General features: G+C 36.8%; 2 protein-coding genes across 2 annotated transcripts; one reads left to right on the top strand and one right to left on the bottom strand.

Moving 5' to 3' along the window:
• The first annotated feature begins 24,927 nt into the window (after positions 1 to 24,927).
• On the top strand, positions 24,928 to 53,453 carry LOC129070802 (cytochrome P450 2J2). Its single transcript, XM_054573946.1, has 9 exons — positions 24,928 to 25,213; positions 32,347 to 32,509; positions 35,056 to 35,205; positions 35,598 to 35,758; positions 38,681 to 38,857; positions 40,702 to 40,843; positions 43,209 to 43,396; positions 46,260 to 46,398; positions 53,021 to 53,453. Exons 1-9 carry the CDS (start codon positions 25,013 to 25,015, stop codon positions 53,197 to 53,199), a joined length of 1,500 nt encoding a protein of 499 aa, XP_054429921.1. The 5' UTR covers positions 24,928 to 25,012; the 3' UTR covers positions 53,200 to 53,453.
• Positions 53,454 to 57,413: 3,960 nt separating this feature from the next.
• Positions 57,414 to 116,161, bottom strand: HOOK1 (hook microtubule tethering protein 1). Its single transcript, XM_054573933.1, has 22 exons — positions 115,995 to 116,161; positions 109,261 to 109,346; positions 100,215 to 100,287; positions 97,566 to 97,616; positions 96,257 to 96,389; positions 92,779 to 92,846; positions 91,230 to 91,292; positions 90,093 to 90,176; positions 87,925 to 88,091; positions 82,959 to 83,099; positions 81,339 to 81,540; positions 80,677 to 80,787; positions 77,025 to 77,112; positions 76,884 to 76,944; positions 74,813 to 74,953; positions 71,706 to 71,799; positions 70,067 to 70,101; positions 69,432 to 69,514; positions 68,704 to 68,804; positions 66,682 to 66,783; positions 64,269 to 64,337; positions 57,414 to 60,882 (listed from the first exon to the last, which is right to left on the bottom strand). Exons 1-22 carry the CDS (start codon positions 116,055 to 116,057, stop codon positions 60,712 to 60,714), a joined length of 2,187 nt encoding a protein of 728 aa, XP_054429908.1. The 5' UTR covers positions 116,058 to 116,161; the 3' UTR covers positions 57,414 to 60,711.
• Between the last annotated feature and the right edge of the window lie 22,726 nt (positions 116,162 to 138,887).

Genomic DNA, 138,887 nt, shown 5'->3' with positions numbered 1-138,887 from the left:
AATGTGTTCCATGCACTGGGTTACATTTTTTTCCTTCTGTGTCTCATTTCATCCACACAGCTACCCAGTAGAGTACATGTGATTACACCCACTCCACTAATGGGTGAAATGAAGCTGAGAGGTCATTGACATGTCCAAAATTACACATAACAAGTAAATGGCAGACCCAGGATATGAACTTGGGCCTAACACCAAAGCCTTGGCTCTCTTAGCTGTGTCTTGGAAAGTTTAGGTTCTCAAAAGAGATGCAAACAGTATATTGTGAGGTTAAGTGTACAGTGGAAGTGGGGGCATTAGGGAAGGAGTTATGATTGCGAAGTGATCAAATTTGCTGGGGGGAGGGGATATCAGAGAAGACTATCCGACAGCTAAGAGCTGCCTTGACTAATGAGCAGAATTTGAAATGGTAGAGATGAATGAGAGAAGGACACCAGGTTTCTCAATGGAGGCGATGCTGCGAACAGAGGCTCAGAGGTAGGAACGTGTACCTTGTATACAGATAATCATAATTTTGTGTAGAGGGAGGTCATGGGCACTTGCTGTCCTGGCCAATTGTGAGGTGTTTTACAAGAAATGTGACACTAATGATAAGGATGGCTATTTTATTTCATGTATTTTTTACATACGTTATAGTCAAAATTATAACCTGTAAATATCATGGTTCCTGCATTCAAGAAATCCACCTTCTATTAGGAAGGTAAACAATTAAACAAGTAATTACAGTAGAAGAATAAATTCTACGAAAGAGTAGGCATAGTGTGGTTCTGTCAGCTCGGACTTCATGGAGGCATGCTAGACAGCGAGGTCCAGCTGAGAACGAGGGACATGGGCCCATCACCCACAGGATGAAGGAGGGACGAGGTTCTGGATAGAGGCCACAGCTGGTGTGAAGACCCAGCCAGGAGGCAGCCCATAGCTGGTTTGGAAGGCTGCAGGTGTGGAGCATGGCAGAAGAGGAGAGAGCAGGTGGGAATTGATAACATGCGAGGCCAGAGGGGCCTACAAGGGGTCAACTCATGATGAGACCGTGTGCTGTGTTAGAGAGAGAATGTGATAAGGTGCCCTGGCACAGCACGGGCATGGGCTGGCTTCCCACTACAGTCAGCAAATCAATTACGCCCTCCACCAACTTTCGCCTTGTGTATTTAGAATGCAAGGAGTTAGCCTGCCAAACATCTGCTCTCGCTATTAAGCATGCCATGGTAACCATTGCACTCCCGTGCGTCAGCGCCACCAGGATTGGTAATAATCACAAGTGTCAAAAATGGGAAAGAATAGAGAAGGAGAGCTGTGCAAAACCCAGCGGCAAGATGATTGGGCTGGCGGCTCCACTCCTGGGCCCGCCAGCTGCACCTTCTGCTGCCCCTGTTGGGGGCAGGGGAATTGATGAGGCTCTGGCCTCCTCTTGCCCCTTCTGTTGATCCCTCTCCCTGGATTATTCATCCACCGCTTCGACCCACATTGGAAAATGCATCTTGCCTTTGCCAGAACACCATATGTGCCCCTGCGTCATTGTGTGTGATAGATAAACCCACCAACAGCTCTCCAGCCCCTGGGGCCCTCTGGGTGAAGACCCCACGTTGACACAGGCAGGAAGCACGGTGTCCTGGCAGGAGTGCAGCTTGGAGGACAGACAGACCCAGCCTAGGATTTCCAAGTCTGGACTTCACAGGCGGAGACGCTGGGCCAATCTCTTACTTTCTGTGAGCCCTGCTTGGCCCTGTTGTAAAATCAGATAGGAACGCTCATCTCATAGGGTTGTTGCCGGACTTAGAGATAATGGGCGGGAGATGGCAGGAGGCCTTTCACAGAATAAGCTTTCAGGGTTAGCTCTTACAATCTTTTTTTTTTTTTCAGTTGAGCGCTCAAAAAATTTGCTAGCCACAATGTTGAGCCCTTTATTCAAATTTTTAACTCCACACAGCAACCCATAAGGTGGATATCATTATTCACATTCTACAGATAAGAGCACAGAGGCTAAGAAAGGTTATGTGGCTTGTCCAAGGCATAGAACCAGGGCAGGTCAGAGAGTGAACTCAGGGTTTCCTCCACAGCCCAAGCTCCTACCGCTTACACCACCTCCTTCCACACACACAAAGTTCTTCGTATGTCAAGATAAAATCTGCCTTGATTAATATTATTTATAGGTCCCACCTAGCTCTTGCTGCTAGAGTTACATAAGATAAGCCTAGTCTCTCTTCCAAACAAAGCCCTCCGTAAATGCAGACAATTCCCGTCACCTCTTAACCTTCTTTACTCCAGACTAAGAGGTCCCAAGTCCCTCAGCACCCTCTCCCTGCCCCGGGTTCCCATACAGCCACACTCTGCAGGATACCCTCTAAGCTGGCCAAGGCTTCTCTCAAAGCTGGGCCCGGTCCCCTGAGCTGTTGGGCGCCTTGATGGAGTTTCTATCCTCACTGCAAGTCACTGCATCTAAGGGTACATATACACAAAGTGCCTGCACCTTAAGCGGGCAGGAGTATTGCATACCATCTGGAACACACCCAGGTCCTTTGCTTTTCTGCCTCTCTCTGTATCCTGGTCGCCAAGCCAAGCCCGGTAACACGGGCTCCGGCGCCCTCTTGTGTGAAGGGAGAGAATGACGGAAATGAACACAGCAGTGAAAGAGAAAGAGGAAGAGGCTTTTTTTTTTTTTTTAAATGCCCGCCCAGTCCACCCTTCAGCTGCTATTTATCTGTGTCTCTGGCTTGAATGTCCTACCAGGTTGTTGTGAGATGGGGAATTTCCCAGCAGGAGTCCTTACAGAAGCCTAACTCTTCTGATGTCACCAGTCTATCAAGAAAGAGGCAAGTGTGTCCCCCACTTTTGCCATGTTTAGTACAATCTCATTCAAACTCCTACCCGCAGAGTTCTTTCAGCTATGCTAGGCCAGAAGAAAGGACACATGGCCATACCTGGGCCCGGGCATCTGAAGTGGAGAGACTAAGGAAGTGGCAGCGGTAAAGGACAAGGGAGTGAGGAAGGGTATGACTGAGGCAGTAATGGGGAACCATTAAGAACAACTTGAGATCAGAGAGCTCCTAGGACTGGCTCTCAGGGTTGCTTAAATACCCACCCTGAGTGGCTCTGCTCTCCTGCTTTCTGCAAATGTCATCTGGGAGGGTTTGCCTAGTAAGTCAAGCAACCATTTCCTTCTCTACCAAAACTTTACTGGGGTTTGTTGGATAAGTCACTTCTCACCCACCGAGCAAGTGGGTGTCAGAGGTCCCTTCACTTCTAAACTTCCATGGGCTCTAACATAGAATCATCACCAGAGGAGTGGCAGCCACCTAGCAGGCTCCCGAGAGAAGGATCCCAGGATTCTTAGGCTTTTATAGTGAACTAAACACTATAAGACACAATTTCATTAAACACAATAACCATCGAATATTTGTTAAACATTTATAGTACTCAACAGATGTAGAGTTGATATCTATGGTTTTCTTCCTTCATAGTAATTTCTCAGTCTTCAATAAACTAAGAATAAATGAAGGGGGGAGGGTTATTGCCTTCATTTAGCATCCTTACAACCAAGGGAACATGGATAGAGGAATCAAACTCAGAAATTACAGTTATCTTATCCCTCCTACAGAGGGTTAAAGAACATCAGTTTTTGCTGATTAAAGTTTTCAATGGTTACAAAACTTTAAGAATATAGCATAAAGCATGGAGTTATATCCTTGGATGAAACAGCTGGGAGAGGCCCACAACAGACAAGGCACAGGTCTTAGTAACCTGCATGCTCTGGGCCCCTAGCTGTGCCCCTCATCCCCGCCCCCTAGCCCTGCAGGTCCACTCTGCCACTGTCCGTCGATACCCGCTCCTTGGCCTTGTCCATGCAGCTGGTGCCAATGAGCAGAACTGAGTGCCCCATGTGTCTCCTGGGACTCTCCACGGAGAAGACCTCAGGAGTGGGAACCAGAAGCAGCTGCCTGGGTCAGACTGTGCCCCTCTCCCATCTCTCCTCCCCAAGACTCAGCCTCTCCAAGCACCCCTCCAGCTGGCCTCTCCTAGGGGGCCCAGTTACTTATTTGTGGGAGGCAGCTGGTAGCAAGAGGAGAGAGGAGTGCAGTGAGGATGGGAAGACATGAAAGAGACGCAGAGAGGAGAGCCACATGGGAGGAGAAAGGACATAATGAAAGGCTACGGTATAACACAACTCCAAATATTTTCATCCAACTCTACTTAAATAATTCCACCTCTTATTTGATAACTTTGAAGGTCTTTTTTTAAACAAAGCTTTCTGAGGAAGAAAGGAGCAGGCACTGCAAGATTTATATTGAGAGCTATAGTATTGGTTTCAAATAAGCCAACTCTGATTCATCTCAGTTTACTTTAATGTTATCATCTGTAGGTGGAATTCCCAGTGAGGGCATACTTAACTGCATCACTGGGAGAGCAGAGAAGAATTCTTCCTTTTCTTCTTTTTCTTCTGGGGGTGGGGGGAAGGAAGGGGGAGAGAGAGAGAGAGATTGATTTGTTGTTCCACATATTTATGCATTCATTGGTTGATTCTTGTATGTGCCCTAACCCAGGATCAAACCCACAACTGTATAACCTTGGCATATTGAGACGGCATTGTAACCAACTGAGCTACCTGACCAGGGCTGAGAAGAATAGTTCTTGCAATAGAAGCTTTTTGATACCACGACCTAGGGGTTTACTGGGAATGTGAGAAACACAGACCCTGCCAGGCCGGTAGGCTGTCCAACAGTTTGTCTTTTCAATTGTGCTGAAAAAGTTGAGTCTTTGATCTTGAACTCAAGACATGAATGATTCAGGTTTTAGATTTATAAAAATATTAATAAAACGGTATTCTACTACAGCATATGACCAGTATTTCAGTACATAAAAGCAGCATGGTATGGCATGATCCCAGGCTGTCTATACTCAATGCAGCCTGTTTCTTCTCATGAGATAGGAGCATGAAATGAACTTTGCCCCACAACTTAGACACAGGAGGCAAAGGCTGTGTTGAGTGTGTTTTCCATCTCATTCAAAATTAAAGCTCAGAAAACCAAGCCTTGCTCACAGATACATGCTCAGAGATGGCACCCACAAAGGCCGGTCTCATCTGCAGGAGGCAGATAACAAGGCAGGTGCAGGCAAGCAGAGGCTGCTGCAGGCTGGAAAGGAAACACCAGCCTTGAGAACGCATTGATAACAGAATCCCTGTCTCTGCTGCTCGTGGTAGGCCATGTTAATGCAGTTTAAGGATTATTTTCTCCTTTAAAGAATAGGTTGAGTTTTAAAACCTCATCTTCTTCCAGCCGACAGGCTCATGCTTTGCCAAGCTCTGTTAAACACTGACTCATTGGAAAGGAACAGCCCTTTCCAAGGAGGAAATTGGATGTATATTTGTGTAAACCTCCTTTAAGAGGTTTGCATAAACCTCTGTGATTACATGGCCTGGAGATTTGTTCCTGGCTTTGTGGCTCCTCCAGCAAGCGCTTTCTTTAGCGGTTATCTCAGCTCATTCTTAAAACTTGTGTAAGCTTTTGTATCTGGAGTTCTCAACCTGAACCGTAAAACTACAGCTGCTCAAAGGCTGACTGGTTCAGACGTGGAGGCCAAGGTCATATTTCAATGGGAAAAAAATGGGGAAACTCGGATATACATTTTAAATGCAAAATGATTGGTCTGGAGACCAGTTTTGCCTGAAGAGATTAGATTTCCTTGATCTAAATAAATACTTTGTCCCTTTCATCTGCCCACCAACAACACTATCTGAGACATGAGCACCGTGACTTCATGATGCATAAACAATTAACCCATACAGTAAAAAATTCAATCACAGCTGTTTGGGTTGGTGATATGGATGAAAATTTATACTACCTACCTTTTTCCTCCAAAGTGAATTCAGCCAAATTAGTTGGTGTGAAAGACAATCACAGCTGGAGCTTTCATCCGTTTTCATTGTCACTCACCTTTGTGCAAAGATGTTTCTACTAAAGCAGTTCAGCTGTTCTTTTTGGTTTTGGTTGTTCTGTTTGTTTGTTTTTTGATTTAGTTTTTTTATCAGCTCTACCTGCATTTTTTCTAGTAAAACCTACTTAGCCCTTACCAGTAATCATCATCTGTCTTATTATGTGCTTTTACTTAATATCTAAAAGATATTATTAGCAAAATGCAATATGATAAAACAGGAAGAATATGGGCTTTAGAGTGAGTTTTGCTATTTACCAGCTGCACGATTTACCTGAGCCTCAGTTTCCTCATCTATAAACTGGAAACAGTAGGGATAGAAAAAATATCTACACCATAGAGTTGCTCTGATGATCTAATTAAATGAAAAAAAAGTAAATATTTTTAAGGTAACTAGGATGTAGCAAGCCTTTCATAAATGTCTCCATGAAGACAGTTGAGGAAGGCTTCTGGACAGAGGTGAAGATGAGGAAGAAGAGTGATATAACAAAAGGTTGAGGCACCATCCTATGAAGACTGGGCTGAGCTTACATTACACCAGCTGAGGGTTGAGCTTAATCAGTATTACATCTCTCTGCTACCCTCTTGCTTGTGGCCCAACTAATGGCAAGACACGTAAGGACCCAAGATATAGATCAGAAACTAACATCAGATCATGAACATCCCAACTCTTCTAAAATAAGTAACCCTTCCACACACCAAAGACATGTGAGCTTACCGATGACTTTATAAGTTACCCAACTAACACAAAATCATAATACCTTGTAATCATCAGAATTCAAATATACCCAAAGGACACTATAATATCAAGGTCACCACAGCTCATTGACATCCTTACACTGAGATGCTGATCCCAGAACAACCACATAGCAGATGCAGGAATGGGATATTTGGGGAATCCATCCTGCCAAGCAGAGAGAAGCTGGGCTGTTCTGCCAGTGGATGACCACTCAGGGTATCTCTTACACTGTGTCTTTTCCCACAGGCATTATAAATCTCTTCTATTAATGACACAGAGAGTAGCCCAGAGCTCAGCCCTCTGAGCTCTGCTCTTGGCCATTGACGTGTACTCTCTAGTTGATTTAATTTCCTCCATGGCTTTATGTACCAGCTACAAGCAAGCTTCTCAGTTTATATTTCCAGCCCAGCCTACAGACATCTAACACCTCAACGTCTTTAATGTCTGAGTTACCTTGAATTTAACAGTTCCAAAAATGAATTCTAATTTCCCCACACATCACCACTCTAAACTTGCTCTACCCTCTCTCAGGAAAATGGCAACTGAGTTGATCAAGCCAAAACCTAAGAATCATTCTTGGCTCCTCTATTTTTCATATACTCAATGTTCATACTATTGGTAAATCTTACAAACTCTTATCTCAAAATATATCTTCAATCTGACCTATTCTTGTGACTTTCTAACTATCATATGAGCCTAAATTACCATCATCTTTCACCTAAACGATGAGAATAAATTTTAACTGATCCTATGCTTTAATCATGTACCCTCCTGATAGAAATCTTCTTTCCATATCACATGAAAAGTTATTTGTTAAAATGTAAGCCAAATCTTATTTCTCTACTCAAAACCCTTCTTTGGCTTCCCATGGCATTCAGAATGAAAGGCAATCCATCACTTTACCATCTTTACAATCACTCAAATTTTGCTGAACTAATCAAATGATAATTTTTTTTAATAAATTCAAAATGTGGAATTATTTATCCCCATTTTCCAGAAGAAAGAATTCAGGAAAGAGTCCACGAACTTTGGATCTATTGCGTATGTTTGGGGAACTCCCCATATTGCACATGCCACCTCCCCAGGGTAGAAGCTAGAATTTTATTTTCTAGTCTCCTTTGCAACTAGGATAGAGGCACATGACCTAAGTTCTGAGCATAACTGCAGCCTTGGCATGACTTTCATTCACAAGATAAAATTGAGGAAGCAGGCACTAGTTAGACCCATTCTTAAAATGCATAGAGGGCAAACAGGGGTAATGGTGAACTTCTATGGACATCAATGTCAGAGGTCCTAGTAGCAGTATTTACATTCTCCATCACCACACTGCCAGAGCCTGGTAAAGGTGAGGTTGTGATTAAAGGCATCCAGAAAGGTGATCGGGTATTATTCTGGCTGTGTAACCTCTAGGCCCTCTTCTCTATATAACTTGAAAGTTCTTTCACCTACCTATATCTTTTCATACATTGCGCTTAAACTATCTCAAATGGGTTTTGTTCCTTGCCATGTCTAGTGAGAAACCAAATCTCTCAGCACCTGGAAAAAATTAGGAGTCCAGTCTTTTGCTTTCAGAAAAGACACATTAATGTGGCAAATAGATATAAACTGTCATCAGTCGGCTCTAATTTTATGTCTTGCATGTTAAAATAGCAGAAATTAGGGTCATTGTTTTACATTATGAATTTGAATTTGTAAAATATGTTTGTAGTAACAGAATAGAACTTTTATCTATTTTTATGTGAAACTTACATAAAATATTGACATAGGAAAGTATTCTAATAATACTGTCTCATTTACTGAGGAGAAAACTGAGCCTGAGAGAAAGTTATTTGTTCTGGACCTCATAGCTGTTCATGGACAGATCCAGGGCTAGAGTTGAGGGCTCTTGACCCCCCAATATCATGTATTTTGTGTTTCATGAAAGTGTCTCAATGGAAAGCAGTGACTCAAACAGATACTTATACACCAGTATTCATACCAGTATAAAACACAATAACCAAAAGGTAGAAACAACCCGAATGTCTATAAACAGATGAATAGGTAAATAAAATACAGAGAAATACAATAAAATATAATTCTTAAAAAGTACTCAAGTCCCAATACATGCTACTACATGGATGAGCCTTGAGAACATTATGGTAAGTGAAAAAAAGACAAACACAAAATGACAAATATTTTATGATTCTCCTTATATAAAACATCTAGAACAGGCAAAATTTTAAAGATAGTAGTTAGATCAGAGGTTACTAGGGACTAGGTACCAGGGAATGGGTGATCATTACTTAATGAGTATAGAATTCCTGTTTGGGGTAATGACTAAATATTGGTACTAGTGGTGATGGTTGCAAAATATTGTGAATATAATTAATGTTACTGAACTGTACATTTAAAATGGTTAAAATGGAAAGTTTTGTGTTATATATATTTTATAACAACTGAAAAAACTTTAATACTGTAATACCAAAACAATGGAGTTGCATGCTTTAAATGGATAAATTGTAAGTCTCAGTGTGAGATTATACATATATAGGCATGTGAATTATATCTCAACAAAGCTGTTTAAAAACAAAATGTCCTAGATAAAAATAGAACAACAAAAATGTTGGAACTTTTTTTTAGAAAAAGATAGTATCTCATCAGTTCTTACTCATTGGAGCCGCTTTTCAATGTCATTGGGAAATAAACACAAAATATTCAAAAGCTGAATAGTTGCTAAGAGATGGAATGAAATTTTCTCAGAGATTGGTGGGATAACTCACATAGTTAAATACTCTAGAGCAGAGCCAAATTTGCTTTAAACTTGTGAAATATAGTGTCAATACGGTGTTCTAGCAGACACCAAACTCAGAGATACCCAAGCTTGAATTCCAACTCTACTGTTGCTGGGTGTATATTGCATTGTCTATTGTCAACTGGGCAACATCAATTGTATCAATAGTCAATTTTAACATTAACACTATGTAAATGTTTGGGTTTTTTTTTTTTTACTATTGAGTCTAGTAGTTTATTCAGATTACATTTCTTATTCACTTTTTGTCTTTCCACAATTAATGATTACCTCTTCTTCTTCAAACAGATTTCTTCTGTTTGTTTAATTTTCTATATTCTTCCTTAACTCTTCAAAGGTCAGCTCTAAATAATATTTTCACAAAGTCAAATCCAAAATATGAACCATAATATCTTTTTTCCCCTGGAGATATGCCTATTAAAGCTCCTTTCCTCCAGCTGCTGTTCATAAGGCTGCTGTCAGGTCTGTTCGATGGCTGCCATCCTGGGGTTTTTCCTTTGCTGCTGCCTTGTGCTAAAGTTCCAGTATGATGTGACATGGAGGTTATATAGGTTTGCATTATTCTAGGTTTACCCCATTAACTCAAAGCAACATATCCTTCAGTAACTTTTTAGGCCATAATTTTTATGAACAAATTTTTTTATAATATATCCTCCTAAAAAGTCTTCATTCTCTCTTTACTCTTTTTTATAACACAGCATTACTGAAACATAATTCATATGCCACAGAATTTACCCATTTAAAGTATACAATTCAGTAGGGTTGGATATATTTACAAACTTGTGCATCTTTTGCCATAATCTATGCTTAGAACATTTCATCACTGCAAAATAGTAACACTCTTTTCATTATTTTTCACCTCACTCCACCCCAATCTCTATGGACTAAACTATTCTGGACAATGTGTGGCCTTTTGCATCTGGTCTACTCCAAGGAGCAGAAAATTTGGGAGATATAACCATTTTGTAGCATGTATCCATATGCTATTTCCATTTTTTGGTTATTATGAATAATGCCTATATAAACATTCATGTACAAGTTTGCATATGAACATATGTTTTTATTTTTCATAGATAAATATCTAGCAGTGAACTGGCTGGATTACATGATATCTCTATGTTTAAGGTTTTGAGGAACTGCCAGACCATTTCCCAGAATTGTTGCATCATTTTTAATCACCACAGCAATATATAGCATTTCATTTTGTCCATATTCTCACCAATACTTCAATTGTATGTCTTTTTTATTATAGCCATTCTAGTAGGTGTGAAGTAATATCTCATTGTGGTTTTGATTTACATTTCCCTAATAACTAATAGTGTTAAGCATCCTTTCATGTGCTTATTCATATTATTGTCCATTCATATATCTTCTTAAAAGAAATGACTAAGTCCTTTGCTCATTTTTAATTGAGTTATTTGCTTTTTTATTATTAAGTTCTAAAAGTTATTTAAAGATAGGAAACCCATGACAATACGGTCAGTTAATATTTGACAAAGGGGGCAGGAATATAAAATGGAGCAAAAATAACCTCTTCAATAAATGGTGCTGGGAGATCTGGACAAGTACATGCAAAAAAATGAAACTAGATCACCAAGTTACATCATACACCAACATAAACTCAAGATGGATAAAAGACTTAAATATAAGTTGTAACACCATAAAAGTCCTAGAAGAAAACAAAGGCAGGAAAATTTCAGATATCCCACACAGCAATATTTTCACTGATACATCCTCTAGGGCAAGGGATATGAAGGAAAGAATAAACAAATGGGAATATATCAAATTAAAAAGCTTCTGCATGGTTAAAGAAAACATCAACACGACAGAAAGGGAACCGACCATATGGGAAAACATATTTGCCAGTGATACCTCAGACAAGGGTTTGATCTCCAAAATACATGAAGAACTCACATGACTCCATACCAGGAAGACAGACAATCCAATTAAAAAATGGGCAAAGGACCTGAACAGACACTTTTTCAAGGAGGACATACAGGGGGCCCATATGTCAGTGTCAGTATGCTCAGTGCAGTAGCCATCAGAGAGACACAAATTAAAACCACAGTGAGATACCACTTCACACTGGTCAGAATGGCCATCATTAATAAATCAACAAACAACAAGTGCTGGGGAGGTAGTGGAGAAAAGGGAACCCTAGTGCACTGTTGGTGGGAATCCAGACTGGTACAGATACTGTGGAAAACAGTATGGAATTTCCTCAGAAAACTAAAGATGGAACTGCCTTTCAATCCAGCGATCCCACTGCTGGGACTATGTGCTGAGAATCCTGAATCAGTAATTTAAAAGAACCTATGCACCCCAATGTTCATAGTAGCACAATTTACAGTAGCGAAGTGCTGCAAACAGCCTAAGGGCCCTTCAGTAAATGAGTGGATCAAAAAACTGTGGTACATTTACACAATGGAACACTATGCAGCAGAAAGAAAGAAGGAGCTCCTACCCTTCATGACAGCACGGATGGGACTGGAGAACATTATGCTCAGTGACATAAGTCAGGGGGCGAAAGACAAACACCATATGATCTCACCTGTAAATGGAACCTTAATCAGCAAAACAAACAAATGAACAAAAGAGAACCAGAGACTTGAAAATAAAGAACAAACTGACAGTAACCAGAGGGGAGAGAGGAGGGTGATAATGAGGGAAAGAAGGGGAAGGAGCAGGCAAAGGCACACAAATAGAGGGTCCATGGGCACAGAAATGGGGAGAGGGTTGACTGTGAAAGATGAGGGAGATGGGGTAGGGTAGGGATGAGCAATGGAGGAAAAGGAGGGACAGCTGTAACTGAACAACAACAATAAAAAGAGGCTAGGAATCCCTTATCAGGTGTACGATTCACAAATATTTTTTTCTATTCTGTAGGTTTTGTCATTTTCTTGATGGTTAATTTACACGGCAAAGTTTTTGAATGAAGTCAAATTGATCAAATTACTTCATTTATTGCTTGTGCTTTAGGTGTTGTCTCTAAGAAATCATTGCCTAACACAAGACCATGAAGATTTACTCCTATATTTTCCTCTAAGAGTTTTATATCTTTAACGCTGAATATGACACTCTCTAATTTTTCTGAACGATGTGCGCTAAAGTTCCAAAATTCATCCTTCTCCATACAGATATCCAATTGTTCCTGCATCATTTGTCGAGAAGACTATTTCCCCCATTGAATTACCTTGGCACCTTTGTCAAACCCACTTTAATTTTTAATTGGTAGCTTGGCTAGGTATTCATTCTAAAAATGTTTATTGAGCCCTCATTAATTTCCAGGCAGGCTCTAATCTCCGTGTGTGCTGTGGTCAAAAGGCTGAAGAAGTTCCTGCATATCAGACACAGTCAGTGCTTTGGGCCCTTTGGAGTGCCCCAGAGTGCTTCTCACTGCCACTGTCTGCATCTGGAAAGTGCCAGGAACCCACACCTTCTGGTGCCCTCCCTCAACCGATGCCTGAGGGAAGTGGGCTTGTGTAATTACACCAGCGCTCTGGGCCCTGCTGCGTAAGCAGGGCCTCAACACGTATTTGTTGATTGGATGGATACATGAATAAACAATGGGTCCCAGCTTACATTTCCTGTACTTTGACTGTGTGCCTGTGTGCATAGTACACCCTCCTAGATAATGAGTACTCAGAAAAAAAACAAGTCTCTATTGTGGAATTGTTCCTGCTTTCCATTGCCACTGTCTTCTCTGGTTCTGCTTGACTCCCTAAGCAGCAGTCTCCCCCTTCCGGGAAGGTTCGTCCTAATACCCCTCTCAGCTCTCCTCACTGCCTCCAACACAGATTAGAAAATGCCCATAACTTCACCCGGCATTCTGCACGTTGGCATCTGGATTCCCCACCCCTAACAAGTCCCATGCCTCCACTTGAATTTGCCATTGCTAAGCACCAGCTGATGATTGCCCAGACAGAAGCCATCTGCTGATTATTAAGGAAAGTTAAATTAGCAAAGGAGCTCCAGGGAAGTTTAGCAAAAAAGAGCACCATATGCATAGAGAATTGGCAACCAATGGGCCCCTCTGAGGTGAGGTTCATTATGGCTTCACTGGAGATTACTCAGTTTACTGGCTCATAGGCAGCCCTTCTGATAAAACCTCCTGCCCCTCCCTACAGCAAAGGCAGCCCTGGAGCCCCGCATTATCTACCACTGTCATTCACTCTGTCTGAACCAGTCACATTTGGGATAGGGGTGGGCCTGCCCTAGGGCACCAGTTCAGTTCAATCCATACAATACTTTTTGAACTTTGTGTTGGGCAGCCAATGGTGAGTGGAACGCACGCCATCCTTGTTCTTTGGAGACTGGAGATTGTAATGGTGGTAAAAGCCAGGGTCTGGATGACAGAGAGAGATGAGAAGCAAGGTAGGAGATTGGATTCACAGTAGTTCTCAGAGGGCAATAAGGATCAAAACCAAGAGTGTGAAAACTAATGCTGAAAAGCTGAGCCAAAGCTATCATACTAAGCCAAGGGCCAGAAGTTATCTGGACATGGAATGGGAAAGCCAAAATCAGGAGAGAAGCCAAGAGGGTCCTAAGTGACTAATAATGGTAGGGCTTAGGCTCTCAGAGCTCACTTTTAGTGGCCATACATTTCCTGGTGCCCCAAAGAGGTCAGAATAATTTTTGAGAAACAAGGCAGGCTCATTCACATGTTCATTCATTCATATTTGTTAATTAACTACTATGCACTAGATCTTCTGCTATGTGAGCCAAGAGATGGAGAGATAAGTAAGACCTAAACCAGTAACAGGGTTCTTACAGACTTCTGTGAAAGGTAAAGACCCCATACACGAACTAAAATATTAAGTCGCTCAGAAAAGATTCTGATTTAGGTATCTGAAATAGAAACACGTTCCTGGCTTTTATTTTTTAATGTGAATGACCTTAAGAGAAATGTTATGAAAGGTTAAACTTGAAGACAATTTATTTCAAGCTTAGAATTATAGGGAAGGTAACATTATTTTTCCCCTGGGCCCCTAAAGCCACGTGGAAATTGGACATACAGACATGTAGTCAGGAAAAGCTTTAGAGATAATTAAAATGGAAGTTGTAAGGCTGTGGAGTATAGTGACAAAGAGCATGACCATGGAAGTCAAATTGATCAGAGTCCAATCTTGGCCCTGCCACTTAACTGTTGAGTGGCCTGGGGCAAATTATGTAACACCTCCGTGCTTCACTTTCCACAGCTGGTGTCGACCTTGTTTTCAAAAGCGGCTGCAACATCCCCTCCCACACTCCTTATAAAGTGATTTTGCCATTTTCCCCTTCATAAGGAGGACTCTGGCTCCCCTCCTTTCTCTTTGGGCTGGTTACTTGTATTGACCAACAGAATGTGATAAAAGTGATGCTGTGCGAATGAAAGCTTAAGAAGCCTTGTAGCTTCTGCTCTCGCCCTCCTGAAAGCCAGGCCCCATGGAAAGGCACTCAAACTAGTCTACTGAGGGTGGGAGACCATGTGGAATGAGAGGCCATGGGAGGGAAACCTAAAGTTTCCCAAAAGACAGCCAGCATCGAGGTCTCAGACGTTAAGTGAAACCATCCGGGTTCCACCAGACTCAGTCAAGTCGCTGCCGGGAGCCCCCATAGAACTGAGATAAACGTCCTTGCTGAGTTCTGAAAGTCCCAAGTCCTGACCCACTGAATTGCGAACAATGAAATGGTGACTGTTCTAAACCCCTGTTTTGAAGTGATTTAGGTACCAACTACAGCACAATGGACTCATTTATTCTGTATACCTCACTACCCCAAGAGGAGGCAGAGTTTGGTTAGCAAAATAGAAATGGTTCATGTATTCCAGGTGTAAGGAGTGCAACATAGGGGTTAAGGGCTTACCATTGGAATCTCTGGGGAAGCCAACACTGAAGACTCAGCCTGAGGAGCTGAACTGGGTGGATCTAAAGAGCTTGCCAGACAGGTAATGAAGACCTCTGGGAAGCTCCCACCAATTGTGTGGGCCTGTCAGAGCAAAGAAATGGTCCCGAGAGCTTGCAGTCTCTGCTCTTGCTGTGGCTGCAGCCAGCTCGGGAGGACTACAGCTTCTCCTTCCCTTCCGCCTTCCAAATCTGCTGCTGCTGCTCATTGGCAGCTCTAACCTGAAACTGCATGGGGAGGGGATCCTGGTAAGTGGAGTCCATGGCTTCTTAGAGTCCTAGGATGGAGTGCTACCAATGTGGAACTGATGACAAAACATCCAGCCAAAGCTACAATTTATTAATTGTTAGAGTCTTGATTCTCCTGTTCAGTTTCTTCAGTTATACCATACCACTCCCTTATGTGCCCCCCCGCCAAAAAAACGCTGGATATCCAAGAATGTCTGTGGGATATTCCACTCTTTCTTCCTTGAGTGCTAGCAGAGACAATAACAGCAGTCCTAGGATGGAACGAAGGGCATGGAGCAGAATAATCCTGGGTAACAGAGGCCATTAGGACAAGTCCCTGGCACAGAGTCTCCTGCAAAGGAAGAATAAAAAAGGCTTCCAGTCACAGAAGATCAAAGTCTCCCACCACAGACACTAGCAATGTTCTTCTCGTGACTGGGTGTGGCTGGGGTTCATTGATAATGAGTTGTTTGAAGACATACACAGTCTGTAGACTGAATGGTAGATATTAACATTTATTTATTCACTTCACAAACATTATTTTTTTTTCACTCCTTCCATGAACTGGGAAGGCTATCCAAGATAAACAGTTTTTTTCCCTCAAGTCTTGCAGAAAATATGACAAATGAATAAAAAACGTACAGTACACTAAAAAAATTGTACTTGGAGGAAATGTAGAGATGTTCTCCAAGCACCAAATGAGGGAGCAATTGATTCTAGGAGACTAGGGTGGGATTTACAAAAGCTTGAAGACAAATGGTTTCTATATGGATACTTTTTAAAAATGACTAGAAATCCATAGCTGACAAAGAAGATCAAAGACATTCCATTCACATGCAAAGACACAAACACATAAAAGCATATGGTGCAGCCATCAACCCATAAGCTGTCCAGTAGGTCTGACGTCAAGTATGTCAGGTGTGAAGGAGGCAATTCTGAGAGACCACATGGAAGGGTAAGTTGGGTCAGTCTTTAAGGATATTGAATGCCATTTTGTAGAATTTGGATCCTGTTCTAGTAGTTTCCAAAGTGGATTTCATTTGCACCAAGGGTTGCACAAGGCTTTGTTAGGATGCTGAAAAATTGTTTGAACTTCTATCATTATTGCTACAACAACCATTAAAATTAAATATCCAAATAAACTACAGCAGTGTCAAACAGATTTTCAAAAATAACCAAGTATATCCAATCCCATTACTCTCACCATAAAATATGATTTAGTGTAGTAAGATTTTTTACACTGGAAATAAAACATTTTTATTTTTAAGTCTTTAATTTTTATTTTGTGTTTTATAACATACACAGTTTGTGACTATAGTAAAACATGTATATGAATTATAAATACCTAAATAAATCTATGCTGTAGGTGAATGTTGAAAAGTGGTTATTAACAGATGAGTGTAATCCGAATATTTGAAGGCCACTCCACAAGTAAGAGAAAGCCATCAAAGAGTTTCACATAAAATAGTGGCTTATTAATGTCTGACTTTGAACATATCACTCTGGCAACTGTTTGGAAAATGAGCAAAACACAAAAAGAATTGAGGCAGGGAAACCAGTTAAAAAAAGGATGTTTCAGAAGTCACAGTGGGAAATAAGGGTGCCTAAACTAGTTGTTTTCTGTTGTTTGAAACTCCTGGGATAAAATGCATTTAAGAATATGTATTTGATCCCTGCCCAGTGTGGCTCTGTTGGTTGGTCATTGTCCCACAAAGTGAAGGGCCACAAGTTGAATCCCAGGTAAGGACACAAGCTTAGGTTCTGGGTTCAGTCTCTGGTTGGGGGCAAGTACAGAAGTCTACTAATCGATGTTTCTCTCTCACATCGATGTTTCTCTCCCTTTCTCCCACCTTCTCCGCTCTCTTAAAAAACTGAAAGCAAAGCAGACCAGCTTGTTAGTGGGTTGCACAGTCCAAGAGTCTAAGGATCCAAAGTCAAAAGAAACACTCCTTTACTCCCCAAATAACTCGTGCTTCTAGTGGCAGGAACAGAAGCCATAAGGAGATTTTTAATTGAGAAAAAAAAAAAATTTTAGCTAGGTGTTCAAAGATTATGGGGATTTCTTCTGGCAGAAAGGGAGGTGGGGGCATTCGATGCCATGGGATCATACCTGCAGAAGCCCAAAGCCAGGAGCATATCCGGCATGGAAAAGGAAGAGAGATGTGAAGGTTCGCTGGCCCCCTATTACAAGGAGCTAAGAATACCATACTCTACAGGGAATTTTTATCCTGTGATCAGTTTAAACAATGGATGCTTTCTAGAAAAATACTGGCATAGTCAGCCTTATCAATGGCCTTCGGTCAAGGGACACAGTGGTTGGAAAGAAACAAGGACACAGCACAGTTCCGGCACGGAAGAGCTGGCTTCCTACCGTCATTTTACCTTGTGACCACTTGGGGGCGGCCTCAACCCATCACAACCCAAAGGAACTTCAATCAGGTTTCAACTGAACGTTCCAAAAAATTGCGTTCTTAGGTGCAGTCCTGTCTTGCTCATCTTTGGGAGAACGCACTTTTTAGAAATTAACAGTTTTTATGGGTTGTCTCTAAATAGTATTTGGGATTCTACAGGTCAAATTCTAATCTGTTCTTTTAGTTTTGAAACTGCAACAATGATATTCCATAGGACCTGGCAATTCAGTCTCAGAAAGATACTGTAAACACCATTTGCTTTACAAAATTCAGTACATCATGTAGCCTAATACTTATTCCTCCCTTTTATAGATTATAAAAATAAGTCTCAAGGAGATGCGTCGCCAGGGAAAACAAAGTACAATTGAAAAATTAAAATAGCAAGGGCACAATAGGATGAGTTGGGAGTGCAGCTCACGTGGGTCCAAATCCTGTCCTCACCACTTAAGCAGACGAATAACTTCAGGAGAGGTCTTTCTCCTCTGTGCCTCAGTTTCCCATATCATCTTCCTCAGGTTAAATTAGAGTCTAAAAATGCTTTGTAAATGCTTCAAATGTTGCCAATACTTAACAAGTGCCGCATGCCTTAGGTGTTATGATTATGATATCCAAGATGCTATTTTTCATTTTTAGTTCCATTGTACTAATGTAAATATTAAGTTATTTTCTTCTGTGTAAAATATCCTATTTTACTTTACAAAATCTAATTTTTTCATTATCTTTTTGAATATTTGACCTACTTATTTTAACCTCTTCTAAATTGCTTTATTTTCTGTACATCCCAGAAAGGGAATTCTCCACCTCTCCCTCTTCCCCCTCTTTGCCCTCCTCCTCCTCCTCCTTCTCCATCTTCTTCTCATGTGCTGACACAGTGAACAAATATTTACTGAGCATCTACTATGTAATAGTCATTGTCAACATCACAGTGAACAAAACAGATTTTTAAAAAAATCTCTGCCCTTGTGGAGCCTGCACTCTAGAGAGAAAGAGAGGGAGAGAGAGAGAATAAACAAAAATCAGAACATGTATTGTGCTAAATGAGAATTTGTACTAAAAAGACATGAAGCAGGAAAGTGAGGCATTACAGTGAGACATAGGGTGGTCAGAGAAATCCTTCTTATGATGATAGTTGCTGAGCAAACGCCGAGGGAGGTTAGGGAGAGAACTGCACATGCGTCCTGGGGCAAGAGTCAGGGGGCGCCTGTAGCATGACTACAGAAGACTGACAGGGGGACAGTCACAGATAAAGTCACAAAGGTCACCAGAGCCAAAGCATAAAGGAATTCAAAGAAAATGTGGGCAAACTATATTATTGTATTCGGGATGGTATTTCTAAGCATGACACAAAGCTATGTAGGTCTGAAAAAAGATTAATAATTCTGACTACATTAAAAACAAACATTTCCATATGGCAAAAATACTACAAAGTCAGAAGGCCAGGAAAAAAATGTGAGGAGAATATTAGGGACACAAATAATAGATAAAAGTCTAGATCCATTAATATTTTATGATACAACCAAATCCATAAGGAAAGGACAAACTAACCAATAGAAAAAAAAAAACTGGGTGGTGGCAATGAATTCTGAAAAACAAATAAATACATAATGGCTTTTAGGAAAATATGCACAACATCACTTTGAGCTTTAAAATGATATAATTAAAAATAACAAATAATCATACTGAAATCAAATGCAATCATTTTCCATTAATTCAATTGGCAAATAATCATCAGCTCAAAGTTAACAAGCATGTGGGAAAATCGGTAGACTTGTAAATAGGTAGCAAAGACTCTGTACAAAATTTGGTCATATTTAACAGGATTTAAGTAAACATACCCTTTAACCCAATTGTTCTACTTTTATGAATTTATCCTATAGACGTGCTCATACAAGAATTTAAAATGCAAGTACAAACTCCCCTCCTAAAGCATTGTTTATAATATTAATATGTGAAACCACTTTTTGAAACTGCACAGATCCACATATACTTAAAATGATTGCTGAGACATTTTATTAAGTGAAAATTGCAGTTTAGGATCATATTTATGGTAAGCAAGAGTTTGTACATTAAAAGGATGTACCTATGCAGCTACTTTCTGAATGCTGTCTCCACTCATCAGCTCCCATCCTTGCGGCAGACCATGAGCTTTCTTTCCTGGCACTCGATTGGGATACTCTGAGATCAGAGATTTCCACATTGACAACACAAAGGAGTATCATATCACTGCTCTCATGTTACTCTATCTTCACAAATCCAACATTGACCATTTCCCTTCCTAAAAATCTTTTCTCTATCTTATGTCCTCTGAGATGCCAGATGCTCCTTCATCTCCTCCTACTCCGGTGCAGGCTTACAGTCTTGCAAAATTTTTTCAAGATCCTCCAGGCCTCTCTTGCTAAACCAGAAATTGTGGCATGTACTTGTGCAGACTTGCTGAAATTCTGTTTTCTTGCCAGACTTCAAGTTCTGAATGTACTTTCCCAGATTTGTTACCCATAGGCCATCTACAGAGAACTACTAGCTAATCTCTGCATTGTTCCAACTTTCTATTTCTCTTCCTCCATGTTGTTTTCTTTTGACCGATCTGTATGGTTGCATAACATCTGCTAACCACTGTTGCACTTTCAGACTCTCAACTCAGCTAGCAGTTACAAAGGCTTTCTCTCTGGTTCTCCACTTGTCTGGTCTTTATTTAAGGACTCTTGATGGCTTCTGTTCTCTTCCACTCTGTGTTGCAACCTTCAGGGCTGGACAGGTTCATGGGATTTGTGCATATGAAAGAATATTCACGGAGCCATTGGGATGTTTGACATGCCTTTCTTCATGGGTGCATGATCCATGCATGCTGCATGCTGCATGTCACACTGCATGTCACTTCTCCCCTCTGTGTGGCACCCAGTGTGGGCCCTTGCATTCCTTCTCTGTGTCTGTGTCTGCACCCCCATGAGAAGCCCATACTTTCTTAAGTACTAGAAGGAACAAATGGCTACAGGACAAATGGTTAGGTAACGTAGCATGAGCTGCTCATGTGAGCCAACTTCATGTTATGGGAATCATTCATCGGACCCAGTCTCAAGCTATGAGACCCAGACTCAAGGCTATGAGAACACTACATTATCAGATCCCTTTAAGGTTGTGAGAAACTTCTTCCCTTAGTTACCCAGACACCTGGGTGAGGAAGACAGACTGCCTCCACTTACCCTACACACTCCTACATACTGGCACCCTTTATTCTCTTCCGGGACCTGTTTACTTTTCCATACATACATTTGGGAAGAGTGTCTTAAAAATACTTCTTTCCAGATTGCCCATGACTTAAAAATACTTCTTTCCAGATTGCCACACCTGAACATTCATCTGTCCACTTGATATATCCACTTGGATATCTAATAAATGTATCAAATTTAACATGGCCAAAAGAGCCATATTTTCCTAATCAAACATTTTCTTCCTTCTGTTTTCCCTATCTCAACAGGTAGCATTACTACCCACAATCAGAATATTGATATAGTTTTATTTAATTGTTAAAAAGTAGATATTTTACCTTTCATTTGTAAAATGGGGTTCATAACAGTAAGTATCTAATATAGAGTGTGGTAACGAGGATTGAGCAAAATCTTTCAAAATATTATCATCGTCATTACTTTTATGACTCTTTCCATTAAAAGGCTCATGTTAACAATGCTACTTCCAAAAACACACCCCGAATTCCATATGATTCTCTTCTTCTTCTCTACCATCACCATTAGCCATTATCATCAGCCTGTTCACTACAATGCCCACAATGACTCCTTAACCTTTCTCCCTTCTTCTACCGTTATAACTACAATACATTTTCTGTCTTGCAGATATCCCTGTCTTTTTCCCAGTCTTAAGGAGAAGGCTTGTAGCTTTTCCCATTTGAGTATGATGCTGACAATGGTTTGTTGTATATGGCCTTTATTATGTTTAGGTATGTTCCCTCTATTCCCACTTAGCTGAGGGTTTTTTTTTTCATGAATTCATACTGGATTTTATCAAGTGATTTTCTGCATCTATATCAAACTAAAAATTTTTTGCATAGCAAAGGAAATCATCAGCAAATGAAAAGACAACCACTGAATGGGAGAACATGTTCACTGATACATCTCATGAGGGGTTAATACCCAAAATTTTTAAAGAACTTAGAAAACTCAACACCAAAACAACACACAGACCAATTAAAAAATGGGCAAAGAACCTGAATAGACATTTCTTCAAAGAGGACATCCAAATGGCCAATAAACATATGAAAAGGTGCTCAACATCACTAATTATCAGGGAAATGCAAATTAAAACCACAATGAAACACCATCTCACACCTGTCTGAATGGCTACCATCAATAAATCAACAAACAACAAGTGCTGGTGAGGATGTGGAGAAAGGGGAACGCTTTGGCACTGTTGGTGGGAATGCAGACTTGCGCAGCTACAGTGGAAAGCAGTGTGGAGATAGCTCAAAAAATTAAAAATGGATCTGCCTTTTGACCCAGCCATCCCACTTCTGGGAATATATCTGAAGGAACCCAAAACACTAATTTGGAAGAACATAAGCCCCCCTGTGTTCATTGCAGCGTTATTTCCCATCCCCAAGATATGGAAGCAGCCCAAGTGCCCATCAGTAGATGAGTTGATAAAGTAACGATGGGATATTTACACAGTGGAATACTACCGGGTCGTAAAAATGGAGAAAAGTTTATCTTTTGCAACAGTATGGATGGGCCTAGAGAACATTATGCTACGTGAAATAAGCCAGTCAGAGAAAGACAAATACCATATGATTTCACTCGTATGTGGAATCTAATGAACAAACTGAACTGAACTGGACAAGGAAAATAGGGACAGACTCACAGATGGAGAGCACGGTAACAGCTTGGGGGCAGGGGTTCAGAGGTGGAGAGGTTGAGCAAGAAGTAAAAAAGTGGACAGCAGTGCGGTGACTGCTAGAGGGAGGAGGTATAAGAGGACTGAAGAAAATACAATAAATATTAGATAAAAATGAAAAAAAAAGAACTAATGAGAAAGCACATTGGAAAGTGTGGCATAATTTTTGTTTTCAAATAAGTGGTCTTAATTTTTCTTCTTACAGAAGTTTAAATCAGTTAGTTTGCTACAAACCCATCTAAACTATTCATTCTTGCAGCTTTCGTGTAAATTCCAGCACTTCCTTCATATAAAGTCTATGAGAAGTCAATAAAGATAATCTAATCTTATATGTGACATCATCCATTGAAGTCCTAGGCATAACCTCTTACCTGCAGTACTATTTTAATGCTGTACTATTTTTTAAAAAATCCAAAGGAAGGAGGAAGAAAAGCAACAAATTTTCATCGATATGGAATGGGTAAAGAAATTATGGTATAAAAATAGAACTACCATATGTTCCAGCAATTCCACTTCTGGGTATTTATCTGAAGAAAGCAAGACACTAACTTGAAAAGAGATACGCACTCCCATGTTCTTTGCAACATTGTTTATAATAACCAATATGTAGAACCAACCTAAATGTCCATTGATGGATGAATGAATAAAGAAATTTTTATATATTTGATGGAATATTATTCAACAATTAAAAAAAGAATGAAATCTTGCCATTTGTGACAACATGGATGTACCTCAAGGGCATTATGCTTAGTGAAATAAGGCAGACAGAGGAAGATCTCCCTATATGTGGAATCTTTAAAAATAAAACAATAAAAACCCAAGCATATGGATACCGTGAAAAGATCAGTGATTCCCAGAGGCAGGGGGTGGAAGGCTGGCAAAATGAGTAAAGGGAGTCAAAAGGCACAAACTTGCAGTTTATAAAATAAATGAAGTCCTGGGGATGTAAAGCACAGCACAGGGACTATGTTAATAATGCTGTATTGCATTTTTGAAAGTTGCTAAGAGATTAGATCTTAAAAGTTCACATCACAAGAACAATTTTTGTAATTATGTATGGTGGCAGATATTAACTAGATGTATTGTGATGGTCATTTTCCAAATGTATACAAATACCAAATCATCAAGGTGTGCACCTGAAACTCAATTTAAAAAACTGACTTAATGACAGAATACTACAGAGCTGTTAAAGTGAATGAACTAAAACGACACATAGCAACCTGGAATGATCTCAAACACATGGTACTGAGGTTCTTTTAAAAAATAGTTCTATAATAATTCTTTTAAAATAATAGTTACATTAATCATCGCAACATTGTATGGATGGATAAAAACTGTAGTAAAAGGAAGATGTAGGGTAGAAGGATAAAAGCAAAGGTCTGACTAGTATCTCCCTCTGGACATTGGAAAGATACCTCTCTTGAGTGTTAATCACAAATAAAGACCTAGGGCCTGTGCTAGGAGCTTTCATATAAAGTTCTTTATCTTCAGAATAGTTACAGATAGAGAACCTCGTTTAGATGTTTTGCAATCCAGAGGGTTCACCACCTATTTGGTACTTAACCTGTCTGTGTGCTCAATGCAAGATGGGACTAAGAAGAGCATCACCTAATTTTGTGAGAATGAAGTAATTGACATAAAGAGGCAAGTGCGCCATCTGGCGTGTAAGTGGCCAAGAACTGTCAGCCGCTTCTGTTGGCTTGACTGTTTACCAGGCACAGTTCAGACCCTTGAGCCTTGTGTGTCACTATGATTGAAAAACACGGAGCTCAAGTGTTGGTGACGGCCTCTGAGATGCCTTGAAACCATAAATAAAAGAGCCACAACAGTCCCAGGATAAGATTTTCCAAGACCAGCGTGGGTTCTCCCTGGAATTCAGCGCCTGGCATCTGGCCGCAGCACTGCTGGCTGGGGAGAGGAGGAGGGGTGAAGAGGGTGGCTCACCCAGCACGGCAGGGGGCGGGGCCAGGCGAAGTTCAGGGACAAAGTTCGGTGGGGCGGGGCGTGGCTGGGAAGGGAAGCTGCGGAGTGCAGGGTAGGGAGGGGCGGTGCTGATGAGTTTGCACGTACGGAGACAGGCCTCAGTATTACTTGCTCAGACCGCGGAGAAGCGAGAAGCCCAGCCTTGCTCAGGGCGATGGGCTCCCTAGTGGCGGCCGTCTGGAGAGCGCTCCATCCTAGCACTCTCCTGCTCGGTGCCGTCGTCTTCCTGGTCCTTGCAAATTTCTTCAGAAGACGACGGCTCCCAAAGAACTACCCGCCAGGGCCCAGGAGTGTGCCTTTCTTTGGGAACTTCTTCCAACTGGATTTTAAGCAGCCGCATCTGTCCCTTCAGAAGGTAGGAGGCAGGCCAAGCTTCTGGATCCCGAGTCCTGACTGTGACCTGCATGCAGGTCGAGGGCTATCCCGAGGACTGAGGGCGGGAGGATGGGTGGCTCCGCTGCTAAGGCCAGTCCGCTGATAAACCCCACTTTGAGCCTCATTTTCCTCAACTGGCATGATTCCACCTGCCCTTTCTAGGGATGAAATATTGTTAACTGTTTACCATTTGTGTGCTAGGCATATTACCTTTTTCAACTCATTTAATGGTATCTTGTTAAATATCATCAGAACATCTTACTGTAGTATGATCACCTTGTCCTCTTTAATATTGTTATCCTTGAGGGGAAAAAAGTTGTATTTTCCTTCTTAAATGTTCCATTTCCCATGTGTAAAATAATAATACTACCTAAATCCTCACCACTTTTCAACTGAATTGTTCCCACCAACCACAATGACAGAGTCCCTCAAGTTCTGCAGTCACCTGTCTCAAAGTAATTATGCTCTATGCTAAAATGTCATTCCTCAGCTCAGATTTTCTTAGCGCTTCAGGATGTTGTCTCCTTGGCAAGTTCAGACTCCGTTGGAAGCCACTTGGAACCCTTACAACCTCTTTCCACTCTTTTATAATAATCTCCCATCAGGGCTTCCTAACTAGGGCCACTCTGAAATCCCGAAAATTTTCTCCAACATCCAGCACACTCTCAACGATCCTCAACTGGTTTTCTGCTTCTCAGCCCAGGTACCTTGTTGAGAGGCAATACTGTAATAGGTGGTTTTTGAAAACTAAATAAAACAGTGAATGGGCAATGGTAACATGACTCATAATAGACATGCAAAAAGATTAGTTCCCCTAGAAATGCCTGGGGCACTTTAAACATATGCCTATATACTCAGGTTCAGATGGAGAAGATTTTATCAGTTTCTTGGAGTGACACCCAGTTGGTAACACTAACAGGATTAGTCATAGAATTTTAAAGCTAGGCTTCTAAATCTGTACCTAGTTTAAAAAATCCATTGTTTAATTTCTAAGAATTGGGAAGTTTTTCAGTTTTCTTTTAGTTAATGATTTCCATTTTTATTCCATTATGGTCAGAGGACATATTCATATAATTTCAAGTTTTAAAAATATGTTAAGGTTGCCTTTATGACCCAAGATACAGTCTCATGCATACTTGAAAAAAAAAAGGATGCTTGTTATATGTGGATTTTCAACTGTGCAGTATGTCCAAACCCCTAATCCTGCCATTGTTCAAGGGTCATCTCTATTCTGCTGCTGTTGGGCAGAGTGTTTTAATATATCAGTTAGATTTTTATTGCTTGACTGTGTTGTTTAATTCCTCTATACCCTTTCTGACATTTTATCTACTGGTTCTACACAGTATTAGAAGAGTCAAGTTGAAATCTCCAACTATAATTACAGGTTTGTGTAGTTCTCTATTCAGTACTGTTTATTTTTCCTTTATGTATTTGGCAGCCTGTTTATTTAGTGAATACAGTTTATAATTATCTTGTTATTTTGGTGATTGACTCCTAAATTATTATGTAACATCCTGATTTTATTTGCCTGGACTTTATCTGATATAATATAGTTATGACAGCTCTTTTTTTTATTAGTATTTCCATGGTGTATATGTCTCCATTTTTTCACTTTTACCTTACTTATATCTTTGCATTTGAAATGAGCTTCTTATAGATAGCATATACATGGGTCATCATTTTAGTTTGCCAATCTCTTTTAATTGCTGAATTTAGATAATTTATATTTAATGTAATTATTAATATGTTAAAACATAAGTCTGCCATTTTATTATTTTTTCAATTTTTCCTGTTTTTCATTTTTGTTTCTTCTTTCCTATCTTCCTGTGAGTCACTTGAACATTTTTTTAAGGATTCCATTTTAATTTAGCGTTTTGAGTATATCTCTTTGTATTTTGCTTTAAGTGGTTGCTCTAAAGTATTGCAATTTGCATACTTAGCTTATTGCAGCATCCTAGTTTCAACGTTTTACCACTTCAAGTAGAATATAGATACCTTATGATAGTGTAGGTCTCCTTAGCCTCCATGTCTTACAATATAAATTTCTTAAATATTACCTCTATATGTATTGAGAACCACATCAGACAATATTATAATTTTGTTTTTAGCTGTGAAACACAATTCTTTTAATTCAAGAGGAAAGAAATAGTTTATTATGTTTCACCATTTATTTACCCTTTCTGTTGCTCTTTCTACATTCCCAGTGTTCCAAGTTTTCTACCGTTACTATTCCTTGTATCTAAAGAACTTTCTTTAATCATTTTTTTAGAGCTGGTTTGCTAGCAAAACATTTTCTTTCCTTTCATTCATAAATGTCTTTATTTCACCTTCATTTCTGCAGTTCATTTTCTATGGAAATAGAATTTTAGGTCGACAGTTTCTTTCATTCAACATTGTTAAATGTTGTACTACTTCTTCCAGGCTCCCATGTTTTCTGATGAGAAACCTGCTGTCTTTTAAATTGTTTTATCCCAGAAGCAATGAGTTGTTTTTATCTGAGTGCTTTTTTGTTTTGTTTTTAGTTTTTGGAGATTTGATTATGATATTTCTTAGTGTTCAGTTCTTTGTGTTTATTGGGTTCACTGAGATTCTTGAATCTATAGGTTTGATTATTACCAAATTTGATAATTTTTCAGCCATTATTTCTTCAAATATTTTTTCAACTCCACATGAATTTTTCTCTATTTCTGGAACTCTTGAACAGTAATAGCACAAATGTTAGAGCCTTTGTTTTCTAACAGAATTCCCTGAGTCTCAGTTTCTTTTTCTATTTTTCCCAAACTTTCTGTGATTTGTCTTCAATTTTACTGATTCATCTGTCATTACCCCTCAGCAGTTGAGTTACTTCATTGAGGTTTTTTTCTTAGATTACTGTATGTTCCACTTCTAAAATTTTCCTTTGGTTCTTATATATATTTCCTATTTCTTTGTTAAGAATTTTTATTTTTAAATTTTTTGAGAGTGTTTATATTTTTTTACCAAAACATTTATACTAGCTGTCTTAATATCTTTATCTCATAATTCCAGCATCTGTATTAGCTCAGTATTGGTGTCCACTCATTAAAGTTGAGATTTTCTTTATTCTTGGTAAGGTGAATAATTTGGGACTATATCCTGGACATTTTGTGTATTATGTTATATGACTCTGGATATTATGTAAATCTTTTGTTTTGGCAGGTAGTCAAAGGGTTTATGTTCAGAATCCTCACTTTTGTGGATTGTGGTTCAAATGTCAATTTAGGTGCAAAAGCCCCTGCAGTGCTATTCTGGTCTCCTCCCTGCCCCTCATCGGCCAACAGTGTGTTACTAATAAGAACCCCACAGGACTCCATCTTCCCTTCCCATCAGTGCGGAGTAGAGAGAAGGGGACGGGGAACAATGAGGATGGCTAGGGTAGCCTCTTCCTTCCTGTGGGGGAAGCTGAGGTCAGAGAACTACCCATATCTGCTCCATGGGGAAGAGGTGCCTTCTTATTTTCTGCAGAAGACTAAACATCGGGAGTTCATGGGCCCCAGGGGACTGGACCTGAATCTGCACGCATAACTACTCATGCATACAGGACTTTACTGGAGAGCAGACCCGTAACATACACTAAATTTCCAAAGGATTCTATGACCGAAAAGTTAAGAAGTACTCTTACCAAGTTTCGTTTCTTATTTCCTTAAGTTTCTTTTTTTTTTCTTTTGTCTTATTGGATAAAAATATTTTTAACTATAAAAGCAATAGACTCACTTTGAGACATTTTAAAATTCAGTTTAGTGAATGAGAAAGACTCTTCCCTGTCCTTGCACCCACACCCCAACACACACACACACACACACACACACACACACACACACACCATCACACACACGCTCTCAGCAATATCTCTGTAGGACTTTGGTCTGTATCTTTTCATATGCCTGTGTAATAAAAATAAAATGATACTCATTTGTAGCATTTTATTTGAGCTTATACATATCAATAAATAAAAAAGTTGAACTTGTTGACACAAAAATGTTTAGAAAACATAAACAGAAAATTCTTTTAAATACAACACCTATATTGGTAAAAAAAAAAAAGTGTTAAACCTTAGTAAAATATATAAAACACATGCTTTTTATTTTATTTATTTTTTTATTTTTTAGCCTATTGAAATGATAGGCACATGCATTGTGTGCACGCACACACTGCTCAGTGCTGGTGAGAATTCAGAGGAACAGACCCTCCCACCTACTACTGGTGGGATTAAGAATCAGTACACTCTCTTCCTTTTTTTCTTTTGTTTCTTTGTGTCTTTGTTTTGATGGTTTTTGAGTTTAAGTGGAGCAAGTGGAATCTCACTCAACTCATTTATCACTAACCCTCCACTTGTATTTGTTCTTTATTCTAAACAATTTTTTTCTCCACCTAATTATTTAATTCTACATTTGAAATTTTTACCCCTCATTTAAATTTCCTATCTCTTACTGCTTTTGTTTGCCCTTTATATAGCTCCTATGTTAATACTTTTCTCTTTATTTTTCTATGTTCTTTTTTCAGTGTAAGCCTGTGTTAGCCTTCCAAACCATTTTATTTTTAACCACATTCATTCCTTTACTGTATGTTTTTTAAATGACTTGTTTAATGTTATACATTAAAAAGTATGGCCTACCTTACTAAATCTTCTGAAATTCCCTTTGAGTCATACATTTATCTCCATGTACAGCAATTAACGCAATGACTGGCACAGTGTATTTAATGATTGTTGGATATCACCAAGGTTTCAGGAGGTCCTTTGGCCTATCCATGTTTACACAGTTCATCATACCGTTAAAGTTTGCGATCCAGTAATCTTGGACTATTGATATACAAGGGCATAGAGCTGGTAGAGATGGGACTCCGAAGAAATTCACTTCAGTAAATACTAACGGAGTGCTGAGTCCCTTCCAAGTACAGGCTGAGAAGCGAGGCTGTCATTTAGCAATCATTTAACTTACTCTGAGATTGTCAGCTGTTCTATCCTTATTGAACATTATAAAGTAATCAAGAAATCCTTATTATTAAGCCTAAGAAGTTTATCCCAGCATTCAACAAGATATCCTGTAGTTGCTTAGAAGCAAAGACATTTATTTTAGAAGCAGACCAGCTTGAGATGGAATGTTGGCTCTGCTCAGTCTAGCAAGACATGGTGTACTGTGCTAGAGATGAACAAAGTCTGATGGAAGACTCTAGGCCAAAAAAACAATAGAAGGATTGAGTTCAGACTATTTTTATTTATTTATTTTTATTGCATTTTTTCCATTACTAGTTATCCGCCTTATGCACTCTTCCCCCTCCACCTATCCCCTCCTGCCCACCACACCGTTGTCCACGTCCACGTCCGTGAGTCCTTTAACTTTTTTTGCTAAATCCCTCCACCCCGCTCAAAGCCATCATCTTGTTCTCTATTTATAACTCTGTCTCTATTTTGCTTGTTAGTTCAGTTTGTTCATTAGATTCCACAGATGAGTGAAATCATATGGTACCTGTCTTTCTCTGACTGGCTTATTTCACGTAGCATAATGTTCTCTTCGTCCATCTATACTGTTGCAAAGGGTAAAGTTTTCTTCTTTTTTACAGCCAAGTAGTATTCCATTTTGTAAATGGATTGTGGGAGAAAGATGGTGGAATGTGACTGAATCCATTGTGTTTGTTCTGATGGGAGTGATGGGGTCCAGGGAAATAAGGGGCACATGGGGGGAGCATGGAAATCATAGAGGAGGGGCCCCAGACACCTGGAGGAAATGGAGCCCTTCTATCAAATCTACTGCCTGCAGCTAGACATGCTCAGCAGACCAGAGGCAGGGGCAGGCTATACCAAGAGTTCTCTCTTGAATAAGCAGGTTAGGAAAGACTTTGGTGACCATTCCTTGTCATTTAACCAGTCTTGTACATGCTTGCACCTTTTTGCGTACTCGTGACATACCCACACACTCTTTCATTCTCTCACCTCTGCCTCTCTCACATTCTTCTCACTTCCACTCTCTCACTAAACTCTAAGGTCCCCACTAAACACTAAGGTCCTGGTGCCACCTCAGATTCATGTTCTTGTCTTCATATCTTACACATTGCCTGGAAAATTCCTTCCACCGCTCAATAGCTTTGTCACCTTGGCTACATGTTACTTTAACTATGACTCGTTTTCCTTTTCTGAGAGACAAGGGAGATCATTACTACCATGGGGTGCTTGCAAGATTAAATCAGATAAAACGTGAAAGATGCTTAAAAGATGGTAAGATGGTATCCAGTGGGTGAGATGCTTAAAAGATGGAAAGATGGTATCCAGTGGGTGAGTCCGTCTGTGACCAGGAGTGCCTTCCTCCCACGCATCCCTGAGCTCTGGTCCTCGCTGCAGCCACAGAGCTCATTTATCCCTGAGACTTGAGTGGCGGTGCACCAGGTACAAGAAAACAAAGTGCCTTTCATGGTGCTGCTCTCATTCTTCTTCACAGAACCATTTCAGGGAGGAATCATATTCTGCCTTTTATAGCTGGGGAACTGAGGCTCAAAAAAAATGAGACAATTTTCTCAAGAGCCCACAGCCAGTGAACCGTAGAGCTAAGATTCACAAACAGCTCCAGAGCTGGAGTGCTTTTCTTCAGACCTGGCCTCAGTCCTATAATGAATTTTCTGTCTCCTAGCACATGTTGAAAAAGGGGACTTCTCTTTTGTTTAAACACATACGATTTAGTAAGAACTCCATGTTTGCTATTCCAGAGTTATTCTACGCAGATGTCAGCCTTCTTTGGTGAGTCACATGTGCTGAATTCTCTCTCTGTTCATTAGACTCTAAGATGGTTAAGGTTAGAGACCTTGTTTATTTTATTATAGTTATATCTTCCTAACTCATTTTCAGGACAGTGGAAGGTGCTCACTCAATTCGTATAGGTTGACAATGTGAATAAATGTTTTATAAGGTATGTGTATGTCCTATCGTGAATTAAATCCAAGTGTAGTTGAGAAGAGGAGAATAAAACAGGGAAAACATTCCCATCAGATCAAAGTGAACACACACCTATGCTCTCAAAAAAAGCCCTCCAGCTGCTCATACTTCTTAATTTCTTGGATGCACAGAAAGATGTGCATATTCAGTTGTGACTATTTATTTTTCAGTATGTGAAGAAATATGGGAATATTTTCAGCATGGAATTCGGTGCCTGGCCTACAGTTATTGTAACTGGATTGCCCTTAATCAAAGAAGCCCTTATCCACCAGGGCCACAAATTTGTGGACCGCCCCATATCCCCTATTCGAGAACGTATCTTTAAGAAAAATGGTAAGTTTCTTGACCAATGTCAGACATGTATGTTTAATAATTCTAAGGTCTGTTAAAGGTGCCTCTGTGATTAGACTTCTTCAGCACACCCCGGAGACCACATCCATTATAAAATTCCTGCCTCTAGTAGAAGCTTGATGCTCACATTTCCCTACGAAGGCTCCTTCTTAGAGGATTGGGCTGGGCTTAGAGGATTGGGCTGGGCTTAGAGGATTGGGCTGCAAAGAAAGAGCCAATATATCCTCTCTTTCTGGTTGCCCACTGCAGGTCTCTTCCCCTAGGATAAGGCATGTGGATCTGCTTCCTCCGCTTGTTTTGTCATTTCTTCTTGCCTCTAGGTCCTTATGCTTTGTCATTAAGGCTGTGTCCACAGGGTATATCAAGGCTTCCCATCTACGTTAGAACAGTTTGGCATGAATAGTTTAAATTATCATTAAATAAACATTTAAAAATCTAAATGAAAAACTCAAATTTATTTCTCTACCAAAGTGCCATTTTTTCAGTTGCTACCCAATTCCTCTTTGAAATACTTTATCTGTTAATTCTACATCCATTAACTCTATTTATTATCTACAATGTGAAGCACAGTGCTAAGCACCAGTGATAAAACAATGAGTAGAACAGACAAAAATCCATATTCTTATGTAAGTCAAATTCTTTTCAGAGAAAAAGACTCTTAACTAACTGTAATAATCTAAAGCCTTTTTGTAGATATGTGCAGAACACACTTACTAGGGTTATCTAATTTAGTCCTGGGATTCAGGAAAAACTAACATAAGTAAATGACAATTAACATAATAAAGTGAAGAAGCAATCAGGCTGAGGGGATAGACTATAAAAAGTCCCTGAGGTGAGAAGAAAGACAGTGAACTTGAGGAAATGAAAAAGTGGCCAGCACGGCAAGCACAGGATAAAATGGAATAATTAAATGGAGACAAAGCTGCAGAGCTTGGCCAGGAACAGTTCATGCAAGTTCTTGATAAGGATGTTGAGTTTTATCCTAATAACAATGAAGCTCTTAATGGCTTTCAGTAGAGAAAGGAATCATCATGTTTACATTGTACATTTTAAAATCTTATTTTGGTTGCAATGTAGAGACTCAAATAAAGGAAGCAAGAGGCTGTTGCAGCATTTTCCGTTAGGGAAGGTGGTAGCTTGGACTAGGAAGGTAGCAAGAAAAGACAGTACAGTGGGTTAAACTGGGACAGTGGCAGTGAAGATGCATGGACTTAAGAATCTCAGGAGGTAAATCCAGTAGGACATGATGACCTAGAAGAAGGGAGAATAGAGGGAAAATGAAGTGCTTAGGCAGACATCCAAATGGGAATATTGATGGAAAGAAGGGGCATTTGGAGGACAAGGTAAGTTTGGCTTGGGTGGGGAGTTACATGGAGAAACATATAAATTCCATCATGGACACGCTGAGTTTGAAATGCCTTTAACGTTGGCAAAGTCAAGCAGACAGTTGTATATCTGTGTCTGGAGCTCAGAGATAGAAATAGAAGGTCATTATCAATAGATGTTATTTAAATTTTCTGGTGTTGTGAGATTTCCCAGAAATGGAGTGTAAGGTAAGAAAAGATCTTATCTCAAAGAACTCCATCATTTCAGAATTGGGTAGAAGATGAACTAGCCAGAGATATTGGAAGTTCTCCGCTTCCAGAGAATTAGGGGAAAAATCTGGAATGTGTAATGTCCTGAGAACCATTGGAAAAGAGTGTTTCAAGAAAAAAAAAAAAGTGTCCCATGTTGCTGAAAGACCAAGCAAAATGAGGTTAAAAAGTAACCCTGGATTTGACAGGAAGGAGGGCCATTTCATAGAGAGGGTAGAGCCAAAGCCAGATATTAGAAGGAGCTGAAGAGTGAAGAGTGCTCTGGAAGTGAAGAAATGACAGGAGTGTGGCCTTACCTGTGTTCTAAAAGAAATGATGGTCTGTTGAACACACCAAGATGTTGTCATTTCATTTGCTTGCATGGGATATTCACTCTTGCTTTCTTCATTTATCTCTTCATTTATGAAGGTCCAGCTTAGATGGGGCCTCCCCTATAAGACTCACTGAACCATTGCTTTTTTACAAGTATGGATTTTCTTACCTATGGGTGCATTCTTAGTATGCAGCACAACATAAATACTTAAATATAGCTATGTGACTAGGAAAGCATGGGCTTTGCAGTCAGGTACACGTGAACTTGAATGCCTGTTCAGCTGCTTACTAACTGTGTGTGTGACCTTGTAAACTTTATTTTATCCATTGTGCCTCAGCTTTTTCATAAGCAAAATTGGAAGGGGGGTGATTATTGCATTTACCTCACAGAGTGTCTGTGAGTACTAAATTACATAATGCATAAAAAGTCCTAATGTGTCTGTTATTGCCAACAATCAGTACTTGCGAGCAATTACATTCATTGCTCTGGGATGGTCTCTGTGAATAGTTTCTGTGAATACTTTTCAAGTGCCTAATGCCCTTTGCCTTTCTACCGTCTCACACAAATCCCCATACCATTTGTTGGTTTTCTTTTCATGATGTTGGCTTTCTTTTTTTCAGGACTGGTCCTGTCCAATGGCCAGATATGGAAGGAGCAAAGAAGGTTCACCCTGACAACACTAAGGAACTTTGGTTTAGGGAAGAGGAGCTTAGAGGAACGCATACAGGAGGAGGTCTGTCACCTCGCCCAGGCAATAAAGGAAGAGAACGGTGAGTGTTCCCTCGGACAAGTGCAGGAGACTGTGGCTCTTTAATTCACTGAACAGATACTTATTTAGTACCTACGCGCCTGTCCTGTGCCTGGCACTGTGTTGGGCACTGTGGATATAACTGAACAATGAACCATGACCCTGCCCTCATGGAGCTCTAGGATTAAGCCCAAGAAGATGGGCATTAAAAACATTACTGATTTTAAAGCCTGGTCATCAGTTTGACTTTCTAGGCATTGAGTGAGTGCTTGCTGTATGTCTGACCCACTCTAGGGTGCCACAGGCCAGAGCCTCAGAGGTATTTCTGTACTTGGTATGTGATATGTCATGTAGACTCTCAGTAGGTAACAGAAACAAACCTATCTGAAGGATCTATCTTTTCTCCACCTCCAGGACAGCCTTTTAACCCTCACTTCAAGATCAACAATGCAATTTCCAATATTATTTGCTCCATCACCTTTGGGAAACGCTTTGAGTACCAGGATGAGCAGTTTCAAGAAATGCTGATGTTGCTGGATGAGGTCATACGTCTAGAGACATCAGTGTGGGCCCATGTAAGGGTTTTTCTTTTCATACCTTGGTTAGGGATATTGGGGCTGATGTCTGATGCAGATATTTTTTTTTAAGTTACAATATAAGTCTTTAAAACTGACTTCAACACAAACTTACCTGAAATCAATCTGTGCCTCTACATCTGTGCTTTAGATGACATAATTAAATATTTATTGTATGCAACGAACATTTCTAACATTCATGTAAAGCAGTGAACTTTACATGCCGTACACCTGCGCACTTATGTTGTTTTATTTAAAAAGGACAATAGTGCCATTGCCTTTGAGCACCTCCACACCCTCGGCCCATGACCCTCCTTAACCCAGCTGTCTCAGACTGCCTGTCTCAGAGGTTTCCTTTTGTGATTGGCTTCCCCTTTGCAACCCTGTTTGGAGATTCATTTGTATTAGTGGCTCTTTTTAAAAATTCTGAAGAGTACTCCATTTTATGGCTTTGCACTGTTTGCTACTGTCTTCTCTCTTGAAAGATGCTTGGGTTATTTCCAGGTTTTGAATGTTATAAATAAAGCTGCCATAAACATTCTAGTATAATCGTTCTTGTGGATACATCCATTCATTTCTCTTGCATATATAAACCTGAACATAAAGGTGCCGGGTTTCCAAAGCTGCTACCCTTTTTACATGCCCATCAACAGGGTATTATCAATCTCCTAATTTCATAGGGTAAAGGCATTTGGGGTTCAAACCTCACCCCATCCTTGGTGGGCCCTGCATCTGGTTTTTGTCCTGGGAGCCTGTGAGTCTGTTAAAAACTCTGTGCAGCTTCTTGGCCTCTCAGCCACTTTTCTGGATTTGGAAGGCATTTCTATGTAAAAATCAGCCCCAAGTGTTGAGGTCACCTCTCTGGTAACTAGAAGTAGATTTATGTTTATTTATTCCTGACAAGCATCTTTGCCTGGAGTTCTATGGATCCATCACACAAAAATGGATAAAGATATTAGTGTGAGTCGTGGCATGTGAAAAGGCCATAATGAATGTGAGCTATTATTTTTATTATTTTTATTGTCAAAGTTATTTTTTAATTCCTGTTCTCACTTCCAGTCATGGTCGTCCCCAATTCAGTGATTCCATTTTTGTTCTTCCTATTAAGACAGAACCCAGGAAGTCATGAGAGTTCAGGGTACCCAGCTGAATTTCCCCAAGAAAACGAAATTTCTGAAGGGTAAGAAGGGAGAGCAGAGTAAGGGCAATAACCATTTCTTAGAGTCCCAAAATAGACCAGGCACTTTGATGGACAACTACACATCCTTTATCTGAGTTCATTTGCACAGCAATCCTTTAACGGCGAAAGGAAGCGTCACGGTGTGCACAGGCAGATGTGAGAAAGTGTGAGCAAATCCAGACAGTTGGCGCCCTGGCTCTGTGTTGGGTGCTTCATGGATCTCATGTCATTTGGCCACCAGAGTACCTTGGGGACTCTTTGGCAACTGGTTAAACTAAGGAACAACAAGTTACATCCTCCTCCTGCTCCTCATTATTATGATTACCAAAGTGTTATAGCTAGAAAGCAGCAGAGCTAATAGCCAAACCTATGTCATGTCTTAAGTCTAGGTGATTTTCCATTGTGTTATGCTAGCTGTTTTCTACCAGATATTATTAGAGAAAATATATTCAAAACCCACTTTATTTCCTTAAAAATGTCTTACCCATATGGAGATTATACCTTAGTGGGAGCAAACAAATACATATATGTTTAAAAAATTATATATATATGTATTTTATATATATTTAAATTTATATATATCTATATATAAATTTATATATCTAATTTGTACATATATATAAAATTTTGTGATATGTGTATATATGTATGTATATATGTATATACATATATATGTATGTATATATGATATATATGTATATATATCACAAAATAATAGTGTTAAATGCCATGAAGAAAAATAAGGCAGGATAATGGAGTGGAAAAAGGGCGACAGGGGTGTGGCTACTCATTGGATCATTAGGGGAAGCTGCTCCGAGTAGATGACATGTGAGCAGCACCTTGATGAAGTGAGGGGCTGGGGTTCCAGAGATTTCCAAGGAAGAGCCTTCTAGCTGGAAGGACTAGCAAATGCAAAGGCCTAAGCAAGAATATCCTGGATGTCCATGCAGAGACCAGTGGGGCTGGACTGGTGAGGGTAAGGTGGCAGGGAGCGACAGGTGCGTGCAGGGACCCACTCATGCAGAGCTTTGATGCCCAGGTAACGATGCAGCAGTTTACCTGCATGCCTTGGGACGTCATTGAAGAATTGGTAAACAAAAAGTGAAATGATCCAGTTAAACCAGCGATTTTCAACACTTCTCTCATGGCACACATCTCATGGCACACTTAAACTAATTACTAAAATTCTGCAGTGCACCAAAAATACATATTTTTGCTGATCTGGTAAAATATAGGTATAATTTTGATTCATTCACACCGGATGGCTATTGTGTTGGTTGTTGTAAGTTTCTTTAACGTTTACAATCTAAGGAAAAAGAGTTCTACGCCTCTGACTACATAATCAGGCATTGCATATTTTAAAAATTCTTGCACACACTGAAAATCACTGGATTACACTGTTAAATGATCATTCTGGCAGTTCTGTGGAAGGTAGACTGGGAATGGGGTTAAGAATGGAATCAGAGAAACTGTTAGCGGCTGTTACAGCATCCAGATAAGAAATGGTAGTTTGTAGGAGGAGATAGAGAAGTTGGGGCAGTGAGAAATATTCTGAAAAAATATATTTTGTATGGAACTTTGAAGTGGTTTCCTGGAGGGATAAGAAGAGGGATGAGAGAGATAAGAACAGTCAAGGTCTAAGTGTAGGAAAACAAGAGCTAGAAAGAGAACATCTTTGTTGTCTTAAAAGTGGGAAACTGGGACCATGATGTCTCTGTCATTGTTCTGTTTTTCTCAATTAGCTCTATACTACCTTTCCACGGATAATGCACTTCATTCCTGGAAGCCACCAAGCGCTCTTCAGCAAATGGGAGAAGCTAAAATTGTTTATTTCTCGCGAGATTGAAAAGCACAAGAGAGATTGGAATCCTGAGGAAACAAGAGATTTTATCGATGCATACCTCGAGGAAATAGAAAAGGTGAGAAAGCCACAGTTGTTTCCTGTGCTTTGTTTTTGAAGAACAAATGGAGATGTATGGGTTTCCTATGGATGGTGTAACAAATTAACTTAGTGGCTTACAACAGCACAAATTTACTCTCTTGCAGTTCTGGAGGTCATAAGTCTGAAGCCAGTTGGAATGGGCTCAAGTCAAGGTGTTGGCAAGGCTGGCTCCTTTGAAGGCTCTAGGAGAGGCTGTTTCCTTGACCCTTCCAGCTTCTAGAGGTTGCCTGGATTGTTTGGCTCATGGTTCTCTCCTTTCTCTTCAAAGCCATCAGTTAACATCTTCTCTGCTGCCATTCTTACATCTTCTCCTTACAGCACTCTTGCCTCTTGTCACTATATTGGGCCCACTGGTATTCTCCAGATTTTCTTCCCATATCAAGATCCTTAACTTAATCATATCTATAAAATCCCTATTTTCATATAACCTCCACTGGTTCCAGAGATTAGACATGGACATCTTTGTGAGTCACGATTGAACTTAACCACAGGGGGGTAAAAATAGAGGCAGGATTTCATAGCGTGTAAGGGTGGCATTAACTCAGGATGGATGAGGCAATTAGAAATAAAGATAGGGGTTTGGTGATATTTGGCTTGAGGCCTTGGGAATGCCCAAACACTGCTTTTTCATCTTCTGTCTCTCTCCTCTACCCATATCTGAAGGAGCTATTTAAAAAAGGAAAAAGAAGACTTGAGCCTCAGTGTTTTGTTTTATTATTACTTGGACCTGTGCCCAATTACTTGGACCTGTGCCCAATTACCTAACCTCTCCGCTCCTTCCCCAGGACAGAACACAAGGAAAGCTGAGTTGGATGCCAGATTTTATCCTCAAGGCTTGAATGGGACCCCATAGTGCCCACTTTCCAACATTATAGGAAAGAACAGGGAGGGAAAGCCAACTTGGATGTGTGGCATTTAGTATGGTACTCCTTCTGATTAACATACTTCACTGCATCAACTTCATAAATTTTGTCTATCCCGCTATTTGTTCCTCCTGCGAAAGTTGGCAGAATGGTGGATTTTCTCCCCATACCATTTCTTATTTCACCTTATTGGCATGATATTAATAGAAACATTGGTTTATGCTCAGAGGAAGAGACTTCTCTTGCTCTATGGTGTGCAGGTATGGGACTCACAGTAAGAGGAATGTTGACAAATCACAGCTTTCAGAGGAGGGTGGCAACAATGATGAGGTGCCCTAAGGAATGATTGATAGATAGATTCAGAGAGTTTTCACCCACAAGAAAAAGATTAACTGAGAGATATAAAATTTGTTGTACATAGAGGAAGTAAATTATTCTTTTAGTATCAGTATAAAATTATTCTTTTTAGTATCAGTATAAAAATTTGTTGGGTATTTGCTGTGTACCTTTGCTTCTCATATGATTCATGATGTCATCTTCAGAGGTTATTTTGCTATTTCTATTTTATAAAACAGGAAACTGAAGCACAGGCAGGTGAAGTAACTTGCCCTATGCCATAGAAACAGTGAATGCTGTGGCTAATTTTGGAACCCAAGTCCATCTCTCCACTGTACTGATAGCTTCTCTTCCCATTGTACTAATTGCTTCTCCCAAATTATGGGCATTAAAAAATAGTTTGATTCACTCAAACTAACAAAAGCTTCCAGCACTTGGGGAGGACTGTGCTAACAATATTGCTGTAATAAGACTGCCTTCTGAAGAGACCAAAGGGGAAAGCCCTTCTTCCAAGGGCCCCCTCCTCCCCACTCCTCCCACACACTCTCCCTAGGATGAAGGCCCTCTGTACTGTGGTAACCAAGAATCCTCTAAATCCACTAATAAACATGTTGCTTTCTAGCATACGGGTGATGCTACTTCCACTTTCCATGAGGAAAACCTCATCTTCACCACCCTGGATCTCTTCTTGGCTGGAACAGAGACAACTTCGACCACGCTGCGCTGGGCTCTGCTTTACATGGCCTTCTACCCAGAGATCCAAGGTGAGCATGTCAGTGAGTGTGCCTGGGCCAGGACACAGTGGTGCCTCCTGGAACGTCCTGCCCCAAAGGTGGGCGCAGAAGATAACACTGTAGGCTGGAAAGACAGATAGGATGGTCACAAGGCCATGTGGGCTTGAGAATGGGCACATTCTGCATTTTTTCTGATGTGATTGTGATGGATCCACATGATAGAAATATAACAGAGAGTCTCTGCCCTCAGGAAATGCAGTCTAGGGGGGAAAACAGTGAAGTTAACTGACATTGTGGTGAGTTCCAAGAGAGAGTTACATTCTCACCTGAAATCTGATTCTAGGGGAGGTTAATGTTAGACAATGAAAAAGAAAAAAATGAAAGGAAGGAAGGAAGGAAGGAAGGGCAGGAGGAAGAAAAGAAGGAAGGAGGAAGAGAGGAAGGAAAAGAAACCCTGGTCCTAGCCTTCCCTCCTTTTAACTTATGCCTTCCAGTGCCCTGTAGATAATGTTCAGACTTCTTAGTTTGAGAAATCATACCCTCTGACATGCCCTTTCCAGTCCAGCCTCAACTCCATCCACCCAGCATGGTGGCCTCATTAAATCACATGTCATTTTCTTTGCACTGTTGCGATTTATGCCTCTGTGTCTCCGCTTTGCTCCTCCTCTACAAGAATGTGTTTCCTTAATTGGTGAACCACCAGCTCTGCTTGAAGAATCTGCTAAATGCTATCTCTCATAAGATGTTTTTCCAATCCCATACAGAATGACTAGCATTCTTTTTCTCTAGAGATGACCCTAATGCACCTCCATTATAGTGCTTATTGCACATTATTTATACATCTCCTCTACAAACTGTAGTTCATTCAATGACAGTGGCTCTTATAATTACTTTTCTTTCTCAAGGTCCCAGAAGAGAGATCAGATTTGTTACTATACAGTTTTTTAAACTGTGGGTAACAGTTTATTAAAGAGATATAACATGAATTTAGTGAATCAAAACCAATTTTTTTTTCCTAAAATAAAAATTGAATAGAAAATATCACAGAGCTTTCCATGTATTAAGGATAAGTGTGTGTGTGTGTGTGTGTGTGTGTGTGTGTGTCCTGAGTCATGATGCAAAATGTCTTTGCACCTGTGAATTACATTATTTTTTAAAAGCTTAAAAGCTGCTTAGTTCAGATACAGACTTAGTCTTTATAATAGAGCCTCCAAAATAATAGTGGCTTAAGACAATAGAGGTTTACACCCATGTTCATAGCAGCATTAGTCACAGTCTCCAGGAGGTGGCAATTGTGTCATCAATGGATGAACAGATAAACAGAATGTGGAGGATAATGAAGTATCATTCAGCCTTAAAAACAAAGGGAATTCTGACACATGCTAAAATATTATGCTAAATTAAATAATCCAGTCACAAAAAGACAAGTACTGTGTGATTCCACTTATATGAGGCATCAAGAGTAGTTAAATTCATAGAAACTGGAAGTAAAATGGCACTCTCCAGAGGCTGGGAGATTGGGGGAAAGGGCAAGTTGTTGTTTAATGAACACAGAGTTTCAGTTCCGCATGTTAAAAAAGTTCCGAAGATTGGTTGCATAATGATGTGACTATACTTAACACTATTAGACTGTACACTTAAAAAAAAAGGTTAAAGTGATAAATTTTATGTTATATGTATTTTACCACTATTCAAATGTTGTTAAGTGGACAGTTAGAGTATTTTTAAAAATAGAATTTTATTGCCCTCAGGTATAACATTTGAACCACACTCTGCAGAGCCCTTTGGGTTCCATGCTCTCCAGTGGGTTATTGTTGTGTTGTACCTAAAATCAGTCCCCATGAAGGCTGTTTTTCCACCATGAAGCAGGGAAGAAGGGGAGGGGAGGAGTATTAAACATTCCTCCTACACACACTCTATTAATCAGAACTTAGTCACATGATCACTCCTAGTCAAAAAGGGAATCTGGAAGATGGTATCTTTGGCCTGACAACCAGGTATCCAGAAAAAAAATCTCTATTACCGAAGGAAAATAACACATTGGGGGACAATTGGCAGTTTCTATTATTTTTGGGGTGCTCACTTAAATCACGTAATATAAGTCTCAAGCTATCCCTAAGATGGAGGTAAATTTAGTCTCACTTAATAAAAAGAGGAAACTGAAGCTCAAAGATGTTTTAAGGAACCTGCAGCAGTAATTTGGTAAAGCAAAAATTTACAACCAGAATTGTTTTATACCACGGCCTGCTTTCCACTCTGTATCTACCACCTTGAGAGACAAGAGTCCATGGAACAAACTGTAGTGTTAGGCATCTTGATCCTAGTTATTCCATTCCTTAGCTTAATCAGGATCAAGGAAAGTTATTGAATAATAGACAGTTCTTTTCTTTTCAAGAAAAAGTACAAGCTGAGATTGATGGAGTCCTTGGCCAGTCACAGGTGCCCAGCATGACTTCCCGGGAGTTCATGCCCTACACCAATGCTGTCGTTCATGAGGTGCAGAGAATGGGAAATATCCTCCCCCTGAATGTGCCCAGAGAAGCGACAGTTGATGCCACCCTGGCTGGATACGACCTACCCAAGGTAATTAGGGACTCCAGCCTCAGATCTTGAAGCTCATCTTTTTAAATGGCAGGAAAGGTGACGTGGATTCTTGTCCTAGGGAATCACTTAAATGGGGAGAGAGACACATTATTCATGTTTTAATACTAAATTTTTATTCTTGTGTGAGCTTCAGAACATTAGTTCAACTAGATATTAACAGTTATTATGAAGGGGAAGGGAGATTCCTAGGTCAAATATGTTTAAGCGAAGATTGTGTTTTCTTTGCTTTGGGATTTCTGTGTTTTCATTATAAAATGGGTATTGTGAGTCTTTTGGAGATATAGCAGGCAGCCATTCTTAGTAGACTTTGCCATGGAATTTTCTTCTTTGCCTTGGTAGAGCATCTTTCGGGACTAGGGACTTGCCATACTTACTAAAATTCTGCTTCACAATCCTGGGGTTATAGAATTTAAAATATGAAGGGACAACTGAGACCACCTGGGCCAACATCTAACATAACATTCCCACAGAGGTTGTTTTGGCTTTTACTTGCAGCCCCTTGGTGGGGGCGGGTGCGGTGGGATCTGTCCCATAAGAGAAACCAAGTTTGTGCCATATTAAGTAGAGGAAAATGAAAGAAAGGAACCAACACTTATTGAGCAAGTAATTATGGGCCATGGACTACATAGGTTCTTTCAGAATGCCTTAATCAGTTCTCAGATGAAGTCTGTTATTTCTATTATATAAATTGGGAAGTCGGGGCTCATAGCGATTCAGCTTGGTTAGATCTCTCAACTACAAAGTGACCACAGTTGGGTTCAAGAACCAGATCTCTTCTGATTCCCAGGCTCATTTATGTTCTCTATACAGGAGTTGTTTTACTTTGACCTTAAAAGAGTCTTCTTGGGATTGCTCTCAGTTCCTCCCTGCTCAATTCCTTGTCCTCACAGAGGAAATTCTGATCTCACTCTGCCCACCAGGTTTATGATCTCAGCAAACAGCTCTCCTGTGCCCCCTGGCGCCCTCTCTCCACACTGCACATTTACAGCTCCCTTGCTTTCTCACCACCTTGGTCAGCCTCTGTGGGTCCATTCTGGGTGTCTCTGTTCCTCTGCATGTGTCCTACTTGGAGACAAATTTAAGAGGCAAAACCGGGGGTGGGGGCGCTTACCCATTGCACATGTTTTGGTCATTATCCCTGCAGACTCAGGAAAAGCAGCTATACCTGTAGCGATTGCATTCACTGTGTCTAGCTGATTGACCATGTTAGAGGTGAAGGCTGAGGTCTAAAGTATTTCACAGGTGCTGCTTTCATTGTTGCCGCAATTCGTTTAAGCTCCAGGGAACCATCCCAGACCTGCCACTGATTTTTAATGCCAACTTTAATAGCCACCTGAGAACTGATAGATCTAAGTTACTATGTTAGAGAGGCTAGGAGCCGTGGCTTTGACGTCAGATAGGCCTGGTTCAAATCATGGTTCAACCTCCTTTCATTATGTGACTTCGGGCATGTTATTTAACCTCTCAGAGCTGCATTTTCTTTATTTGTAAAATGCACGGAAGCCTACCTCACAGGTGGAAGTAAAATGAGGCTATGTATATAGAACATTAAATCTAGTGCTTAATATGGTAAATACTTAAAATAGCAGTTATTCTTAATTCAATCAACAAACATTCATTAAGCACCGAAATGCTCAGGCCTGGGAAAATACCCTGAGGAAAATAACCACGCAAGCACATACTTAGAAACTATGATAACTGCCCCCCCGAAAACACTCACAGGTTCTGTAAAGATGAAGGCTAGCTGGAATGGGGGTGGAAGCAGGAGTGGTTAGAGGAGGCTTCCAAAGGAAGCGATGTTTGAGCCAAGGACAGCAAAATGCTTAAGGATTAGCTCAGGGACAAAGTAGGAAAGATGTTCAGACACTGTAAACAACATTTAAAAAGTTACAGAAATGAGTGGAAACAGAGCTCTTTGAGAAGCTGAAAGAGGCCAATGTAATGGGAATGAAGGCGGAGAGAGAGTGGCCCAGGCAGGGGCCAGACAATGGATCTGTCACCCAAGAGTGATGGGAAGCTAATGAAGGGTTCTCTCAAGTTCAGAGTGTGGGTGGGTGGGCAGACAGGTATGAAATGATTGAATCCTGTTCAAAGCTCACTCTGCGTTCAGGGTGTGGAGCAGCTAGAAAGGGGAGAGGACATGGGGCACAGTTAGCCAGCTATTACAGGAGTACAGACAGCAAAGTGCTAGCCTGGACTAAGACAGTGGAAATAGAAAGGAGAGGACAGAATCAAGAGAAATTTACAGTAAAATCAACCGGTCTCGCTGAAGACACAATGAGGGAAAGGAAAGCTTTAAGGAGGACTCTTGGGTTCCTTGCCATGTACTTGCATGGATAGTAGTTCCTTTTACTGGGTGACCTGATGCTATTATCAAACCTCCTGTGTAGTGCAGTAGACATTGAGGGGAAGAAAATGGGAGACACAGGGATGAATGAGACATCTTTTCCTTTGCTAGCACTGCCATTGTTTTCACCTTCGTGAGCATCTGGGTTGATTTTGGTATAGTACTGACTGGCAAAGCTCTTAGATTGCATGTCCTCTCTCAAGGCCTACACTGCCTTGTCCCTGTAGCAAAGATCCACACTCAGTCAAGAGTAGCCACATTTCCCTAGTAAATTCCCAGAAGGCATTTGCTGTCCATCATTGAAAGCTGTACCATGGCAAAGACTAGGGCCCTGGGTGGGATTGGGTGGGGGGTGTTGTTTTGGCTCAGAAGATGGTGGGCTCAGAAGTGTGAGGATGTGATCAGGCTCTGGCTTGGGAGCAGGGGACTTCCACCGCGCTGCATAGGTGTGTTGCATAAGTCAAGCCTGTCCTGAGTCTTTGCTGCCTTCTCTAGGGCACCATGCTTGTGACCAATCTGACTGCACTGCACAGGGACCCCGCAGAGTGGACCACCCCTGACACATTCAATCCAGAGCATTTTCTGGAGAATGGACAGTTCAAGAAAAGGGAAGCCTTTCTGCCCTTTTCAATAGGTGAGTTTGAAAAAAATAAGAGTGCATGAATCCAGAGTTCCCCTCTCAGCCCTCCCCTGCTTTTCTCCCCATCATCCTTTGCTCTAGTTGGAATGTCTCCAAATAGCTCTGCCCAGCGTGACCGCCTGTTACTGTTGTTACACATCAGGGTTCCCAGGGCTGGCGTTGCTTCAGGCAGCCCTCACTCCCTGAACCCTTGCTTGCCTCTGATGGAGACTTCAGCCTCACTTTGTCCTGTCACCCAGAACACAGGGGATAAAGACTCAGACCTCACTTCTTGCTCCCAGAAAAGTTGGACACTTGCCACCTTTATAGAGCCTTTAAATGTCTCACGTTCTTTTTAAGGGCTATTCACTCACATTGAACTAGAGCCAATTTATAGTATCATAAGGGGGTGGGAAAGGACAAGGAAAGCAGCTACTTGCTTTCATCGCTATGGGCATCAGGAGAGTCTCTGAATGCCATGGCTGGACTACATGGGATTCTACTCTATACGCGCTCCCCTTTTGCCTCTTTAAATTTTAAGGGTTCTGTATAAATCTAGTTAATACATTTACATGGTAAACAACTTGAATGGTGCAAAAGAGGGTGCTGCATCAACTCTCCCATGTTTCCAAGCCAGCCAATTCCAAAAAGGTGTTATGACATTGTAAAAGAAAAACAAAAATTCTTAGTGCATTTCTTAGTGTTGAATTAGGTATTTTTCATGGATTATTTCAAGTAATTTCCCGATTCCTTAGTTCTAAAAACATTTCCTGAGCGATTAGTTGCCAGCAAGTCAGCCCTGAGGATATGACAATGAATGAAGTAGGAAAAAACAACTGTTCTCATGGAGCATATGTTCTAGTGTAACCTTACAAGGTTCATGTCACTATCACCACTTTAGAGATAATGAAACTGAGGCTTAGAGGGGTTAACTATGGCATCATTTTATACTTTTCTTTTTCATAGTTTTTTTCCTTTTTGCATTGACTATGTATTACTTAGGGAGAAAATAAATTATTACACACACAAAAGAGATAGTCATGGTGCCTACTGTGGGGTATTGTAGCCCAAGAAGGGTGAGAAGGGCATTTACAAAAGCGGGGAACAGTGAAATCCTAGATTGGGTGTCAGAGCACAAGCAAGATGAGGCAGGGTCTGCACAGAGTGGCTATGGCAACGATGGAAGATAAGTTATATACACAGGATACTGATCCAATAAGTACACATATTGAGGATAGTGGAAAGAAGTTACAAATAGGGAAAGGGAGATAATAGAATTAATTCTGTGGTGTTGGACTGAAATCAGACATTATCGATGTGAACTCATATTTTTGATAACTATGTAGATAGATAGATATAAAAGTAAATGTAGACATAAATATAGATGTGTGTATAGATATTTAAATATATATTCATGCCATATACATACACAGATTTCTCAGCTCTTCCCACTGAGATGCCCTGGGAGCAACACCACCTTGATACCAATGAGTTCATCTAATGCATAGATCTTGGTTTCTACATAACATTATCCACTGAACAGAACCAGGACTTTCTGGTGAAACTTGCTGATTCCAGGCTGGAGAAGGGAAAGCATAAGCTGAACCTGGAAAATATTTTTGTGCCCCAAATTAAGAAAATAGCAGCTCGAATGCTCATTTACTAGCCAAATCCCAAGCATCTTGAGATAAAAGCACTAATAACAAATTTAACTCTTTGAATAAAAATAGGAATTTGTGAATTCATAACACATAAATAAATGAGTGAATAAATAAAAAAGGGAGGAGAAAAGGCATTTCCTTTAGTAGAATGCTAACTAATAATGTACAAGGAGTGATGGAATTTTAAAATTCCTGATAGGGCAACCATTAGAGTAATTAATAATTTGGCCAAGAAATAGCAATGAAAACTAGTTCATTGAGGAATGGTTTATTTAGATAGTCTCAAAGTAGTATTAGTTGCAAAGAGAAAAAGAGTAATCTTACAAGGGAGAACTGGTAGACACCATCGTAATGGTCACCAATAATAGGACAAATCAAAATTGTGTCGCACCTGATAGAGTGAAATGAGAACACAGCTTCACTTGGGTGATCTGGCCACCAGAAATGCATGACCTCACAACCTGAACGTAATCATGAGGCAATATGAGAGATATTTACTAAATAATGGGTCTGCCATTTGTGCCAAAGGCATGGAAGCTGAGAAGTCACTTCCTGATGCTAAACTGGATACTTTACTAAATAAAGGACATTACTGGGAGATTGGCAAAACCTGTTTGGGACCTAAGAAAAAGATAGATGATGGTGATTTCCTGATTTGGTGGTTATGTTGGATAATGTCCTTGTTTGAGGGAATTCATACTGAAATATTCATGGGTAATGTAGGCAATTTACTCTCAAGTGACTCAGGAAAAACAAGTGTGTTGTATTATTCTTGCAAGTTTCCTATACATTTCAAATTACTTCAGAATAAAGGGCACAATGCGGAAAGTATCACAATAAAGAGTGGTAATACACGTCAAGCTATTTTAATAATGTGGGGAGAATCAAGATGGCAGAGAAGTGAGTATAAGTCACACTGACCTCCTCCCAGGACCAATCTGGAATTACGACTAAATTGTGGAGAAATCACCTGGAACGAACAACTGAACAATAGCAAGAGAGGAGCCTTATAACATTGGAAAGACAGAAGAATCAGCTTTAGCACAACCTAACAGGTAAGGAGTGTGGTAGAGACTCGAGAAGGTGAACAGGGTGCCCAAGGGTGGCAGCCCCAGAAGGATATTGAAATGGCCAGTTGGATCCCCCTGAGAAGAATGGAGTCTAAACCATACGAAGGGATCTGCAGCTTACAGCACCAGAGCTCAAGAAGTACACAGATAACAACCAGCTGTGAAAAGTGGCAGGGTTAATCTCTGCCAGAGACAGGCAGCTGGAGACCTTTTAAAGGGCCAATGCACAAATTTTTATTTGCAGCCACTTACCCTAATCTCTGGCAAAGGCGGGGGCAGAGTGGGCTAGAGATGCCTGAGGAGAGACTGGGGTAGGAGGCTTTGGGGAGAGAACTGAAAGAGTAGCTGGAGGGATCCTGGTGCTGACTCCTCCCCCATACGGTAGCAGCATCTGGTTCAGGCAGACCACTCCCCTGAGTGACAGTAGTGTGAGAGGACCCAATAATCCCGCCCCCAGGAGGAACTCTGCCTGCCCTGTGCTTTCTCAGCCGGTCTGCTGAGAGTGTCTAGATTAACAGCTTAAGGAGACAGCCACAGACAGTAGATTCTTGGAACTCTTGAACAGATTGCCTAAGGTCAGGCAGGGTCAACATCTGATATCATCAGAGGCATATCCAGAAAGAAAAAACCGCGGTCTCCTCCCATAGAAGTTCACACCACAAAGTCAGAAATCAAGACAGATCAATTTAAGAAGCAGAAGCAAAAAAGAAGGGTCTCACAAATAATGGGAAGACAAAGAAACACCTCCCAGTCGAAGGGAAAGGAGGAATCCCCAGAAAGAGAACTCAATGAAATAAAGGCAAGTAAACTATCAGATATTGAGTTCAAAACATCAGTTCTAAGGAAGGTCAGTGAGCTCAGAGAGAATTACAAACTACAGGGAAACTATGAGGAATTTACTGCAAACTATATCAGCATGAAAAAGGACATAGAAACTATCAATAAGAGACAAGAGGAAATGAAGAATACAATTTCTGAATTGAAGAACACAGTAGAAGGAATCAAGAGCAGGCTAGATGAAACAGAAGATCGAATCAGCAAGCTGGAGGATAAGGTAGAAAAAAGCTCCCAGAAAGAGCAAGAAAATGAAAAGAGACTCAAAAAGAATGAAGAGGCATTGAGGGAAATGCAGGACAACCTGAAACGTAATAATATCCACATAATAGGGATACTAGAAGAGGAAGAGGAGGAAAGGATAGAGGACGCTGTTTGAAAAAGTAATAATGGAAAACTTCCTAATTTGAGGAGAGTAAAAGTCCCACAAGTCCAGGAAGCACAAAGGATCTGATTCAAGAGGAACCCAATGAGGGCCACTCCAAGACACATCATCATTAAAATGGCAAATATCAAAGACAAACAGAGAACCCTAAAGGCAGCAAGGGAGAAAGAGGTAATAACATATAAGGAAGCCCCGGTACGGCTAGCAGCTGCCTTCTCAACAGAAACACTACAAGCCAGAAAAGATTGGCAAGAAATATTCTAAGTCATGAAAAGCAAAGGCCTGCAACCAAGACTGTTCTGCCTGGCAAGGCTCTCAATCCAAATGGAAGGTAAAATAAAGAGCTTCCCAGACAAAAGAAGGCTAAAAGAATACACCTCCACCAAACCAGCATTGCAAAATATGGTAAAGGGACTGCTTTAAAAAGATGAAGAAAAGGAGTCCATGAATACCCAGTCCCTTTCACAATCACCAATACTTGGTATTACCAATATTTTGAATACTTACTAATCTAATTGTGACAATGATGTGTTATTTTAATTGTTACTTTATTATTTGTTGAAACTAAACCTTGCCTATTTCTATTATTTTTAAAAAACTTTAAATGAGTTTTTGGTATTCTTTATCCATTTTTTATTAGATGTTTGTATAACTTTTTCCCTAAAAGCAAACAAATAAACTATTAACCCATTTTTAGATGTGTTGCAAGTACTTTCCTATTCTATTACTTGTCCTTTAACTTTTTTTAATATGTACATTACTGTGCAGTCTTAAATGTTTAATATAGTCATATTGTCAATATTTTATTTTATAGCTTCTGGGTTTGAAGATTTTATTTCAGATTAAGAAAAATATTATTTTGTATTTTTCCCTAAAACTCCTTAGGTTCTACATATTGATTTTTAACTCACCTGAATATTTCTTGTATAATGTGTGAAATAGGGCTCTATATTTGTATTATTTCAAGTAATAGTGGTTCATGCACCTTATTTGTTGAACAAGCCTTATTTTCCCCGTTAATTTGAAATATCAACTTAATCATATATTACATTGTTAGATATATACATTTGTTTCTAGAATGCTCATTTTATTTCATGGATCTACTTGATTATTTCTGTGCTGGTATCACGTTGTTTTAATTGCTGAGACTTTATAATAGATTTATATTTTTTATATTTTATAATGGATTTTGACATTATAAATAAATAAATAAATAAATAAATAAAATCTGCATTTACAAAAAAAAGAAAAAGAAGGAACTCCTACCTTTTGTGACAACATGGATAGAACTGGAGGATATTATGCTAAGTGAAATATTTGCCAGTCAGTGAAAGGCAAATACCATATGATCTCATGTATAAGTGGCATCTATTCAACAAAATAAACCAATGAACAAAATAAACCACAGGCATGGAAACATGGAGCAGACTGAAAGTGACCGGAAGGGATGAGGAAGGAGGACAATGATGGAAAGAAAGAAAAGGGACTAAACAAAGAACATGTCTGAATGACCCATGGACATGGACGACAGAGTGGGAATTGGCTGTGGGAGAGGAGGGCGGGGCTGGATGAGTGGAGGAGGGCAAGGGGGGAAAAATTGAGACAGCTGTAATAGAATAAACATGATTTAAAAATTAACAAAAAAAATTAAATAAAAGTCTTCAGCACACCAAAAAAAAAAAAAAAAAAGAAAGAAAAAAATACAAATAAAAATAATGCTACCACCCAAATGACTTACTTAAAAGTAGTCTTTCAAATTGTATTCTTCTGGATTTGTTTTATAACTAACACGGCGAGGTTACAGATAAGCTATTTTACAGCTAGAATGTTTAATATTATCCAGCAGATGTATTAAAATATTTTGTTTTGCTCTCTATATTATTATGTGGATTCAGTGTGTAGCTCAGGCAACATATAAAATACAGTTCCCATGTTAAACATATATTTCCACTAATGCCTAGAGAAATTAATTTGCCTTGAACCACATGTCTAGAAAGTGAGAAGAGTTTAATTGGATCTCTGTCCTCTGCCTCCAGTTCTGGACTCACACAACTGGGCCTCAGATAGGCCCATACAAGGCCAAGTGTGAGCATGGAGTGAAGGTGCCAGCCTAGGGCCCGCGTTAGAGGCAAAGGCACTATTGAGGGAATGACTGTCAGGCATAAGGACTATTGAAGGATAGAGGCTGAAGCAGTTCCAATGTAGAGGGCCTTCCATGTCAGTAAAGGCCCCGATCACTAAGGAGGAAAACACGACCTAGGGGAAAGAGGCCTTACACTTTAGAAACCCTGTTCTGACATTATTGGCTTATCCTTTTGGGCAGTACTCTTTTAGGGACTTAAATAAATTAACTTTTTGTTTTCTGCATTTGTCATTGTTATTTGTTCATTGATTTTTTACAGGCTGTAGGCTAGACCTCCACTTTCTAGGCTTCCCACCGGTGTCATTGCCTACGCCCTGCACCTTCACCTGCCTGACCCCAGAAGGCATTGCAATGAGTCCAGACATATGTTTTCTGTGTTTTACTTAACCCAGTGGTGGTCAGGTTACATAAGCCTCTGTATAAAGCCCCAGGGCCTAGCAGGCCATTCTTCTATTCAAGTTTTGCCACATGTGGTAGATTTCAGTCTTTGGGGGTCTCTGACGTCAGCTGGAAAGATAACTTGTCTTATGTTCTTGTTTTTCAGGAAAGCGGGTGTGTCTTGGAGAACAGCTGGCCAAGGCTGAGCTGTTTATTTTCTTCACCACTCTTTTGCAAAAATTTACCTTTAAGGCCCCAGACAATGAGAAGCTGAGCCTGGATTTCAGAATGGGCATCACCATCTCCCCAGTCAACTACCGCATCTGTGCTATTCCTCGGGCATGAAGGTGGTAGGGAAGGAGAAGGGAATGGGCATGTTCCTCTGAAGTCTCGGCCCCCTGCTGTGGACCAGGGGAGCAGAGTGGAAGTGGCTCTGAGCAGAGTGTAGGAAATGGAATCAGAGGAAACTGGATTCAAATCCAGTTTTATTGCCCCCAGTGTAGCCTTGAGCAAATCATGTATCTCTGGAACACACCCCCAATTATATTTCTAAAGTAAAACCAATCACATCAGGCCTTGAACTTGCTAAGTGTCTTCGATCTTGTCTTACATTTCCTTTTTTTTTTTTTTTTACAATCAGATCACCTGAGTAGGAGACTGAGAAATCAGCCAAAATACTTAACATAATATGATCAGCCTCATCTTCCATAAAATGAAGAACTGTGTTGAAAGCATCTGAGTTCTGTTCCGACTCAACTGTGCATTTGTACTGATTGTAGATGGACAGGCTTTCGCACACTCCTTGTGGAATAAATGTAAAGCCACCAGGTCTCATCCCAACCTAACAGATGGAATGGGACCCACAGCCAAGACAGTACAGCCATAATTAATGTGAAACTTTGGGGAGTAGATGACTGGGAGTGACTGAAGTTTCTGGCAATGTAAAATGACTCCTTTTTCCCCCAAAAAACTCATTAGAGAGATTCTAATGTGAAGCTTCATCCTGCCCAAGCATTACAGAAAGATTTTATCTGACTTCTGTGACTTTTTTTCTTGCCTAGTTTGAAGGCTCCAAGGCTGCTTACCCTCTTTCCTTTGCATCAGTGTCTGAAAAGTAATGTGCAAGGATATGACATTTTCTGTGGCATCCTAGCCAAGGCACAGATTTCACCCCCAGGCAATCCAGGCTATGAATTTTTTCTCGGCCACTGTTCTGCAGATGCACAGACACACATGCTGCTCTGTAAATATCAGACTTGGTCTGGAGTCGGAGGGCTTACAAGCAGGAAAAGGAGCAGGACACACAGGATAATCTAAGTTTATGTGGAAATGTGCCCAGGCCAGGCAGAGCTAACCTGCATGCCACAGGGAGAGGTTCCAGCAAAGGGACTCTGGGAATGCCCTACATATTTACAGACAGGAGGCAGCCAGAGCTGGCAAGTTAAGTAAGTAATCAGGACAGCTTCCTGGGTGAGGAAGCTGCTTTGTGAGAACAGGGAATTCAGAGAGCTAACTCTTATTAACAACTGCTCCTTGGTGCCAATTCAACACCAAGAGGAATTCACAATGTGAGGTGTGGTGAAGGAAAGTGCACTCAGTGCAGAACAGCTCAGTGGTGATAGAGCAAGGCTGTGAAAACAGCAGGGCTGTGAGGCAGCCCTGGGGCCAGGTAACCCTGGAGCCATGTTTCTCTTGAGCTGGACAGCTCTGTTCTTCCCTCCTCACACTGGTCTACTCAGCTCTGGTCCAGTCCACTCTGCACCAGTCTGCTTCCCTCTGCTCCTGTACAGGTCTCTTACCCACCACTCCAGCAATGGCACAGTCTTCTGTCTGGTGGAAACGGAAAGTGTGCTCCCCAAGCCAGAGGAGGGATGGCTTATGAAGACAGATGTCCCCATCTCTGGTCCCTGATTGACCCATCTTCATGCAGATGAGGACTCCAAATGCTTGCATTTTTGACTGGTGCAGAAAGCACGGCCTTGTTGGTCAGAAGGGAGCTGCTCTGATGGCTGGTGACGATGTTGATGGGGATAAAGCTGCACTGCTTTAATGGGACACGGAAGCCTCAGTCCTACTGGTTGACACAAGATTCCCAAAACTCCTCAAGGACGAGCTCAAATGGCAGAAACACTGTGTAAAAACGTAGTTCAGTGAAGGAGGCGGGTGGCTTAGTGCTGGCTTCTCCCTGAAGTATCATTTCCTGTATGAGAGGCCCCTGTATAGAAATGGCTGCTAAGGCCCTGTTTTGGTTTGTTTTTATAATTTAAGCCCACTTACAACACAAAGAACCCTTCTTAGTAGGCATCTTCATTCTCGGGTCCAGTCTGGTGTCAGGCTGTTCTCCCCTTAAGCTAACTCCGGCCTACTGAGTCAGCCTGTTGCTAAACGACCAAAGAGGGAATGGGGAGGGTATGGGGAAGGGAGGACATTCCAGGGACCTTGAGTTTCTTCTCTTCTCACCCTAAACTGTAACTTTGAGCAAGGCATTTAACCTGGCAAGCCTCTATTTTCTTCCTCTGAAACATGGGTATGAAGGTAAAAACTTCACTCAGTGGTGATGAGAATAAAATTTACAAACATAGCATGGGACTCAGTAGGGTGCAACAAAAATGTAGACCTATCCCCATTTCCCCACCCCCAAACTCTGAGAACTGCTCCTTTCTGCCACTGAATGAAGTTTCCATAGGGTCCCTCACTTTTGTGATTGCTGAGATAACATTCTGCTTGTCCTATTCATTTGTAAGAAGCCTCATTTTGGTCATTGCAATTTGCAGCCTAATAAGTATACAATTTACATAACTCTGTAAGTTAGCCAATTTAGCTTCCTGTTCAATGCAGTTTTAAAACCGAAAGGTTTCACATGGGGGGGCGGGGTGCAGGCAAGTCTTCTCCAAGCACCACATGCTCCCTCCTTCAAGCATTTACCAGTTACTGAGAGCAAGGTGCTGCATCCTAGTTGAGCAAAGGCATGGGGAGTGCTTCACCATCATAATCGCAGGCAGCTGAAGAATTCACCTGCAGCTCGATCCCTGAGCATGTCCTTAGGTGCAGCGTGATGTCTGAAAGCGTCCCTTCACTACATCTGTATGATGCCATATCATGTGGAACTTCAGAGAAATACAAAATGTATACATTCGCCCTCAACATCTAGAATAGAACTGTCCCATAGGATTTTCTGTGATGATGGTAAAGTTCTATATCTGCACTGTACAATATCATAGGCACATGCCATGTGTGGCTGTAATGGGAAAATAAAATTTAATTAAAATTCCTGATTAAATATTTAATATGGCTAGCAGCCAGCATATTGGTCAGTGCAGGTCTAGAACCTCGAGTCCCTCTTAATGAACTACTCCCCAAATGATGTTGGGCCAGCATATACTGTACAGTTCAGGAACTCAAATTTAGAGTCATGGTCTTTTGGGATCATGAGAATCTACCTAAAGTGAGACCAAACTTCACTCTCATCTCCACCTTTGCAATCTGTCACATTAACTTTACTCATGGAATTAAACAAATATCTACTGAGCCTCCATTAGAGCAATGGGATTAAACCTTTCCAAAACATAATCCAAGAACACAGAGAGCCTGCACTTTTCTTAATATTTCACAACTCATTTTGACAAGCCTATATAGAAAGGGAAATAAAATAGATGCCAGAAGAAAGAAACCCCAAAATAAAGTAGGAATAAAAAAAATTGCTTAAACAAGAGAAATCTGGACTGCTGGCCCACCGTCGATATGGCTAAGTGATGAAACTTCTTCCTTCCATGTTGGTCCACTCCACTGTCCTTGGCAGTTACCTTCAGGCCTGTGGCTTTATAGAAGGGCAAAGGGCTTGGAAAGCATACCCTTTCTTTTAAGAGGCACAGATCCCTACTATTCACATTTCTTTGGCCAGAACTTAGTGAAATAACCCCACCTAGTTTTAAGGGAGTCTGGGAAGTACTTATTTCCCCCCACTGGATGTAAGGTAAATATAACAAGCTAAAATGTGGGGTTTACTAAAGGACAAAGGAGAGAATGGAAATTGAAAAGTGAGTAGCAGCCTCTGCCAAAGAAAGCACAGAAGTGTTTTGAATTCCACAATAATGCAAAATGTCTACATTCCAGTGGTGAAATTGGAGAGATAACTGGGAAAAGCAAAAACTTTTACACATCTTCTCATTCACCAAAAAATTCAAACGTAAAACAAAATTAGAAAAATTAATGCAGTTTCTTTACTGCATTAAAGAAAAATTGTTTCTTTACTGATCTAAATATTCTAAGTCCTGTATTTAAAGCAGCAAATAAACATGCACTTGTACCTACTAAAAATCCATCATAATCATCACACAGAATCAGAAAGCTTATTTACTTAAAGCACTTTACAACTATTATACTGTTATCGGACAATCATTTATTTAAAATATCCTAAATACAAAAATAAATCAAGCATTGCTTCTATTTTTCAAACATCAGTCTTTTCCATAGAAAATAGAAAAAAACTTTTAAAAACTAAATATTACAATTAAGCTACATCAAGTTTATTTTTAAATATTTTTATCCTTACCCAATGACATTTTCATTTGCTTTCTGAGAGAGAGAGAGAGCGAGAGCGAGAGAGAAAGGAGAAACATCGATGCGAGAAAAGAATCAATTGGTTGCCTTCATAGCACCCAGACTGGGGATCCACGCTGGGACTAGGGAATCATACGTCCAGACTGGGGATGAACCCACAATCTAGGTGTGTACCCTGACTGGGAATTGAACCCACAACCTTTTGGTTACAGTATGATGCTCCAACCACTGAGCCACACTGGCCAGGGCAAGCTACCTCAAGTTTAATAACTGCACACCATTTTCTTTTGTGGTTGTGCTTTAGTGCTTTACAAATTTCCAGACTACTTCTTTGCAATGCAGAGGTTCACAAAAAGAATGAATGCATACAACTGTATACACACATTTTACATAGGAATGGTTCTTGTTAAATATACATACAGAGAACCTAACATGGTAGTATTGTGCATTAAAAGCTACCCCATAGAGTCAGATGTGCCACTATATAGAAACAGGCGTAGATGTACAAGCATTATCTAACATTCTGATCAGCACGCTGGTTATCCAAGGTGGCATGATAATGAGGGATGCCCCGTTTGTTTCTAGACAACACATTCATTCTTAACCTATTAGTTTTATTAATTCTAAATCATTAGTGTAACAGCCTTATTCATTGAAAAAATACAGTGAACTTAAAGTATTTTTCAATACATTAAGTTAATCTCAGGATAAACATCATTGTCATTTGTATATACACTTTTTATTTTAAAGAGAAATATTAATTTTACAGCAAATGCTCAAAATTAAAGATCATTTCCAAATTAGTCTGTGGTTTTACTTTATTATCATCGGGATATATAACAACTTACCACACAGATAAATGCTAAGTTTCTCTTCCCTGGTATATGCACTTAAACATCACTTACAACACAGACACGTATAATTCATGGTTTATAAGAAATGTTCATAATGCTTTACCACCCACAGGGTGTCAATCTCACTATATTACCCAGATGTGGAAAAGAATCTCACTTCTGGCCAGTTCCTGAATTTCCATATGATTAATCACAATAATACAGAATGTTAAATCACATTAGTTTTGTATAAATACTTATATATCAAGCAATTTAAATTCTACTTATCAACTAGAAAAGTAGTAAATCACAAAATTGCTTTTTCTCTATTAAGAAAACAGAGTCTAGCTTTAGTTCCTTATTTAGAAATTGCATCAATTATTTAGAAATTCCAAGTATAATAATCTAAAATTTATGAGCAATTGAACTGTGAAAATACTAATTTATTGAAACTGATGTTTTACAATAAATTCCTTTAAAAGGGAGTTTGAAGAGCTTGTAAAATCTCAATTATAAGCAAGTAGTAAATACCAAAGGAGCTCATGTCTTACATTGACCAAAATATACTAAAATGCCATATTTAGAAAATTTTAATAAGCATGCTAAAATATTTCCAAAGGCATTTCATTTTCACAGGCAGAGACTACAAGAATGTATGAAAATGCAAACCAACAATATATTTGTACTGAAAAAAGACATCAAAATCTAAGAGGTAGTCAACAGAAGTAACCCTGATAAAACAAAATATCCTGACAGATGTGTCCTAATCTCAGAAACTTAAATACAGTATGAAATTCTTGTACTTTCAGTAATTAAAAAAAAATTTTACTGGTAGAGAATCTAAAAACCAAGAATCTAAATGAGTAACACTGTAAATGGAAACAATATTCATATTTTCAAGGAAAGGTAAGGATAAACTCTAGACCCAAGGAGGCCTACAACCTGCAGGGCAAATCTGACCTACCACCAGTTTTTGTAAAATAAAGTTCTATTGAAATACAACCGTACCTATTTGGTTTACATCTTGTGTATGGCTGCTGCTTTCACACACACTTAACAGCAGAGCTGAGAATTTGCTACTGATCATGTAGCCAACAATGCCTAAAGCAATTACTATGATATTCAACTTCAAGAAATGCAAGATGCTAGTTATATCACAATTCAATTCCTTTTCATACCAAAACAGTTCTGACATTTACCTGCTAAACTTTTGTGGTCTAACATTAAGGAGTATCTCAATGTTATAAAAAGATTTAGTATGGCACTGTATAACAGAACTTTCTGCAATGATGGAATTATTTTATATCCTTACTGTCAAATATTGTGGCCACTTGCCAATGTGACTCCTGAGCATTTGAACTGTGGCTAGTGCAACCAAGAAACTTAATTTTAATTGATTTAGTTAAAATTGCCACATGTGGCTTGTGGCTACAATATTGAACAGCATACATTTTACTCAACTGAATTAAAATTCCAAAGTGTAACTATTAAATTAGAAAGTAACACCTTTGAAACTAAATAGCTTTAAGCAGCAACGAACTGAATACCATACATAGCCTAAGACAGATTGCTTAATAAGTAAACAATATCAAATTGATTCCAAATTCTTTCATCACTGCATCATCTCTTCCCAGTGAGGGGGCAAATTTACTATAGTATTTTTTAACAGAAACTCTGATAATTTTATGCTTAAAAGCAAAATAATTGTAATCTTCATTAATTATATTAATGAGCATGTGGATGTTTCACACCAAGTATATTTTTAGCTTGTTTCACATCAGAAAGTCACCTCTTATAAAAATCAGTTGATTTCCTCACCCTTCACATTTCAACCATGCTGTGCATAAGCCCTCATTTATAGTAGGTACACAGAAGTATAACCTCTTCTGAATCTGCAAAATTTCCAATTAGTTACTTTACTATGGCAAAGTCACTTCAACAGTCAAAACTTCCAAATGTTGTATCTTCCACTACATGACAAAATACAGAGATTCAATGCCAGAATTTGATGCCAGAGAGAAAACTGTATATATCAAATAAAAAATGTAACTCTTTCTAGTCCTTCATGTGCCTACCGTAAGACTATTTTATATGGACCAAAACAATACCATGAGTAGAGATGTATTTTTAAATTACTCATTAGTGATTACACATTGCAAATTAACTAAGTTACTGACACAAATGAAAACATTAAACTAAAATATACAAAGTCAATCTGAAATTATAATACTCTCAAAACACAAATGTTTGAGATGTGTGCCTAATTACATCTTCTAATTATTCAAATGCACTCCCTCAGACAGAGAGAGCTAATTCTATATTTTGTTTTCAAAGTCAGCCAGCAAAATTAATTTCATGCCTTTTGAACAGCTGGTATCCTGTATCATAAACTTCTTTTTCAATCTGGTAGTTAGTTGAAAGACAGAAAATATTTAAGGGCACTTCTGTTTGTTTTCTTTTGAGTTTAATCAGATGTTGTAGCAGGAACTTTAACTGAGAGATTTCTTCTGGTGCTGGTGATGTGCCGTTGCTGTGCTAAGAAGGAGCGTGCAGGAGGACATGCACCAGGGTCTTTGCAGGCACCACTGCTGCTCAGGAGTCTAGATTCCATCCCCAGTTTCTGAAATGCTAGACTCTAAACAAAAATAAACACATAAGATGACTATTTAGAGTTAGAGTTTAAAGTGCTTTTTACATATATAAAGTCATTTAATCCTTAAAACAATCCTCCAAAGCTGGTGTTTTCCTTTTTTTTTTGAAAAGAATAAGGGATCAGGAGCTAATTAATCTGCACATGGTAATGCTAGTAAGAAGGAGAAAACAGGGACACAAAACCCAGTTTCTCTATTTTAAGCCATTAAATATAAAATCATTAAAAACAGTAGCTTAAACTAATGTCCTAGAATTAACTTTAATTGAAACAACAACAAAAAAGGTTCCAAAGCAAATTTATGTGTTTGGTCCATCAACTACACCCACTATGAGCAGACATAACATATTAAGAAAGCTTGGGTCAATGGTTATCAATGTGTAATTGCTGGTTAATACTAGCACTACTGGGGAATTTTTTTTAAATGCAAATTCTACCCAGACCTACTGAACAAGAAGCTCTGCAGGTGAGTTCAATAGTTTTTATTTTAACAAGTCTTCTGATGTATGCTGAAGTTTGAGAACCACAGTATAGTTCAAATTAACTATTATTTATTTACATATTGATACCTGATAAAATTCCTGTAGCTGTGGCTGATGGGTTTCTTAGAAAGGGAAATCATGCCTTCTCTCTCACTAGACAGCATAACACAATTTTACTGAACTTAGCATCATGAGTGATTAGTATTATACATGGAATCAAACAGATGCTCAAAATATATAGGTTGAAAAATAAATAAATAATGCATTATTTGACTTTAATATCTTTAATAATTTATGTATCAAAAGGCCACAGGAGAACAAGAAAACACTACACAGTACTCAATATTAACTAGAACAATTAACCCATGATGGAAGATTCTGGGAACACTTCATTTGTAATTTCCTTCAAGACCTTGCTAAATTAAGCCCAATTTTACCAAATAGGGAAGGAAAGGAAAGAACACAGAAGAAAAGCATGATGGCATGGAAGGAACAAAGCATATCTGAGTTAGGACAGCCAATTCTATGCAGTGAAGCACAGGGTTCAAGGAGTCTATAAACTGATATTCTCTCATACCAAATAAGCAGTGCCTAAAGTAGATAGTTGATTGAGATAACCCAAAAGAACCGTATATATCATGAAATGCTACTTTTCTTAAAAACATCCTAAAGATAGTAAGGGTAAAAAAGTAAAATACATTTCAAATTATTTTATACTATTTTTTCTCCTTGTTAGGACAATTATTGAAGAGTGTTCCTTGGATTTAAAAAAAAATAAGAAATACATTAAAAGATACACTGAGAGGCTTTAGGGGACGTTAAAATAAATGTTGATTGCTACAAGCACTTGATTTTGCATTACATAGATGTTAATATTTCTAAAGAAACCTTCTATGGACCACAAATAAAATGTTTTAGCTCAAATAAGGCAATTTTAAAAGTGTTAATGCAGTGTTGTGTGTGTGCTTCATGTGCATTAATGAAAGGTCGATGAGTCAGGAATCAATTTATTGATTTTGAAAAGGTCAAAATTAATAGTTTTCATCATCTTCTTTTCCTTAAATAAGTCTCTTTAATATTTCATATAATAATGGCTTGGGGATGATGAACTCCTTTAGCTTTACATTGCCTGGGAAGCATTTTATCTGCCCTTCCATTCTAAATGATAGCTTTGCTGGATAGATTAATCTAATCATAGGCCCTTGCTCTTTATAATTTGCATACTTTTGCCAGTTCCTTTGAGCCTGCAAAGTTTCTTTTAAGAAATCAGTAGGTAACTATCTGCTTTTCTCTTACTGCTTTTAAAATTCTCTCTTTATCTTTAACCTTTGGCATTTTAATTATGATGCATCCTGGTGTGGTCCTCTTTGTGTCCATCTTGTTTGGGACTCTCCATGCTTCCTGGATTTGCATGTCTATTTTCTTAGCCAAATTAGGGAAGTTTTCTTTGATTAATTGTTTAAATAAGTTTCCAATTTCTTGCTCTTTCTCTTCTCTTTCCAGCACCCCTATGATTCAAATGTTGGTACATTTCAAGTTGTGCCAGAGGCTCCTTACCCTACCCTCGTATTTTTGGATTCTTTTTCCTTCAGCACTGTTCTGATTGAATTTTTTTTCTTCCTTGTGTTCCAAATCATTGATTTAATTCTTAGCTTCATTCACTCCAATGTTGGTTCCCTGTAAATTTTTCTTCATTTCACTTAGTATACTTTCATTTCTGCATGGGTCTTTTTTATGCTATTGAAGTACCCAAAGAATTCCTTGAGCATTCTAATAACCAGTGTTTTGACTTCTGCATCTGATAGATTTCTCATCTCCAGTTTGTTTAGTTCTTTTTCTGGAGTTTTGTTCTGTTCTTTCATTTGGTCCATACTCCTCTGTCACCTCATTTTGGCAGCCTCCTTGTGTTTGTTTCTATGTATTATGTAGAGCTGCTTTCACTCCCTGTCTTAGTAGTGAGGCCTATTGTAGAAAAGCGCACCAGTCAGTTGGATGGGGTGGAGCCTTAGGTAATCACCAGGGCAGGGCAACCATGTGAACCGAGTTGATGGAGTCCCAGATACAGTGTTGCTGCTCTGCAGCTCTGTATGGGGGAGGGCTCAGAAAGGGGACAATGCCACTTCCTGGCCTCTGGAGTTTTGTCTGGGAGTAAGCAATCCCCTGACACTTGCTCTGATGCCAGACACTTCAATTTCTCCCTGTATGCCACTGGTATCCTTCCAGCTGCTGTCCCAGTGCTAAAGCCCAGAGGGAATAAGTCTGTGCAAGTCCTGAGCCTGTGTAAGTCCTACGTCTGTTGCAGGCTGTTTAAGAGGAGACTCTTGAGGATCCTGCAGTTTCTTCCACTGCCCCAATCCCCGCTGGTCTGTACAGACAGAAGTTATGGGGACTTATCTTCCTGGTACTGGAACCCTGGGCTGGGTGGTCCACTCTTGTGTTGGGACCCCTCACTCCTGAAGTGTCCCTTCTGATTTTTATCCACCACACGTGGGTGTGGGACCACCCACCCATTCCATGTCTCCGCATCTCCACCCCTCCTACCCTTCTGAATGAATGTGGATTCTTTAATTCCTTGGCTGTCAGATTTCCATACAGCTTGATTTTCTGACAATTCTGGATGATATTTGTTTTGTAGTCGTAATTTTTGCTGTGATTGTGCGAGGAGGCAAGCTGTGTTTACCTACGCCTCCATCTTGAGCCTTGATATTACCAACATTTTAAACAAACAGAATATGATAGAAAATAACCTGAGTACAATGAATACCATGTACCTTTTGTTTACATACAGAATGTATATATACTGACTTGTAGTATAAAACCTATACCCTGGTCAAAATGTCTGATAAACACTGTTCTAAACATCCAATTGTTGACTGAATTTCAACTCACCTTATTATACCAAGCAGAAACAATGAGTTTTTCTTCATAATCACGGAATTTTGCTACTTTACATTCACTCTGGAAAAAGATATGAACACTATTAAAATCTCCAAAATAACCCCAAATGACTAAAAATAGAATAATTTCTTCATATGTTCATTACTGAATTTGATGTAATTGAATTTTGAGGTACATAAAATCATCAAAATGTAAACTGGATCAGGAGAAATGCATGCACAACAGCTTGAAAGAGTAAGACTGTGATCAGTAAATCTTTATTTCGAAATTTTACTGGCAGAAGAGGTATTAAAAAACAAGAACAACAAAAGAAAAAGCAAGAAACTAGAGATTCTAATGCCACTGTCCTCTATATCTAGAAAAGAGTAAAAACTGGTTTAGATAACAAAACAGAGCTGCATCTATTGAGGGGTTAAAACTAAGGAGAAAGAGGATAATTTAAAAAAACAAAACTGGAAAATCCTTTACATCTCCGATAAGGCTTAGCATGAATTTTTATCTCTCAGTTCTTGGTGACCTATATACTAGATCGCCTGTGGCCATAGTTACATGCCACCTAGAGACTGACATCCATTTCTTAATTACTCTAATATAGCTAATTTTATAATTTTGTTGATACCAGATATAGTTGGATCATAAAAAATTATAATCTTAAAACATCTGAATGTTCCCATGGCAAGACGCTGATGATAGAAAAAGCATGCAGGAAATGAGGGAGCTGAGAGGCCTTTCCTCTGGCTCACAACCTCTCCAGGCAAATATTCCCCAGGGAAGATGGCAGATAGAACCACCTCTGCTATTTACATCATTTTTCTCCTTTTTCCTTTTTCAGTGTATAGATAAATATACACAAATTAAAAGCCCATATGCTGTGACTTAACTGAAGTTTTTCCTGAGAGCCCTAGAGTTAAAGGCACCATTCCTCCATGTGTTAGGGAGCTGCGTATCAAGCAGCAACAGTGCTGTCCACTGTCACTGGCTTCTACTGGAAAGTGAATAATAAGAACAACTTAGATTTCAGAGATTCAGTCCAAGTTTCATTTGACAGATGAGGAAACTGAGAACCAGAGAGGGAAAGTGGCCACTTTAAGATAAGTTACCAATAGAAGTTGTAACCCTGGCTTCTTATTTATGTAATACTTAGTGGTGGAAGAACAGAGATATAAGACACAGCCTCTGGCCTCAATTCACTCTGACACAGTTTCAAAAGGAAACCGATGCTATTGTGGGATGAAGACATGAGTTTAAAGTGGAGAGATAATTTTGCCTAAGGCATATACGGAAAAGCTTTATAGAGGAAGAGACATTTGACTTGGATCCTCAAGAATGAATAGCATTTCTTTAGAGAAATACCCCTAACCAGTGCTTTTTATAACAACTGACATGGCCTGAACAAAAACTTTTACAAAGTGCACATAAAGCTGTTGTGTATTCTGGATGTTAAAGTCTTTAAGTCTTTAAAAAAAGGTGTTTTCACCACAGCCCATATATATTGACACTGGCTCAGACATAACATGAAGAAAATGGTAAGTGAACATGTGTTTCTTTGAAGTAAAGCATTTCTAGTTGATTCAAATAGAAACCAACTATCAATTATGAGAATTTCAAGGTGAGTATATAGAATTCAACAGGGCAGTGTAATGATGACCCACATGTTATTATGAGGAAGTATGTACTGACTTCAAGAATGGGATCAAATCTCACTATAGTGTTAACAACAGTAGTTTTGTAAAACACCTTGCAAAGGAAATTAGAACATGCCCAGTTATAAAAATCTAAGAATATACAATTCTATATTGACATACTTATACTTCACCCAGCTCATAAAAATAAGTACAGAAAAAAAAAACTTTAAAATGTAAAGACTCAGCTAACTAATGAGACGATGCTACTACCAACATAACTTTGCAGGATTCATAACAGAATGCCACTTTATTCAAAGGCTTACTGGGACTTTGAAGTACTTCCATCTCTCAGAAATTCCACCTAATAAGTTTGTTTGGGTTTGGAGGAGAGATAAGATAACTTTGGTTAACTTAGTACAGCTCCCTATTTAAAAGGTGAGCTTGGTTTCTTTCTTTCATTACTTTTTAATTATTCTAAATGAACTCTTCTCCACATACTTTTAAAAGGAGCATGATAGTGGTGTCTATGAAGAACTAAGTGGCATCTTTATGACAGGTTGTTGCAGAGCGAGAGAGATACATGCAGCAGGGTGCATAAACTGTAGAGAGACCAATCTCGTGGGCTAGTGAGATGCTCTGCAATAAACATACACAGTGCTGAAACAGAACATTTGTAACTTCTTGTGAAACTTAATCATTGAGGCAAATATATGTCGGTAGTTAATTACCGGGATTATCCAGAATAATTAAGAGAAGATGTGTAAATATGGAAGTATTACCTCCAGAATCTCAATTCTTCTCTCTTTTTCTGCCAACTGCTTTCTAAGTAGCATTATTTCAGCTGATGCTGGATTTAATTTGGGATCTAAAGTTTTTATTACCTGTTGAAAGAAAAAATTATGCTTACTTTATCTTATCAAATATTGAAATACAAGAACATAGTCTATAAAATCAGTGTAAGTGGAAAATTATCCAGGAGGTGATCCAGCACCTAACAATAGTGTGTCTCACAATTGAATTTGAATTGCAAAATAATTTATTCTATAGATAAGAAATAATAAAAAATTCAGTACAAAAATGAAAAGAGTCCCATCCCAAAATCAAATTTCCCTTCTCCAAGGCTTGGTAATCAGGGATAGCTATTTGGCCTATTCAAACTTTCAGCACTGAGGTCTTGAAGTACTCCTTCCACATTCATCTGCTTTGAGCATTTTCTTTTAAAATTAAAATGAGTTCAGTAATTATAGTGGAACTTGCTGATTATACAAACTAGGAGTGATACATACAAAAAATTCTTAGCAACAATCTTTCTTTACTATCATTATCTAGTTAAACATAGTAATTTAATATATAAGATCAATGTAATAGATATGATTTTGTCTGCAAATGCTAGGGTGTCAATCACATTTACGTAAATTATTAAAAATTGAGTAAAACTCAGATGTTTGAGTATAATGTTGTTCTGACACTTAGCTAAACTATGTAGTCAGCAGTATAATAGAAAATCAACTTAGAAACATCAGGAATAAATTACAGGGAAAAACAAGTTTCCAATAATAAGGTCATCTATATGATGTAATTACAGATCCATTAAAAATATTAAAAATTACTTAATGAGTTAGCAAAATGCCACATACAGTTACCGAGGTATAGAAAAAAAGAGTAGAAAGATGATATGCCTAAGAAATTTCTGAAATAATATGCACTGAAAAATATGGACTGTTAAGAAAAATATACCAAAAGATTAACAGCAGTTGGCTCTCAGAAACTTTCTATACTTCATATTTTTTACTACAGGCATTTACACTTTGGTAAATGAGAGAAACTGAATGGTGGCATAGACTGCCTGGATATACCAAGCCCTGCCGCCCTGGAAGTTGAGTGTGGCTCTATGCTTGAGTTCCGCCCATGAAGTGAGAGTGAACACAGTTTACACTGTTTCCAGGCTTGACCCATTACATACCTCCCATGCAATCTATGTTCTCTCCCTTATCTACTAATTGGACAATGTCAATGAACTTTGGAACTGTGTGTGGAAGGCAGAACCTCTGTCACCTTCGGACTGTGAATGACTGCATGGAGCAGAGTGCCTCCCCCACTGATGACTGGATTTCATATGACCAAGAACTAAACATCTGTCTTGCTAAGCCTTAAGATCTTAGGGTTTATCTGTGGCTACAGGAACTACTTATGTATTAATGAATATTATATAAAACTTAAAACATAAGAAGGGTAGATATTATCAGTATTTTAAAGCTTCATTGTAAAATTCTTTTTTTATTCAGTACATTGACATGTTGAGAAAACACAGTTTATTCAGAAAATATATGCTAGTCATGAAAATAAAAGAGTTCATGAGACCACTGCTAACAGATATTTAAAGTATAAAATTTAAAAAAAAGAATAAGTAGTGTAGTGAACATCAGAATAGCGTTTAACTATCTAAGCTAGACTAAATGCTGAAATAATTTCAAAGTTTGAAAAGCTAAATTTTCACAAAAGGTAAATGTGCCTTCATTTTAACAGCCATACATTATAGTAGTCATTTTCTCTTATGAGGTCATTACAGTTCATATATAAACTCTTTCTATAAAGCCATGTGTTCGTTTTTCCTGGAGCTGAAGAGTGAGGGGGAGAAAACAAAGGGCTGACCTGGAAACACATCAGAAGCCTGACCAGCAAGACAGGGGAGTGGGAGGGAAGTGACACGATACAGAAACAAGAGCAGTACAAGCAGGTGGAACAGGCCTGATGAGCACCTGAGTCACAGAGACTTGAGCTCTGTAAGATAAGTCACTCACATTTCTTGCTTTCTCTAAGTACATTTTATATCGTTCCTCCATTGCTTTCATGTCTTCATCTTTCTTCTGAAGAGCAGCTTCAAGTTCACTGATTTTTTGTGCTATAATTGAAAATGAAATGAAAAATGACCAGTTACTCCCCATTTAAAATACTCTATCCTCACCTACAAAAATATATTTATCACATTTATTTTCTAAGGACTGAGAAGACAGCTGAAACTTTGTACTCATTCTTTGTATTGAATTCTTATCTAAAACTTTTGAACTACAACCAATAGATTCTCGATCATTTCATATTATTTTTTCTGAAAAATATCAATAATCTGCTTTATCTAGCTATTTCTTTCCTATCTATCAAGTATTTCAATGAGCAAGTATACCTTACAATGTAAGCACAACCATCATAAGAGAAAATAAAGCATTCTTTCTATATAATGTTCGAAGTTCATTTTAACCTGATTTTAAATCATTATTTATATTTTCATAGTATTAATTCTGTTACATTTCAAAATGTTTGATACTCCTATATATCAATCAGCTAATTTTATTAGACTTACTTTTTCTACATAAAGATTAGATCTATATTAATTACTTAAATCACTAAAAATTATCAGAGTACTTATTTGCAATGTATGTATCTATGCTTTGTCCAAAGATTTATACACAATTCTTGTATTTGTCAACTAAAAAGGACAAGTCCTTAGATCCAGGTTTTTACAAATACCTACCATTCTGGTTTATATCTGGCTGAAGATCTTCAATGAGCTCTTGTTTCTTCTGTAATTCTTCATGGACCTCTGTTAGTTTTTCCCTAAGCAGTGGAAAGAAGAACAAGGAGCTTTGGAGCCAAACAGACCTAAGAATGAAATCCGGCTTCTGCCACATAACATTTGTGAACTGTGGGCTAGTCACTTCCTAAACCTTACTTTCCTCACCTATGAAATGGGAAGAATACCTGCCAAATATTATAGGGGTTATTGTGAGGATGTAAACTGGTTGGCACATGATGGGTGCCAAAGATGTGAGATTTCTTCCTCTACAACCTTGCTTCCTTAGAAAGTTAAAAGAAATGATTTACAGGATAAACAGCCTACATTTCTGCATAATCTAGTAATGCTAGTTGCCAGCTTTGTAAAAATCTTCAAATGGCATTAATAATTGAAATATATAGAAGTTTGGGATCAGTGGCAGGTAGGCTAAACCTTTTAGCATGTTTTTCTTTTTGCTCTTTGGTTGAAGTGGTGAGCATTCAATGGCACCAGAGTATTTGCTTTTATAAACAAAATCAGAAAAAATATTAACTTTAGATCCTTTTAAGGCCCTTCCCCTCTCATATTTGAAATGAAGTATCAGTTTTACTTACATATGAGCTTCCAACTTCTGTTTTAGTTTGCTGGACTATAAAAATTAAAAACAGTTGCTGTAAGGTAACTATCATGACAAAAATAAATTTTCCAGACGTTAAAATCTTTTTACCTCCTTTTGAAGGTGTAATATTATAAACGGGTTGAAAATTTGTAATTCTAATAATTAACTTTTAAAAACATGAATTTAAGTATTTTTTAACTTCAAAAGGAAAGGAAATAACAGTACAATAGCAGAAAGAAAAATGCTTCATATTTATGAATACAATGCAAATAAAATTTGAACTTGAAAAATAGAAAATGCAAGCTGAATGTGATATATGGAGGAGTATCAAACATGCAAATGACCAAAAAATTGTTTATTTAAAATTAAATTTTTAAGGTTGTAAGTCTTTAATGAAGAATGGACTCGAAGAACTAAATTATCTTTATAATAAACCTTTATCATTTTAAATGTAAACACTTTAATATTAATATCAAAATGAAATTAGATTTTGTTAAAAAATAAAATTCAAAATATAAAATTTCCTCTTTAAAAAACCAGGGGTTTAAATGGCAACAGTAGTTCTGTATCTACTGAATAGCTGCAGAGTTTAAAAATATATAATTTGAAATATAATTTGGACACCAACCCTATTTTTAAAATATAAAGAAACTTAACATCTTTAAAACACTGCAATCTAAAATGTACCCCTACAAATAGGTCCCATTTTAAAATTATTCCCTAATGTGCCTTAAAACTATATTTGTATTAGAGAAGTTACAATACCGTATATATGCACATATGAGATGACGCCATGCATGAGACGATTTCTATTTTCCAAGCCCCCAGGGAAAAAAGGAAAAACCATATAAAGCGTAAAAAAGACAGAAAGGAAACATAACCCTTTCAATCTCCTTACCACCTCTTTACTTACTCTCCTTAGTTTTCTCCCCCATCAATACATGTAGAATCACCTAACATTCCATCTGATCAGTATCTACCTAATACACAATTAGCCCTATCTTTCTGCTGTTGTTTTAAATACATCCCTCCCTCAGTTAATACTTCTTTTCTCCTTTTATATAGAGATCAAACTATAGGAACATTGCTAAATATATTTAAGCTGTTTGATCTCTTTTAAGTCCTCTTATTTCTGCCATCAAAATATATGCCATCAAAATCCATGAAAAGTGGCAAGGTCCTGAGTCAGTATGGAGGGAGGCAAGAATTAAAGGGCAATGTTCTTCTTGACTGTTCTTTTGGTTGAAATTATTTTCTTACTCTTTCTTTTCTTATCAGAAGTTTTCCTCAATTCTAATTGATGCTTACTCTCACTAGAGTTTTTCTCAGCCTAGCCCTGTTGGATTCCCAGCAAAATTGTGAAGGCCTCAACTGAAGCATGCTCTCAATCAGGAGTTACCATGAACTTAGTATAGCTGTTGAAGCAGGACAGGTAGAAATAGCCTTCAGACATATATAATCAATTTACAGGCTCCAAATTGGCAAAATCACTGCATCTGTTATGCAGATATATACGGTATTTAAGGGTATCATTAATGATAAGGATAGCACTTTCAAATACAAGATTAACTTGAGCATTAGAACCCATTACAGAGTCCACGCAGCAGAATTATTGTAATTTTTAAGTGACTTACACTTTCTCCTTCTGACTTGGAGCCTTGCTCCTGTAAAGATTTCTGGAGATCCTCAATCTGTTGCTGCAATTCTTGGATACGCTCTTTGCTCAGCCTATTTTAAGATGAATCACATGTGTTTATTTGTACTGAAAGTCAAAGTAGTTAACGACCTATAAAAGTGCATTTATACAATTTAACTCATAAAGTACACATTTAATAGCAAGAACAGATGCTAAACAATCATCTGTGGCTAGGTATAATACATAGTATATAGGAGGCTACTTTTGAGGAAATATTTAATAGAAGACACTTTTATCCTGAAAGCACATATACTCACATTTAAAAATTTAAGGTACTTTATGTGCCAGTGGTGAAAATACATTTCTACACTAAATGGAATAAAAATAAGAAAACCAGCTCAATTTTCCTACAGTTATTTTTAATGAATGGAAACTAGGTTTACTTTTCCTGTTTCAAATTTCACAGTGTATTAGGAGAAAAGGAAGGTCACCATTTACCAACAATTTCTCCATGACTTATTTTTTAAATTAAAGAGATTGGTACCAGCAACTAATGTAGATTTTTTAACTTGCCATAATCTCATTCTTTAAAACTCTGCCTAAGAGTCATCTTAGTTGGAAGTTACCAGCAAGAGAGTATCTGCCTGACTTTCTCTCTTCATATATATATATCTGTCTGAAAAATGTCCAGCCACTGTTAATATAAGGAGAGCAGTTTGCATGAGATTGATGTAAACTGGGAGCCAAGGAGAGTGGACTGGAGCATGTACGTGTGAACAATGAGGAGTTCACTGTACTAGTCAGTGGGGGCAGTAGACACCATTGAATGAGCATGTGAACTGTGTGGCCATCACACTCAAAATGACTGAGTGAGTAGAGCAACAAATCTGCATCAAATTTTGCATTATGCTTGAATATCTCTCAGTAGAAACTATTTGGATGTTTCGGAAGGCTTTCAGGGACGATGTAATGGGTGCAACACAAAAAAAAAGTGTGGCACAAACACTTCGAAGATGGTTGAGAAACTGTTGAAAGTGATCCACATTCTGGAAAGCCTGCAATAAGCAGAACACCAAAGAATGTTGGATGTGTATGGACTGCAATCAACAAAGATTTGCAAATGACAGTGCAAGAACTAGAAGCTGATCTGGGGATTCCAAAAACTGTGTCCAAGATTTTGATACAGCACCTTGGCATATGAAACCTGTCATGGCAAAATTCATTTGGTGGCTCCTGCTACCAGAGCAAAAGGAACATCATGTTACAGTTGCTAAAGACTTGATTCAAACCATTACCAATGAACCAGATTTCCTAAAGAAAGTCATAACCAGAGGTGAATTGTGGCTCTATAGCTATGATTTAGAAATGAAGGACCAGTTGTCCCAACGGAAGTCACCTGGTTCTCCGTGACTAAAGAAGGTGCGACAAAGTCACAGCAAGATCAAGACCGTGTTAACATTTTTTTGATTGGGAAGGTGTTGTCCATCACAAGTATGCCTCTCCAGGCCAAACAATTCATAAGGAGTACTACTTTAATGTTCTTTGTCAGTTGAGAGATTCATTATGACAAGAATGGCCATAGCTATGGGCAACTGGTGACTGGCAGCTTCATCATGACAATGCGCCCACTCATGCACTATGTCTTATGCAGTGTTTTGGCAAAACATCAAATCACCCAGGTTATCAGCGCCCCCTACAGCCCTGATTTGGTACCTTGTGACTTAAGTTCCCAAAACTAAAATCATCCTTAAAAGGGAACAGACTATCAATGAGATTCAGGAAAACACTGCAGGGCAGCTGACAGTGATTCCAACAAAGGATTTTGCAGTGTGTTTGGAATAGTAGAAGAGACACTTAGAGAACTGTGTGAGGTCCCAAGGTGCCTGCTTTGATGGGGACTGAGGCATCATTGTCCTATGTACAATGTTTCTTGTATCTTCTTCAATAAATGTCTCTGTTTTTCATATTACATGGTTGGATATTTTCTGAACACACCTTGTGTGTGTGCACACGCATGTGTGTGTGCGTGCATATATTATATATGTGTGTATGTATATGTAGCTATCACAATTATATTTTCATATGTCTATCTTCTTTTATTAACTCTCTAAAAGCAGAAACTTAGCATCTCCAGTGTCAATTGATATTGAACTTTATCAGGTAGTAATATTTCATGATCTCTTCAGAAAACGAAAATGTTATTCTTTAACCACAGCTGATGTAACATATGCTTAAAAGTGTGAGAGACAAGGTTTATGTGTCTATTAGATTCCTGGTGGTCTCTAAAAGCTAATAAAGTTTGGTCAAATAAATTGAAATATCTTTACTTCAAGTATGCTATTTACAAGGCGTAGATTAGCATAGTGGCCTTTAGGAGCACAGACTCAAGAATCAGACTGACAGAGGGACAAATGTAGGGATCCAGAATTTACTAGCTGTGTAACTCTGGGCAAGTTACTTAACCTCCTTGTACCTCAGCTTCCTTCTCTATAAAAAAGCAATGATCATACTTATTACTTCATAGAGTTATTATGAGGACTTACTGAGTTAAAACTAAAATGTGCTTAGAAAAGTGCTTGGCATATAGTAACCATTATATATATGTTATATTTTTTAAATTATAATGTTCAAACACCTCACATTGGTATATATACACCATTTGCTTTAAACACATTATCTGTAACCTTCATAACTTGCAAACAGGTATTACCTCAAATTTAGAGCTGAGGACACTAAGTGTGGATTTAAGTAACTTGCTCAGAAGCAAACAGTTTAAGTTTAAGAAATAGGATTCAAATTTGACACTACAACCTATGGCCCATCTATGCACCAGGCTGCAGCAGAAAGCCAGATTGTCATTTATTCATTTGTTAAATTTTCTGTCAACTGTGAAGACATACAAATAAAATTCAAGGATAAGCAACCTGGTTAACAAAGTCTGCTCAAAGTAATGGGTAGTGAGAGACTAAAAACAACCACCAAAAATTAATCTTCTAAAAATCCTAATTATTTTAACCACAATGATATTTTCCACTTCTGTGAATCAACATTTTGTGGTTACGTAATTAAAAACTATGACTTATTTATTATGAAGGAGCATGTGACCTTTGCTCAGTTTCCAATTCATTCATCTTGCGATGTTTCTGGTCTAGCTGCTCCTGAAGTTCTTCAATACGTTGGTTCTCAGTACCTTCCTGCTGTAAGCGAAGCATCTTATTTTCGTGTTGCAGTCGAATAAACACCTCCCTGATATTGAAAAATAAAATGTTTAAAAATTTTTTAAATGTAAGAGTTCAGGCTCATATGGACATTTTTACATTCTTAACTTTCTAAAAAAGGTAAATTCCTGTCCACTCAATAGCTGTCATTTAAAAATGTTACCAAAGCTTTGAAAGTTTTACATACATTGTAAGACTATGTCTGAAGAAACTAGTAGTCGGTCTTTTAAGGTACAGTGTAAGATTATGCTGCACTATCATTAAATATTTATTATGTAAATTCCTAAGAGGTGATATAAATTATTTTAATTTGATAATTTAGAAACTATTCACTAAAGCTAATACAAATCATGTCTTTAAAAAACATACAAAGGAAAAGCAATAGACTTAAGAAACTACAGCTTGCCTATAATTTGTAAGTTTACTTTTATGATAATGGCAGTTACATGACTACCTCCAGATTTTTTTTGTTTTAGAAAAACATTTTATTAAAGATTTACATACACAGTTTTCTTAAATGCAAATGACAGAAGTGTTATTAAGTAAAGACGTGGTGCTTGCCTACGTACTGCCCTCTTAAATCCCATTGCCTGAAAGCAACTACTATCAATCTCAATTTTTATTCCTCTGAATGCTAGCACTATAACTTTAAAAAACAGGCTCATATGGACATTTTAAAATATTAGTATAACTAGATATTAATAACTAAAAAACACAATTGATTTCCAGCGCAGCATGTAAGGAGCCCTATCTTAACCAAAAACTGAATTAAGTGAAAAATAAACAACTTTGTAACTTATGCGGGTCCCATGTTTATAAAATGCATAACAGGCAAATCTTCAAAGAGAAAAAAAGTGGCTGGCGGCGGAGGAAGAGGAGGGGAGAGGGGAAAAAAAAAAGATATTTATATTACGGGTTTTTTGGGGAAAAAAAAATTTTTAAAAAGAAAAAGATGTTGCACAGCGCGCACAAAACTATATAAATCTAATTTTTTTTCCTCTGAATGCTACCCCTAACTTAAAAACAGGCCCTTTTGATTAAGTATAACTATATTAAAAACCAATTGATTTCCAGCGCAGCATGTAAGGAGCCCTATCTTAACCAAAAACTGAATTAAGTGAAAAATAAACAACTTTGTAAACATTATGCTTAGTGAAAGAAGTCAGTCCCATGTTTATAAAATGCTCATAACAGGCAAATCTATGCAGAAAGAGTAGAAAACTGGTTGCCTCGGGATGAACTTAGAGGAGAGGCAGGAATGAAGAATGACTGCTAATATGTACCAGGTGTCTTTGGGGGAATGAAAATGTTCTGAAATTAGATAGCAATGATGGTTGCACAGCTGGTGACTATACTAAAGACCATCAATTCCACATTTTTAAGTAGGTGAATTGTATCTCAATAAAGTAATTTAAATAAAATGTAGAGTCTAAAGTATTGAATAAAGCTGTTACCACAGAGAGGAAAAACATAGAAATATCAGATTAGTCAAACATCTCTCAGTAAACATAGCAGTAAAATACAAGGATAAAAGATGGGTCAAAAGGAACATCTAAAATTTGTATTTTATTTAACTTCTGCTTAATCCTTCTGCTATTATTGACAGCTCCTCTCTTTTTTTCTTTTTACCATGTGGATTTGAATGCCAAGTATTAAAAGGATTTTCCATTGAATATAAGGATAGAAAAAAAAGTTCAACACAAGAAAGGTTGTATATAAAAATTAGAATATGTCATTTCAGCTAGTTTGTGAAATTTTACTTTTGATAAATTTTAAAACTGCTAATGTTGCAATAACAATCTCGCTTAATGTTGCAATAATAATCTCACTTAGAAACTTAAAGGAGATGAGATAAAGTAATTTTAAGCACAGTGTCTCATAAAATGGAAAGTTTTAAAGAAATTTATTAAAAAAATAAGTCACATTAAAGTATAGATTATCATTAAAACCAAATGTACCTATATTCCACTGGCATAATCTCAGCAGCAAGATTTTCGTAACTTTTTGCAGCAGATGCATCTAAACAACAACAACAAATTAGATTAACATCTCAGTATCTCTACCCCTAAAAAATTTTTTCTGAATCTAACAAAATTTACCTGTTTGGTTTAGGTGATCCTGTTGTACTTGTGAACATCGAAGCTCTTCATTTGTTTCTTTCAGAGTATCACGCTGTTCTATTAGTCTCTAAAAAAATTTATATAAGCAAAATTTTAAATTCTGCCCACAGATGGTATACTTTACTCTTATAATAATTTATCTTAGTAAGTTAATTTGATAATTGGCAATGTTTTAATTTTAGTGCTAAGGGGTAATCTTCTCTTGTTTAAATCACATAAATAATATAGTCTTTGTATAACACATGCTTGTGATTTCCCCATTAGATAGTCTGTCTTTGAACCAGATGAATATAATCATGCAATAGAGTATGAATATACAACTGCAGAGTAATTTTTCACATGAACTTTGAAGGTAAATAGATCATGGCCTTAATTCCAGTTTCACTCCTTCCTAGCTATATTATCTAGGGCAAGTTATGTGACTCTTTGGCTTTAGTATCCATATCATCAAAAATAGGAATACTGACATATATAAACCCTTGCAAAAGTGTTTTGAGTAACAAGTTAGGGTTTTTCAAGCACGCAGTATATAATCTTGTGTGTAAGAGGTGCTGGAGATTTGTTATTTCTTTTTATTACTGGTGTGAAGTTCTATCGAAAAAAGTGGTAAGTAGCATCCTGAAAGTATAAATGTGTGGTTTAATATCCAAAAGTCAATGTAGTTATTAACCACAACAATAAATAACCCACATTAATACAATAAAAGACAAAAGCCACATATAGTCTCAATGACCCAGAAAAAGCATATGACAAACTCTAACACCCTTTTATGATAGGAAAATACAACGAACTAGGAATAAAAGAAACCTCCTCAACTTCATAAAGGATATTTAAAAAAAAAAAACACCATGGCTAAAAATGTGCATAATGGTGAAAGAATGAATACATTCTCCCTAATATCAGAGCCAAAAGAACAATATCCACCCTTGCCACTTCTATTCAGTATACCACTGGCGGTTCTAGCCAGGACAGCTTGACAAGAAAAAAGACAAAGAAGGCATTTAAATTGCAAAGAAAGAAACGAAATTATTTCTCTTTGCATATGTCCTGATCTTAAATATAGGAAATCCCAGAGAACCCACTAAAAACTGCTAGAAATACTAAGTGAATTCAACAAAGTTGCAAGACACAAGATCAATGTATAATATTGTATTTCTATACATTAGCATTAAAAAATCAAAAAATTGAGAAAATTTCATTTATAACAGCAACAAAAAGAATAAAACACTCAGAAATAAAATTTTAGAAAGTGCAAATCTTATACAACTGAAACTACAAGACATTGTTGAAAGAAGCTAAAAACCCAAATAAATGGAATGTTATCTCACATTCAAGGATCAGAAACTTAATACTAGTAAAGTGGCAATGTTTCTAAATTGACCTACAGTTTCAGGCAACCCCATTTTTAAAAGAAAACAAAGTTGGAAAACTCATGCTTTCCAATTTCAAAACTTAGTATAAAGCTAGAGTTATCATGACAGTGTGGTACTAGCATAAAGATAACACATACAGTCAATGACAAAAAAATTGCAAGTCCATAAATAAACTCTTACATTCACGGTACAATTTTTTTTTGTTTTTATAAACAATTAATATAACTTTTGTTGCAGTTTCAGGTTTGCATTAAAATTAAGCAAATGGTACAGAGTTCCCAAGTATTCCCTCATCTTCCCCCCACACCTAGTTTTCCTTCTTTTTAGCATCCTGTATTATTATAATACTTAGAAGATTTGATGAAACAATATTGATACACTATTACTAACTAATGGTCACAGTTTACATTAGGGCTCACTCTGCTTTACTTTTATGAGTTTTGACAAATGTATAATGTATTCATCGTTACAGTCTCGTGGCCAATTGATTTTTAACATGAGTACCGGGACAATTCAATAGAGGAAAGAACAGTCTTGTGAACAAATAGTGCTGGGACAACTAGGTATCCACACACCAATGAAGTTAGACCATACAAAAATCAATTCAAAATTGATCATAGACTAAATATAAAATGTAAAACTATAAAACTACTAAAAGGCTGTAAATCTTTACATCCTTAAGTTATTCAATGGTTTCATAGAAACACTACTAAAAAAAGCATAAACAACAAAATAAAAAAAGATAAATGTGACTACATCAAATGAAAATTATTCTGTAAACAATACCATCCAAGGATGTAAGAAGACAATCCACAGAAGGGAAGAAAAAATATTTGTAAATAATGTGTGTGATGAGGACCATGTATCCAGGATATATAAAAAAATTATGTATATATATACACACACATATATATATCAATAACAAAAAAGCAAGTAACTAAATAAAACATGAGAATAAAATATGAGAAGAAACATTTCTCCAAGGAAAATATACAAATGGCCAATAAGTACATGAAAAGATGCACAGCACCATTAGTCATTAAGTAAATACAAATCAAAACCACAATGACATATCATCTCACACCCATGAGGGTGGTTTAAATTAAAAAGTAGTAAGTATTTGAAAGAATGTGTAGAAATTGGAACCTTCAAAAATTGCTAGTGAGAGTAAAAAATGTTTCATCCACTTTAGAAACAGTCTAGTAGTTCTTTTAAAGGTTAAATTTAGTTATCATATGATCAAACAAAGCAATATCATTCCTAGGGATATATTTAAAAAATCAAAACTTATCCAAATAAAAAAATTGTATATAAATGCTCATGGCCACATTATCTATTTGAATCAAAAAGTGAAAATAATAGCCCAAATGTCCATAAACTGTTGAACAAAGTACGGTATATCCATATAATAGAGTAGTATTCAGCAGTAAAAATGAAGCACTGACACATTCCACTGCATGGATGAACCTTGAAAGCGCTATGCTAAATTAAGGAATCTAGTCACAAAACCACCAAAAGTGTATGATTACACATTCTTGGTAGACTCAGCAAATCTACAGAGACAGCAGATTACTATTTGTAAAGACTGGGGGGTGGGGAACCAGAGTGCAGAGTAATCACAAATGGGCATGGCGGGTCTTTTTTGAGTGATGTCAGTGTTCTATAATTTGAATGTGGTGATGGTTGTACAACTCTGTGAATATACTAAAAACCACTGAATTGTACACTTTATGTGGGCAAAATTTTTTAAGGTATGTAAATTATATCTTAACAAAGCCACTAAAAATCGCATCTACGGCCCTCATTCTTTTACTTTTTTTTTTTTTTTTTTAATTTTTAGACAGAGGGGAAGGGAGGGAGAAAGAGAAAAAGAGAGACATCATGTGTGGTTGCCTCTCATGCGCCTCCTACTGGGGACCTAGTCTGCAACCTAGGCATGTGCCCTAGACTGGGAATTGAACTGGCAATCCACTGAGCCACACCAGCCAGGGTAGTGGTCATCATTCTTAAGGAGTTCACAGTCCAGAGCTGAAAAACATTAGACCAAGACATATGACCTTGGCTCTGTCACTTGATCTTCCCTTGTGAAGGAAATTATCAAAACTGCATGCAGAATTTTTACAAGACTTTCTTTTACACACAAAATTTCAATTTGAAGAAAGAAGAACTGGTTGATATCATTTCTATTCTTGGAATAGTAAGGACCATAATAAAATCTAAAAGCAGACAGAGGTATTATCAATTAAATTGATGTTTACCTCTTTTTCCTTAAGTAAAGCTTCATGTTTTTCTTCAAGCCGCTTCATTTCAAATGCTAATGTGTCTGCCCTTTTGGATTCAGAGGAAAGTTTACTGTGTAGATCCTGAACCTTTTGTCAGAAACAAAAGTAAAACACAACAGTATATGATACTGATAATTTGATTTCAGAGCTCAATAAATAAGAAACTGATTGTAAATAAAATGATAGTAAGATTATAGTCTAATTCTAAATATTTGTGGAAATAGCATGTAGGTAAGAAGAATTAACATAAAGTTTAAAATACCCAAGTAATAATTTAGGCAAAAAAACACAGCCTTCTACTGTTTCTACAGGTTGTTTGATAAATAATAAAACAGAATATTTTAGGTTATAGTTCCATTACCTAGGCTTTTATCACTGATTACCAGAAATCTTAATACACAAAAAAAGCTGCCCAAGAATATATAAGCTCAGCACCAATAAAAATGTAAAACAGCTAGATAACTCAAACTGAGTTATCAACTCTTGAATTAAAATTATAGAGAAGAAATGTACCCTAAATTCACAGCTGACTATAGGCAATGTTTCTTCAGTTCTATGTCATTCTTAAAGGATCAAATGGAATAACAAAGTTGAGGTCTTTGATTTTAATGATTAAAACAATTAAGATACATTCTTACCTGTCTCTTGTATGTTTCTAATTGTGTACGTGCTGCATTTGCCTTCTTTAATTCTTCTTGCAAGCTGACTGTATTATGCATATACATCATGTTTGTTTCCTGTAAACTTTTCACCTGTTTGCGAAGGTCATTCAGATCTTGTAGCTTCTGACGATATATCTCAACTGTTGATTCCAGTTTATTTGCTTTATCAGAGGTAGCTCTATAATAATAAAGACTAAACATTACTGCAGAAAAACTAATAAAGGCACATAATTTTCTTCTGGCTGTAAAATGAGTCCTCCAAATAAACTCTCAATTGGGAAATGAAAAAGAAAAAAAGAAAACAGACAGAGAAATAATAAATTTTGTCAGAACTTTGGAACAAGACACAGGCCTTAAACTCTCTATTAGTTCAGCCTTTTTGCTATAAAGGCATTAAAAAAATTCTTCAAAGCATTAAAAAAATTCTTCAAATTTGACACACTAAATGATCAAACTGTTTCAAGTATTAGCACAATGTATTAAAAAAAGAATGGTTTTGTAAATATAATTGAACAATTCTAAGCTACTCTGTAGACTATGGGCCAGTTGTGCTTTGTGCATAAATAACATTTAGTGTAGTTTTGTTTCAAGTATCTGATATGCTTACAGAGTTGATTCAACTTATCATTTGTCTGGTAAAGCACTTCCCTTTAGAGTTGTGCTTACTTGACCAACTGGGCTAGAATAAAAATAATTAATAAACAAATCAAATCTCTTTACTCTCACATGCAGGTTCAAATTAATGATTACAAAGATTATGTTTCAAATGAACATTAAAAACAGTGTAACAAAATAGCTAATTAAGAAAATTTAACAGACAATATAAAAAACACGTGGATAGTCTATTTGCTTGAGCAACATTTCATAAGCAACAGCTAAATATAAATTTTATATTGTCAAAACAATGAGAGAATCTTGAGGTGATGCTGAAATAAATGTAAGCATTCTTCTCTATATTTATCTTTATTTACCAAATGCCAAAATATGGATTGTGAGAGTGTGTTTCCTTACATAAAAATTTTGCAGGATAAGCTAATCAGTAGCAGATGAAGGTCAAGCTAAATGTATCTAAAAGTGACTCAGCTTACAAAATCCTAAGAAAAAATTATCATTGTACACTTATAGGTTCTAATATGAAATTGTCCTAAGAAGAATTGAATATCATCCTTAGCCCTGGCTGGTGTGGCTCAGTGGATTGAGCGCCAGCCTACAAAACGAAAGGTCGTCAGTTTGATTCCCAGGCAGGACACATGCCTGGGTTGCGGGCCAGGTCCCCTGTTGGGGTTGAGCAAGAGACAACTGACTGATGTTTCTCCCACACATGGATGCTCCTTTCCCGCTCTTCCTCCCTCCCTTTCTCTCTCTCTGAAAATAAATAAAATCTTTAAAGAAAAACCTGTAAAAAAAAAAAGAATGTTATCCTTAAATTTCAATTATTATCAACAAGCATTAGAGAAGTAAAGACTAGGAGCCAGGATAAAAATTGATCAATTCACAATACATAGGAATAACTCTTAGAACTCTTGATTAAAATATGGAATACCAAAATGGCTAAATAACTTAAAAGTGACATAATTATATTTAGACCTGTCATACCTAAGAACATCAATTTCATCTTTCAGGGCTCTTGTTTCCTCAGCAATACTTGTCAATTCATCATTCCTATGCTGAAATTCAATTAGTTGCTTTTCAAGTTCTTCACAGTGAACACGATAATCATCTTTTGCAGCTTCAAGCCTTGCATAAAGAAAACAAATAGGTATTCATTATGTAATATACTTCATTTACTTTTTTACTGAGAATTGAACTTAGCAAGACCTCTAATTATTTTTAAATCCCACATTCAAAGAAGAAAGACTAAAGCAGTAAGATACTTTGGGGTCCTTGCTTTTCAAATAGACTTGAAAAGTAATGTTTTGAATTTTCATTTTCACTTCTGAAATGATAAATGCTTTGTTATCTCTAAACAGGAAGTTAATTTCAAAAGATGAAGAGAAATATATGGATACACATTAAAATAATTCAAAAATATACACAGCATGTAAAGTATGAAAATATTAATGCTAAGTAGACTGGGATAAATTAAAGATGAATTCTTCAGGCCTTACTACAACAAGAAAAACTAAAGGAACAATATAGTGATTAAAATCAAGTATTAAAAAATTCCTTGAACAACCCCAAAAAATGCAGGAAAGGAAGAAAAAGGAACAAAAGAATAGATACAAAAAAATAAAAATAGCAAAATGACAGACCTAAACACAACAATATCAAAAAATTAGATAGAATCAAAGGGACTAAATACATCAGTTAAAAGGGCAGAGAGTATCAGAATAGATTTTTGAAAAGCGAGGCTCAAATATATCCTAATTATAAGAATATTTTAAATAAAAAGACACAGATAGATTAAATGAAAAAAGGTAAAAAAAAAAAATGCCATGCAACAGTAAGCAAAGAAAGCTGGGGCGGTTATGTCAATATTAAAAAAAAATAGGTTTTAAGACAAAGAGACATTTTGTAGTTATAAAAGGTTTAATTCATCAGAAAGACATATAAAAGTATATGTACCAAAAACAGAGTTTTAATATACATGAAACAAAACTGAGAGAATCAAAGGCAGAAATCCACTAATGCATAATCATTGCTGAAAATTTTAACATCAGTCTCCCAATAAATGATAGAACTAAAAAAAATCAGTAAAAATACAGAAGAGATCTGAATAACACTCAGCTTGTTTAATTGGCATTGATAGAACATGTCAGTGAAAAACTACAGAACACACATTCTTTGAAATGTGGAACACTGACCACAATAAAACATGATGAACAATAAAAAAAAATAAAAAATGTTAGAAAATTAAAATCTCAGGGAATATGTTCTCTAACCTTGAGAAAATTAAATTAGAAATCAGTCAAATTAAGAAATCTAGAAAACCTTAAATATTGGGAAATTAAACATACTTTTAAATAACCCGAGTCAAGGAAGAAATCACAAGAAAAATTAGAAAAGAATTCAGAGTAATAACAAAACTACAACTGATCAAGTTTTGGAGATGTAGCTAAATCAATGCTTAAAGGAAAATTTACAGTTTTAAAGGCTTATATTAGAAATAAAGAAAACCTTAAAATCAGTCACCTACAATTCAATCTTAAGAGGCTAGAAAAAGAATAACAAATAAATTCAAAATAAGTAAAAGGAAAGAAACAAAGAACAGAGACCTAAAACTGACAATATGGAAAGCAACTTTTCAGAGTAACTTTTTAAGTTGCATTTATAATAGCCTAAAAAATATAAAATAATTGACGATAAAGTTAACAAGACATACAGGACTTATATTCTGGAAACAACACAACATTGTTGAAGGAAAGGGAAGACTTAAATAGATGAAGATGCTATATTCATAGATAGAAATTCTTAATACAGTTATCAATTATATATAATCCAAATCACAATCACAAAAGGTTTTCTGTGTTTTTTTTACAGAAATTGACTAGCTGATTCTCAATTTTATGTGAAAATGCAAAAGACTTAGAGAGTCAAAACAAATTTTGAAAAGAACCAAGCTGGAATATTTATACTGCCTGATTTTAAATTACTTACTCTACTGCTACCGTCATCAAGACTGTGCCTTATAGGCATAAAGACAAACTCATAAATGAAAAAGAACCTCAAAATCTAGAAAACGACCCAAATTTTATTCTTCAATCATTTTTCACAAAAGTGCCAAAGCTATTTGATTAAGTAAAATAAAAGTGTTTTCAATTGATGGTACTGGTCAAGCAGATACTCATATGAACAATCAAAATAAAAATAAAGCTTGGCCTCCACACCTCACATTATTTTAAAAAATCAATCAATTCAAGATGGACCATAGACCTACATGTAAAAGATAAAACTATGAAGGTTCTAGAAGAAAATACTAAATACTATCTTTACAACATGGAGTAGACAAAGATTTCTTGGACAGTACACAAAAAGCAGTATCTTAAAAATATTGATAAATCCAACTTATTGCCAAGTTAAGAAACTTTAAAGACACCATTAAAAAAAAATAAAAAGGCCAGCCACAGAATGGGTGAAGTATTACTACACATATATCCAAAAAAGGACTTATATCCAGAATATTTATTTTTAAAACTCCCCAAAATAATAAGACAAACAATCCAATTTAAAAATAGGCTTATAATGTGAAGAGACAATTCAGAAAGTATGATAGTGTCAACAAGCACATGAAAGGGGGCTTACCACATTACTATTTATCAGGAAAACACACATTAAAGCCACAATTAGACTTCCCTAACACATTTCCTAGAATATCTAAAATTAACATTGGTAAAACCAAATTATGTTATATAGGCAGAGCAACTAGAGCAACTGGCAGCAAACACAGCCAGGGGAAATGTTAAATGGTATGACCACTTTGGAAAATGGCTTGCCAACAATATCTTCTGAAACCAAACACAGACCTACTGTGCAACTCAGCAGTATCGGTCTACGCATATGCCAATAACAAATGAAAACATGTTTACAGAAAGTTTTCTATTCTAATGTTATACCAGCTTTATTTATACTAGCGAAAATCTGAAAACTCAAATGCCATCTAAAGAAAAATGGATGAACATAATGTGATACAATGTGGAATAGTTTCATATAACAGAGTAATACTCAGCAATAAAAAAAAAGATGATTTACTGATGCATTCAAAAATACGGGAAATCTCACATACACGCTGAACAAAATAAATTATTCACAAAAGAATTCACACTAAATGATTCAATTTAAATGGAGAGTTCTAGGCAAAAGAAAAGAAATCTACTGTAAAACATAATCAGAAGAGTTAATTAGCCTCTGGGAGTTAGGGACTGACTAGGAAGAAGCATAAGGAAACTTTCTGTTGTGACAGAAATGATCTATCCAGTAATAAAAGTGTGAGTTACACAAATGTCTGAATTTCTTAAAACATGCCAAATTGTACTCAATATTTATTCATTTCACACTATGTAAACATTATCTATAAAAATACTGTAAACCAACTTAAGTCTATTATTTACTTGCTTTTTACAGAGGTATGCATTAGCAATTCTTAAATTACTTTCTGTGTGTTTTGGGGTTGAGTAAATACACTAAGGAAAATATAAGCCAGGTTTCTCACTGTAAGAGAAGGAAATTATCATATCAAAATGGAGATTAGAATGAACCCTGGAGTCAGTGAACTAAAATTAAAGAGGTCAATATAAACTAATTTTTCATAATTGTAGACATAAAAATAAATGCAGATATGTGTATACACAGGTGTGTGAACATGAGCAAGTGGGAACCTGTGCCAAGTATATCTCGTAGCTCTGTTCACGTGGGTATCCTAGAAGCAGTGACAGAACAATTCACCTGGAGCATAGATCTTTGTTTCTAAATAACATTCTCCACTAAAAGGAATCAGAGCTCCTTGGAGAAATGGCTGATTCCAGATTTGGGAAAGGGAGAGGAAGAAATGAATCTGGAACATTCGTTGTGCCAGAAGGGAAGAAAGTAGTCACAGGATAGTGACATCGTGACAAGTAGTCACAGGGTAGTCAAATCCGGGAGAATTTGAAAATTAAAATAATGACAGAAATGGATTTACAGTATGTTGACTAAGAATCCATACTAAAACCAATGTATGGTCCTAAATTAGATTCAGAATCAGGAAAGAAAATAGCTATAAAGGACACTGAGACAACTGACAGAACTTGAATATGATCTGTTGATTAGATAATGATATTGTATCATTGATAAATTTCCTAATTTTGATCACTATACTGTTGTTTATAAGAGAATGTCCTTTTTCTTAGGACACACATAGCAAAGCATATAGAAACAAAGGGGCACATCTCTAGCTTGTTTTCAAATGGTTCAGGAAAAAATATGTTTATATAAACATGTAGACACTGCTAAATAAATGAAGAAAAAACTATAAAATAACTGAATTTGATGAAAGGTATAAACAAGTTCCTTGTTCTATTCTTGCAACTTTTTTTGTAAGTTTGAAATTATATCCAAACAAAGCAACAAAAAGAACACACCCAGTACAATGAGAGTGCCTGCTCTCAAGGCCATACAGTGTAAGCAAGACTCAGTGGCAGGCACACCAGAGACCATCAATGTTTACTAAAAGCAAGATGTACACTTTTTTTTAAAGAAGGTAAAAGTAAAAATGAAAAGCATCTCTTTCGTATCAGATTTACAATTTTTACCATTTTTTTAATCACGTTTTCTCTACTATGTAAGAAGCTCCCCATTCTCCCTAGACTTCAACAATCATTCCCGTAAACTCCTAGTGGACTTGCCCGTGACCTTCATTTGGCCCTTATCAAGTGCTATTTTGAATTGTTTATTTTAATATATGTATCACACTTGCCTAATTGGATTATAAACCCTATGAGGGTAGGAAATCACTCATACCAGTTGGTATTTTCAGTAGCTTAATCGGTTTCCTAAACATGCTTTATAATGTAATTAGTTGATATTATAATTTTTTAGCTATCTGTTTAACAGACAGCTTTAGAATGACTTCTACTAAAGATGTTACCTGAAGTTTTCTTCCTGTAATTGCTCTAGTTGTAACTGTGCATGAAAAAATTTCTTTGCAACCATTGTATTTGGATCATCAAAAGATCCATCCAACTGGTCAAGTTTTTCATTCATCATCTCATTCTCAGAAACTAGTGAATTCTTTTCATCTTGAAGTGCAGTCACCTAAATAAATAAACAAATAAATAAATACACAACTGTAAGCACTAATAGCAAAACAGCATAGAGTCCAGAGTTCTGGATTCTCTTTCTAACTAACCCATAAAATTAGCTCAGTCAAGATAATTTCTAAGTATCCTTCCAACTCTGGTATTCTGAATCTAAGGAGGTTTCTGTAAAACAGAAGAAATCGGATTAATTTGATTAATATGGAGAAAACAGAGTTTATATATGTGATGATATATCTCTAAAATGTTATGTTTGCCATGGTTCTGAAAAGAGTGTTCCTAAGTCTCTAAAATTTGATGTACCAATTAACTTCCAAAATTAATTGTTCCCATTTTAGTTATAAACTTATTTGTAGGATGCTGTTACCTAGTAAACCAAAATACATACACAAATGCATGAAGTTATCATTTTAGTTTCATAATAGAAAATTAGCAGCATATCAAGTCATCAGGAGACAAATCACTATTTAATTAATAAAACTAAATAAATTTAATATTAAATAAATAAAATATTAAGTAAATTTAATATTATTTAATTAATAACAAAAAGCTGAATTGAATTTATTTGTTCATTGAGGTTGTTCTCTTATGATTTAAAATGGATGAAAACATGTAACTTTACAATCACATCAATATTGGTACCTGATATGCTTTTTATTTTACTTACATATTTATGTAACAAGCATGATTTTCTCTCTGGATTCTATTTCTTTTCCATTTAAAAAATCTTAAAAAATTTACAGTAAGGCCATGACTTTTTATAAGACCAGAATTTTACATATGATATTATTGATTAGTTTTTTAAAAATTCAACCTATCATGACTTCCAACATATTGTACAAAGTTTGATATTTGTATTTTCAATAGGTATAATTAATTTAATCCACTTATGTGAATGAGACTGTATATTGACACACTAAGCTAGTAACAGTCAATTAAAATCCTTAATTCCCCCTTAAATACACTATAGGCAAATTATATTGTCCTCCAAATGAGAAACAAAAAAAGTCTGGGAAATGGTCCACAGGCAGACTATAGAGGAAAACAATTCTTTTCCTAAATTCAATGTCCTTGTCATGTAACCAGTTTAGTGACTATTACTTGTCATATACAATCCAAAGTGAGATACATTAAGATCTTTACAGTAGAAATGTGAACAAAAAATTCCATGGTATATCATAATATGCTATATGTATTTTGAAGACTTATTGTATAATTTCCACATTTACAATTTCATATAATAATAGTAACAACGATATCCATATACAAGCACACATATGCTATAAATGCTATATGACAGGCCCTGGTCTAAGTGCTTTTTGTCTATTAATTTATTTACTCCTCATAACACTCTGAGAGATATATACCATTACTACATGGTTCTTCAGGAAATAACTGAAGTATAAAGAAATTACTTAATCCTGAGAGGATATCACCAGCTAGAAACATGGCCAGGTTCTGAATACAAGTAGCCTGGTTTGAAAATCTACCTTTTTAGCCATTAACTATTTTTTCTCATGCCAAGTTTACTCTGCTAACATGTATGGATGGATGAACTCATGATTTATATATACATGTGTTCATAGACAGGTACATGTTAGCAAAACAAAATTGGCACCCATACATATTGGGGGTCAAGTACTTTTAGGTACTTCCATCAATCACATCATCTAATATTCACACACTATGAAGTAGATATTTTAATTTCCCCTTTTTTACAAAAAAAACCCCTACAGTCTCATCTAAATACTGTAGTTGAAATTCTATATAATTAGAATGGTCTTTTCAAAGAAGTAGTTAAGCCAGCAATTTTCAACTCTAAGAGAAAAATAATTATGAAATTCATGCTTGAACATACAAACCTATAATACATTTTTTTAATGGGTCCTCTATGAAATGAAACCCAACCTCCAAAACAATTTGCCAATTATGTAATTAAAATTAGACCCTTGTAAATGTAAAAAGGAAGTTTTTCTTAGATCAGTTTTCTTTCCCGCACCTGCATATCTAGTTCTTGGCATCTTTGCCTCAGTTCTTCTTTTTCTGCTACTGCTTCCTGAAGTTCTTCCAGGGCCCTTTTCAGCTGAAATATAAAATGTCCTAATTCTCAGAAAATTGTATTTTAAACAAACTAAAAAATATACTTTTATCACAACACATATTGAAAAAGGTTTTTAAATTTTACCTTTTAACATGTAAGTCTTAACTTGTTGCTTTTGTATGAATTATATTTATACAGTCTCATTAACATTTAAGGCTAAGCTCCCACAGAAATGAAACTTTATGTAAATACTTGTGAAATATTTGAACAAAAGAGTTTTAGAGAAGGCACTGCTTAATTTCATCACAGTAAAAATATTAGAAAACGAGTTTAAATTTAAATAAAATATTTCTAGAAAAAAAATTTAGTTTGAAATACTTCTATAGATGATTATAGAATTGCACCCTTGAAACCTATATAATTTTATTAACCAATGTCACACCAACATATTCAATTTGAAAAAAAGAAAAGCTACTTCTTCAGATGAGTCGTGACACTTATGAAAATCAGATTTCCAAATATATATAAAAGGAAAAGTACTTGATGCACTTGCCTCTCTGCTTACCCTTTCCTTTACAACCAAATTGGGTTACACATGGGAGGAGAGGGCCTTGCCCCCCATGTAAAATAGTCATGTAATATAACCAGTGAAAGAAGACTTCAGTACAGGGTCTTTGAGCTGTTTCTTCAATGTAAGGAGAAGTACAGGGTCTTTGAGTTCTCCTTCAATATTGAGAGGAAAGCAACTGTGACAAAAATTATATTACCTTAGTAGATAAATTACAACTTAGCAGAATTTTTTAAATTGTCTGCTATTTGTGCAACCATATAAAAAGGGTCACATATGTATTACAAGTGTCAGAAGGAAGTTCAATACCTCTCAGCTCTTTAAACATGATCATAAAAAACTCTGCAGACTTGTATTCATGAAGGAATGCATAATAATATTCAATTGAGACCTTATAACAACATAAATTACCTAAACTTCATGGAGGAAAATAATCTTGAATACATTCTCTGAAAGCTTTATGACAGTAATTGGCAAAGTAGTGTATCACTGCTTTCAACATTTTCTTCACATATTGAAATACTCACCTGTTGCTCTAATTCTCCAACAGCATCACTTGTAGGAGAGCTCAGTATCTCTTTACTCATCAACTAGGAAATTAAAATAGTAAATTAAGCACAATAAAATGATGTTCATGTAATAAAAATGTTTACTTGAAAACAGTAAAATACTTTATAGTTTTTCCTTGTCTTAATCTGATAATTCTTAGAATATTATTCAAATAAAGATTTTACAAAGATTTAAGTTAAAGAGCACAATGTTCAAAGGCATTATACTGGTGAGGACACTATAAGTATGCTTGAAATACATAAATATATTGAAAATACTTGTGTACTAAAAAATTATAATTGTATTTCTAAAAGATTAATGATTAAATAAAACTGAACATATAAAAAAAGATTCTTCCATAACATAAATTAACACTTTTAAAATGCAGCCTTTAAATGAGTGATACAGCAAAATTATTAACTTAGGAAGAGATTTTAAAAGTAGGAGTTACATGAAAAAAACCTTGTAAAATAACTACTGCATTTGCCATGTATAATGTGCACTTTTTTTGCCCAACTTTTTGAGGGAAAAATAAGGATGCATATCATACATGGGTAGTGCCTAAAATACCTTTTATCTGTTCTTGTGTTTCGTAATTATTTGTTACATAAAATTTCTACCATATGTTCAAAAACAAATGTTCAAATTCCTTTATAATACAGTAAATAATTATCTAAATATAAATAAATAAAAATTGTACTAAATATTAAAACAAAATTTTTTTTCCTGAAAGTTTGGGTCGAAAACGTGGGTGCACATTATACACAGCAAAATATGGTATTTTGCATATGAAAAGCAGATTTATGTATGGTGACACTTTGAATTCAAACCAATGATTCAAATTCAGAGTACACAAACAGACTTCTTAAGTCCTATATGATATCCCCCTCTAAATCATGTCCCTTCCAAATATGTTTGTCCTCACTAATCCTTCACCCTACTTTTCCTTATGTCTCCTCTACACTCGATCAGCCTTTTTAGTCTGATTTTAAGAATCGATATGCACCACATGAATTCTGAATCTTTATGGTTAAATTAGATAACTAGACTGACTTAAACCCAGGCTGCCTGGCTCCAGAAGCTAAATAAAAGTATTACCATGTTTGCTAACATTCTGAAAATGCATATGATGTATATACAAATATATACATATACATATATAAATACGTATATATATACACATACATACTTTAAAATTCAGGAAAGATTGCTCCAAATGACATAAGAAATGACAAGAAATATATATTCCTAGCTAGAGAGAGGTTATGTATCCTCCTCAATTGAAGCTATTTAAAGGACGTCAAAAATACCGATTTATCTTTTAAAAGGCAGAGAAACTAAAATTCGACTTAACATTATTTTACGATATTTGGGAGGGGAGGGAAGACACAATAGCTAAAGGTTAGTAAACATGCTGCAAAGGGAAAATTTATACAAACAAAAATACACATCCATAAAATTTATATGAAAAGTTTTATATAGTTTGTTTTAAGATTTTTATACATCCGTGAATACAATATAACTTACCTCTTGAATAGCAGTCATGACCACATGTTGAACAGACTCTTCCAGTGTCATTATATTTTGAATATGTTCTACAATTTAAAAAAGAAATCAGATCTGAAAAAAAATCTATTCTTTACCCATAGTAGTTTAGCCATTCAATTAACAGTATAAAAATGCATTTACCACGTAATTGTCTATTCAAGTTCATTATTTCTCCACAAGAAATATGTCCATTGAAAACAAATAAGCAGAACTGAAAATATTCATATAAATATTTTTAAGTGGTTTAAAGAAGAAAACCTCTAATTTTGGTATAAGAAGCAGAAAAGAAGAAACTACAATCTTAAAACAATACAACAATTTCTTCTTTCTTGTTAAAATATTCAGTGCTACAGGATAAATTCATGGGTATTAAATGAACTAAAAATCTTAAGCCCAGAAAGTTTCATTTTATCACCTACTTAGTTCACTTCAGGAAGGCTTTCAAAGAAGGAACTTGTATAAATGGATTCCTGTAAAAGCCTGTTCAATATTTACCAAGTCTCAAGGAGATCATGTACTTAACGCCTTACCACAAACACACTTGCAATAAGTTGATTCTATCTCAATAAGAAACAAGAACTCATGAGAAAAAGTCTTTCGTATTTGCAGATTTAAATCTATTTCAACTCTATCTTCTCAAGTTAAAACAATTTTTCAAAAACTTTAAGGACTTCTCATTTTCTAATAATTTTAATTGTTTTCATGACTGTTTTGAAAAGCTTCTAGAAGTTCTTTAAATTTTTCTTTTATTTGTGAAGCCAAGACCTGAACAAAAATTATTTTTCAGGTATGCACCTGATCATTAAGTGCTAGGACGGTGGAGGAGGGGGGAGAATTAACAAGAGAACATACAGGCAGTGGAATAGTTTCCTTTAACTGAATTTTTTGGATAACGGAGTGCTTCAAGTTCGCTAAAATCTTCATAAAAATGATCACTTCCCCACCAAAATATACAGGGTGCTGTTTACCAAACTAGTTCATTCTTTTAAGATTAGATAGTTGCAATACCTACGAATCTTTTGACAATCAATACGGAAAGTATGAAGGTGTAGAAGCTACTTTATGTTCTGAATGCATTTTCTTTTTAAATTTTAATTAAATTATTAATATTTTTTCATTCTTTTCTGCTTACTCCTTGAAGTTGAGAACCCAAACACATACCTCCAAAAAATAAATTCATATAATCTTCATTTTAATAATGAAAATTAAACTACTTTTTTATAATTACTACTTGTTAAACTTTTATTTTTTTTTAAAAATATGAGGACCAAATTGCTAAATCTTAGAAGTAAATTATGAAAATACTGAATATTACATTCAACTTTGTAGAAAGCAACAAAATCATAACTTACAGAAAAGTTCTGGTTTAAGATGTCAATCACAGCTTGAAATAGACTGATTTATTTACAGTAAAAGAAATGAGTTAAAGAACAGATATTAAATAGCACCAAAAAAAATCAAAGCCAAAGTTCTTTCTTTAAAAAAGAGTATTAAAACTGATAAATATGCTAAAATTAAGCAAAAAGATGTGTGAACCCTAACAAAGAAGACACCTACTAAGGGCTCTTGGTGGCTAACTGGGCTCAAATTTTTTTAAAAAAGGAGCCTAACAGCCATTTTTACACAGTGGCCTCTCACACAAACTGCACTTTAGGAGTAGACTACATTGAACTTCTGCCTGCACTGTGTGTCTGCCATCTGAGCCAGCTCCTATAAAGGAGTTTCTGGAATTGTATTTCAACCAATAGGATTGAGGCTTTCCCCATCCAATCAGAGGTATGCAGCTCCTACCCACCAGAATGGCTCTATTCTGACCAGTCAGGACAGTGCCTTTTGGACCAATCTGTGAGGATTTGGAGTCTTCATTTGCATCAGGACAGACCAATCAGGAAGCAAGGGTGTGCACTTTTTCCCATACTAGCCAGCTCCCCTCTGACTCTTCTGAGAGCACACTTTCCCTTTCCACCCAAGACTGAAGACTGGGTCCCCCTGGCTGAGCTGAAACTCGGAGGTGTCTCTCCGAAAACAGAGAGGAGCGGACCAGAGCAGGCTAACACACACTGGCACAGAGAAGAGAAGACAAGTGCAGTACAAAGCTGACCTCTGAGGAGCAGAGCAGAGCTATCTAGCTGTAGAGGGGCACCCCAGGCCTGCCTCACAGCTGTGCTGCTTTCACATCTGTGCTGTATCACAATTGTGCTGCTCTGCACTGAATAAAGTTTCCTTTTTTACTGCACCTCAAATTGGGGATTCCTTTTGGTGTTGAACTGGTGCCAATGATCATTGATTGACAGATGTTTTATATAACCAGTAATTGAAATGGAAACAAAGCATTAAGCAACTAAAAAATTAAAAAGATCATAACAGAAAATCACTAATTTAAAAATAAGTTACTATTTGTCAATATGTAATTAAACATTTACAGAAGTTTTAACTTTACATGAAGCAAATAACCCTTCCTTTTATGAAAAACTTGATAGAACTTTGCCATTATCTATAAGAAATAAAAAGCCTCTAGAGAAGTACTGATGTGCCCTAGCAAAAAAATAGCTAGTTAATGAAAGAAATGGATGGACTAATAACAAATTTTTCTGATATTCAATTCCTTTTTATTGAATAAACTTACAATTAATTTCATGTATTTTATTTTTTCTTCTGAATTTGTTTTTACTGAATTTATCCTGTGTCATATGCGCTCTTCTTTAATTGGATAACATTGAATGTGTTTTCTAAGGTCCTAGATTAAAATATCTTACAAAATTAAGCACCCAATATTTCATTTTAAAGGTAATGTACTAAGGCCAAGTTTGGCTGAATCATGCAAAAAAAAATACAGCATCAAAAATCTTACCACCTAGACTGATGTAAGCCCCCGAGGCAAGTAGATCCTGGTCTGTTCAACATTTTATTCACCATATTCAACCAAAAATGTTCTTTTTGTACACAGAAAAATATTGATCACTATGTTTGGACATATCAATATAATACACCAAATCCATTTATATCATTGGACTGCTTATTTGGAGGATACATTGGACAGACACTCTCTGAGGAGCAGAAAATCATCTAAAGGAGACTGGATTATAATTTAATACCTGCATATTTATTTATAAAAATCTGAATCAACCTAAGGTTCTATATATTACAAGTGAAAAGAGATAATGTATCAAATTAATATGTATAATTTGTACTGATTATCCACTAAATGTTAAGCACTGAATATATTAAACTACAGTATATTTAGATACTGAATATGAATCTCAGAATCCAGGTATAATTATGATACTCAAGATTTGTAGCTTTTTAATGGCAGAGCTACACTAGAATTCAGATCTCCTGGCTTACATTTCAGGGTGCTTTCTGTCAACAAGAAATAGTACATTTTAGTGCTACTTTCTATAGCAACATAGGTTGTTTCTAGAAAGTACGTGATCTCAAATGACTGAAATTCACTTACCTTGCTTCTTTTCACAGTTGACCGCGCATCCTAAAATAAGCTGCAGCAACCTCCCAAGCTCCACAGAATCTGAACATTCAGTTATTCGGTTTAAATCAGGAATAAGTTCTTCAGAAATCTGTTGCCCCAAAAACTGTGGTATTGAAACAATGAATTAGATCATTAGTTTATGTAGACTATAAAAAATTATTACATTTAATTATTACTATGAAAATATAGTTCATGAAATGACTCAGATAAGTTAACAAATGATAAATCCATAATAATTGACTAAAATCAGTTGGCAAAGCCACCTCCCAAAATTCTGAGTAACCAACCAAAAACAACTAAAATGCTTTTATACCAAATATCCTTTGATCCTACTGTCAAAAATGGATTGCTTAAGAAGCTCCTGGCCTGATGTATTATGGCAAAACTTAGGCCTTTTCTTAAATAAATAAATAAATAAATAAAAGATTTATGTGAAGCCAAAGAATATTTATAATATTCTGACATACAGTTGATTTAAGAAAATCACAAAATAAACCATCACACATAAACAATAATGGATTCATCTTTCCTGGCCTGATATTTTTTCTTTAGCTTATTAAAAGTTTTTGTGACATTAGAAAAAGCTTCAAAATGAGTTTTAGTCATAAATTTAAGTCCTAACATTATTTGGACGAAATTACAAGTTAATTAAAGTTTGTGATAACTTTACAAAATAGAAACATAGTTTTTTCATGGCTTTTGCCACTGCTTCCAAATATTAAGCAGTAAAGTTTTTATATCAAATAATCCTACCAGAGAACTATTAATGCTGAATAAGAAAAAAAAACTTACTCGAATAATGAACTAGATAATATGAATTTAATACTTCTTTCATTTTTGCATTTTTCCCCAATTCATTTGCACAAGCATAATTTCAAGTATATTTTTGCTGTTCTTTAGATTGGAAACAATTGTCAAATCATGCATTAAGTAGGAAATAATTTCAATTTAATTATAAAGTATACTTGATAGCATTGCATAAAATCAAATCATATAAAGGCAATTCTATTTCAAAATACAATCAATTTAAAGAGTACCAATATAGAAGCAACATTATTTCACAAATCAATATATTAAGTGTAAACCTGTTTTGTTCACAAAATTTGAGTGTTCTAAAAATAGCAAAAAGTATATATATTCTAGTTATGAATTATTTTCCAGTAAAATGTTATAAGCAAAAAGCCAAATCATTTTTCAGTGTTATAATATTAACACATAGCATTTTTTATTGAAACAAAGTCAGATGTTTTATTGAAACAAAGTCAGATGTTTTTCATACCTCACTGTAATAACTCATAATTCCTTGAAGTACCTTCTTTAAATTACTAGCCTAATGGGGGGAAAAAAAATAATTAAACAATTTCATATTAAAAATGAAATAAAATGTATGCCAAGATGAAAAACAATAAAGACTGCCTCCAATAGAAGTTACAAAAATATTATATGTTAGAGTTCTACAAATATGAGTACAGGATAAGTTTTAAACATCAAAGAGTTAATCATTTTGACTTTAAGAAAAAAATTTCTGCATGCTTACATAGTTTAACCTGGGTGATTCTAAAGTGAGCCAACTTTAAAGATTGAGCATGTCCACGTTCAGTCATGAGCAACAGGTCTAGACTTACTCTCCTGACTCAAACAACCAGAAAACTGGAAGAAATACAAAGACCAATTGTTTTCAAGCTGTAGCCAACAGGCAATATATCTGAGAGAAGAAAAACAAAAAAAGATGAGCCATATACTATCAAAGCCTGAGTTCTTGCTGAGTTGATCAGATCTTCAGCAAGGTCATGATAGTTAGAAATTTACAGGGCAGACAAATGAGGAAGAACTCCAGAAATCTGCATAATAGTTCCTTTGACTATTGAATATTAATTTGTATGTGTGTGGTTGAAAGTCAATGAGATTAAACAAAAATAATTTCCGGGGAAAGAATAATCCAGGGAACTATACTGTGAACAATTCCTAATAATTATGCAAGTCAGAATTTGTTGAAATTCCTACCAGCCAAGGTAAAAAGACTATGATGTATAAACAAGCATTTACTAGCAATACCAAAAGATCACAACTTAATAGTGAGTTTAACCTAGCTCTAAAGGATTTGCTTTCCACCCCCTCAAAACCTTCAAAGAATCAAACTGATTCACAAGTATCTTAACTGCTGGCAAGAACAAAGCCTAACACTCTTTTAAAAAGTAAAAACAAAAACAAAAACAAAACCCTCAGCACTAAACAATAAAATTCATACTGTCTAGCATGTAATAAAAAATTACTGCACAGTGAAACTTAGTCAACTACACAGGACAAAACTCAGTCAATAGAGATAGGCCCAGAAATGAGAAATGAAAGAATTAGAAGATAATGTTAAAACTGCTAGTTTAAAAATGTTCAAGGATTTCAACTAAAACAGGGATTTAAAAAAAGAAATGGAAAATTGTTGGTTTTTATAAAGAACCAAATAAAGAGCTGTTCATTGAACAAAAAAGGAAGACCCAACTATTAGGTATCTACATGAAGCATTTCTAATATAAAAACATAAGAGATGTAAAAAATAGAAAAAAATTTACTAAAGCAAAAATAGTCATAAAACCAAAGTGGCTACATTAATATCAGAAAAATTAGACTTCAGAACAAGGACTATTATCAGGGATAAAGAAAGGCAATTTCATAATGATAAGTAGATTTATACATCAATAAAATATTAAAAATATGTATATAAGCTTTATTACCTAGATTCAAATTACATTATTTAAAAACTAACAGAATTGAAAGGAGAAACTGACAGATCCACAATCCTGATTAGAGATTAAAGGAGTCCTTCCACCTTGATAAAAAAATATTAGATGGGAAATCAAGCAAGATATAAATTATGTAAACAGAATTATTAACAAATCTGACCTAATCTTTATCTGTAGAACTGCAGAATACATGCTATTTTCAAGTGTACATGGAATATTCACCAAGACTGACTATGTATTAGGTCATAAAATAAATCTCATAAAATAAGAATTTCTTAATATCAAAATGGAATTAAATTAGAAATTAAGAAATTTTTTAAAAAGATACTTAAAAATCCTCAAATATTTAAAATTTGAAATACCTACTTCTAATGAACCCATAGATCAAAAGAAAAATCACAAGGGAAATTACCAAGTATTTTGAATGGAATAAAAATAAGAACAAAGCATGTCGAATGTTTGGGATGTGGCTAAGGCAATACTTAGTATTAGAGGGGGGAAACGGCCTAAAACTGATGATTTAAGTTTCCACCTTATAAAACAAGAGAAAGAAGTGCAGATGTATGTAGAAGAAAGGAAATAAAAAAAGAGAGAAAAATCAATGAAATAAAGCAAAAGCTTTGAAAAAAATCAATATAGCTGAATACATATCAAGCCAGACTTAATTAGAACAAAAACATAGAACACAGAAATTACAGTATCAGGAAAGAAAGAAGAAACAGAAACAATTCAAACATCCATCAATAAGCAAATTGTGGTAGGGCAATGTAATGCAATACCACTCAGCAAAAAGAGAAATCTATCATTAATACAGCCAAAATGGATGAGTCTCAAAAATGTTACACTGAGTAATAAGATGCTAGAGACAAAGAATGCATAATGTTTGATTTCCCACCCATATGTAACTAAAGAAATAAAATCTTCAGTGACAGAACACAGATCTGTGGCCATCTGAGGCCCAGTTAGAAAGAAGGATTAACTGGGAAGGGGCATAAGCACATTTTTGGATCAATGAAAATTGTCTATATCTAACTACAGTGATAGTTGTATAACAACAAGCATGTTCAAAACTCAAACTGTAAACAATAAATGTACCCCTAAATTAATTTTTAGAAAAGACTTAGTTGAGCTTAGTACTAATTTTAGAACCAATAATTGGATTAAGTGCTTCTTCCATTTGTTCTGCATACCTTTATTCTCCAGTTGTCACCAATATCCTCCTTAATTCGGCTTAACCAGGAGTCATCGAACCAAGCTACATCACTAAAACAAAAATACAAATGCTAAACATTAAAATATTTTTATTACGTGTAAAATACCAAATTTAATCAATGGAGAAAGTTATTTCATATCTTAAAGCCTATCCTTAATAATAATAGTACATAATATCTAAAAGACCCACTAAATTACTTGCTATTCCTAAGGATTTATTTTGGAAGTTCTCATAATAAACTAAAGTCATTAACATCTTCAATTTAGGAAACATTTATTAAATATGTCATAACAGGCACCCTGATGACAGGAAGATGTAAAAGTCCCTATCCTAAAGAAGAAATTAAAAAGAGAAAACTAGTTTTTAAAGTGTACAATGTCTCCAGCACTGTGCTTGATGTCTTTCCACATTACTTCATTTAAATGTCATAGCAACTTGGGCAAAGGATTTATTACTTTCAATCTTACACATCAGGGAACTGAGGATGAGAGAACCCAAGTAATCTGCCTCAAGTAAAACTAGTATGTGGCAAAACCCCAAATAAACCTGATTGTAACTGAGAATGAGTGTAATGAGAAATCTACAAGGACAAATTTAGTTTTAAACTTACAAAGGTAAGTCCTAGTGATATGGAAGGCCAGCACAAAAAATTGCTATAGGAAATACTTATGTATTAAATAAGGTCTCATTGAAGGATGACATTAGACTATAAACAGTGAACTATATTAATAGATTATATTTTAAACAAATATTTGGATGCCTGCTCTTAGTAAGGTACTGAGCAAGATTAACTTGAAAATAATTTACTATTCTAACTCATAAATAGTTATTAAAGGGATAAAGAGTAAAAATAACTACACTCAAAGGAAAATGTGATAAATGCTTTAAGAGTTAAGCCAACACTACAAAATCACAGAATATAGTGCTGTAAGAGGTCTTAAAGGTCCTATCTAAACTTTTACTTTACAGATAAACCAACTAAAGTGAGGGAAGAAATTAATGGAATTATTTTCCACAGCAGCATCTTGAATTTAAAAATGCAAAGCTGAAGTTAGAACACAGTGATTAGCTTTTCAGAAACTATCTGCCTCAGATTTTCTAATACAGATGGTATCACTTCTGACTAGAGTAACCAAAAATGGTTTTACCATTTTAAATTCCTTTCCTTTGAATTTTAACCATTTTCTTTTGAGTAAATTAACATTAATTATGTTCAACTTTTCCCAGATGCTGGGGCTACAGTTACCAAAATAATTTGGCTGAATGTATACATGATGTATTTCTAACCAGTTCTTTACCTGAAAAGACCAAATTAATTTAATGAGTCAAAACTGCCAAAGTAAATTTACTTTCTTTTGACATCAGATTAAATCAAAGAGGTATGCCAGTTGCAATGGATAATTTTATGTGTCAATTTGGCAAGGCCACAGTACTCATATATTTGGCATATATTTGGTCACACATGCTTGGATGTTGTAGCAAAGGTATTTTTTAGATGAGATTAAAATTTAAAACAGTATACCTTAAGTAAAGCAGACTGCCCTCCATAATGTGGGTAGGCCTCATCTTATTAGTTGAAGGCCTTAATAAAGACTGTTATTCCTTGAGAAAAAGTGAATTCTGCCTGTGTACTCTAGCTGCAACATCAACTCCTCCAAAGATCTCCAAGCAATCATGAGAAACAATTTCTTAAATCTCTCTCATTCTCGTCTTGTGTGTGTGTATGTGTGCGTCCCATTGTACATATATATACTTAAACATCTTATTTGTTCTTCTCTGGAGAACCCTGACTTCTACACCAGTCTTTGACCCTAAAAAAACTTCATATATGATTCTATAATTACTTGGTAATTACCTTTAAAAAATGAATCTGGAAGTGACCTCTTCTAATTTTTCATTGTTTTATCTTGCATTTCTTCTTGTCTTCCTTTCCATCCCAAATCACCTTTAGCCCAATACTTAGTATGCTCAGACTGCAGATAAATACTACACACTGGTGGCTTAGACAACAGAGTTGTTCTCATAGTTCTGGAGGCTGGGAAGTCCAAAATTAAGATGTGGGCAAAATAGGTTTTATTCTGAGGTCTGTTCTCTTGGCTTGCAGGTGGCTGCCATCTTTCTGCATGTGCTCACATGATCTCTTCTTTGTATGTTTACAGACAGAGAGTGACCTTTCTGATGTCTCCTTTTATAAAAAGTCTGATCCTAGCAGATCAGGACACCACTCTTATCACCTGATTAACCTTAATGACTTCCTTAGAGGCCCCATCTCCAATACTGATACACAATGAAGCCCTACACAGGTCTTCAACAAATGAATTCTGAAGTAGTATAAACATTCAGTCCATAATACCCTAACTGAGAAATACTTTCTAATTTGTTCATAACTACACATTTCCTTTCTTTCTTATAAACAAATCCATTCTTCTCTAACAATTATAGCAGACAGTCTTTCACATTAGTAAACTTGACATCCAACCTCAGAACTCTCTGGACATACTGTATATCATCCTTCTTTTACTTTTTTTAAAAATCATTTTTATTCTATTACAGTTGTCTCAATTTTTCCCCCTTTGCCCTCCTCCACCCATCCCACCCCAGCCCCCTCTCCCACAGCCAATTCCCACTCTGTTGTCCATGTCCACAGGTCATTCATACGTGGTCTTTGTCTAGCCTTTTCTCCTTCTTTCCATCATTGTCCTCCTTCCCCATCCCGTCCCATCACTTTCAGTCTGCTCCATGTTTCCATGCCTGTGGTTTATTTTGTTCGTTAGTTTATTTTGTTGAATAGATTCCACTTACAGATGAGATCATACAGTATTTATCTTTCGCCGACTGGCTTATTTCACTTAGCATAATATTCTCCAGTTCCATCCACGTTGTCACAAAAGGTAGGAGTTATTTCTTTTTTTAAATGAAGATTTTATTTTTTTTAAATGTCAAAATCCATTATAAAATATAAAAAATTAAATCCATTATAAAGTCTCAGCAATTAAAACATGGCACTAGCACAGAAATAATCAAGTAGATCCATGAAATAAAATGAGCATCCTAGAAACAAATGTATATATCTATCTAACGATGCAATATATAATTAAATTGGTTTTTCAAATCAATGGGGAAAATAAGGCTTATTCAACAAATAAGGTGCATGAACCACTATTACTTGAAATAATACAAATATAGAGCCCTATTTCACACATTTACAAGAAATACGCAGGTGAGTTAAAATTCAATACGTAAAAATCTAAGGAGTTTTAGGAGAAAATACAAAATAAGATTTTTCTTACCCTTAAGTAAAATATTCAAACCTATAAGCTATAAAGTAAAATACTGATAACATGACTATATTAAACATTTAAGACTATATAGTAATGTACATATTAAAAAAGTTAAAGGACAAGTAATAGGAAAGTATTTGCAACACATCTAAAAAAGGGGTAATAGGGTTTTTTTAAGAAAAAAATTCTACATTTAATCAAAAAATGGATATAGAATACTGAAAAGTCACTTAAAGCTTTTTAAAAATAATAGAAATAAGCAAGAAATATACAAAAACAGGTTTAGTTTCAACAAATAATAAAGTAAAATAACACATCACTTTCACAATCAGATTAATAAGCATTAAAAATATTGGTAATACCAAGTATTGGTGACTGTGAAAGGAACTGGGTATTCAGACTATTTTTTTTTTCATCTTCTTAAAGCAGTCCCTTTTGCGTATCTTGCTGTGCTGGTTTGGTGGAAGTGTACTCTTTTAGCCTTCTTTTGACTGGGAAGCTCTTTATTTCGCCTTCCATTTGGATTGAGAGCCTTGCTGGGTAGAGCAGTCTTGGTTGCAGACTTTGCTTATCATGATTTGGAATATTTCTTGCCATTCCCTTCTGGCTTGTAGGGTTTCTGTTGAGAAGTCAGCTGCTAGCCATATTGGGGCTCCCTTGGATGTTATTACCTCTTTCTCCCTTGCTGTCTTTATGATTCTCTGTTTGTCTTTGATACTTGCCATTTTAATGATGATGTGTTTTGGAGTGGGCCTCATTTGGTTCCTCTTGAATGGGACCCTCTGTGCTTCCTAGACTTGCGTGACTTTTTCTCTCCTCCAATTAGGGAAGTTTTCCATCATTACTTTTTCCAACAGATTTTCTATCCCTTGCTCCTCTTCTTCTCCTTCTGGTGTCCCCTCTTATTTGGATATTATTACTTTTCAGGTTGTCCTGCATTTCCCTCAATGCCTCTTCATTCATTTTGAGTCTTTTTTCATTTTCTTGCTCTTTCTGGGAGCTTTTTTCTACCTTATCCTCCAGCTCGCAGATTCATTCCTTTGCTTCATCTAGCCTGCTCTTGATTCCTTCTACTGTGTTCTTCAATTCAGAAATTGTATTCTTCATTTCCTCTTGTCTCTTATTGATAGTTTCTACATCCTTTTTCATGCTGATATAGTTTGCAGTAAGTTCTTTGTAGTTTCCCTGTAGTTGTTTATAATGCTCTCTGAGCTCAATGTGCTCATTGAGCTTCCTTAAAACCATTGTTTGGAATTCAATATCTGATAGTTTACTTGCTTCTATTTCATTTAGTTCTCTTTCGGAGGATTCCTCCTTTCCCTTTGAATGGGGGGTTTTTCTTTGTCTTCCCATTATTTGTGGGACTTTTCTTTTTTGCTTCTGCTTTGTAAATTGACCTGTCTTGATTTCCTGACTTTGTGGTGTGAACTTCTATGGGAGGAGACCGCTGTTTTTTCTTTCTGGATCTGCCTCTGATGATGTCATATGTTGACATCATCATATGCCCTGTCTGACTTTAGGCAATCTGTTCAAGACTTTCAAGAATCTGCTGTCTGTGGCTGTCTCCTTCAGCTGTTAATCTAGTCATGCTGCACTCAGCAGTCAGGCTTAGACACCATAGGGCAGGACAGAGTCCCTCCTGGGGACAAGGTTGTTGAGTCCTCTCATGCTGCTGCTGCTGCTGCTCAGGGGAGCCGTCTGCCTGAGCCAGATGGCTGCTGCCATATGGGGGATGACTCAGCACCAAAATCCCGCCGGCTACTCTCTCAGTTCTCTCCCCAAAGCCTCTCTCCCCAGTCTCTTCTCAGGCACCTCCAACCCATTCTGCCCCCATCTTTGCCGAAGCCCAGAGTAAGTGGCAGTTAGGTTGTGCTAAAGCTGATTTTTCTGTCTGTCCGAGATTAGAAGGCTCCTCTCTCACTACTGTTCAGTTGTTTGCTCTAGGTGATTTCTCCACAATTTAGTTGTAATTCCAGTTTGGTCCTAAGAGGAGGTCAGTGTGACTTCCATTCACTCCTTCACCATCTCTATTTTCCTCTTTCACTCTTTTGCACTGCCACAGACACATCTATATGACTTAACTAGACTCTTGGCCCAACAAAAAGGAGACTCTTGGCTCCTTTTCTCATATTGTCCAGAACTAGGTAAGAATCACTACACAATTATTTTTAACTCCACTCATGGAATTTGTCGTCCAACAATTTTACCAACTAAATACAGGTAGTAATTAATGCCTACTGGTTACTATATATAGCATAGTTGTGTTGCTTTGATGGACACTGACACTATTCTGCTTGAATAATCAAATGGTCTTTTGTGCTTAACACATCAAATTGTGATCTGTAATTTGGACATGTACACCTGGTTTTACTCATCTATAAAGAGAGGATCAAGATAGTAGATTTCAATGAGTATAGCTGACTGAGAGCATTGGCTTTAGAGTCAGGCCAAAATTATGCAAATTCTGGCTTTGTTATTTACTCATTATATGACTTTACAAGTCATTTTGCCTCTCTGAACCTGTTGCTTCATTTTTATTTTTTTAAATTTATTTATTTTTTCAAATACATTTGTCTCTGCCTTCCCTCCACCACTTTCCTTTGCCCCCTCCCTCCTTCCCTCCCTCCCTCCCTCAACTCTTCCCCTTTGGTTTTGTCCATGAGTCCTTGTTATATGTTCCTTGACTTTCCCCTTCCCTTCCTTTTCCCCTGCCCCCCCTCCTGTTGCTTCATTTTTGAGAATATAATGTCTACTTCACAAAACAGTAAAAATTAAATGGACTAACAAGTATAGACTATAACAATGTTTTATATTTAGTAACTCATCAAATGTTGGCTATCATGACTTATCATTTTAAATGCTCAAATATCTGCTGAATGAATGAATACATATGTGCAGGATACTTGAGGTTCCTGAATACTTGGTATTCTGTGTCTCACTCTCCTTCTACTTGCAAAAATGTCTAGTCAAAGACAATGGAAAAAAGAGAAGTTCTCTGGTTCTTAAAGTGACAAAGCTAAGCCTTCCTTTTAGCGGAAATGGCATGCAATATTTATAGTTGTTGTGTGCGATGTCCCCCTAAAAAGCATGTTCAAGGACTAACCCCTGGCACCTTTGTGTGAATGTGACTTTTTGTGGAAATAGGTTCTTTGCAGATGTAATCAAATTAAGATGAGGTCATAATATATTAGGGTGGGCCCTAATCCAATATGACTAGTGTCTTTCTAGAAGAGGAGAGGGCACACAAATTCAGAAGAAATACAGCCATGAGAAAATAAAGGCAGAGATTATACTGCCAACAAATCAAGAGATGCCTGGGGCTACCAGAAGCTGGACAAAGGAAGGAAAGATCCTGTCCTAAAGATTGCAGAGGGAGCATGACCCCATCAATAACTTGATTTAGGATTTCTAATCTCCACAACCATGAGAAAACAATTTTTTTGTTGTTATAAGCCAAACAATACAGGGTACCTTGTTATGGCAACCTTGGAAGCCAATAACAAGGTAACCAATAAGTTGAGGTTATAGTTTTCCCTGATGTGTTTTTTAAATAGCAATAGCTTCTAAATACATTTAAAATGGAGAGATATCTATTACGTATTCAAACTAAACATAGCTAAGAAACTGTAGAACCCTAACAATAATGCCATGATTCCCCATGTCTCAGTCATATAGTCTGGGCACTGATTTTTAAGATTTCATTATATAGACATATACCTGCCTCAGGTAAATAGTAAAAGAATCATTCATTAAATTTGGCTTCCTTAAAAAAATTTCCCTCCTCTTCCTCAGTAACAATTTTGATGGGATTTGATGTGAGTCAGAACAGCCATCAATGCCACACATAATAGTCAAAATGTATAGTGCTTTTAAGTGTTCAAAAATATAGTAAAATTTTACCTATTAGCAGAAATATGATACAATGACCCAATTGGGGAAAACATATAGGTTTCACTGTCTAGATCTAGACTTTTGAAAAGCTACAAAATTGAAAAGGGGCTCCAAAAGAAAAATAAGTTTAAAATTGCCCTTAGACGATAGAGACTTAGACATCTAACTACATGCAAAAACAGACAAACTAATCAAAAAATGTTTAGGCCTATATTTAGGTCACTACCATTTGTTTTATTAAAAAGACAGCTTTCTGATCAGTTGGCTATTTTACTATACTTGCTGAAAAGCTGTTAGAAGTCAATAAGGCACAAAAGAATAAAAAGAAAAATCAGCAATAACAGCAGACTTCAATAGATTATAGAAAAATGAGTTGATATTAAAGGTATAGTTTGAAATTGAGCTGACCTTATGGTAAACATCAGGTACGGTTTTAGAGGACAGGAAATCAAAGAGCCATTTGCATCATATCATGGTAAAAACAGGTCTCTTCTATTATGGTTTGGTATAAAGCTACTAAAAGCACCACAATATATATAAATAACATTTTTGGATGGCACTGTTGAAGTGAGTGAACGCATATCAGCTTTATATCTATACTCACCACAATATAGCTGTATCTACACCAATACCCACAACATACTGCAATAAAATAGGTAAGATGTATATCCTAATGATGTAAAACAATGACAACTTCCCCAAATCATGAAGAACCATGGTCAGAATGCTTGGCTGTGACCAATTAAATCACTTGAAACCAATCAAGGCATAAATAAACAAAATATTTAAGAAACATCTTTAAGAAAGCAGAAGAGTAAGGTGTATTTCAGAATGACTGCCCCCCCTAAAAGTCAACATGTTAAACTTGACTCTTAAAATGTTAATCCTAAGTTAACTATAAAAATGTGTCTATTCCAATTAGATCATATTGAATATTATGATTAATTAGAATTTTCATATTGTTTTAAGCTGTTTTTCTAAGAGCAGAAAAGAGTTTTTGCTAACCCATCTATGGGGGTTTTCAATCACAAACAAATCTTTACAAAATGATAGCAACAATTAAATTAAAAAATCTCTGACTATAAAACAATGTAGGAGAGATATGTTTCTGGACTCACTGAAGATATATTATCATGAAAATAAGCTAATATAAAATCAATGACTATTGATTAATAAATTATGACTATAGGATTGTCCATGTTTGTTCTAAGGGCACAGCTCATCTTGTAAATGTCATAACCCTAGTGCTTGCACAATGTTTGGCAAAAATCAGGAAATAATGGATTTAAGAACTTTTGATATTACGTACTTAAATAAAATGGGCTTAACCCGAAGAGAACCACTTTATTAGTTAAGGTTCTCCAGCATTTGTGACTTCAAATTTCATTTATACATTTCATTACTGGTGGATTCATACAATTCCTGTAATTTCAAATATAGATTTTAAAATTTAGTATTTTTCTAAATCCAGTATTTTATGTTTCAATTATCTCTACAATAATCTCCATGCACTGATATCTTCAAATGACAACAGTATAACCAAACATTACTTTTAACCTGTTCCTTTCAGTAACTATATCTTGTGAACATGATCAGAACAAGTTTAAAATTAACATCTCTGGAATAGATAAGGAATCCTGATAGCTCATTTAATTAAGGTATAGCTTTATGAACAAAGAATAATCAGGTGATACACTTTTTTGTTCCCTAGGTGCAAGAATGCCTTAGTACCATAGGTTTGTCATTACTGAATAGGATAAAGTTTCAATAACCTTTAGAATACAAGACTAAGTTTTTTTCCTTGGTATTGGGTTTACAATTCTTTCAGGAAGAGCCTGAACCACCACTTACATCTGGTGAAGAACTTGTGCCATGGCAACTCCATTAGTCAGCTGTTTCACATCTTGACAAGGTGCAGGAGTATTGAATGTCTGCAGCTAAAACAACATAAAACAAATGACTTTACCACGTCTTTTATACCTATAGGGTAGCATTACCACCACCCCCCAAAATATATATATACACACACATATACATACACACACACACACACATATAAACACTAAAGAGCAAAATAACTAAAAAACAGTCCTGTTTCATTTAAATTTAGACCCTGCCAAACAAATGAAACTATACTGAAAAGTTTCTGTGGCTGTGTAATATTTTTATAAAAATAAAGACTTAACATTTAATAAAATCCTAACAATATACCCAGAAGTCAAATATATTGTATGAAGTACTTCAGAATTTCTGAAAGCTACATATAAAACTCTTATGTGTAGTCAGTGTTTTGTCTGTTTTTAGAGAGTCCCATCAGAAAAAGGACTTTAAGATAACCTAACATTTGCAAATTAAAATTTCACTCATATAATTTGGTAGGAAAACAAATCCTAGAAATATCAAGTCTAAAACTACTTAATTTATTGATGAGCTCTAAAATGAAGCAGGACTTCTGTCTGCCATCCTACAATTAGCCTTAAGGCATGAACAGTCCAGAGCCTATCTACCACATCAGGTTGTTTATATCTAGTTTGGCTTTAGATATTACAACTTTTCAAGTCTCTATTTGCTAAACATTCATGTACATATTAAAAAGAGAAGTAAAGGAGTGGCATCTTTTTCTAATAAGCAAACACAAGACAGAAAAATTTTAAAAAAGCAAACTATAACATAGCTAAAATTGATCATATACTTTCTAGAAATCTAATCTCAACCTATAATACATTAAATTAAATATACGACTCTTTTTTTCCCACACATATTTATCTCTTTTACTATTAAGTTATAATTCCTTAGTTTCCTACTTACTTTAATCCAATAAATTCTCTCCCACCATAATTCACCTTTAGTGGTTTTATATATTTTGACATTCTACAAACATTTCTCACTAATCCTAATACAACATGGAAGAATGACATAGACAAACTAAACTTAGCCAGAGTTACTTTCAAAGTACACAAAGATACTTTACTGAACTCCTACTCTATGTGGGGCACTGTAGTATAAGATGGATTTACAAAAGAAAATCACCATCCTCAAGTAGCTTCAATTAAGAGACAAGGAGGGGAGAAAAAGACACAAGTCAATTTTAGAAAATGCCATTTGTATTCCTATGATTGTAGTATGTACAAAATGTTCTGAATTATACCAGTCAACTAATCTTATTAGGACTTCTATTTAGGAAAGACTTCTTAGATATGATTTCTGGACTGAATGTCTTGAGTAAAGAAATGGTCAAGAGAAGGAAAACTTCAGGAAATAGGAACATGATAAAAGCACAAGTAAATGATAAGAGATGGTATTTTTAGGCAACATGTAGTTCAGTATTACTGGATTTCCAGTGCAAAATGAGATGAGGAAGGGGTGACAATCAATGGTGTTAAAAAAAACAGTCATGGGTCAGGATGTTGAAGGGCCATGAAAAAAAACTTGGACTTATCCTTAATGGTACCATCTATTTAATGGGAAACAGCTTCTACTTCACAAGATGGTTGTGAGAATTAAATAAATTAGCAAACAGAGTACTTAGATTAGTGCCTGGCATATGGTATAAGCTCAATAGCTGTAAGTCAAGGTTTTTCCAAGTGTGGGTTTTTCACAATCTGCAGATATATTAAATCAGAAAATTCTCAAGTGATTCTTATGCACATTGATTTTTTAGAAACATTGCTCTGAGTGATGAAGAATCACTGAAGAGTAATAAGAGAGTGACAACTTCAGTATGTTTTAGATAGTAGCAATAGTGACAGACAGAATGGAAGACAGTATTGTAGTATACACAAAATGGTTGATAAAATGGACAGTTTAGAGATAGGGTAATGTTGACTAAGGGGACAGAATGAATTTATGAAATACTTAAAATATAAAATAAAAAGGACTTTGTCATTGGGTAAATGTACAAGGAAGAGAAACACCAAGGTTTAGGGAGTCTTTAAAAGGAAGATAAAGTATGGCTCCCACTTTTCAGCCCTTCCAACTAATACTTCATATCATTAGCTTTTTACAAAATGAACATGATTTGTGATTTTAAAATAACAATTTCAGAGGCACAGAATATTAGGCATAATAGTAAAGAAAAGAAATATGTAAAAGAAAAAGATGTATTAAGTAGCTGCCCACCATATCTAGATTAAGACCAATTTCTCTTTCTTACTGCCGTGGAAATTGGAGTGTCTCTTGGAAGCTGTTAAACTAGATACAAAAATAAATTAGATTATAGAGAATGTAATTTCATTTGGCTAAATGGACAGATTTTATAACCAAGAAGAGTGAACAAATTAAAAAGCTCAGTGGGGGGAGTGAGGCCAAAGCACAGGGACAAAAGAAAATGTATTTGTTCGCACTACTCTTCACAGATGTAAAGAGACAAAAGTCTTTTTAGTGAGTGATCCAAAAAGGACAGACAGCACTTCCATCACTAAACACAGTGTCCTGGCAAACAACCATCTTACTTTCTTCTTTATTTTTAAATAAAGCAAATAATCAGCAAAGTGCAAATGCTCTTCCTAAAATGCTCCAACATAAGTATTACAGAAATCAAGGAAGAAAAGGGGGTTTTCACAATTGATTATTAACAATTGAACCTAGGGACAACTCTATTTTCATATTCTCCTGCTCTAGCTGCTTATTTCAGAAGATCATTGTTCTGAGTTTTAAGATCTTCATAAGAATGTTTCAGCCTTTAATTGTCTTTGTTAATTTGGGTGTTGGTAATAGTCTTTACTTGACCTGCTTGTCAAAGTCAAAGACTGCAAGAACTAGAGGAACCATTTTTGAAAACCTATTCCAGCCCTCCAATTTTATCAGTGAAAGCACATTACAAAGATTTGACATTTCGAATTCACAGAGTCAACAGGCAGAATTAAGTTTATCTTTGTACAATTACTTCAAACTCTCAATACACTCCCTCCATCATGTACATGATGCCCAAATTTATCCTTCAGCCCTGAATTTTTTTTTTTGCTAAACAGCAATATAACATTTCTCAGAAGTATTTCATGATGAGTTCCAAATCATAAAATACAACTTTTTAAAAACTGCCACAGAGGTATCTCTTTACCCAACTAACTTTTATTTTTTTTAAGATTTTATTTACTTTTAGAGAGGGAAAGGGAGGGAAAAAGAGAGGGAGAGAAACATCTATGTGTGGTTGCCTCTCGAGCACCCCCTACTGGGGACATGGCCAGCAACCCAGGCATGTGCCCTGACTGGGAATCGAACCGGCAACCCTTTGGTTCATAGTCCAATCCTCAATGCACTGAGCTGCACCAGCCAGGGCCCAACAAACGTTTCTTGATGACTTCTCTAATTCTGTTACTGGCAGTGCTATTGTTCTATAATAATAGTGGTGAAAAAACAATATCACCAACTGTCTTCTCACCTCCATGATTTGGCTACATTATAACTTTTTTCTATTATATCTCCTACTACTTTCCCTTAACATGTAACATTACTTATCATGTTAGGAAGCACATTAAAAGAGCAGGGATATCATGAAAAACATGTCTTCCACTACCTCTTTTCAATCTATTGCCAAAGGAGACTATTTACATTACTACTAGAGGTTCTTACCTGTGTCTGGAAAACTCCCTTCCCCTGATTTCTACTTGCTGAAATCCAGCAATTCTCTATGATAAAGTTAAAAAGTCAGCCCAGGTATCTACAAAAACCTATATACTTAATACAGAGATACTGAATAGTGAAATACTGATCTCTGAGGTCAAGACCAAGACAGGGACATTTACAGTCACTATTTTGATTCAATGTTAAACTACAGATCCTAGGCAGTTGTTGATCCTGGGGATAGAGCAGAAAATGGTCAGACAAGGGGTCAGACGAGGGCTCTGACCCAAGGAGTAAACAAAATGACTTCAGAAAATATTAAGTGATATACATACAGTAAGAAGGGGTTAAGAGATTATAGTGGGATCGGAGTGGGGACAAGTATCGATATGTCACTTACTGCCACATAATCTCTCTAAGAGATGACACTAGACATAAGAATGGAATGATATGAAGAAGCCAACCCCTGGAAGAGCTAGGGGATTATACTAGGTAGAGGGAAATTAAAAAGCCTGACTTTTTTTTAAAAAAAGCTTAAATTCCTCAAGAAATATAAAGTCAATGGACTTTACCATAGTCAGCATGGAGGAGTATGGCATCTGGGAATATGAAGATATTTAGAGAGGTGCTGTAACATCAACAATGCACTGGCTGGCAAAGGCAAAATAGGAAGGCAGGTTTCCTGGGAATCATCCAGAGAGGTAAAGAAAAGCCAAGAGACAGGCAAGAAACTAAGGTGGAAGACAATTTTTCCAAGGAACCCATTAAGTAAGATAACAGTTACCATTTGTCAAATCCAGCAGAAGCCTTAGACAAAAGAAGTATGAGTACAGTGCATTGAAGAGTGAATGAAAGTTTAAGAAATGTGAAGGATGAATATTTAAAAACTAAAGAAATTTGAACATAAAGGGAAGGGCAATAGAGTATGGTTTTAATAGGGAGTGATGGCTCTTCTTTCTAAGATAGGGAAGATTTGAGCAGTTTACATGTGGAGAGGAAGAAGCCCATGGAGAGAAAAAAGTCATAAACACAGAAAGGGGATAAGATAGGGCAAAGTTTTAGAAGAGGTAGAAGGGAGGGGATCTAGAGCCAGAGACAAGGATATGGAGGAGGTCCTTTTCCTAATTGGGAGGTTAGGGACTCAGATAGGTATTGGTAAGGTTTGCAAAGAGACATGTGAGAGGAACTATGTGGTTATTCTTAATCATAAATCTGGGCATTGTTAGGGCAACAGGTGGATCTGGCTGGAACAGCTTCTGTAGAGGCAACAGTCTACACTACAATTCCATTTTCTCTTAGTGTTTCAGCAGCCTGACAGAGACCTGGAGAAGCAGCAACCAATTGTACTGTCATCTACAATTCCTTATTATTTGGTTTATTATACTGTACAGTTTTTAAGAAATTGTGCCTTCCATTGTAAAAGTACACAGCTCTGTCGACCACTCCAATTAAAATAGAAGGTTCTTTGATTATTCTTGATATCTCTCTTCCTCATTGCCTTACACAAAGTAGGAACTCAATAAATACTCGTTAAAAGAATGGACATAGTCACATAATACTTAAAATATTGCAATATAATTTAACAAAATGCTGTGCTTCTCCTCCACTTCATATTTAAGTCAATGACATCATAAAGACTAAGATTACTACTGTATGTACTTAAAGTCAGGTTTTTAGTACAACAAGGTAACAGATTAGGATACACTCTTCAGTCATTTGTCTTAACGAAACATCATTAAAAGTAAGGTTGTCTTGTTTCATGACAGTCTTAAACACCAATATTTACTTTAAATGAAAATACAGATGAACAAGCTAACTTTTTAACTCAGAAGCCCTAGACTTGCATTCTACTTAAAGCAAGTTACTTCGCTCCAAAGTGTAAAAGCTGCTTTAAATTATGGCTATTTTCAATACATTTCACACACTGGCAGAAACCTTCCCTGATTTCCTCATTCTTTTGAAGTGCACGCAATAGTAGATCACCTGGAAATCTCATCAACCAATTACCACCTCCGGATCCAGTCTGTTTACATTCCATTCTGTACACACTACCCTACAGAAAACTAAACAACTGGTTTGGGCATGGACATTATTAACATCTTGAGGACCACAGAGCACCCACCTTGCTCAATATGGGTTAGAAACCACATCATGCCAGCTCTCAGAGAGCTGAGCACCTCCAAAAGGTGAAACATCATTTTGAGGATGGGAATACTGGGGACAGATCCTACCGGTCCAAACCCAACACAAATTAACACAAATACTAAGTATGGCTAAAGTCACGTCCTTTTATTTAAAAAGAAAATGTTTGTCCGTTGGAGAGAAGGGCAGCGAGAATAAGGGGATATGAGTCCCCATCCCTAACACCTTTTCTCCATCTAAGAAATACGTGTACACATCTCTTGTAAGCAAACGCCTTCTACAAAATCGGGTGTTCTGGTGTGGTGGAGGAGCACTGACCCAGGAACTAAAACCACCTCTTGGCCACTTGTGTACACGTAGAGCAAGGTGGTTGGTGTGGAAGGGAGGTTTTCGGAGGGGGTCTTGACTCCTAAGTGGCACAAGGTCCCTAATGGGAGGGCTGGACAGCGGAAAGCAGGGGAGGGAGTCTGTGATTCAGAAGTCTAGGGCTGGAAGAGGGGCAGGAGAAAATGGGGCAGATCGGAAGGACTAAAGGAGATGGGCGCTGGGCTCCAGCCACAGCTGTCAGAAAGGAACATAATCAGGGGTTTAAGACAAACCTCCTCCATCCTGCCCCCCGGAGTTCCCTTTACCCTCCCCCGCCCTCCACAGATACAAACGTGTACACACACACACACACACACACACACACACACACCGCCTGCACCGCGACCCGCAGGTGGCACTCTCGTGGTCAAGGGCAGAAGGCGCGGAGGGCAATGCGCCAAATCCGCCGACTCCGTGGTGCAGGGAGCCCCGGGTACTCCTCAGGCTTACCTAGGGAAAACCCGGCGCCCGGTAAAACACGCCGCGGCCCCCCGGCCCCCGTCGCCCCCTCATACCCAGATGATGAGGCTGTCGCATAGCTGCAGCTCGGACTGCGGAAGCGGCTGCGTCTCTTCCATGGCCGCAGTTGATTACGCCGCTGACCCCGACACCTCCCCGCCGGCACTCCTTCAGGAGCCAGCGTCGACGACCTGCTCGCCCGCCAGGAAAGCTCTGTAGCCAGGCCCAGCGCCCGAGCCTCTCACGCGCGAAGCCTGGCGCTGCCGACGTCGCCGGCGTAACCCCCTCCTCGCCACCACCCGGCCCCGCCCCTCCCGCTCCGCCGTTCGCCCCCTCCCCTGTCTGGCCCCCGCCGCGCCGCTCCGCTCCGCTCCACACCTGAGCCCCGCCTCCTTTTACCCATCCCCTCCTTCCCCTGGACTCTCCTCCCTTTTTTCCACCCCTCCCCATCCACTGCACACCTCTCTCCCGCTGCACTGAGTGACCCGGGAGCGCGCCAGTCACAAAGAAGGTAGGTGCCCGAAAGGGGCGGGAGAGGCGGGAGAGGCGGGAGAGGCGGGGAGGGGGCGGGAAGAGCGGGAGTAGGTTGTACAGGAGGGACGCGCCCCCTTGGGCTCTGACCAATCAACGTGAGACAAGACTGAGGCTCTGGGAGCTGACACTAGCGGATGTAAAGGGGTTTATGACCTGGCAGGTGCAGTGAAGGCGGGGGGTGAAGAACGCGCGTGCGCGGCGGGGCTGAAGAGAAGCTGAAGCTCGCGTAGCCCCGGGGGCAGAAGCTACAGCCGGCCCCCGAGCGTTCGTAGGTCCGGCTTAGGCCTCCTTCCTTGCGGAAGATGAGTACCTCACCACACCTGTGGAGACCCACACTCTGCTTCCATTACGTCTTAAGAATGAGGTCCTCATGAATATAAGCGGGTCGACAGAGGGAGAGATGATTTTTCTACTAGGCGCTCATTGGAAGAGGATATTTTAATTTGCGAAAGTGGCACAGACGTAATGTTTCCTATGGGAGGGAAAATACCATAAAGCCGCTTAAATGAAGCTCGCAAAAGATCACAAACCATGTGAAATTCTATTTTAAATGATGCAAAAGGGAAGACCATTTGAGGTAGGAAAATGAAAAATGAAATGTTTTGGTTTTCGAACATTGAGGATATCAATATGCAATCCATCCTATTTTCCTTTGGCAGTTGAAAACCTGCCTTTTCTGAGAATTCTCTTTGGGAAGGGGTGGCTCAAACTGGAAGCTCCAGAGGAACCGGTACATGGCTTAGGCTATTGAAATGGACTATTTTTACTTTTACTGTTGATTTCCATCACTTCGCTCATTCATAAACTCATCAATTCTTGCTCTGTGTAAAAATCGCAGCTGGCTAATTTACATTACTTCGTCTTTATATTTAGACATTGGAAGTTTAAAACTGATGGATGACTGCAATTAAAAGCCCCCCAAATCAGTTTCATTCTAAAAATTCAGTACATGCATTTGCTATCAAGTCCCTTAACATTATTCCAGAACTTTCCTACCCCGTGTGGAGTTATTTTATCTATGGACACTAGCAACATTGGTAATAAAACAATGAAAAGTAACTGAAGACCTGGTCTCAGTCTTGACTCTATTCCCCACTGACTGTCAACAGCTTTCTTCTGTGGAACCTAATTTCACATTCCTAAAAATAAATGCTATGACAATAACCTACCCTACCTACCTCACAGGTAGGCAAAAGTGATAATGGGTGTGAAAGAGTTTTATGAATTTAAAATTCCATTGCAAATATGAGTTACTACAGTTATATTCTTAGACATGTAAGGACATATCACTATGAGCCACAGGTGATTAAACTTTTCAAAACATTCAAGAGTAACTGGGAGCAACTGAATAATCTTGGGCTCTGTACAGAGAATAGATCCTCAAGGAAAGATGCTCAATTCTCTTCATGATACCAGATCTAATGGAAAAATATGCAAAGGACATGACCATGAATTCAAAGAAGAAGTACAAATATTAAAACAAATATTAAAAAGTTAGAAAAGTGCAAAACACAAATCATTGAAATAAAACAACAAAACAAATAATGCCAAGAGTAAAGTGCACTTTCATGCCCAACTGGAACAAGCATTTTAGAAAAAATTTTTTCTGATTTTTTTATCAATATCAAAAAACCTGAACATATATACTATTTAAACCTGTGATTCCATAATTCCACTTCTTGTCATAAATTCTACTGACATCAAATATTCAAAGATTATGAACCATGAAGCGTACTGTAATTCTATATATACTGATCGCTACATGTCCAATAAGCAAGTACATAAGATAGAATAGTCAATGCTTGCAAGTGATATCACTAACCTGTTGGACTGCCCAACAAGAGATTACTCTAGATTTCAATGGAGAAGTGCAAGCCAGGTTCAGGTTCAAAATAAGGGTGAAGGCATCTCTGTCACTGGGGAACGTACATCTATAGTGCAAGGGATTTTAAATTACACTATAAGTGGAAAAAAATTGCAGGAGGTAAACTCTGAGATGGAGATTAGCATGCAAGAGGTTTATTAAGAAGTGCTCTTGGAGATAACAGCTGGGAGGGAAGGGAAGGAAGTATGTGTGGGCAGAGGGAGAAAGCAGGTTGTGGTGCAGTCCTAATGAAAGGCTAAATCAACCCCTGCAGAGCTCTGAAGCTGAAAGGGCCCTTCCACGTTATTTGAGTTTGGATGGAGGGGGCTTGGTCTTTATGCCTCCATGCTGACAAGTAATTGGATGAGGGGTGCTCTGGAAAGGTGATGTGATAGCCAAGGTAGATCAGAAAGGCTAATGCCTGTCTGCCAACAGCTCTCCCAGATGTTGGGGATCTGAGTGTCACATCACAGTATCTATCCTCTGAGCAGCAGTAGTGCCACAGTCATTTTGGGTGGAGGTGGGGTTGTCATCACTCAGAATACTAAAGCATGGTGTCCAAAAAACTAGGGACAAGGAACCCTCACTATGGCAACGTTATCATAACTGCAGAGTTAAAACAGCCACAGAAGAATGTTGGCATCCTTGGTTCTTGCACTGAGAAGGCTCCAAAATGGAAAGGGGTTGTAGCTACAACTACCATTTCATGTAGAGGCTTGGTGTCAAATAACTGAACAAACCCTGCCATGGAGGATTTAAGACTGAGGTACCTAAGGAAGCAAAATTTACAAAAAGATAAAGCACAATGTAAGGTAATGATACCTATTGTATTTGAAACTGATGGGAAAAAATGTTTAAACTGCCATTTATTGAGTGAAACAAATACAATTATTCCATTTATTAAGTATATTTAAGCTCACCCTAAAGCTCTAAGTTAAATAAAATTAGACATTTTTTATCTCACTCTAAATAACTCAGATGAGAAAATATTAATAGTAAAATGTATATGCTATATTTCTAAAAACTTAAAAATATAGGTAACAAAAATAGAAATTTAGTAAAATGTACTGATAATGTAACCGATCTAAAGAGTCATTTAAATATATCAATCCTGTCCTTTATATATCAATTTATCTAAGTGAATCACAAGACATGTCATCATTTTCACTATTAGAAGAGATGATCCATGCTTCTCACTCCACTGGTGACCTGTTTTTTGTTTAAGTACAAGATTCCCTCTAATCCATGTATGCAGATTTTAAATATAAAAACCAAACACTGACACATAGTAGATAGTCATTTAATCCACAGATATTTGTCTCTTAAAAGCAAGCACAATCTAACTTTACAACATAACTACTTAAGGTACTTCCTGTTGTTTGCAAATGTATTGAAATTAATATTTTAAAACAAGAATTTCTTTAATTTACACTGTATAAATGAAAGTAGATAATGTGTTCGTGAGACAAGATTCACAGAAATAATGATAAGGACATGATTTCTAAAGCAGACAGGGATCAGTATGTTAGAAATCCTGCTTACATTTTATTATAGATTGAGAAAACTCTAATGTATTCTTAAACCTCCACGTGTATATCAACTGAAAATACATTAAAGTTCAGTGATGTTTGCCTGAGGAGCTGAAATATCTTGCTCACTATATTTTAGATATATAATTTATATAGAATATAATACATCTTAAAATAAATTCTAGAAGGAAGAAATTCATCCAATCATTGAGGAACAGAAGAAGAGGGGAGCTCCCTAACCATGAAGAATAACAAGTTGGGTTGTAAGAACAAAGAAGGAAAGGCCAGATAAGATGCATGAAGGGTTTGTTAATGTTAACCATTGTAGGAAATACCTAGAAATTCAGTTATGGTGAAAAATTTGAAATTATTTAACCAAATAAGCAAATGCTTTCTAATGTAATTTGGAAACATTTTTCAGAGATCCTAAACACAAAACAAATATAAATGTAAAAAATAGTGATTAGGGATTAGCCTTAAACAGAAAAGAGAGAAGCTGCATATTTCATCAAAGTAGGGGTCTTCACACTGCAATGATGTTTTGTATGAGGATTGGTAACCAAGAAGATATCCAATCTAGAAGCTATAAAGGACAATAATAATAGGAGCTAAAGTTTATGGAGTACTTAATAGGTGCTATACATCATTCCAAGTGCTTCACCTGGCTAATTTATTTATCCTCAACAATCTGACAAGGTAGGTAATATTGTACTTTCAATCTTTATTTTACAGATAGGGAAACTGATGCATAAGAGGTACTCAAGTTCATATAATGGATAAGTTACATATTTCAGAAAATCTCTTTCCAGATGTGAAGAGGAGGATCCTTCTAGAGGAGACCAGAAATGATTTTTAAGTATTATTGAAGTATCACTGATATACAAAAATTTACACACATTTAATATATACATATTGATGAGTTTGGACATATGAATATACCCATGATATCATCACCACAGTCAAGATTCTAAACATATCCATCACCTCCAAAAATTTCCTTGTGTATTTTTCTGTGTGTGCTTTGGTAAGAACTGATTTTTAAAGATAATCATTGTGAAATAATATACAGCATGTACAATTCTTCAGTCATTATTTTTTTTCTATAGTTTTACAAATATTTCTTCGGGAAAGATTCTTTTTGTTCAACACTGTAAAGCAAGTGAAGCCATCATGTCTAGATGAGTGAAATTGTCACCTGTTAGAGAATCTGCTAACTGAAGGTTATAACTACAACAGATGATTCAGAGACCTTGAATGTGGTAAGCTTTTGACATTTTTTACTTGAAGATAAGCTTGTATATTATTTCAAATACAATTTTCTTATAAATGTCAGATGATTTTTCTGAAGAATAATTAAGTTGACCCTTTAGGTTAAGTAACTGGCTTACTCTTGGAAGTGTATTTTTTTTTATGCTCAAAGTTCTTTTAAGGTTATAGTTGTCCCCTATTCTCATTGATTCTCTCTCTTTCTCTCCATATTTAAATATATAAAAACTACAAAAAAAATTACACCTTACCCTTAAATACCTCAGTATATATAAGAATAAAGATATTTTCTTACATAACCAGAAATGATTTTTAAGTATTATTGAAGTATCACTGATATACAAAAATTTACACACATTTAATATATACATATTGATGAGTTTGGACATATGAATATAACCATGATATCATCACCACAGTCATAATTATCACACTTGGAAAATTTAACATTGATACAATATTATTATTTAATATGTGATTCTTCTTTGTATTTACATTATTGTCTCCAATTACTTTTTTCTCTGGGATTCAAAATCAAGGAATCAAGGATTATGCATTATTGTTATAGCCATGTAGCTTCAGTCTCTTCTAATCTAGCTCAGTCCCCCAGCCTCATTGTGTGTGAGTAATATTTCATGACAGCACCATTTTTGAATAGTCTAGGAAAATTTGTCAGATTTTTTTTTGTGATCATATTTGGTTTAACCATTTTTAGCAGAGATTATATTATGAACTCAGTATATCACATTGGCAGGAATATGATACTGGATTGTCCAACTATGAGATATGTTAAATTTTCTCATTTGGTTAGAATGGGTGTTCACCAGATTTTTCTGTTGTAAAGATTTTTTTCTCTTTGTAATTACTAAGTTGATTTGAGACTGTATGAATATATGATCCCAGAAGCTTGTCACCCAATGCTTTCAGCATTCATTGTTAATTATTGCCTGAATTAATTATTTCTGTGGTGGTCATAAAATGGTGGATTTTTATTTCCATTGTTCCTTTAATATCTATTAGTTGGCATTATTCTGTTTAAAAATGACGAGTTTTCCCTCTTCTTTCCACACCCACCTTAAAATTTTTAAGTGTAAGTATGGACTCAAATTTCTTCTTATTCAATGTGATATAATCCATTTTTGTCACTATTTATTATAATCATCAAACTCTCCCAGGTTCAGAAAGTGAGAACCACTTCAAGTTGGCTTCTGTATTCTTTCTGCATACTTCTACAATTTTTTTTAAGCTCTTCCATATTTCCTGGCACAAGATGTACCAGGTTCACCTTGTACTTTCCTGTCCTTATCCTGGAATCAGCTATTGTCCAAGAAGGCCTCATTCCATTTTGAGGGGCATGGTGTTTAGAAAGGTTGAATTTCTTTGACTAAAGCAGGTTCTATTTTATAATTATAATTTAATTTCTTGGACATTAGATTTTAGTCCCTGTTAAAATAAGGACACCCCAGTAAAAACTGATATTCTAAAATATTGAACATGATAGTCATTTACATTTTAGGTAATTATCAGCCCATTTATTTTACAAGGGATTAGAGGCTCAGAGAATGAGGACATTGGACAATGTTAAAATAGGAGGGGCAATCGAAGAGTGGGAGGGGCCCATGGGTAAGTAAAGAAAGATAACATTAACCTCAGTTCCAGGCACCATCACATACAGGATTTAAATTAATCCTCACAACAATCTTTATGTAGCAAATGAGAAAGTGACTTGTTCAAAGTTGCAATGTGTGTGGCAGATAGGCAGAACCAAAAACTTTTTTGTTTGGCCCAAAAAGCCTCACCTGTGCTTTCTACTACCCTGTGCTGTTCTATAAGCCTCTAAGCTGAGAAGACAAGGTTCATCCACTTCAAGCTTTGAGAAGGGCAAACTATGGTCACGCTGCCTTCCCTGTTTCACTTGAACTTGTTCATTGTGACTTGCATGCACAGCCGCCCTCGCAAACATTGTCCTTTAGCTGAGAATAAGGTTCAAATGTTTCTCTCCACTGCTCAGGAAGTCTGAGGGAAACAATTCTATTTTATTTGCTTTCAGTGTTTATTCAAAAAGAACAGATAGGCATCTCAAATTGAATGCTGTCTCAGTTGGATTACTCATTACAAGTACTGCCTGTTGCCAGAAGTTAGTGCTAGTGGCGGGAAAGCTTGTTGTAGGCTTGTAAGAGATAACCGAGGCAAGCTGCCTAAAAAACAATGTTGGGTACAAAGCCCAAAAGAACATGTTTTTCTATCCTTCTTATTATTACCTTGATCAAGTTCCTGAACTTTCTTGGTTCTCAGCTTTCTCATTGTAAATGGGGAGAATAGCTTGTCTGCCTGAAGAAAGGAAGCAGGATATCTAGGACAACAACAACCACATATTAAGTAACTTCTATAGATAAAACATTTCCTTTGACATTGGAAATATGGAGAAATATAAAGCAGAGTCTCCACCCTTATTATGCTTACCAACTAATTAGGGATGCTGGACTTACATATAAAAAAGGTAAATAAATAACACAGAGACATATTTGAAACACATGCTGTGAGTGTTAAGGATAAAAGGATTAATCACCAAAGAACATAACTTTCCCAACTGAAAGTAATAATAAAGTACAACTTTCTCTTTTTTCCTACCAATGTTCTAAAAAGAAGGTAAAGAGAAAGGAGGGGGGATGTAAAGGAAAAAAGAAATGGATGAAAAGGGAAGGGAAGGAGGAAAGGAAAAAAAAATGAGCAATGACAGTCATTACATAGGTAAATACAAAAGTCGGTATTATTGTATTTTTAGTTTTTAGCTAAACTTTTTTCCCATATAATTTAAAGAAAACTTCACAAAATAATAATTATAAATCTATGTTGATGTGTACACAATGAATAAAATATAATTTGTGACAATAATAACAAAAAGGATGAAATGGAGTTGTACAGGAGCAAATTTTTTATATATAACTGAAACTAAGTTGATATTAATTCAAACTAGATTGTTATAAATTAAAATGTTCATTTTAGTCCTCAGGGCAACCACTAAGAAAATAACTTAAAAAGTGTAGAAAAATGTGAGAAAATAATTAAAATGGCAATATATATAATATTTAACACTAAAGAAGGTAGTAATGCAGAAATTGAGGAATAAGAAAAAGTATAAGACATATATAAAACATACAGCAATATAGAAGTCTTATCAGAAGTTACATTAATGTAAATGAAATTAAAACTCCAAACAAAATAGTGACAAAATAGATTTAAAAAACATGATCCAACCATATACTATCTACAAGAACATCAGTTTAGATCCAAAGACAAGCTAGGTTGAAAAATTAAAGGACATTCAAAAATATTCCATGCAACCAAAAGATAGCTGGATTGGCTATATTAATATCATAAAAAATAGGCCGTGTGGAAAAAACTTGTTACAACAAAGAAGGATATTACATAATTATGAAAAGATCAATCTATCAAGGAGATATATAAATTATATACACAGAAACAGAGCCCCCAAACATATGAAGCAGCCCTAACTGCCATGGCTTAGTGGGTGAGGCATCATCCCACAAAGCAAGATGTCACTGGTTCAACTCCTGGCCAAGGCACATGCCTGAATTGAGGGCCAGGTCCCCAATTAGGAGCATGCTAGGGGCAACTGATCAATGTTTCTTTTGTACATCGATGTTTCTCTCCCTCTCTTTCTCCCTCCCTTCCCCTTTTTCCAAAAATAAATAAATGAAATCTTTAAAAAAAATGAAGGAAAAAACTGACAATTAAAGGGAAAAATAGTTCAACAGTAATAGTAGGACACTTATACACCCCACTTTAATAATGGATAGACCAACTAAACAGATATACAAGTGAGAGAAGACTTGAACTTTTCTCCAGCAGGATCTAAAAGACATGTATAGAATACTGCAACAGTAGTAAACACATTCTTCTTAAGTGCACATGGACCATTCTCCAGAATAGACCATATCCTAGGCTGCGAAGTAAATCTCAATACATTTTAAAAGACTAAAACCATACAAAGTATTTTCTCTGAACACAATGGAATAAATTTATAAATCACTGTAAAATTCATAGAAGAAAACATAGGGGGAAAGTTCTTGACCTTGAGTTAGCAATGATTTCTTGCATACGATAGCAAAAGTACAAGCAACAAAAGCAAAATAACACAAGTAATCAAACTAAAAAGCTTCTGCACAGCAAAGGAAACAATCAATAGAATGAAATGGCAAATTACAGAATGGGAAAAATATTTTAAACCATATAACTGATAAGGAATTAATATCCAAAATATATAAAGAACTCCTACAACTCAATGGCAAAACAAACAACAACAAAAACTTGATTAAAAATGGGAAAATAACTTGAGTTCACATTTCTCCAAGGAAGACATACAACTAGCCAACATACAAGTGGTACATGAAAGGAGGCCGAACATCCCTAATCAACAGGGAAATGCAAATCAAAACCACAATGAAATACCACTCACATCTGTTAAGATGGCTATTTTTTTTAAAGTGTTTGTGAAGAAATAGAGAAGTTGGAACTCCTGTACACTGTTGGTACATGTAAAATGCAAAATGGTGCAACCTCTATGGAAAACAATATGAGTTTCCTCAGAAAATTTAAATTTGTAGTATGATTTAGCAATCCCACTTTGAGATATATATCCAAAAGAATTGAAATCAGGATTTCAGTGAGATATATGCACCCCCATGTTCACTGCAACTTTATTGACAATAGCCAACATATAGAAGCAACCTAAATGTCCATCAACAGCTGAATGGTAAATAGATAAAGGGAAAAAAATGGAATATTATTCAGCCTTAAAAAAGGAGGAAATCTTCCTGTCATATGTAAGTTGCCATATTTAAGTTCTAGATCTGCAGTACTACCTTAATTTCATTGTGCCCATCAACAGATGAATGGATAAACAAAATGCAATCTATACATACAAAATATTCAGCTTTAAAAGGGAATCAAGTCCTGATTCATGCTGCCACATGCATGAACCTGGAAAACAATATACTAAGTGAAAGAAGCCAGACACAAAAGGCCATATATTGTATGTTTGCATTCATATATGTCCAAAATGGGCATAGCAATAGAAAGTGGATTAGTGGCTGCAAGGTGCTGTGGGGGAAGGGGAATGGCCAGTGACTACTAAGGGCAGTTTCTTCATGGGATAATGAAGATATCCTGGAATTAGATAGTGTTAATTGTTGCAAACGACTGTGAGTATACTACCCACTGAGTAGTACACTTTAAAATGATGCCAAGGTGAATTTTATGTTCTGTGAGTTGTACCTCAATTTTAAAAACACATCAGCAGAAGCCTTTAATAATTCTTCTTTTATGCCCAGCCTTATCCTAGGCTTTTTCCACCTGTTTCTCATTGATCTGTGGATATTTGCCCATAAAGAAACTATGGCTTATTTGAAGAGAATGTGCAAAATGGAATTAAAACTTTACAGTTTGCTCCTAAAACTTAGAATTCTGCCTCCTCTGGGAAGTATTTCCTTAACTCTCCTAAGACAGAAAAAAGTGGCTACATTTAATGTGATGCTTCTCCTCCTTTTTCCAGCTTCTGATATTTACCCATTTTATGCTTTAGTTTTTAGATTTACATTTGTTTTCTTTTACAATGTGACATGTTTGTTGTCTTTCTCTCTTACCAGTTTATGAGTGTCTCCAGATCAGGACTTGTGCTTTGTGTTTATATTTCTTCACTCAGCAATAGTACATTCTCACTAAAGGTTTTCACTGGCCAGCTGGAATTACATATTTGGTTCTTGTAAGTATACTACATTAATGGCTCTTAAAATAGCCATGTCTGTTTAACTTGCCTGTGCAACACTCAGCATCCATTTCCCAGAATGAAACTAGGTCACATCTGGGACACATGAACAGTTTTAAGTTCCATCTGAAATACAAAACTGGTAAGTATATATCAAATATAATCAAATTGATCATGCCAAAAAATTGCAAAGGATTAAAACTTCATTATTGCACTTTTGGTATCTGCTATTTTACTTCCTTTACTAAGATTTATAGCAACAGAATGATTTACACATGTTGAAAATCAAAACAGGATGAAAATGGCCAAAAGAAAAGCAAAACAAAAATAAAAGGAAAAGCAAAACATTTTACTTTTATGAGGTTTTTTTTTAATGAGTTCTCCCCTATGCTGTGGTTATTTCATATAAGATCTGTCTGTTTGATTACGGGCACGACTTGTCCACAATTGATCTAAGAGAACTCTCCTCTACCGTAAAATCATGTGCCCAAAAGTAAAAAAACAGCAAAGCCTCTACCAATAAAGATAGTCTGAGGAAGAGGGTCTCTCCTGACTACAGTTACATGTAGGATGCTTTATAATAGAAGCATGTGGAATGGTCTGACTTTGGTGGTTTCTAGAAACAACAACAGAATTTGTTGGATGCCCATGAACTTTGAATTGCGCCTGTGGGCACAATTCACAATAATACACTTTGTGGGCACTAGTTACTCTCTTTATTGTTTAAGCCATTCATCAAGTTGATCCTTCTTTGTGAAAAGGAGGCCAAATAATTCACTTCTGATGGCACATTATTTGGAAATTGGAAATTGTTCCAAAAATGGTTAGGCAAGTGAGAAGACTAGTCATTCCATTAATGATGTTATGCTCGCATACCTCCACCTTACACCCAGGACCTAAAATGGCACAAAGAAAAAGCTCTTTGCTGCACCATTTCTCTATGAATTTTATTAAAACCTAGAACAATATTTTACATCGTTATAAATGCTAGAATTTTGTTGTTGTCTTTCAGGCTAAATGAGCTGATTAATCCTGATTTGCCCTCTGTCTCCTGTTTATGTTCCATATTGGGGAAAGAGGGCCATCTGTTGAAAAGAATCCAGTCCCATGTCTCAGATTGTTGTGTAATCTGCTCTTTCTTATCCTGTCTCATTCCCCTTACTTCAGATTTATTGGCTTTTATTGAATATCTACTGTAAAGAGTGCCTGGCTCTGTGGTTGGCCTTCAGTGGGGGCTCAAAAATGGGACCTTATTCCCTTCCTTCTCCATCTTGTTATAAATATTCATTGTATGGCTCAGGGCCCTGGCCAGAAACAGAGTACAAGCTCACAGTGGATTCTGATGAGAATTTAATGAAGGGACTATTTACTAGAATGTCAGTAAGGTTGAGGAAACAAAAAAATGGTGCTGAGGCACCTAGAGACAGCAACATCAAGAAGCCTTTACTCCTTTATGCCCAAAGGAGTAAGAGGAGGCAGCAGTCTTGGAGGTTAGTGAGAGCTGGCACTAGGGAAGACAACTGCCCACCAGGAGCTGTAGTCATAAAAGGAACAGCTTCCCTTAGACTCTTGGCATTGAGGCAGTAGAGAGAGGTTATTTCTTGTTGGCTAAACTGAACAGGAAGCCAAGGGCAAAGGGGGCCTGGTGATGCAGTGTGGAAGGTCATCCTCCTAGGGCATGGGACAGGGTAGAGAAGTGAGGTGAATGGATCTAGATAAATAAAGGGAAAATTAAGATCATGTTCACTTCATAATTTAACTTAGAAGAATTCATAAAGCAGTATTGTTATTTCAATTTTACAAATGAAGACATTGAGATAGTCAAGTTTTAATTGATCAAAATTATATTGCTACCAAGTAGCAAACCTAGGATTTAAATTCATATCTTCTCATTCCATTTCTAGTCTTTCCTACCAAAATGTCTTACATTTTATTTATATGGCCTGCCTTACGTTTTTGGTAATGTGAATTTTGTAAATGATTATGACTTACATTTGAAATTTGGCTATTAGGAATTTCAGAATTAGATGTTAAGCCCCTTTAACTAAAGATGCAGGATTTCATGGCTTGCATTTCTCAGGAACCTTACCTTACTATTTGACCTTATGTTCCTTTTGCCCAGATGTCTTTATACTTTTATACTTTCTTCTGTGTCTTTTTTGAAGAGGTAAAGGGCAAACAAATGAACAGTGAGTAACTAGGTAACTTTGGGCCTATGCTTAGTCAACCCTTTTCCTAATACAAAGTCATGACCGTCACTGTACAAATATAGGTACTGTCAACCCCTCACCTCCACCCTCAAACACACACATCCATGATCTTTGCTTTAGAGCTGGATTTACCATTTCAACAAAGTGTCCCTAGAGGCTGCTACCAATCAATTAGTATTGGCAGGGGAGTTGAAACATATATGCTATGCTTGGTATACCATGACCAGTAAATTAACTGGTGGTACTGCAGGATCTTTAATATGGAAATGCCCTATGGAGATAGTGGCTTCCATGTTTAATAGCAGACATCCTGAGAGCCTTTTACTCAAGCTCCTTGTATGTGATGAACATCATTAGAATCTGACTGTTTCCCATACTCCAAGTACTCTAGTTAAAGCAAATAAGCAATATGTGAATGCACTTCCTCTCCAAATAATTAATTTTCCTTCTCCAGACTCAAATATGTGGCATTATTCCAAGGATATCGCAATGGTTATTTTTTTTAAAGTGCTGTGCTATTTGTTTTTATTACCCTAGATAAAGGCCTATTTGGCCTTACTAGTAGAGTTGCCTCCACTAAAGCTGTCAGATCACAATTCCATTATCTAACATCCTGAAGCAGCTCTACAACATCATTTAAGAGAGAGTGGAATTCATTTAAGCAATCAAGACTTGGATTCCATTCAAGACCGTTTAGTGAAGGTTCCCAAAGGATTATCATCAAGAAGCTTTGCCCATAGGTTATAATGGCATAGAACAGTATAATGATAAAAATATTGACAATAGAAGTTTCTTCGAGTTCTGTACTTGTAGATTATAATGTTTTCACATATATTATTGTAAAAGCCCAAAATAAAGCTTTAACAAGTTTCTTTTACTCATATCTATGTGTATGCAAATTTTTAATGACAAAAGAGACTGATTCTGTGAACTATTCAAACTCTCTGAATGAGCACCATTAATGCATTCTTTAATTGTTCACCTTCTACTCTGTTATTTGAAACTTAGGTATGTAGGTTTGTGAGCTTTGATAGCGAGGAATGCCTTTTTTTTTTTTCTTTAAGATTTTGGTTTTTTTTTTTTTTGTAGAGAAAGGGGAAGGGAGAGAGAAAGAAAGGGAGAGAAATATCAATGTGTGGTTGCCTCTCATGCTCCCCTGACTGGGGACCTGGCCTGCAACCCAGGCATGTCCCCAGACTGGGAATCGAACCAGCAACCCTTTGGTTCACAGGTTGACACTCAATCCACTGAGCCACACCAGCCAGGAGGAATGCCTATTTTTTCACTCAGGCTGACAGCCTGATCACTTTTTCTTTCTTCACCAAGTCAAGTTTATGAGTCTCCAACATTGACACAATGAGGTCATTTCTGTTATTTGCTGTGTTTGAGAATTGAAATTAAAAACATGATAAGGATTCTGACCCCTTTCAATATAGTATCATCCTTGATGTTCTTTTCCATGTTCTTTCCACAACTCCAATGGCCTAAGATGAACGATGAACACTTTGATGATGTTTTGACATTTTAAAAATTGCTTTCCTGTGTATTATCTCATTATATTCTCATATCATCCTGTGAGATCTCATAATTAATGCTTTACCAATGAAGATATGAATGTCTGGCATTCAGCAGTAGACACGCTCTGGGAGGGTCAGTCAGCTGGTTACAGTGGTGCCCAAGTCATTGGTGTTCATCGTTTGTTAATGATTCAAAAGTTGCGTTGTTCACCCCCGTGTGTTCATCATAATACAAGACATTGTAAGGAAGATACAGATATACAGAGCATCTCAGAACATGTTTTCTGTGCTCCAGGAGTAACTTAAGGACAATAAGTTCTTCCTACATCTGGGCCGTCCTTAGTGCTGTTTTCTTTGCCTAGAACATTCTTCCTAACTTTTCTTAACTATTCCTCATTTCTTTAAACTCCATGAAGGGAGAATCAGTATAGTCACTACTGTATTCCTTTCACAAGCACAATGCTTTATATGTGGTGACTGCTCCATCTGTATTTGTTGCATGACTGTTTGAACTTGGCATTATCTTAGTGTCTCTTTCTTCCCCTGTGGTAATTACAGTTCCTTGGTATCCTGTTGCAATCATAGTTCACATTTCTCTTGCTCTTGGAGTCCTTATGGCCATTTCCGCTTCAGATTTTGAAATTCACTCCTAAAAAGTAGGTGCTACAGGTGGTCTTTCCCTGTGACAGTTTGTATTGAAACTCCACCTGGGTCCATTGTCAGTTCAAAATAGGGAGAGTTAATGAGAGATAACACTGAGAACTAAACATAAAGCCTGATAGAATGCAACAGTTTATTAAAAATTTAACTAGTTTTTTACTTTTCTGTAGAAATAATAGAATCATAAATTATATCCTGGTCCTAAGTCCAGATTCTCAGCTTCATTGTTGACATTCAGCATATAATATATATGGCAAAGTTAGAATAAAATTATTGCTTCTAAAATGAGTAAAATATAAATTTAAAATATTTAATAGGAGGAAATATCATAGCTCCATTAAAATATTCTGATGTTACATAGATATAACATATTTAACCCTATGAAATGTTTAATCCTATGTAAATATTTAACCCTATGAAATGTTGTCATCATCATCATAACCTTCTATTCAAAATCTTTACATTTCTGGCATGAACATAGGATCTGGTAGATAGTGTCTATTCAGCGAATATTTCTGAAATGGATAAATATACATACTATGACTGATACTTGACAAGAATTTTATGGTGTACAAGGTGAACAGTTTTCCAGCCGTTATTCTATTTGAACCTCATAACAATGCAGTGAGTTGGGCAGAGGAATGATTACTAACTCTATCTTAAAAATGGAAAAAAAAAAAGAGCACCCTAGAGGGATTGACTGTTTTATCTAAGTTCACACATATCTAGTGCATGACAGAGTTCCCTTTCAAACCCACATCTTAAACATCTTAAGACTCCCAGTCGTGATGCTCTTCTGACTTGACTTTCAAACTTAAATTTATATATAAACGGAGTAAGGACTGAGCATTCCTTAACATGTTAAATGTCACTCAATATAGTTTCAAATATCAGAATGAAATTGTTCTAATTTTTTAAAATTAGAGAATCATTCATCTAAGTAAACATAGACATCATTAAAACAAATTTAAGACCTGAAAATAAACAAACACATTGTCTTAGGACTAAAATGAGAGGAAATTGCAGGGTGTGTGGGATAAAAATAACCATGCTGTTAGTGAACTGTCAGCATCTCTTAGTCTGAAGGAGTGAATAATTATCACAAGAGGAAAGAGAAAATAAACCATAATTAAGCCATAGTGGTAACAGTGTTCCTCTAGGGATAATTATTTGTCTTCATTGTATTCTAACAGTACTACTTTATAGATGATGTAGAACCTTCTATTTTTATTTTTATAGTTACATTTGATCCATGAATTTGTAAACCTATGCTTTTAATAAACAAAGTGCTTTCTTAATCTGCTTTAAACCTAGTAAAACTTTAGATTTTACATAAAACATTATACACATTTTTAAACAACTACTGACTCATTATTCAACCAAAAAAACAACAGACCATTGTTAATTCATTTGGCCCAACAATCAATAAACATCTAATAACTCTGCAGTAATTAGAGCTGTTCAGAGGAACAGAACCACCTCAGGAGCTCCATGTTACTGGAACCCTTCATCTGAAGCTAGTAGTCATGCCAAAGAGAAAATTCTCGTATTGATTTGTAGGATGGTCTTCATTATTTCTTTGTTACTTTTTAAAAAATTTGTAACTGTCCTAATTTCAAAAAAAAGGTTCAATTTGCTTACAATAAAAGTAAAGGTATAATAAAATAAACAATCCTAGCATTCAGTAAAGGCAACTGATCAGTGAAAGAAAAATATTTTATCAAGGATTCACAGCTGAAGAAAATACAATTGAATATAAAATGTACTCCTGAGTTTCTTAGAAACTGAAGAAAAGAAGGAAACATTATTCTTAATATTTAGAGGAGCCTGGAGTTCTGTGAGGGACTGTATAGACTCCTGGTCCTAGAAAAGACTTTGACTGAAATAAATAATGTATATGAGACTATAGGTCACAACAGGAGTATGTAAGTGTCCCTCTTATGAGTTCATTTTATAAGTATGGCCTTGGTGACATCAAAAAAACTGGAAAGGTAAGACCATGGACCAGGTTTAAAGTTTCCTGGAGATGACTGCCAGCAGAGAAAAGCTTATATAGGAGGTGGGGTGGGAGAGTTCAGAAGTTGGGGAGGTCCCACTTCACATGCCCTACATTTCTATGTCAAGTAGGATGCTCCTCCCCTCCCTATTAAAACCCTTCAGTGGCAAACCATTGCATTCGTGACAAAATCTGAAATCCTTACCATGGCTTCAAAGCCCTCTGTGATCCAGTCTCTGCCCATCTGCAGCCCATATTTCCCCTGAATCATTCTGCTCCCACCAGAGTGGACAGCTTTCAATTCTTAAAATGCATTGAGCTCTTTTTACTTGGTGTTTCTTCAGATGCTGCTCCTTTTACGTGAAATGCTGCCTCCTTGCCCCTCCACCTGGCTAATTCCTGTTCATTCAATAGATTTTGGCTTACATATTCTTGCTGCAGAGAAGACCACCCTGACCTCCACCTCACACCATTTGTATTAAATCACACCTATAATTTATTTACATAGAATATGACATTTTCATGACATTTATATCAACCTGTTTGTACTCTTATTTACTTAAAGTCTCCTTATGATATATATCTGGGTTAGTATGAGACATAATGAATTCTCTAGCATTGACCACTGAGAGGGCCTAAAAGTACATCTAGCACTCAGATCTTGGTTTCTAATACCATTCTCCAATAAAAGAACCAAGGCTTGTTGGAGAATGACTAAGTCTAAAGCTGAGGCAGGAAATACATATGATGTGCCTGAAACATCTTGCAGTGACAGAAAACAAAGAAATGCTTTTAAACATTGTGATAGTAGAAAGGACATAGTATGTCAAACTGAAATAGGTCCCAGTAGCGAAAACTGGAACAATTTGAGAAACAAAATAAATAATGATAGTACTAGATTATAACCTAAAGAATAAACATCTATGACTCCATACTGATATAAATGATTGAATAAATTAGTAACTTAATGGAAGAAAAGGGACAAATGTCTCCAAACAGAAGAATTACAAATAGTAAATATAGTTGCTCCACATTCCAGAAAGTATAGCTTAATTCTTCTCTCCTTGAGTGTGAGAGTGAGACTTAAGTCACTCACTTTTAAGTAGTAGAATGTGAAAACATAAAAAAAAGTAACTTTACAGTAAATAAATCTGACATAAACTACATTAACTAAATGATTAAGCCTAATATCACCAGTGATAAATTGTGTTTATATTATACCATGCGTCCTTGATATGATGTGATTGAGAAAGGCACTCGACTTTTATATTATTCATCCCCAAATTCCGTAACTCTGGTCTATTCTGAGAAAGCATCAGGCAATCCCAAATTGAGGATTTCCTACAAAACACTTGACCAGCAATTTCCAAGAGTTTCAAGGTCAAAAAACAAACAAACAAAGGATGACAGATGGCAGCTAGTGGCAGAGGGGAGAGGTCGGCACTATGTCTCCAACACTCATTTAAACCACCTTTCCCTTGAGTCCTTGCTCTCTCTCTTCCTTATTTGGGCTCCATACCTCACATCTCTTCCTCACCTAGCCTTTGTGAATAACAACTAACATGGCCAGATATCCAACTCTTGACCTTGGTATCCCTTCCAGAACATCACTTTGGCATATGTCTTCCAGCTTCTCACACAGTGATGGACTCTACTTCCATACCGCCACTTAAGACCTCACCATGGCCTTCCTTTTATTTGATTTTACCATTTGAAATAGGAAACCAAGTGAAAGATAGGATGGGAGAGTTGATGATGACATGGCAACATAGTCAGGCTAGTTTAAAGGAAAGAGGGATATAGGCAAAAAATTAGCTAGGATGCTGTTAGATGTAATTAGAACCGACTGAGAGAGGAAGAGGTGACAATGTGTGGGAAATCCAAGAAATTCCTTTTAAAGGGGATAGAAATAATAATATTTTGTAATAAAGACACTTTCACTTACAGAGTACCTAATTCATTCCTTTTAACCTCAATCAGATGGTTACATAAACAGCCTTGACTACCTGAAGGAGAGCAGCAGTGATAAGTATGTTTTCTCCAGTGAGGGGGCTTTGGCTTTTCCGCAATTTCTACTAGCTTTCCCCCTCAATTCTTTGATCTGGACAGACTTTTTCCCATTCTTACAGAGAGGACTTTGAAAAAGCAGTTTTATAACAAGTCTGCTATTTCATCCTTCCTATCATCATTTAGGCCCCTAAGCAATTCCCATATAGAAATTCTAGATAATCTACTGAAAGTAGCTATGCCTATCAAATATTGATTGCTGCACTTAAATGTATACTTCACTTTAAAATATTACCATTCGCTAATGAGTCTAACCAACCAGTAGTCTTATGTTGCACTTTCATGTAAGATACAATCCTATATGCCTTCCTTGACCTCACTTGTAAAAATAATCCTGGCAGTGGCCACTTCCCCAGAGGTGGCTCTTTGATGAAGAATAATGAAAGTGTCATCACAGGCTGATACTACGGGGTTATCTTCTCAGCCTAGACAGCAGCCTACTTTTAGCTAAGAGTCAGGAAGAAAATGTATCTAAAGTGTGATATTGTGAAGAGTATATGTTTTGCATTTATGCAGATTTAGTCTGAGTTCTGGCTTCATCATTGACTGGCATCATGACTGTTGCTAATTTACTTAATTTCCTGGTGCTTCAGTTTATTCATCTATAAAAATGAAGATAATAGTATGTCTGTTATAGGGTTTTTTACAGGTTAAATAAGTAATAAATAAAATCTGACCTGGCATGCTTGCATTTAGGGGCTTGTCATTGTTGGTGACGGTGTTAAGTGTATTTCCTGAAGGATATTCCTCTCTCATTCGTGTTCCACAGAGCCCCATCCCTGACACAGCAGGATGTTGTAGCCATAGTTAGATTGCAATGGTTCTTAATGCCGAATACACTTTAGAATTTCTCGGGGAGGTTTTCAAACATACTAACATCAGGCCACATCCCAGAACAGAATCTCTGGAGGTGGAACCCAAGCTCACCAGGTAATTATAATATGCAGCTGGGAGTGAGAATCACTGGGTTAGGGGAACTATGAATCTGAAATTGGATGGTGTGATGGTTCTAGTGTTATTTTAATATGACCCAAAAGTCTTTATCGTTATTGGTACATGGAGTGTCATTCTTGAAAATGAGAATTGTGATTAAAGTATGGTATGAGAAATAATTTTTTTAAAACACAGAGTTTTTTATATAGATGCAAAAAGGTTTTGGGGAGAATATAATAATAAGGAAAGGCTTAAAAGGGTAACACATTGTTATCTCATTCTACATTTACAGTCATAAAAGTTTTTTTTAACCACTTCCTTACCAACTCAATCATCTTTATAACAAAGTCAAGATTGTATTTATTTCCTGTAGATTTTATAAGCTCCCAGAAGTTTCCTGGTAAGTCCCTGTACTAAAAAGAGCAGGTGATATCAAGGCCAAATACATGTTCCTGATATAAATAGCAGGAAGTCTATGAAGTATTTGTTGTAAGAAGAGCAGGATTGAAGCATATGGTTGAATATATATAAGCACAATATGTTCTCCAGCACTACATAACACCTGTGTAGAATAGCTAAGCCATATGTTTTGCAATTTATACTTTAAAAATTACTATGTAGATGTTAAAAAGGAAAATGCACATTTGCACAAAAAAATAAGCACATGTTTGCTATTAACGTAATTCAACTGTATGGTTCCTTCAAATCCTTTTTAATTGTAACAAGTTTTTATCTTCTAGTGCATGCCAAAACTTCTTTTAAAACCATTAAAGTATACTGAACCAAAAATCTTTGAAGCATGTTGTCCAAAGGATGGTATTAAAATTTCTATACAATAGTGGAATTTAAATCCGTTCCACTTCAATCCAAGACATGAAATTTAGTATTAGTAACTTCATGTGTCACAAAATGGCTAATGTTAAATACATTTTCTTTTGGTATTTGCTTGGTTTCAAGGAAAGAGGTTTTACTCTTCTTTAGCCAAAGTGTTAATATTATGTTAAAATTGTCTGTGTTTTATGTGTATACGTGTGGTTTAGGCTTACAGTGGGCACTGGGAGGGACAGTGAGAGTGTCCCTCAGGCTGCTGTGTGTGACGAGGGAGTTTTCCACCTGGCATCCATAATAGGAGGAAGACTTCAAAGTTACAATAAATGGAAATGCTCAATTTTTAAAAAAATCACAAGGAAATGAAGGATTGTATTATTAGTTAAGATTTGACACCTGCCATCCCAATGGCTTGATCTATGGTGCTTCTAAAGCTCCAATTTAATTTAACTGAAAGGACAATTTAATTTAATTGAAAGACTTCTTATAATATACTTCTAAATAGAGGTCCTCTTTGAGCCTACTTTTAGTATCTAGTTTAGACATGGATAATTAGTAACATTCATTTGTAAGGCTATATTTGATATAGTAAAGTTGTTAATACTGTAAATTGAGATAGAAGTGAATAGCATTTTGTTTCTATAATTAGGCAAAACAACCATATTTAATTTAGTTGTCATTAATTTGCTGAATAAACCTCCTATTCACAGATAACATGAAAGAAACATTCATACAACTCAAATCAAAACTTTACAAACTCTTGATTAGTTAGCATGCAAATAACATGAATGCAATAAAATGCTCTGTACAAAAAGTTCTCAGATGGGTCAAGTCTTGGAGATGCTTCACAGCTTAACTCTCTAGGAGATTCACAAAACATATTAATACTATCCTAAGATAGTCTATAACAAGCCTGTTTAATTCAGATGTTACCCAAACTCAATTGATCATTGCTCTTCTTTCCCCCCGCCCAAGTAAAACCTATTAGCATTCTCAAAAACTCTGTTGTCTATACAGCAGTTCTTCCTTCCTTTCCCTTTCCAGGGCATCATGAGTTCCTAAGCCAGCCTTGACAGTCCCATGTAGCAGGCTGCCATGAAGAATCTGGCCAGTGAGACCTAAGGAGAACTCTGCTGGGAGGCTCTTCCTTGACTTAAAAAAAAAAAAAAATGGCACAGAGAGACAGTCCTGTTATGCTTTGGATGCTGTTACCTGAAAGCTAAGATCCCTCTAAAGGAGGAAACATCTTGCAATCAGGAAGTAACAAACCTGAGGTCAAAAGCCAGCTGGCTGAAGCCAGGGCAATAGAAGGATTACAAGGGCTTGGGTCTTGGATGGAGTTGTTGAAATCACAGGTCAACTTGATGACTGTTTGTCTCCATATTGCATAATAAGGAAATAAATATCATATAAGCCAATGTCAAATGGGTTGTTATCACTTGCAGCTAAACACCATCCCAACTGATAATATCTCAGAAAACTCTGAAATAGATTAAGAGTGTCCTTCTGACTCTTGTAAGATTAAGTGCTCAACACATGCTAGTGGAAAAAGGAAGCACAATGGGTTATTCAGGAATGGGGCCAAGGATATTAATTTAGTTACAAGTCTTAACCCCTAGCAAGATCAAGCATGCTGTTGTGATCATGGCAGACTTAGCCTCACAGGGGTGAGTGTGGCCCTAATAGTGTGAGGTATATCAGTTATAAGTTATCCCAGTAAGGATAGGAAAGACTATGCTGATGGAATAAACAACCTT

This window comes from Pteronotus mesoamericanus, unplaced genomic scaffold, assembly GCF_021234165.1.
Source record: "Pteronotus mesoamericanus isolate MK-2021 breed Mesoamerican mustached bat unplaced genomic scaffold, CSHL_Meso_final contig_105, whole genome shotgun sequence".
NCBI classification, from domain to species: Eukaryota; Metazoa; Chordata; class Mammalia; order Chiroptera; family Mormoopidae; genus Pteronotus; species Pteronotus mesoamericanus.
The sequence above is the reverse complement of the archived record's forward strand: the minus strand, read 5'-3'. Positions and strand labels throughout refer to the sequence as shown.

Coding starts and splice junctions, on each gene's coding strand:
- LOC129070802 (XM_054573946.1), top strand. CDS start 25,013: ATGGGCTCCCTAGTGGCGGCCGTCTGGAGAGCGCTCCATCCTAGCACT. Junction 32,510..35,055: donor ACGTATCTTTAAGAAAAATG/GTAAGTTTCTTG, acceptor TCTTTTTTTCAG/GACTGGTCCTGTCCAATGGC. Junction 46,399..53,020: donor CTTTCTGCCCTTTTCAATAG/GTGAGTTTGAAA, acceptor CTTGTTTTTCAG/GAAAGCGGGTGTGTCTTGGA.
- HOOK1 (XM_054573933.1), bottom strand. CDS start 116,057: ATGGAAGAGACGCAGCCGCTTCCGCAGTCCGAGCTGCAGCTATGCGAC. Junction 77,113..80,676: donor CTTTACTTAAGGAAAAAGAG/GTAAACATCAAT, acceptor AAATTTTTTTAG/AGACTAATAGAACAGCGTGA. Junction 64,338..66,681: donor GAAGAATTGAGATTCTGGAG/GTAATACTTCCA, acceptor ATCTTTTTCCAG/AGTGAATGTAAAGTAGCAAA.